At 36.9% G+C, this 144,179-nt stretch overlaps 1 protein-coding gene across 2 annotated transcripts; it reads right to left on the bottom strand.

Moving 5' to 3' along the window:
- Positions 1-45,861: 45,861 nt before the first annotated feature.
- Positions 45,862-129,819, bottom strand: KLF8 (KLF transcription factor 8). Of its 2 annotated transcripts, XM_047765534.1 has the most exons (7): positions 128,937-129,819; positions 114,573-114,644; positions 105,968-106,041; positions 89,981-90,545; positions 87,104-87,215; positions 86,338-86,477; positions 45,862-46,807 (listed from the first exon to the last, which is right to left on the bottom strand). In XM_047765534.1, exons 1-7 carry the CDS (start codon positions 129,202-129,204, stop codon positions 46,626-46,628), a joined length of 1,413 nt encoding a protein of 470 aa, XP_047621490.1. In that variant the 5' UTR covers positions 129,205-129,819; the 3' UTR covers positions 45,862-46,625. The 2 variants fall into 2 exon arrangements, with proteins under 2 accessions (XP_047621490.1, XP_047621491.1); XM_047765535.1 differs by lacking the exon at positions 114,573-114,644.
- Between the last annotated feature and the right edge of the window lie 14,360 nt (positions 129,820-144,179).

The raw sequence follows: 144,179 nt of genomic DNA, 5'->3' as shown, positions 1-144,179 counted from the left end.
CATGCTGCACAGTAGAATATTGACAGAACACTGTAAACCAGGCATAGTGAAAAAAATAAAAATCATTATATATAAAAGAAAAAAATACAATATTGTATTGGCACAAAAATAGACACATAGATCAATTTAAAAGAATAAATACCCCCAAATTAACCCATACATTTATGGTGAATTAATCTATGACAGGGAAGGCAATTATATATAATGGAGAAAAGATAGTCTCTTCAACTGTCTTATGCAAACTCCACAATTACATGTCAAAAAATGAAATTAGAACATTCTTTTACACCATGTATAAAAATACAGACAAAATGGATTAAGGACATAAATGCAAGACCAGAATCTATAAAATTACTAGAGGAAAACATCGGCTGAACACTCTTTGACATAAATAATAGCAATATCTTTTCAATCTGTCTCCTGTAGCAAAGGAAATAAAAGCAAAAATAGAAAAACGTGACATCATGAAACTTAAAGGTTTTGTCATATCAAATTAAACTTTCAACAAAAAAGACAATACACTTAAATGGCAGAGCATATTTGCAAATGATATGATTCATAAGTATTAAAGTTCACAATATATAAACAGCTCATACAACTCAACATAAACAACATGATTTAAAAATGGGTAGAAGTGATGAGTAGACATTTTTCCAAAGAGGAATTGCAGATGGCTAACAGGCAAGTGAAAAAATGCTCAATGTTACTAATCATCAGTGAAATACAAATTAAAACCACAATGAGGTATCACTTCATACCTGGTAGAATGGCTATTATGAAAAATATCAGGAGTAACAAATGTTGGTAAGGATGTTGAGAAAAGGGAACACTCACATGCTGTGGGTGGAAATGTATATTGGTACAACCACTGTGGAAAACAGTATGAAGTTTTTTCAAAAAGCTAAAAATAAAACTCCTATATGACCAAACAATTAAATCCCTGGGTAAATATCTGAAAAAAAGAAAACACTGATTTGAAAAGTACACGCACTCCCCTATTAATAGAGCAGCACTATTTACAGTTGCCAAGGTAAGGAAGCAACCTAAGTGTTTATCAACAAATTAGTGGATAAAGATATGATATATACATATATATGTATATATATATATGCATACCATATTTATACACCACATATATATATATCATAATATATATACACACACACAATTTGCCATTTTCAGCAATATGAATGGACTTGGAGGGTATTATGCTGAGTGAAATAAATCAGAGAAATACAAATATTGTATGATATCACTTGCATGTGTAATGTAAAAAATACAGCAAAGTAGTGAATATAATAAAAAAAAGGAGAAGATTCATAGAGAACAAACTAGTGGTTACCAGTGAGGAGGGGGAAAGTGAAAGGGGTAGTATGGGGCAGGGGATTAAAAGGTACAAACTATTATGTATGAAATAAGATGCAATAATATATTGTACAACATGAGGAATGTAGTCAAAATTTTCTAATAACTATGACTGGAGTACAACAATTAAAAACTATGAATCACTGTATTTTACACACATAACTTATATAATATTGTTCATCAATTTAAAAAATCATCAAAAAAGAAAATAGTTTGAGACAAATAAAAATGGAAACCTAAATTTCCAAAATCTATGTCATGCAACAAAAGGAGTTCTTACAGGAATTTTTGTAGTGTTACATGCCTCCATAAAGAAACAAGAAAAATCTCAAATAAACAACCCAGCCTACAAGATTTAATTAGAAAATTGTGTACAAAGCCCAAAGTCAGTAGAAAGAAGGAAATAATAAAATCAAAGAGGAAATAGAGATAAAAAAGCAGTAGAAAAAAATCAATGAAACCAAGAGCTGGATTTCTAAAAAGAATGAAAAAATTCGATAAGGTTTACTGGTAAGCAAAGAGTAGATCCAAATAAAACAAGGAATGAAAGAGGAAAAATAACAACTAATACCACAAAGTTACAAAAAAATTTTTAGAGCAGACTGTGAATAATTACATACCAACAAATTGGGCAACCTTGACAAAATGGAAATATTTAGAGAAACATACAACCTGATAAAACTTAATCAGGAAGTAGTAGACAATTTGAACAAACTGATCACTTAAAGTGAAATTGAATTTTGGATAAGAGAGACTTCCTAGCATAGAAATGTCTAAGACTGAATGGCTTCACAGGGTAATTCTATCAAACTTGTAAAGAGGAATTAATACCTAATCTTCTCAAAATACTCTCTCAAAATTGAAGTGAAGAACACTCCCAAGATCTTTCTATGAGGGCACCATTACCCTTATACCAAAATTAGACAAATAGTACAAAAAAAAGAAAGAAAGAAAATTACAGGCAAGTATCTCTAATGAGTGTAGGCGCAAATATCCTCAACCAAACAAATTCAAGAACATATAACAAGGATCATACACCATGATCAAGTTAGATTTATTCCAGGGTAACAAGTGTGGCTCAGTATTTTCAAATTAATCCGTGTAATAACACTACAATAACAATTGGAAGAACAATGATTACACAATTATCTTAATGGAGGCTGGATAACATTTGACAAAGTTCAACATTTATTTAAGATAAAACTCTAATCAAAATGGGTATATAAGAAAGATATCTCAATATAATAAAGACTTTTTTTAACTACAAATTCCCAACCAACATCATATTCAGTCATCAAAAGCTGAAAGATCTTTCTCTCAAATAGGGAACAAGACTATGATGCTCACTCTTGCCACTTCTATTTAACATAGTATTGAAAAAATGAAACAGCCCTCACAGAAGAAAAAGTTGTAAAATATTTCTGACTTGGTAAGAAAGAAGTAAAACTGTCACTATTTTTAGATGACATGATATTTTATATATAGAACCCTTAAGACACCCACAAGAAACTATTAGAACCAATAAATAAATTCAGCAAGTTTGCAGGATACAAATTGAATATGCAGAAATTGTGTTTCTGCACAATAATTAAATACTAGAAAGAGAAAGTTTTAAAAAATCCCATTTAAAATCTCATCATAATAAACTTCCAAATGTCATGGATTTGGCCAAAAATCACATCAATAAGAATGTTGTTAATAACTATATGGGAAAAGAATCTGAAAAGGAAAAGATATGTGTATATAATATAAAACTGATTTACTTTGCTGTACACCTGAAAATAAAACAACTTTGTAAGTCAACAAAACTCCAATAAAGTATATTAAAAATATCTAGAAGTAAACTTAACAGAGGAGGTATAAGGCATATATTTGAAATGTATAAAACATTGATGTTGGGAATTAAAGATGACACAAAGACCTGGAAAGATATTCCATGCTCTTGGGTCAAAATAATCAATATTATTTCAATGTCCACATTGCACAAAGCAATCTACAGATGTAATGCAATTCATCTCAAAATACCCATCACAATTTTCCTAGTAATAGGAGAGATAATCCTAACTTTCATATGGAATCACAAAAGAGTTCAAATGCCAAAGCAATTTTGAGAAAAAAGAACAAAGATGGAGGTATCATCCTTCCAGTCTTCAGAGTGTACTACAAAACTACAGTAATCAAAATAGCATTGTACTGCACCCCAAAGAGATATAAATATCAAAAAAACAGAATTTATAGCCCTGAAATAAACCCAAACTCCTATGTTCAATTAATCTACAACAAAGGAGGCAAGAATACACAATAGAGAATAGTCAGTCTTATCAGAAATTTGTGTTAGTAAAACTGGACAACTGCATGTAAAACTATGAGATTAGAACATTAATTTACAACATATACAAAACAAAACCAAAAGATTATAAAAACTAACTGTAAGCCCTGAACCCATAAAACTCCTAGAAGAGAATATAGGCAGGACACTCTAAAAATTGTAGCAATATTTTTGGGGGTATCTTTCCTATAGTAAAAGAAATAAAAGCAAAATTAACAAATCATACCTAAGCTTAATAAAATCTTTTGCACAGCATAGAAAACCATTGAGAAAACAAAAAGACAACCTATGGAATGGAAGTAAATATTTGCATATGATATGACAGACAAGGGCTTAATGTCCAAAATATATAAACAATTCTTACAAATCATTATCATAAAAACAAACAATCCAATTTAAAAATGGGCAGGAAACCTGAATAGATATTTTTACAAAGACATATGGATGACTATCAGACTCATGAAAATATGCTGATCACTAATATTAGAGAAATGTTAACCAAAACAAGAATGAGATGTCACTTAACACCTGTCATTATCTTCAAAAAAATCTACAAATAGAAGTTCAGTGGAAATGAATCTGGCTAGTATCCATGAGGATGTTGGTTCAATCACTTCCCTCAATCATTGGGTCAGGGATCTGGCATTGCCATGAGCTGTGGTGTAAGTTGCAGACATGACTCAGATCCCGCATTGCTGTGGCTGTGGCATAGGCCAGCAGCTGTAACTCCAACTTGACCTCTAGCCTGGGAACTTCCATATGGCCCAGGAGTGGCCCTAAAAAGCAAATAAATAAAAAAATAAAAATAAAAATAAATAAAAACCAAAATACACACACACACACACACCCACACACACAAAGTCTACAAATAACAAATATTTGAGAAGATGTGGGAAAAAATATCACACTTGAACACCATTTGTAGGAATATAACTTGTTGCAGCCAATATGGAGGGGCCTCAAAAACTAAAAATAGAACTACCATGTTCTTAGCAGCACAATTTACAATAGCCAAGACATAGGAGCAATGTATTTGCCCATGAACAGATGAATGGATAAAGATGTGGCAATAACGTTTAGCACAGGGAACTATATCCAATCTCTTCAGATAGAATATGATGGAAGATAATATGAGGAGTTCCCTTCATGCATCAGCAGTTAATGAACCTGGCTAGGATCCATGAGGATTCAGGTTCAAACCCTGGCATCACTCATTAGGTTAAGGATCTGGCATTACCATGAGCTGTGGTGGACACAGCTCAGATCCAGCATTGCTGTGGCTGTAGGTGTAGGCCAGCAGCCATAGCTCTGATTTGACCCCTAGCCTGGGAACTTACATATGCTGTGGGTGTGGCCCTAAAAAGCAAATAAATAAAATAAAGAAATTTTAAAAATAAAAAAGACAATATGAGAAAAATAATGTATATATGCGTATTCCCATGTCACTTTGCTGTAGAGCAGAAGTTGGCAAAACACTACAAATCAACTATACTTCAATTAAAAATTAAAAAGAAGATATATATGTATATATATATATGAATATTTCTCTCTCAGAAAAAAGAATGAAATTTTTCCATTAATACCAGTGTGGTGGGAGTCAGAGAATATTATTCTTAGTAAAATAATTCAGACAGGGAAAGACAAATACTATATGATATTACTTATTTGCTTATTCAAAAAATAATTCAAGGCAAATTAAGAGTATGGTTATTAACAGACAAAAACAACTATGCATAAAATGGATAAACAACATGATATACTCTGTAACAAATTACATTATAGCCATTATCTTTTAATAATTTATAATACTGAATCACTAATTCTGTATGCCTGAAACTAATATAATATGGTAAATCAACTATGCCTTATCTTTTTACAAAAGGAAAAACAGTAGAATTATAGAATGAACAATGTATTGAGTTCAACATAAAACTTACTTTCCTTTTCTTTATAACTTTTATTTTCTTTTGGTAGGGAGAGAAACAGGATTGAAGAATTGTTTGGGAGTAGCTTACAATCCTTTTTTTGAAGGTAATTGTGCCTAAAAAATGCATGCACCCCTATGTTCATCACAGCACTACATACAATAGCCAAGACATAGAAACAACCTAAATGTCTGTTGAGAGATTAATGGATTAAGAGTGGTATATATGTACAACACAATACTACTCAGCCATGAAAAGGACAAAATAATGCCATCTGCAGCAACATGAATGGAACTAGAGATTCTCATACCAAGTGATGTAAGTCAGAAAGAGAAAGACAAATACCATATGGCATCATTTATATGTAGAATCTAAAATATGACACAGATCAAAAAGATCAAGGACATGGGGAGCAGACTTGTGTTGCCAGTGGAGAAGGGGATGGGTGGGATGGACAGGGAGTTTGTGGTTGGTGGATGCTAACTGTTACATTTGGAATGGAAGGGTAATGGGTTCCTACTGTACAGCACAGGGAACTGTGTGACTGAGTCACTTTGCTATACAACAGAGATTGAAGAAATTTTGTAAATCAACTATACTTTAATAAAAATAAAAAAATAAAATTAAATGCAGAATAAGAAAATAAAAAAGAAAGTGTGCTATTACAATATTTTTATCAGTCTCCTTAATCATGGTATTTCATCTCACTGAATATATAGTATAGAAGTTATGAATACTACAAATATTCTTTTATGTTATTGATTTTACTTTGTCTGTAAGCAATATCATATTATGCATGTATAATGTGGCAAAATGGATTTTTCTTTACCATAGTCCAATTCCACACTTCTGTGTCTAAGGAAATATTTTTAAAATATTAAAAACTGGGAGTTCCCACTTTGTTACAGTGGAAATGAACCCGACTAGTGTCCATGAGGATGCAGGTTCAATCCCTTGCCTCACTCAGTGGGTTAAGGATCTGGCATTGCCGTGAGCTATGGTGTAGGTCACAGACACTGCTCAGATTATGTGTTTCTGTGACTGTGTTGAAGGCTGGCAGCTGTAGCTCTGATTAGACCCCTAGCCTGGGAATTTCCATATGCCATGGGTGCAGCCCCAAAAAGCAAAAAAACAAAATATTTAAAAATTTAAATTTAAAAAAATATAAAATTCCACATGTAAACCAAGTATAATGGAAAAAATAAAAATCATTTAAAAAAGTCCATATGATCTAAGAATTCTACTTTTGAGCACATTTCTAGAAAAAGAAAAATAATTTTCTCTGAGAGATATCCATACTCCCAATTTCATTGCAGTATTATTCACAATAACCAAGGTATGAAAATAACTGGCAGTCTCCCTTAGTGGACAAATAAAATGTCATATAAATATATACACCATATGTAAAATAGTAATAGCATTCACCCTGTAAAAGAAGGAAATCCTGCCATTGTGACAATATAGATAAAACTGAAGTGAAATAATCCAGTCAAAGTAAGACAAGTACTTCATAGTATAATTTATATGCAGAGTCTCAAAAAACAGTTGAATTCATAGAAAGTGGCAGGAGAATGAGTGTTGCTTAGTGCTGGGGGATGAGGAAAGTGAGTACAGCTTGGTAAAAGGGTAAACATATTCAGTTATAAGATAAATAAAGTCTGAGGATCTATTTTATGGTTGATAACAGTGTATTACATAATTTACTAAGATAGTAGAACTTAACTGTTCACAAGGGGAAAGATAGCAAATATATGAAATCATGAACTGTGTTAACTTGATTGTGGAAAATCACTCATAATGCGTACGTAGTCAAATCACCACATTTTAAATGCATTACAATTTCACTTGTCAATTATACCTCAATAAATCTGAGATTAATAATTTTAAATTGATATCAAACTTTAAAATTCATACTCTTCTACAGGTCAGAGTTTTCCAGTTTATATTATTGATATAATAATAAATATCTTTATATATCACATACCTATCAACTTGTGTAATTATTTTTAAGTGTATGTCTTTTAAATTATGTAGGAAGTAAAAAATATGGTGAAAAAACAAAGTTATATACTGGTTTCCCAATGTTCGCACGTGTGTTTACTTCTATTTGCAATATTGAGATATCCACAATACTTCAAGTTAGTGTTGAGTAACCTTTCATTTAAACCAGAATAATCCCCTTTTGCATTTCTTTTAAGACAGTCTAGTGGGAAATAACTTTCTCAGCTTCTATTTATCTTAGAATGTCTTAATTTCTTCCTTATTTTAGGACAGTTTGGCTACTTGTTGGATTCTCAGTTAACAGTTTAATTTCAGCATTTTATTTTTATATATATAAGGATTTTTATTTTTTCCATTACAGCTGGTTTACAGTGTTCTAGGAAGATGTGGTATATATAAACAATGGAATACTACTCAGTCATAAAAAAGAACAAAATAATGCCATTTGCAGCAACATGGGTGGAGCTGGAGACTCTCATAATTTCAGCATTTTAAATATACCACTTTTAGAGGGTATCAAGATGGCTAAGTAGGAGTATATGGACCTACCACCCAATGAACACATCAAAATTATATTTGAAATTGAGTAGTGTTATATGGTCCCTCCTCCCTACCCCATGTTCTCTACATGCATTTTGCCTGTAAAAAAAAAAAACTTTAGACAAAGAATAATTTGAATCGCAGAAGTGAGAAAATGCAGACACAAAGGAAAAAGTCAAATAAGACCAAATAATAATAGTTTAGTCATTAAACAAAGTCTAGTACTTTTAGTTCTTTGTCAAGGTCTATAGATAATATTCTGAACCATATCCTTTGAGCTGTCTTGTAGATACTGAAACCCATACCAGGTGGAAGAAGCTATGATATAAGTTGACACAATTTGATAAATAGCCTAAAAGAAATGATAATAAATCAACTTTGGGACTGAAAATTAACTACTTAAAGCAATTGAGATGATACTGATCAGACATATTTCAAGATGACTATCAGAGCTGACTGTGTTGTTCAACACATAGCCTCCTCACTCCACATATACACCCCAAAACTCCCCTTTAAAAGCTCTTGCTCTCTACATGGAGACTAAACAACATGCTACTAAAAAACCAATGGGTCAATGAGGGAATCAAGAAGGAAATTAAAAACTACCTTGAAACAAATGATAATGAAGACACAACCTCTCAAAATCTATGGGATGCCACAAAAGCAGTGCTCAGTGGAAAATTCATAGAGATACAGGCCTTCCTCAAAAAAGAAGAAAGATCTCAAATTGACAACTTAATCCTCCACCTAAACTAAGTAGAAAAAGAAGACCGAAAAAGACCTAAAGTCAGCAGAAGGAAGGCAATTATAAAGATCAAGGAGGAAATCAGTAAAATAGAGATTCAATAAACAATAGAGAAAATTAATGAAACCAAGAGCTGGTTCTTTAAAAGGGTAAACAAAATTGACAAACCCCAGCTAGACTCATTAAGAAGAGGAGAGAAAGAACCCAAATAAACAAAATTATAAACGAAAAAGGAGAAATCACAACGGATACAGCAGAAATACAAAAAACCATAAGAGAATACTATGAACAACTATATGCCAACAAATCTGACAATCTGGAAGAAATGGACAATTTTCTAGAATCTTACAGCCTGCCAAAACTGAATCAAGAAGAAACAGACCAACTGAACAGACCGATCACTAGAAATGAAATTGAAGAGGTCATAAAATCACTCTCTACAAATTAAAGCCCAGGACCAGATGGCATCACAGGCAAATTCTACCAAACATATAAAGAGGATCTGGTGCCCATCCTCCTTAAACTTTTTCAAAAGGTTGAAGAAGAAGGAATATTCCCAAAGACATTCTATGATGCCACCATCACCCTCATTCCAAAACCAGACAAAGACACCACCAAAAAAGAAAACTATTGGCCAATATCTTTGATGAATATAGATGCAAAAATTCTCAAAAAATCTTAGCCACCCGAATCCAACAACATACCAAAAAAATTAGACACCATGACCAGGTAGGGATCATCCCAGGTTCACAAGGATGGTTCAACATATGCAAATCAATCAATGTCATACACCATATTAAAAAAAGTAAAGTCAAAAACCATATTATCATCTCAATAGACGCAGAAAAAGCATTTGACAAAGTCCAACATCCATTCATGATCAAAACTCTCACCAAAGTGGGTATAGAGGGAACATTCCTGAACATAATCAAAGCCATTTATGACAAACCCCCAGCAAATATTTTACTCAATGGAGAAAAATTGAAAGCCTTCTCACTCAAATCTGGAACAAGACAGGGATGCCCACTCTCACCACTGCTCTTCAACATCGTTTTGGAAGTCCTAGCCACAGCAATTAGACAAACAAAAGAAATAAAAGGCATCCATATAGGAAGAGAAGAGATCAAACTGTCACTGTATGCAGATGACATGATACTATACATAGAAAACCCTAAGGACTCAACCCCAAAACGACTTGAACTGATTAACAAATTCAGCAAAGTAGGAGGATTATAAAATTAACATTCAGAAGTCAATCACATTTCTATATACCAACAATGAAATGTTGGAAAAGGAATACAAAAATACGATACCTTTTAAAATTGCACCACAAAAAATCAAATGCCTCAGAATACACCTAACCAAGGAGGTAAGGGACTTATATGCTGAGAACTATAAAACTTTAATCAAAGAAATCAAAGAGATGTAAAGAAATAGAAAGTTATTCCATGTTCATGGATTGGAAAAAATCAATATTATAAAAATGGCCATACTACCCAAAGCAATCTACAGATTCAATGGAACCACAAATGACACAGAATTTCCAAATCAATCATGAGAAACAAAAACCAAGCAGAGGGCATAACTCTCCCAGATTTCAGGCACTATTACAAAGCCACAGTCATCAAAACAGTGTGGTACTGATATCAAAACAGACAGACAGACCAATAGAACAGAATAGAGAATGCAGAAATAAACCCTGACACCACGGTCAATTAATTTTGGACAAGGGAGGCAAGGACATAAAATGGGAAAAAGAAAGTCTATTCAGCAAGCATTGCTGGGAAACCTGAACAGCTGCATGCAAAGCAATGAAACTAGAACACACCCTCACACCATGCACAAAAAGAAACTCCAAATGGCTGAAAGACTTAAATATATGACAGGACACCATCAAACTCCTAGAAGAGAACATAGGCAAAACACTCTCTGACATCAACCTCATGAATATTTTCTCAGGTCAGTCTCCCAAAGCAACAGAAATAAGAGCGAAAATAAACCAATGGGACCTCATCAAACTGAAAAGCTTTTGCACAGCCAAGGAAACCAAAAAGAAAACAAAAAGACAACTTAAGGAATGGGAGAAAATTGTTTCAAACAATGCAATGGACAAGGGCTTAATCTCTAGAATATATAAGCTGCTTATACAACTGAACAGCAAAAAAGACAACCACCCAATGGAAAAATGGACAAAGGACCTGAAGAGACATTTCTCCAAGGAAAATATATAGATGGCCAACAATCACATGAAAAAATGCCTAACATCCCTGATTATAAGAGAAATGCAAATCAAAACTACCATGACATACCACCTCACACCAGTCAGAATGGCCATCATTAATAAATCCACAAATAACAAGTGCTGGAGGGGCTGTGGAGAAAAGGGAACCCTCCTGCACTGTTGGTGGGAATGTAAACTGGTACAGCCACTATGGAGAACAGTTTGGAGATACCTTAGAAATCTATACATAGAACTTCCATATGACCCCACAATCCCACTCTTGGGCATCTATCCGGGCAAAACTTGACTTAAAAGAGACACGTGCACCCACATGTTCATTGGAGCACTATTCACAATAGCCAGGACATGGAAACCACCCAAATGTCCATCGACAGAGGATTGGATTCAGAAGAAGTGGTATATATACACAATGGAATACTACTCGGCCATAAAAACGAACCAAATAATACCATTTGCAGCAACATGGATAGAGCTAGAGACTCTCATACTGAGTGAAATGAGCCAGAAAGACAAAGACAAATACCATATGATATCACTTATAACTGGAATCTAATACCCAGCATAAATGAACATCTCCTCAGAAAAGAAAATCATGGACTTGGAGAAAAGACTTGTGGCTGCCTGATGGGAGGGGGAGGGAGTGGGAGGGATCGGGAGCTTGGGTTATCAGATACAACTTGGAATGGATTTACAAGGATATCTTCCTGAGTAGCACTGAGAACTATGTCTAGATACTTATATTGCAACAAAACAAAGGGTGGGAAAAAATGTATAGATGTAAGAGTAACTTGGTTCCCCATGCTGTACAGTGGAAAAAAAATTGAAATAATAAGACAAGAAAAATAAATAAATAAATAAATGAAATATTTAGACAAAAAAATAAAATCTCTTGCTCACTGATTGTCAGGGGTGGGAGAAGTTGGCCTCTGGATATGAGTCTGCTCGCCCTCCTCCTCCCTGCTCCTGGCCTCGAAAATAAAGCAAAATTTCATTTCCACAAATTTGCCTCTTTATTGACTTTAGAGTGGTAAGTAGCCAGATCCCATTTTCAGTAACACAGCTACATGTAAATTCTCACTGAAAACAAACTGGAGACTGGATGAGAAAAATGTACATCTAAGGCTGTAAATGAATGTCCACACTGAAGCTGAGAGGAAGGCAAAAGTAGTGATTATGTCAGGATATGCAACCCTAGGAGGGCAACAGAAGAGGTGGCGTATATCATGGGCCCAGAGATGCTCCCAGTGATCTGACACAGGGAAGATGGGTCCCTTTAGCTGATTTTTAAATGAATGCGACTAACAGGAGGGCTGTAAGAAACAAAGACTCCACTCATGAAGAGTGAGAAGAATCTTGCTTATTCTCAGTAAAAACATAGAGGATGCAGATTGAAAATTCACAAGTTTGTTTCTTGCCACCTCCTAGAGTTAACCTCAGCCCTTGCCAAGTGCCAGATCCAGCTCCTCTAACTCTCACTCAGCTTCCAGCTAGAGGGAAGCCTGCTGTTGTCAAGATTGTTGTGCAGTTGTGGAGGAGAGGCCTTGCTGAGACCTTGCACAGCATCTGAACTGTATGAGGACAGCTATTACTGGCATTTGCAGAGGCAGCAGAACAAGGTTGATCTGGAGCTCTGACTGGTATGCAGGAACTCCTCCAGCATATGCCCCCAAAAGTCAAGAATATGTTTTTATTAGATTCCACATATTAGAGATCTCATACAATATTTGTCTTTCTATGACTTCCTTCACTTAGTATGATAATCTCTAGGTACAGCCTTGTTGCCACAGATGGCAATATTACATTCTTTCTTACAGCTGAGTAATATTCCATCATATATGTGTACCATACCTTGTTTAGCTATTCCTCTGTCAATGAACATTTAGGTTTCTTCAATGTCTTGGCTATTGTAAATAGTACTACAAAAAATTTAGGTGCTATATATTTTCAAATTATGTTTTTCTTAGGATAGATGCCCAGGAGTTGGATTGCTGTATCATATGATAGTACTATATTTAGTTTTTTTAAAAATATCCATCCCATTCTCCATAGTGGCTGAACCAATTTACATTCCCACCAACTGTGTAGGAGGGTTCCCTTTTCTCCACACCCTCTCCAGGACTTACTGTTTATAGATTTATTGATGATGGCCATTCTGACTGGTCTGAGGTGATAGGTCATTGTAGTTTTGATTTTCATTTCTCTAATAATTAGTGATGTTGAGCATTTCTTCATGGGTTTTTTGGCCATCTGTATGTACTTCTTTGGAGAAATGTCTATTTAGTTCTTCTGATCATTATTTGAGTTGGGTTTTTTGATATAAAATCACATGATATTTTGTATATTTTTGATATTAGTACCTTGTCAAGATCAACAAATGATTAGAAAGAGAAATTAAGGAAGCAATCTCATTTACCATTGCATCGAAAAGAATAAAATAAGAATAAACCTACCTAGGGAGACAAAAAACCTGTACTCTGAACACTATAAGATGATATTGAAATCAAAGATGATACAAACAGATGTATATCTATATGGAAAGATATATCACACTTTTGTGTTGTAAGAATCAAAATTGTCAAAATGGCTATAACACAAGGTAATCTACAGATGCAATACAATCCATATCAAATTAGCAATAGTATTTTTCACCAAAAAAATACTTGAAAATTTTCTGAAAACACAGAAGACCCTGAATTGCCAAAGCAATCCTAAAAATAAAAATGGAGCTGAAAGAATCAGGTTCCCTGACTTCAGGCTATACTACTATAACTATAGCCATCAAAAAAAGTATGGTGCTTGCCCCAAAACAGAAACAGAGATTGATGGAACAGGATATAAAGCCCAGAGATAAACCCAAACACCTAAGGTCAACTCTTCTATGACAAAAGTGGAAAGAATATACAATGCAGAAAAGACAGCCTCTTCAATGACTGGTACTGGAAAAACTGGACAGCTACATGTAAAAGAATGAAATTAGAATACTCTCTAACATCATACACAAAAATAAGCTCAAAATGTATTAACGATATAAATTATTAAATATAAAGGAAAACATTGACAGAACACTCTATGACATAAATCACAGCAATATATTTTTGGATCCATATCCTAGAGTAACAAATTAAAAACAAATTAAACAATTCAGACCTTATTGAATTTAAAACCTTTCACATAGTGAAGGAACCCATGAAAAGATGAAAAGTCACAAGATGGGAGAAAATATTTGCAAATGAAGTGACTGATAAGGGATTAATCTCCAAAACATACAAAAAACTCATGCAGCTTGATATCAAAAACAAACAACTCAGTCACAAAATGTGTAGATCTAAACAGACATATCTCCAAAGAAGACATATGGATGGCCAAAAAACACATGCAACTCTGCTCAACATCACTAATTGTTAGAGAAATGCAAATCAAACTACAATGAGATATCATTCCACACCAGTCAGAATGGCCATCATCAAAAATACTATAAACAATAAATGCTACAAAGGGTGCAGAGGAAAGTGAACTCTCCTACACTGCTGATGGGCATGTAATTTAGTACAACCAGTATGGAGGTTCCTACAAAACTAAAATTAGAACTACTGTATGATCCAGCAATCTCACTTCTGGGCATATTATCAAGAGAAAACTATAATACAAGGAAATACATGCACCCCAAAATTCATTGCAACACTATTTGCAATAGCCAAGACAGAGATGCAACCTAAATGTCCACTGACAGAGGAATGCCTAAGATGAGGTATAGATATACAGTGGAATATTACTCAGCCATAGAAATAATGAAATAATTCCATTTGTAGCAGCATGGATTGACCTAGAGATTATCATACTAAGTGAACTAAGAGAGGAAAAAACATCATATGATACACATATATGGAATATAAAAAGGATAAAAATGAACCTATTTGCAGAACAGAAACTGATTCACAGACTTTGAAAAGAAAATTGTGATTTACCAAAGGGGACAGGTGGGGTGGGAGGGATGGATTAGGGGTTTGGGATTAGCATATGCACACTTTGGTGTATGGAATGTTTGTCCAAAGGGGTTCTGCTATATAGTACAGGGAAGTCTACCCAATATCCTGTGATAATCTATATGGGAAAAGAATCTGAAAAAAAATAGATCTGTGTATATGTACAACTGAATCATTTTGTTGTATAGAAGAAATTATACAATATTGTAAATCAACTACATGTCAATAAAATATTAAAAAATGAAGAAAAGAAATTTTCTTAAATTTACCAAGTTTTGATTTGTGGACCAAGATAGCATCTATCCTTGAGAATGCTCCATGTGCATGTGGGAAGAGTATATATATCCTGCTGCTTTCAGACAGAATGCTCTATAAATATCAGTTAAGTCTATCTGGTTTAGTGTATCATTTAAGGCCTGTGTTTCCTTATTGATTTTTCTCTCTGGGTGATCTGACCACTGATGGAATTCGGGTGCTAACATCTCCCACTATTATTGTGTTACTGTCAATTTCTCCTTTTATGACTGGTAGCAGATGCCTTCATATTGTGGTTCTCCAATGTTGAGTGCATATATATTTACAATTGTTATATCTTCTCAGATTGGTCATTAGATAATGTATTTTCCTGTCTCTTGTAATATTCTTTATTTTTAAAGGCTATTTGATCTAATATGAGTATTACTACTCTAGCTTCCTTTTGATTTCAATTTTCATGATATACCTTCTTACATCCCCTTGCTTTTGATCTATATGTATTCTTAGTTTGTAATGAAGTCTCATAGACAGCACATATATAGGTTTTGTTTTTGCATCCATTCAGTTTCAATCCATTGACATTCAATGTAAATATAGATATATGTGTAATTATTGTCATTTTCTCAATTGTTTTGGGTATGTTCTTTTAGATTTTTTTCTTCCATTTCCCCTTAGTTCTCTTTTTTTTGTGATTTTATGACTATCTTTAGTGTTATATTTGGTTTGTTTTTTCTTTTTTGATGTATGCCTATTGTAATTTTTCGTTTGTGGTTCCCATTAGATTTTGATATAGCAGTCTATATATGCAGGTTTGTTTTAGGTTGCTAGTGTCTTAATTTCAAAAGCATTTTCAATCTTCTGCTTTTGTACCCTTTTCTTCTCACCATTGCTAGCTTTGATATCATATTTGTCTGTGGATGATATCCTACTTAATGTTTGCCTTTACTGCTGAGCATACTAATTTGTAGTTTTCTTGTTTCTAGTTGTGGTCTTCTCTTTTCTGGCTAGAGAAGTTCCTTTAGTAGTTGTAAAGCTGGTTTGGTGATACTGAGTTCTCTTAGATCTTTCTTATCAGAAAAGCTTTTGATTTCTCCTTCAAATCAGAATTATAGCCTTGCTGGGTAGTGGATTCTTGGTTGTAGGTTTTTCTCTTCCATCACTTTAAATATATCATGCCACTCCCTTCTGGCCTGAAGTGTTTCTGCTAAGAATTCTGCTGATAATGTTATTGAGATTCCCTTGTATCTTATTTGTTGCCTTTCCTTTGCTGCTTTTAATATTTTTCTTTGTAGTTATGTTGTGAGCCACATAAGGAGGGACTGGTATGGGCAATCCATCTGAGACTGATCTGGAGTCAGCAGGAGCACAGAAGCCTATCCAGGAGGGAGGCATGTGGGGTGGTGATCAGATGTGCAGGCATACTATGGCAGGAAAGGGTGGAGTGGAGAAGAGGCCTGGGTGAGCAAGTCTGCCCATAGAGGAGGCAGGGCCTGAGGAGGTTAGGCACCTGGACCCACTCCAGTAGAAGAAGTGAAGCAGAAGCTAGGGTGACTGAGCCCCTCCCAGGGCCCATAAAGGCCGGGATGTGTGTGGGCACCCTATGGCTTTTGATTGGAGCATTTACTCCATTTATATTTTAAGTAATTATTGATATGTATGTGCTTATTTCCATTTCATTAATTGTATTCCAGTTGTTTTGTAGTTAATCTCATTTCCTTTGTTCCTGGTTTTGGTTTTACTACAGTGGTTCGATGATTTTCTTTAGTAGTATGCTTGGAGTTTCTCTCATGCTCTCTTTTATTTTATTTTATTTTATTTGGTGTCTATTGTAGATTTTTGATTTGTGGGTACCAAATGGTACATATATGTTCACTCACAATTATATCTACTTATATCTACCTATAGTCATTTAAGTTCAAATGTTTTGTAAAAGATCTTCACTTTTTATGCCCCCCCATATTTTGTGTTTCTGTCATATTTTATATCCTACACTTATCCCTTTTTATTTTTTGTAATTATAGTTGTGTTTATAAATTTTTGTATTTTAATCTATGTGTGGGTATTTATTTTATGTGCTGGTATTTATCTTAATATTTTATTATATATTTGCCCTTCCTAGTAGAATTATTTCATTCCTTTAAAGTCTTACTAACTTCTTTGCAGAACAGATGCTGACTCACAGACTTTGAAAAACTTATGATATCTGGAGGAGACAGTTTGGGGGATGGGGGTATGTGCTTATGAGATGGAAATCCTATGAAATTGGATTGTGATGATCATTATACAACTACAGATGTGATAAAGTCATTGAGTAGTAAAAAAAATTAAAAAAAATAAAGTCTTACTTATTTTCCATTTAAAGAATACCCTTAATTTCCACTGTAGGTTTAGTATTGGCTGGATTATTTAGTTTACACTCATTGATAAGTTCTTTACATCAATTTCTGTTCTAAATGATAATCTCTCTGTGTAAAGTATTGTAGTTTGTAAGTTCACCCTTTCAGTGCTTTTAATACATTATGCCACTTCCTTCTAGTGTATTTTTTATCACAGATATTTATCTTTTTTTGATTGAGTGTTTAATTTTATCATTTCTTTTAAAAATAATTTTGATTAGATAAATTCTCATTCCTAATTCAGTTGGCATTTAAATTTTAAAAAAATTTTTATTTTTATTGATCTACAATTAAAGTACAATATTTTTTTTCAAGTGTACAGAACAGTGATTTAGTTTTATATTTTTTATTACTTTCCATAATGTTATTACAAGTTATTGAACATTATTCCCTATGTTATACAATATATCCTTGTTGCTTATCTGTAATAGTATGTATCTGTTAATCCCATATACCTAATGTATCCCTCCCCACTACATTTCCTCTTTGGTGATTATAAATTTGTTTTCTGCCTGTTTTCTATTTTGTAAATAGATTTATTTGTAGTATTTTTTTTGCTCCCTCTGTCTTGCACCTCACTTATTCATTCTTATGCCTCTGTTATCTTGCTATAGATTCCATCTAGGGTATTTTTCATTTCAGACATAGTGCTATTCATCCTAGTTTTCTTGTTCTTGAAATCTTCTAACTCTTTGTTAAACATTTTTTATGACTTTTCTATCTGTGCCTACATTCTTTTTCTAAGATCTTGAATCATCATTACTATCATTATTCTGAATTATTTTTTCAGGTAGATTGCCTACATTTTCTTCAATTAGATGTTTTTTGTTTCTTAATCTTATTTCTTTGTCTGAAAGCTATTTCTTTGTTGTCTCTTGCTGTCTAACTTTCTAGGTTTGTGGTCCCCTTGAGAGCAAGTGTGTAGAAGCAGCAGCTGGTACCCAGTCTTGAAGTTCTCTGGGGTGATGGCATGTCACATATACCCAGAACATGTGATGGGAACAGAAATATCATGTTCTCTTGGAGCTGTGTGGCTGTTAGAGACGGGGGTACATGAAGGATTTGGCAGTGGTTCAGCAGACTGTTCTCGGAGCAGGGTGGGCGGCAGTAGTTTCTGCAGCACCTCCTATTACAAGACAGCTCTCAGAACACTTTCCTGTAGATGGCAATCTCAGCAGTTCCTCCTGCCATCCCTTCCTTTGTTAGGGAGGTTCTTGGGACTGCTCTCTGTAGCAAGATTTGCAAGAATTTTTTCCCATTCAGTGGTTGTCTATTCCTTTTTTTTTTCTTGTAGTTTCCTTTGCTGTGAAAATGCTTTTAAGTTTGATTAGGCCTCATTTGTTTATTTTTGTTTTTACTTCTATTGCCTTGGTGGACTGACCTAAGAAAACATTTGTGCAGTTGATATCAGAGAATGTTTTGCCTATGTTCTCTTATAGGAGTTTTAAGACATCATGATTATGTTTAAGTATTTAAGCCATTTTGAGTTTATTTTTGTGCATGGTATGAGGGTGTATTCTAATTTCATTGATTAACATGCAGCTGTCCAGTTTCAGCACTACTTGCTGAAGAGATTGTCTTTTTGCTAATTTATATTCTTGCCTTCTTTGTCAAAATTGACTGTAGGTGTCTGGGTTTATTTCTGGGCCTTCTATTCTGTTCCATTCATCCATATGTCTGCTTTTGTACCAGAACCACACTGTCTTGATTACTGTAACTTTGTAATATTGTCTGAAGTCTGGGAGAGTTATTCTACTTGCTTCCCCCCCCCCCCTGCTAATATTTGCTTTGGCAATTCTGGGTATTTTATGGTTCCATGTAAATTTGGGGATTATTTTTTCTAGTTCTGTGAAAAATATGGGTAATCTGATACAAATCACATTAAATCTGTAGGTTGCTTTAGTAGTATGGGCAATTTAACAATATTAATTTTTCCAATCAAGGACCATGGGATATCTTTCCATTTTTTGAATAACATTGAAGTTTCTTGATTAATGTTTTATAGTTCCTAGCATATAAGTATTTCACATCCTTGGTCAGGTTTAGTCATAGATATTTAATTTTTGGGGTATGGTTTTAAAAGGTGTTGCTTTTTATATTTTCTTTTTAAATATTTGTTAGTATACAGAAATGCAACTGATTTCTGAATGTTTATCCTATTTTCTGATACTTTGCTGAATTCATTGATCAGTTTGAGCAGTTTGCATGGAGTCCTTAGGGTTTTCTATATATAGTATCATGTCATCTGTATATAGTGACAAGTTTACCTGTTCTTTTCCAATTTGGACAATTTTTCTTTCTTTCTTTTGTCTGACTGCCATGACTAGGACATCCAATACCATGTTGAATAAAACTGGTGAGTGTGGGCATCCTTGTCCTGTCTCATATTTTAGTGAGAAATATTTTGGCTTTTCTCATTGAGTATTATATTGGCAACATACACAAAACATACAAATGTTTGCTTAAGTCGGTCTCCCAAGGCAATAGAAACAATAATGAAAATAAATAAATGGGACCTGATCAAAATTACAAGTTTTGCACAGCAAAGAAAAAAAAACAACAAAATATGAAAACATAAATATTTTATGGAAGAAAATAGTTGCAAGTAATGCAACCGACAAAGATTAATCTCCAAAACATACAAAAAACATAAAACTCAACAACAAAAACCCAATTAAAAATAGGCAGAAGACTTAAATAGACATTTCTCCAAAGAAGACATGTCAATGTCCAGTGGGCTCATGAAAATGTGCTTGACATCACTAATTGTTAGATAAATGAAAATCAAATCTAAAATGAGTTACCACCTCACACTGGTCAGATTGGCCATCATTAATAATTCTACAAATAAGAAATGATGGAGACAGTGTGGAGAAAAGGGAACCCTCCTACACCATTGATGAGAAGGTAAATTTGTACAATTACTGTGGAAACATTTTGAAGTTTTCTCAGAAAACTCAGTATAGAACTACCATATGATCTAACGATACCATTCCTGGGCATATATCCCAATAAAATTATAATTCAGAAATTTATGTGCGCCATTTTTTTTCATTGTAAGATTATTCACAATAGCCAAGACATAGAAAAAACCTAAATGTCCATTGACAGATGCATGGATCAAAAAGATATGATATGTATATACACTAGAACACTTCTCAGCCATAAAAAAGAAAAAAATATATATGCCATTTGTAGAAACTTGGATGATCCTAGAGATTTTCATACTAAGTAAAGTAAGTCAATAAGAGAAAGACAGATACCATATGATATCACTTATATCTGGAATCTAATATATTGCACAAATGAACCTTTCCAAAGAAAATGAAAATCATGGGCTTGGAGAATAGACTTGTGGTTGCAAAGGGGGAGGGGGAGGGAATGGGCTGGATGGGGAGCTTGGGGTTTACAGATGCAAACTATTGCCTTTGGAATGGATTAGCAATGACAATGAGATCCTGCTGTGTAGTGCTGGGAACTCTGTCTAGTCACTTATGATGGATCATGATGATGTGAGAAAATAGAATGTGTACATGTATGTGTAACTGGGTCACCATGCTGTACAGTAGAAAAAAAATTGTATTGCGGAAATAACAATTTTAAAAAAAGGAAGAAAATAAAAAATAAAAATAAAAAAGATGTGATATGTATATACAATAGAACACTTCTCAGCCATAAAAAAAGAAAAAATATATGCCATTTGCAGCAACTTGGATGCTCCTAGAGATTCTCATACTAAGTGAAGTAAGTCAGAAAGAGAATGAAATAACATATGACATCATTTACATGTGGAATCTAATATATGGCACAAATGAATCTATCTAAAAAATAGAAACAGTCTTAGAAAATAGACTTGTAGTTGCCATGGTGGAGGAGGAGGATTGGGATGGAGTGGGATTTTGGGGTTATTAGGAAAACTATTACATTTATAATGGATAAGGAATGAGTACCTGGAGTTTCTAGTGTGGTGTAGTGGGTAATGATCTGGCTTGTCTCTGGAGGTGCTGGTTCGATCCATTGCTCAGTGCAGTGGGTTAAGGATCTGGCATTGATGCAGCTGTAGCACAGGTCACAGCTCTGGCTTGGATTCAATCATTGGCATGGGAATGTCCACACGTCGTGGAGGCAGCTGAAAAAGAAAATAATAAAAGCACAGAGTTCCTACTGTATAGCACAGGGATGGTTCCCTTTTCTGTGCAAAAGCTTGAAAGTTTCATTATGTCCCATGGGTTTACTTTTGTTTTTATTCCTATTGCCTTGAGAGACTGACCTAAGAAAGCATTTGTACAGTTGATGTCAGAGGCTCTTTTGTCTGTTTTCTCTTCTAGGAGTTTTATGGTGTCTTGTCTTATGTTTAAGTCTTTAAGCCATTCTGAGTTTATTTTTTGTTCATGATGTGAGGGTGTATAGTAGTTTACTGATTAACATACAGCTGTCTAGTTTTCCCAGCACCACATGCTAAAGAGACTTTCTTTTTCCCATTTTATATTCTTGCCTCCTTTGTCAAATATTAATTGACCATATGTACCTGGGTTTATTTCTGGGTTCCCTATTCTGTTCCATTGACCTGTATGTTTGCTTTGGTACCAGTACCACACTGTCTTGATGACTAGCTTTGTAATATTGTCTGAAGTCTGGAGAGTTATGCCTCCTGCTTCATTTGTTTTCCTTAGGATTTCTTTGGAAATTCTGGGTCTTTTATGATTCCATATAAAATTTTGGATTGTTTGTTCTAGTTCTGTGAAAAATGTCATGGGTAATCCATTAATTCTGCAGATCGTTTGAGTAGTATGGCCATTTTAATGATATTAATTTTTCCAATCTAGGAATATGGGATATCTTTCCATTTTTTTTGGAATCCTCTTTAATTTCCTTGATTAATATTTTATAGTTCTCAGCATATAAGTCTTTAAACTCCTTGGTCAGGTTTATTCCTAGGTATCTCATTTTTGGGTGTGATTTTAAAAGGTATTTTATTTTTGTATTCTTTTTCTCATATTTCACTGTTAGTATACAGAAATGCAACTTATTTCTGAATGTTAACCTTGTATCCTGCTACTTTCATTAATTCATTGATCAGTTTGAATAGTTTTTCTGTGGAGTCCTTAGGGCTTTCTATATATAGTACCATGCCATCTATATAGAGTGATGATTTTATCTCATCTCTTCCAATTTGGATATGCTTTATTTCTTTCGTTTGTCTGATTGCTGTGGCTGGGACTTCCAACATTATATTGAATAAAAGTTGTGAGAGTGGGCATTCTTGTCTTTTTCCAGATTTTAGAGGGAAGGCTTTCAGCCTTTGTCCATTGAGTATTATATTTGCTGTGGATTTGTCATTAATGACTTTTATTATATTAAGATATGTTTCCTCTCTACCCACTTCGATAAGAATTTTCATCATGAATGGAGGTTGGATTTGGTCAAATGCTTTTTCTGCATCTATTGAGATGATCATGCTGTTTTTGACTTTCTTTTGTTTCTGTGGTATTTTACATCGAATGATTTACATATGTTGATTAATCCTTGTGAACTTTGGATGAATCCCACTTGGTCGTGGTGTATAATTTTGTGTGTGTGTGAGTTGTATTCGGTTGGCTATAATTTTGGTGAGAATTTTTGTGTTTCTATTCATCAAACATATTGACCTATAATTCTTTTTTGGTAGTGTCTTTGTCTGGTTTGTTTTTATTAGGGTGATGGTGGCTTCATAGAATGTCCTTCTTCTTCAATCTTTAGGAAAATTTTAAGAAGGATGTATAAAATTCTTTTTTGTATGTTGCTAGAATTCCCCTGTGAAGCCTTCTTGCCCTGGACTTTTATTTGTAGGGAGTGTTTTTATTACATATTCAATTCCATTTCTAGTGATTGGTCATTTATGATCTACTTCTTGATTTGGTTTTGGAGGGCTGTATGGCTCTAAAACATTTTCCATTTCTTTTAAGTTGTCAAATTTGTTGGCATATAATTGTTCATAGTATTCTCTTATTTATTTCTACATTTCTGCAGTATCCATTGAGATTTCTCTTTTTTCACTTCTTTTTTTTTTCCCACTGTACAGCAAGGGGGTCAGGTTATCCTTACATGTATACATTACAATTACATTTTTCCCCCAGCCTTTCTTCTGTTGCAACAGGAGTATCTAGACAAAGTTCTCAATGCTATTCAGCAGGATCTCCTTGGAAATCTATTCTAAGTTGTGTCTGATAAGCCCAAGCTCCCGATCCCTCCCACTCCCTCCCCCTCCCATCAGGCAGCCACAAGTCTCTTCTCCAAGTCCATGATTTTCTTTTCTGAGGAGATGTTCATTTGTGCTGGATATTAGATTCCAGTTATAAGTGATATCGTATGGTATTTGTCTTTGTCTTTCTGGCTCATTTCACTCAGTATGAGGTTCTCTAGCTCCATCCATGTTGCTGCAAATGGCATTATGTCATTCTTTTTTATGGCTGAGTAGTATTCCATTGTGTATATATACCACATCTTCCGAATCCAATCCTCTGTCGATGGACATTTGGGTGGTTTCCATGTCCTGGCTATTGTGAATAGAGCTGCAATGAACATACGGGTGCACGTGTCTCTTTTAAGTCGAGTTTTGTCTGGATAGATGCCCAAGAGTGGGATTGTGGGGTCATATGGAAGTTCTATGTATAGATTTCTAAGGTATCTCCAAACTGTTCTCCATAGTGGCTGTACCAGTTGACATTCCCACCAGCAGTGCAGGAGGGTTCCCTTTTCTCCACACCCCCTCCAGCACTTGTTATTTGTGGATTTATGAATGATGGCCATCCTGACTGGTGTGAGGTGATATCTCATGGTAGTTTTGATTTGCATTTCTCTTATAATCAGCGATGTTGAGCATTTTTTCATGTGTTTGTTGGCCATCTGTATCTCTTCTTTGGAGAAATGTCTATTCAGGTCTTTTGCCCATTTTTCCATTGATTGATTGGCTTTTTTGCTGTTGGGTTGTATAAGTTGTTTATATATTCTAGAGATTAAGCCCTTGTCAGTTGCATCATTTGAAACGATTTTCTCCCATTCTGTAAGTTGTCTTTTTGTTTTCTTTTGGGTTTCCTTGGCTGTGCAAAAGCTTTTCAGTTTGATGAGGTCCCATGGGTTTATTTTTGCTCTAATTTCAATTGCTTTGGGAGACTGACCTGAGAACATATTCATGCTGTGGATGTCAGAGAGTGTTTTGCCTATGTTCTCTTCTAGGAGTTTGATGGTGTCTTGTCTTATATTTAAGTCTTTCAGCCATTTTGAGTTTCTTTTTGTGCATGGTGTGAGGGTGTGTTCTAGTTTCATTGCTTTGCATGCAGCTGCCCAGGTTTCCCAGCAATGCTTGCTGAATAGACTTTCTTTTTCCCATTTGATGTTCTTGCCTCCCTTGTCAAAGATGAATTGACCCTAGGTGTCAGGGTTTATTTCCGGGTTCTCTCTTCTGTTCCATTGGTCTGTCTGTCTGTTTTGATACCAGTACCACACTGTTTTGATGACTGTGGCTTTGTAGTATTTCTGGAAGTCTGGGAGAGTGATGCCTCCTGCTTAGTTTTTGTTTCTCAGGATTGCTTTGGCGATTCTGGGTCTTTTGTGGTTCCATATAAATGTTTGGATAGTTTGTTGTAGTTCTGTGAAAAATGTCATTGGTCATTTGATAGGGATTGCATTGAATCTGTAGATTGCTTTGGGTAGTATGGCCATTTTTACAGTGTTGATTTTCCCAATCCAGGAACATGGAATATCTTTCCATTTCTTTACATCTTCTCTGATTTCTTTGATTAAATTTTTATAGTTCTCGGCATATAGGTCTTTTGCCTCCTTGGTCAGGTGTATTCCGAGGTATTTGATTTTGTGAGGTGCAATTTTAAAAGGTATCGTATTTTTGTATTCCTTTTCTAATAGTTCATTGCTGGCATACAGAAATGCGACTGACTTCTGAATGTTAATGTCATATCCTGCTACTTTGCTGAATTTATTAATCAGTTCAAGGAGTTTTGGGGTTGAGTCCTTAGGGTTTTCTATGTATAGTATCATGTCATCTGCATACAGTGACAGTTTGATCTCTTCTCTTCCTATATGGATGCCTTTTATTTCTTTTGTTTGTCTAATTGCTGTGGCTAGGACTTCCAAAACGATGTTGAAGAGCAGTGGTGAGAGTGGGCATCCCTGTCTTGTTCCAGATTTGAGTGAGAAGGCTTTCAGTTTTTCCCCATTGAGTATTATATTTGCTGTGGGTTTCTCATAAATGGCTTTGATTATGTTCAGGAATGTTCCCTCTATACCCACTTTGGCGAGGGTCTTGATCATGAATGGATGTTGGACTTTGTCAAATGCTTTTTCTGCATCTATTGAGATGATCATATGCTTTTTGACTTTTCTTTTGTTAATATGGTGAATGATGCTGATTGATTTGCGTATGTTGAACCATCCTTGTGAACCTGGGATGAACCCAACCTGGTCATGGTGTCTAATTTTTTTGGTATGTTGTTGGATTCGGTTGGCTAAGATTTTGTTGAGAAGTTTTGCATCTATATTCATCCATGATATTGGGCGATAGTTTTCTTTTTTGGTGGTATCTCTGTCTGGTTTTGGAATGAGGGTGATGGTGGCATCATAGAATGCCTTTGGGAGTATTCCTTCTTCTTCAACCTTTTGAAAGAGTTTAAGGAGGATGGGCACCAATTCCTCTTTATATGTTTTACAGAATTCACCTGTGAAGCCATCTGGTCCTGGACTTTTATTTGTAGGGAGTGATTTTATGACCTCTTCAATTTCATTTCTAGTGATGGGTCTGTTCAGTTGGTCTGTTTCTACTTGATTCAGTTTTGGCAGGCTGTAAGATTCTAGAAAATTGTCCATTTCTTCCAGATTGTCCAACTTGTTGCCATATAGTTGTTCATAGTATTCTCTTATGGGTTTTTGTATTTCTGCTGTATCCGTTGTGATTTCTCCTTTTTCATTTATAATTTTGGTTATTTGGGTTCTTTCTCTCCTCTTTTTAGTGAGTCTGGCCAGGGGGTTGTCAATTTTGTTCACCTTTTCAAAGAACCAGCTCTTGGTTTTATTAATTTCCTCTATTGTTTTTTGAGTCTCTATTTTATTGATTTCTTCTTTGATCTTTATAATTTCCTTCCTTCTGCTGACTTTAGGCCTTTTTTGTTCTTCTTCTTCTAATTCATTTAGGTGGAGGGTTAAGTTGCCCATTTGGGATCTTTCTTCTTTTTTGAGAAAGGCCTGTATTGCTATAAATTTCCCTCTGAGCACTGCTTTGGCAGCATCCCATTGATTTTGAGCGGTTGTGTCTTCATTATCATTTGTTTCAAGGTAGTTTTTAATTTCCTTCTTGATTCCCTCATTGACCCATTGGTTTTTTAGTAGCATGTTGTTTAGTCTCCATGCAGTAGGTTTTTTCTCTTTCCTTTTCCCATGGTTGGTTTCTAACTTCATGGCATTGTGGTCAGAGAAGATACTTGAGATAATTTCTCTGGTCCTAAATTTATTGAAATTCACTTTGTGACCCAATATGTGGTCGATTCTTGAGAATGTTCCATGAGCATTTGAGAAGAATGTGTATTCTGCTTTTTTTGGATGTAGGGTCCTGAAGATATCAATGAAGTCTAACTTTTCTATTGTTTCCTTTAGGATCTCTGTTGCTTTATTGGTTTTCTGTCTAGAGGCTCTGTCCATTGATGTGAGGGGGGTATTAAGGTCTCCTACTATGATTGTATTCTCATCAATATCTCCCTTTATGTCTGTTAATATTTGTTGTATGTATCTGGGTGCTCCTGTATTTGGGGCATATATGTTTACAATAGTAACATCCTCTCCTTGGTTGGATCCCTTAATCATTAAGTAGTGTCCTTCTTTGTCTTTCTTTAGGTCTTTTGTTTTAAAGTCTATTTTGTCTGATATGAGCATTGCGACTCCTGCTTTTCTGTCTTGTCTATTGGCGTGAAATATTTTTCCCCACCCTTTCACTTTCAATCTATATGTATCTTTTGTCCTAAGGTGAGTTTCTTGTAGGCAGCATATTGAAGGTTTTTGCCTTTTTATCCACTCAGCCACTCTGTGTGTTTTGATTGGGGCATTCAGTCCATTGACATTTAAGGTGATAATGGATAGATGATTATTTATTGCCATTTGAACCTCGTGTTCCAGTTGATTCTATGGTTGTCCATTCTTCCTTTCTTTTTTTTTTTTTTTGTTGGATGGTCTCCTGTTATTATCTGCTTGAGTGTATGTTCTTTTTTTCATTTTTTGCAAATGCAATATTTGGTTTTGGCTTGTGGTTGCCCTGTGTTTTAAGTATGCTAACTCCTTCCCATAATTGTGTGTTTTAGCCTGATGGTCCTGTAAGTTCAAACCCTTCATTACTATATTAAAATTAAGAAGAGAAACATACAAACAAACAAACAAAAAGGGTTATTTACTTCCTAACATCCCTTGCCCACATTTTGTGGTTTTGATGACTCTTTTTTCTTTTTTTCTTTTTAATTTTATTTTGTTTGAAGCATGCTCATGATTAAATCTGTATGCTGGCTTGAGTGACTGCCCTCTGATTGCGGTTTCCTCAGTCCTAGTTCTTCCTCTTCTTCTTTTTTTTTCTTTTCTTTTTTCTTCCCTTTCCTTCCTTTCTTTTTGGTTTAGAGAAGCCCTTTCAATATTTCCTTTAACCTGGGTTTTGTGTTGCTGTATTCTTTAAGTTTTTGTTTGTTGGAAAAAAATTTTATTTCCCCTTCTATGTTAAATGATATTCTTGCTGGATAGAGTATTCTAGGTTGCATATTTTTTCCTTTGAGCACTTTCAATATCTCTTGCCATTCCCTCCTGGCCTGTAGTGTTTCTGTAGAGAAGTCAGCTGATAACCTTATGGGGGTTCCCTTGTAGGTAACATTCTGTTTTTCTCTTGCTGCCTTTAGGATCCTGTCTTTTTTTTTTTTGTCTTTTGTCTTTTGTCTTTTGTCTGTTGTTGTTGTTGTTGTTGCTATTTCTTGGGCCCATCCCACGGCATATATGGTGATTCCCAGGCTAGGGGTTGAATCGGAGCTGTAGCCACCGGCCTACGCCAGAGCCACAGCAATGCGGGATCCGAGCCGCGTCTGCAACCTACACCACAGCTCATGGCAACGCCGGATCATTAACCCACTGAGCAAGGGCAGGGACCGAACCCGCAACCTCATGGTTCCTAGTCGGATTCGTTAACCACTGCACCACGACAGGAACTCCAGGATCCTCTCTTTATCACTAACTTTTGCCATTTTTATTATGCTGTGTCTTGGTGTGGGTCTGTTTGGGTTCAGTTTGTTTGGGGCCCTCTGTGCTTCTTGCATCTTGAACCCAGCATCCTTTAGATTTGGGAAGTTTCCAGCGATAATTTCTTCAAATATATTTTCCATCCCCTTATCTTTTTCTACTCCTGCTGGAATTCCTATTATGCATAGATGGGCCCGCTTTATATTATCCCATAGGTCTCTTATATTGCTTTCTAGTTTTTGGATTCGGTTTTCTGTCTGTTGACTGGATTGGGTGATTTCCATTATTCTATCTTCCATATCACTGATTCGTTCTTCTGCATTATTCATTCTGGTTTTTATTTCTGCCCTTAGTTCAGTTTGCATCTGTGCAAATGAATGTTCTCGTTTTTCTTGGCTCCTCCTTATATTTTCTAGTTCCTTTCTGAGGGTATCTGCATTACTGTTCATATCTTCTCTTAATCCCTTCAGTATTTTCACTGTTTCTCTTTTGAACTCCAGGTCTGTCAGACTGCAGAGATCTGTTTCATTGTTGACTGTTTTAGGTGAGTTCTCCTGTTGGTTTGACTGGGGGTGGTTTCTCAGCTTCTTCATCTTGCTTGTTGTTTTCTTTCTCCTGAGGGAGTTGTACTCTCCGTGATCGGGCAGTGTTTGCCTTGTCACTGCCGCGGAACATTTCCTGAGGGCTGGCGTTGTTGGTCAATCTTTTTTGAGGCAGTGTGGCTTTTCTGGAGTGTTGATGGGGCTAACAGTGTTTCTTTGAAGCAAAGGAGGACTTCCTGAGGGCAGCCAGGACTGGGAGGTCCACAGCACGATGGTAGCAGATTTCACTTGGTCATGCAGAGCTTGCTCTGGTGTTTTTAGGGTGTGGGGTTCTTGCCAGGGGTTGGTGGTGTTGGGCAGCTGTTCCTCAGGAGTGCAGCACCCCCTGGGGAGTGGAGCAGCTATCTGGGTCACTGGGAACCTAAGAGGCTCTTGCCTAGGGCAGCCCAACTCAGAAGGACGTCCTGAGAATGTAGGCAGATCTTTTCACAGTCTGGCCAAGTTTGTTGCAGCTTTTCTGGGCTGCAGGGGCTCTTCCAGGGGGCTGGTGGTGCTGAGCCACTATTCCACGGGAGTGGGGCACCCTCTCGGGGCTTGGGCAGGTAGCAGGGCCGTTGGAAACCCAAGAGGCTCCTCCCCAGGGCAACCCGACTCAGAAAAACCGTCCGAGAATTAGGCAGATCTATTCACTGACTGGCTAGGCTTGTTCTAGCTTTTCTGGGCTGCAGGCTTTTTCTTGGGGGCTGGTGGTGTTTGGTGCTGCTCTGCGGAAGTGTAGCCCCTCCAAAGGGCAAGCAGGCCTGTGCAAGGACAGCCCCTGCAGTGGTAGGCTTCAGGCAATTGTTGAGGCCAGCCCTCCTGGATGGCAGGCAGCCCCAGGTTTGGAAGAGCGTAGGGGGTGGCGGGGGTTGAGGGAGGGGATGCACTGGGAAGCACAGCTTTCAGCTAGCTAGCAGGCCTGTAAGCTTGCTGTGGCGTGGGGGGTATTCTATGGGGACCCACCCCTTCTTCTCTCCCCTCCCCAGCACGGGTGCAGACCAGGCTCCTCTCCCAGGTTCCCTCTGATGCGGCTTTCCACTTCCCCGCCCCTAGGGTATTGCTCCCTTCCTCTGTGACAGCTTTGTTTTCTAGTCTCCCAGGCAGTCTCTGCCCCGTCAAATGGTTTCTAGACCTCCCAAGAAGTTTCTGCTCCGCCCCGCCCCCCCAGCCCGGGGACTATCCTCTGGTGCCCAGCCTCCACCCAAGCGTCCCCCGGCCCTTTCTCAGCGACCAACTCTCGGAGGCGAGGTCTCGGTGCCCAGCCCCCACCCAGGCGTCCCCCGGCCCTTTCCCGCCGACTAACCTCTGGAGCCGAGGACTTGGTGCCCAGCCCCCACCCAGGCGTCTCAATCTTTGGTGACTGTGCCCGTAGTTCAGATGGTGCGTTCGGTTCTTGATGGGCTTTTCCATACTCCAACTTACTGCTACACTCTTCTCTGCATCTGGAGATTCCTCTGGTTCGTTTGATCTTTCCCCCGTGTAGGTGAGTTTCCAGGGTTCGGGATCCCTTTCTCCTCCGCAGTTCCCTTTCGGGAGCACCCGTCCCGCTCGGATTCACCTTCTCTCACTCTCCTCTTTTCTCCCGTTCTGCCCCGTAATGTCACGAACTTCTTGCCGTTATTGGATTTAGGTTCTTCTGCCAGCGATTGGTTGCTGTTCTGTGCGAGTCATTTATTCTGTAGATGTGCTTTTTTTTGTTGTGTTTGTGGGAGAGGGCGAGCGTGTCCCTCTACTCCTCCGCCATTTTGTCCTCCCTCCTTTTTTCACTTCTTATTTTGTTTATTTGGGTTCTCTCTGTTTCATTCTTGGTGTGTGTGGCCAGAGCTTTGTCATTTTTTTCTTTTTACTCTCTCAAAGAACCAGGTCTTGCTTTTATTGATTTTTTTTTAAATCTCGAATTTATTGATTTGCTCTGTGATCTTCAAGATTTCCTAATTTCTGTTGACTCTAGGTTTTGTTTTTCTCTTCTTTTCTAATTCCTTTAATTGTAGGTTAAGTTGTTAAATTGAGACTTTTTTCTTTTTTTTTTTTTTTGAGGAAGGCCTATATCACTATAAACTTCCCTCTAAGAACTGCTTTTGTGGCATCCCATATATTTCAAATGGTTTTTTCTCCATTATAATTTGTCTTGAGGCATTTTTAAATTTTCCATTGATTTCCTTGTTGACCCATTGATTTTCTAGTAGCATGTTGTTTAGTCTCCGTGTAGTCAGTTTTTTCTCATTTCTTTTCCTGTGTGATTGGTTTCTAGTTTCATGCCACTATGGTCAGAGAAAATGCTTGAAATAATTTATAATTTATAATTTATAATTATTTATAATTTTTTAGTTTTGTGCTCCAGTATTTGGTAATTCCTAGAGAATGTCCCTTGTACACTTGCAAAAGAATGCATATTCTGGTTCTGGGAGATGTAATACCCTGAAAATATCAATTAGGTTTAACTGTTCTATTGTATCATTTAGGATCTCTGTTGCCTTATTGATTTTCCGTCTAGAAGTTATGTCCATTTATGTGAGTGGGGCGTTAAAATCTCCTACTATTATTTTATTCCCATAAATTTCTCCTATTATGTTTGTTAGTATTTGTTGTATATATTAGGGTGCTCATATATTGGGGGCATATATATTGACAAGTTTAATATTCTCTTTTTGAGTTGATCTCTTATCAATAAATAATGTCCTTTATTGTATTTCTTTATGGCCTTTATTTAAAGTTTATTTTGTCTGATATATTTCCATTTGCATGAAATATGTTTCTATCCCTTCACTTTCAATATATTGTCCTTTGGTCTAAGGTAAGTCTCTTGTATGCAGCATATTGTACTTTTTTTAATCTAATCTGCCCCTCTATGTCTTTTGATTGGAGCACTCAGTGTACTGACATTTAAAGTAATCAGTGATAAATATGTATTTAGTGACACTTTAAACCTTGTTTTCCAGTTGATTCTATCTTCCTTTCTTATTTTAGTTGCATGATTTACTTTTATTTTATGCTTGTGCCCCTTTCTCTATAGTTTTTTGAATGTATTTTTTTTGTTTTTTGCTTTGTGGTTGCCTTGTTTTTCAAGTATGTTAATTGCTTCCTTTATCTGCTTGTTTTAACCAGATAGTCATATAGGCTTGAACACATTCTAAAAGTCTAGATTTTTCTTACTTTTCTTCCCCATATTTTATGATTTTGATGTCCTTTTTTATCTTCATGTTTATCATTTTGCTGTTCCTTGTTTTTATTGTTGCTTTTACCTTAGTTTTTTTTTCTTTTTGATCTAAATACTGGCTTAAGTGATTCCTTTCCAATTGTGATTTCTTCCATCCTATATCCTTATTTCTTTCCAATTTAGTAAGACATTTCAGTATTTTAGAATAGGTTTAGTATTGCTGTATTATTTTAGTTTTTATTTGTTGGAGAAATTATTTCTCCTATTTTAAATGATTACTAGGTAGATTCTTGCTGGGTAGATTACTCTAGACTGCAAATTTTTCCCTTTTTAGAACTTTGAATATATCTTTCTTGCCTGTACTGTTTCTGTAGAGAAATCAGCTGATAGCCTTATATGGGTTCCCTTACAATTAACTCTTTGCTTTTCTCTGTTGCCTTTAGAATCCTCTCACCTTTAACTTTTGTCATTTTTATTACAGTATGTCTTGGCATGGGTCTGTTTGGGTTCATCTTGTTTGGGACCCTCTGTGCTTTCTGTGTCTTTATGTCTGTGTACTTTAGATTTGTAAAGTTTTTAGCCATAATTTCTTCAAATATATTTTTGATCACATTTTCTTTTTTTTTCTCTTTCTTGAATCCCTAATTTTTTGGGAGGCCACACCCATGGTATACGGAGGTTCCCAGGCTAGGGATCTAATCGGAGCTATAGTCATTGACCTACACCACAGCAACACCAGATCCGAGCCATGTCTGCAAAATACACCACAGCTCACAGCAACACTAGATCCTTAACCCACTGATCAAGGCCAAGGATTGAACCTTCAACATCATGGTTCCTAGTCAGATTTGTTTCTGCTGCACCACGATGGGAATTCCTGAAATCCCTATTATCTGTAGATTGGCTCACTTTATATTATCCCATAGATCTCTTTTATTGCTTTCATGTTTTTTTTTTTAATTTGTTTTTTCATCTGCTGTCCTGATTGGGTGATTTCTATTATTCTATCTTCCATGTTGTTTGTTCATTTCTCTGCATTATTCATTCTGCTGTCCAATGCCTTTAACTTAGTTTGCATCTCTGCAAATGTGTTTTATAATTTTCTTGGCTCTTCCTTATAGTTTATAGTTCATTTCTAATGTAATCTGCATTACTGTTCACATCTGCTCTTAATTTTTTTAGTATTTTCACTATCTCATTTTTGAACTCAGTGTCTGTTAGACTGCAGAGGTCTATTTCACTGCTTGCTGCTTCAGGTGAATTCTTCTGTACTTTTAACTAAGGATGGCTCCTGAGCTTCATTTTGCTTATATTTTTCTTATTCTGTGAGTTTAGGGAAAACAACTACCAAATGTAGTCTTTTAGGAAGGCTATTTATATGAGAGAACACACCCATGTGGCTTCTGTTGGTATATATATATATATATATTTGGAATGAGGACTGCTTTTGTTTTGGATGCTGTCTCTGTCCTAAGTGTGTGCAGGCTGTTATCCCTATGCTGGTGTACAGCCTCCATTTGCTTCCATGGAGATGTAGGCAATGTTCAGGGCCTGTAGCCTGTCCCTGGTTGCTGGACCTTTGACAGTGATGAGGACTCCTGGGAGATGGCATAGGCTGCTCCTGGTTGGAGGGCCCTGAGAAGTTGCAGTGACCCTTAGGGTGATGTAGGTGGTGCTCTGATCCTTTGGTAGTGGCAATAGCAGGGCCTACTTGTTCCCCAGGGAGTGAGAGCAATGTGTGGCCCTCAGTTTTAAGTCCCTCATCAGTGGCAACCCCTGAGGTGACTGAGCCTGCAGGTGCTGCATGTTCAGGGATCCTTAGTTATGGTTGGCTATGCCCATGTCTGGAGCCTGGGATAGCTACAGTGGTTTGCCCCTGCTCCCTGTAGTCTGCAGAAGATATGCTCCACCACACAAGAGCTCATATGTGCATGTGCAGAGGAAGATATTCCTATGGTGTTTCCACCCCTTTTCCTCTCACCCTCCCAAAGGATCATGCCTTGCTTCTCCTCCAGGTCACATCTACTGTGCTCCCTCAGTGGTGGTGCTTTCTTTCCTGGCCTGTGGTGCACCACTCCCTAGACCCTCAGGTTTTGTCCATGCAGCCAATCCTAGTCCTTTCCTGAGAGATGTACTCCAAAGTCTGAGTCTCAGTGCACATTCCCAGTCCAAGTGCCTCAGGCTATGGTGTCCTGGGTGGTGGTGCTGATGGTCTATGCAGCTCCCTCTCTGCTTGGCCCTCCTCTGTCTGACTTCTGCACTTTTCTCCAAGACTTTGGGATTTCCTCTCTATCCCTGCTGACCTCCCCATCAGTTAGGTGGCCTCCTGGGTTGTGGACTCTTCTCTTTCACAACTGCCTTTCAGGAGTGCTGGTCCTATCTTGATTCCTCTTATTTTTACTCTTTTTTCTCTCTTTTATTTTCCTTTTCTATCCAATTATGTGGAGGATTTCTTACATTTTTTGGATGTTTAAGTTCCTCTGATAGCTGTCTGTAGATGTTCTGTGCCAATCATTGTACATGTAGATTTTTTTAATGTGTTTGTGGGAGAATGTGAGTGCCACGTCTAACTCCTTTGCCATCTTGATCCCTCCAACAGCTATAAGATTTTGACTAAAGAAATTGAAGAAAACACAAGGTTATAAGAAGTTATTCTGTGTTCATGAATCAGAATAATTAACATTACTAAAATATCTGTTCTACCTGAAACCATCTATAGAATCTATGCAATCCTTATCAATGTCCCAATGTAATTTTTGACAGAAAGAGAAAAAATAATCCTGCAATGTTTATGATACCACACCGGATACCAAATAGGTAAGGCCATTGTGAGAACAAAGCCCTAGACATCATACTTTTGATTTCAAAATTATATATTTTATTAATAAAAACAGCATATTATGGGGAGAAAAATCAGCACATAGACCATTTGAACAGAATATAAAGCCCAGAAATTAACCACCATGTACATGGCCAACCTATATTTGATAAGCTAGCCAATAATGGGTAAAGGATAATCTCCTCAGTAAATGGTGGTCAAAAACCTGTATAATCCCATGAAGAAAAATGAAATCAAACACCTATCACACAACACTCACCAAAAAATTAACTCCAAATGGATTTAAGGCTTTAACATAATACCTGAAACTGTAAAATTTTTAGAAGAAAACTGAGGGGGAACGTTCCTTGACATTAGTCTTGGCAATGACTTTTTGGATATGACTCCAAAAGTATAAATAAAAAAGCAAAAATCAACAAGTGGGATTACATACAACCAAAGAAACAATGAACAAGATATAAAGGTAACCTACAGACTGGGAGAAAATATTGCAAACCATATATCTGATAAGGAATTAATATCTAAAACAAATAATTAACCCATACATTTTGTTACTAAAAAAGGAAATAACCTAATGAAAAAATGGAAAAAGTACCTGAACAGACATTTCACAAAAGAAAACATGCAAATGGCTAACAGGTACATGAAGACATTCTCAACAACATTAATCAGGGAAATGCAAACCAAAACCACAATGAGATATTACCTCACAACTTTTACCATGTTTATCATAGAAAAGACAAGAAAAACAAGTGTTGGTGAGAATGTGGAGAACAGGGAACATTTTTGCACTCTTTGTGGGACTGTAAATTGGTCCAGCCACTCTTGAAAACAGTATGGAATTTCCTCAAAAAATAAAAATAGAAATAGAATATGATCCAGTAATCCAACTTCTAGGTATACATCCAGAGAAAATGAAAACTCGATAGCAAAAATATATCTGTACTCCTATATTTACTTGCAGCATTATTTACAGCAGCCAAGATATGGAAACAGCGTTAAGTATCCATCAATGGATGAATGGATAAAGAAACCACACAGAATAAAGAAGCTATGTTATATATTTACAATGCAATATTATTCAGCCATGAGAATGAAATTATTCCTGCTATTTGGGACATCATGGATTGACCCTGAAGGCATTATGTAAAGTGAGATAAGTCAGAAAAGAGAAAAACAAATATTGTATAATATCACTTATATTTGGAATTCTAAAAGCCAAACTTTAGAAACAGAGTAGAATAGAAGTTACCAGGGGCTATTATCAGGGGACATGGGGAGCTATTGGTCAAAGGGTACAAATTTGCAGTTAGTATATGAATATGTCTAGATATTTAATTCACGCTATTGTGATTACAATTAACAATACTGTATTATATACTTCAAAGTTGCTGAGAAACTAGATCTTAAATGTTCTAACCACAAAAAAGAGAAGTATGGGATATGATAGAGGTGTCAGCTAATGCTACATTGGTAATAATGTCACAATATATAAATGTATCAAATCAACATATTGTTCACCTTAAACTTACACAAATTATATATCAATTATGCTTCAATCAATTTTTAATGTAAAGACAACCTATAGAATGGGAGAAAAAAAATCCAAACCATATATCTGATAAGGGGTTAATATCCAAATATATAAAGGAACTCAAACAACTGAATAGAAAAAACAAACAAAAATACATTAAAAAATTGCCAGAGGACTCCAGTAGACATTTTCCCAAAGAAACGTGCAAGCGGCCAACAAATACATAAAAATTTGCTCAACATCACTAATCATCTGGGATATGAAAATTAAAACCACGGTAAGACATCAGTTCACAGCTCTTAGAGTGGCTATTAAGAATTCAAGAGATTAAAAATGCCGGTGTGATGTAGATAAAACAGAACCCAGTGCACTGTTGATGAGAATGTAAATTGGTATGGCCTCCTGGAAAACAATATGGAATTTTCTTTAAAAATTAAAAATAGAATTACCATATGATTCAGCAATTCCACTTCTGAAGAAGGTGAATTTACTCTCTTGAACAGGTATGCGCTTTCCTATATTCATTTCAGCATTATTCATAATAGCCAGGACATGGAAATAACCTGTTTCCTTTGACAGATGAATGGATAATGAAAATATTATATCTATATTTAATATATACAGTGGAATATTATCCAGCCCTTAGAAATCCTGCCACCTGCAACAACATGGTTGAATCTTTTGGGCCTATCATTAAGTGAACTAAGTCAAACAAAGAAAAATACTCTAAAATCTCATTTATATGTGAAATCTAAAAGCATCAAACTCATAGAAAAAGTAGAATTATATTTGGCCAGGGCCTGAGTGGTGGGCCAAATGGAGAGATGTTGGTCAAATAGTATAAACTTTCAGTTATAAAGTGAATAGTGTGTGTGTGTGTGTGTGTGTGTGTATTTTATATATAATATATAGCATGGTAAGTATAGTTAACAAAACTCTTTTGAATACTTAAGAGTTGCTATAAGAGTATAACTTCAATAGTCTCACCGTAACTACAGCCAACACAATGGTAATTATGTTAGGTGAAGGATATATTAACTAAACTTATTGTGATAAAAATTTCACAATATATATATAGCAAACCATCACATTGTACACATTAAACTTACATAATGTTATTTGCCAATTATATTTCAATATAGCTGGATAAAAAAAGAAAATATAATTTGAAGAAAATGTTGAGGGAATATATCCAGTCTACAAATAGAATTAACGCAGCAGCTTCAGATAGTGTGAGGAGCAAACCTTCAGGTCTGTTGTCCTTTCACCCCTCACCAGGCAAAAAGCCTGTATTTTAGGGCTTTCATTTTCTGCTCGTCTGGTTTCTTATGTTCCCCTGGCCAAGATTCAATGATTGTTTTCTTTGATTTTGCCAGGGTAATATTTGCACCTTTAACCCTTGCTGACCTACTCTAATTCTTTTAAAAATGTACCTGATCAGATTCTCCCCTATCCCTATTCCCTCTCGAGTGACTGTAACTAACCTGATAAGTAAATCAAGGTAATGTACAGGGTAATCAGGTGTTCAAATATAAATTTACATATTGACTCCCAAATAAGTCCTGTATAATTTTAATAAAATATTTCAAGAGAGGTGTGTTTGTGCTCACTATTCCCTTGAACATATTCTCTGCCAGCCCTATAAGTTGTTTCCCTCCTGAGTTCTCACAGACTTATTTTAAACCCTCAAGCCAAGGTTCTTCAATTTTCTTAATACAAAAGCACAATGATCTGGTTGGTATGGATTCCAAAACAATATGATTTGAATAGCATTCCATACCAGTTAATGTAGAACTATCTCATTCCATTTAATTGCTGCATTTTATTCCACAGTATAACTTACACCATAGCTTACTGTCATTTCATTGTTGATAGACATTTAGGTTATATATAATTTTCATTATTATAATCAATGCTGAACATCTTTACTGTATATGTACCAACCTCTACATATAAGAGATTTCTTCTGTAGACATGAAAAAGTTAAATTTCTGGTACATGGGATATTTGGTCTTTTTTGTTAATAATAAATATAGAAAAAAAAATCCCTCTAGTATGACTACTATTTTTATCTCCAGCCAGTAGTATATAATAATTGCCTATTTCTATATATTTAATCTTTTGAAACTTGTAAATATTTTCTAGTTAAATGAATAGAGAAAGATTTTCATTTTAAATTCATTTCCGTGATTAGTAGTGAGGTTGAAGATCTTTTTATATGCTTACTGACTATATAAAATCCATCTGTGAATTTTTAATTTTTCATTTGTGTTGTATATTTTTTATTATTTGTATGATTTCTTTTATATGCTAGACACAAATATTGTTTTATAAATGGCTGTCTTTCAACTTTTTATGGTATCTTTTACTGTTTAAGTGCTTTTAATTTTCAATAATATTTAACATATATCAATTATGACACTTAAGACACTACTGTGTTTCTTTTCATACTGGTGCCCTGAATTATGGAGTGAATTTCTTGAGAACAGCTGTTTTATACACCTCCATAGAAACCACCAAAGAGAGTGGATTATTTGTAGCTTTTTAGTCAGTATATTTGTAGCATCGAGTTGATGATACTTTTAACCCAAAGAGGTGACAGTGACTCTCAGAATAAATAAATGAGTAAACAAACATTATTGGGGAACTTATGAAGCCTGAGATTCCTTGTTTTAAATAATCTGCAGTGAAAATCTCTTTCTGTCAGCCCCACATACAGTTAGCCTTGAATATGTCCTTCAAGCTCTTGGTCTTAATCTTTCACAGGTTTCCCGCCCTTTTATTTCTTTTCCAGTATCTCTCTGAAAGACAAAGTTTTCCAAAGCAGAGTCTACAGACAAAGCAACTCCCCGTATCCCCAACCAGGGGTGGTATTTGTACTGAGGTAGCTTTGGAGATTAAAGCTATCCCAGTACCCTCTATTTTGAATTCCTTCATAGGAAAAAACAAATGAACAAACCAACAACATGGTGAAGGAAACAGGGATGGGCAAGGAAACCTAGCCAGCTGAGCCCGTATCACACAAGGGGAGTCTCTGTAGGAAATAATACAAAAGGAGCACAGTTTTCATGATGCCCCATTTGGGAACATGCTAAGCAGATTCCCAAAAATGGGGAGGGCCTCGTGTATTTTGATAAATTATTGTGTCTAAAACAGCCCAGCTTCCTTTTTTGCCCCATGCTACTATAAAGTAGTTTCACCACAACTTTACCCAGTTAAGAGATAGAAGATGATCTACTCATGTCATGCATGCCATGTTGTAGAAATGTAAAAATTCAAGATAATAGCCATGGATTCTGAAGTTTAAAATATTTTTATTAATAAAAAGTACAATAATAAAACTTAACAAGATTGCTTAGTTCCCAAGCACATACCTTGCCTGAATGCCACGGAGGAAAAGTCCATTTAACTAGAACAGAGTAATCTCTAAGTGATCATGCTGAGGCAATTCTTGAGTATCTCTAGGCACCTAACAGATTTTTATATGAGAGATTGCTCATGATCCTAGCTTCAAAGATATGTCTCTGGAGAAAGAACTAACATAAAATTAAAAAAGAGAACCCACAAAGAAGTGCTGCTCTAGAGCACTGAAATAATGAGGCAAAGACAGAAGAGTTATGAAGACTTAAATCCTAATACACTGTTCTATATTTTAAACAATGACAAAAAAATCAATCATTTCACCGCAGGCTCCTTTCCCCAACACAAAAAAGCAGAGTCAGTTTCTGGCACTGTACTCCCACTGTGTCCTCCTGTCAAAAAAAAAAAAAAAAAAAAAAAAACAGGGATAGACACCACTAGGGATTCTCTTCCTATTTTATTCAGAAATACAGTGAAAACAGCACTGTATACAACATAGTTATAACGTCCAAAACAACTACTTGTACTGATCCTCGGAAACACCTACTGGAAGGGAAGAAGAGATTCTTAACTAACAAGTAGTGTCTCTCCCCATCCCCAACTCACCACCAGAAAAGGAAATGGAACATAGTATTTGAGAATCAAAGAAATATCCTGTCACTGGTATAAATTATATCCTCTTCCATCCCACTCCCACCTTACCCCATTTCCCTGCTAACTATACTTTTCAGGATATAGCTAAGTGTGGAAAGAGAAAAATATAACTGGTGAAGCTGCAGTGGGCAAAGTTTGAAGGGCTCTGGGAAATTGCCTCTGTGCTTTTGACAGGGTGACATGTAATGTGGTCCAGGCAGAGGGAGCAAAGGGGAAGAATACAGCTTTTAAACATTTTACCTACTTATTCCTTTAGGTCCTAGTATGTTTGAGTATGGAAACAGATGAGAATCCTATACTTAGCAATGAAGAGAATGTAGGGAAAGTGAGAAAAAGGGATATTGCTTCCAGTGACCACACCTCAATTATACTTGTCACTGACTCAAATTTAGCTCTTTATCATCCATGAAGCCTAATATTCTCCTTTTTCTAGGGTAAATATAGAATACTATAATTATCATCATAGTGGTAATCATAATACCTTGTTGCTCATTTAAGGATCACTCATCTTTTCTGCCAACATCCATTAATGAGAATCCTCACAACCTTCCTGTGAGGTAGATATTTGGAGCCCCATTTTACAGACGGGTTAACTGAGGCACAGAGAGGTGGTGTGACTTGCCTAAGGTCAGCCAAGTGGAAGATGGAAAATATAGAAGAAAGTTAACTTAGGCTAGCACCTCTATTATCAGAGAGCCATAATTACCAGTGAGAAAAGATAGTGCTAAGTGTTTCTTTAAATTAGGCATACCCACTTTCTTCCATGTATATATTTTTATATAGATATTAGCACACTGTGGAGGATCAACAATATCCCTTAGCTTATTAAAGATAAGGTCAATTTCTGATGGTTTGGTTCTTCAGAAAACCTTTTGAGAGAAGGATAACCTCAAGTTCCTGGAACTCAAGTCATAGAAATCTCTAATTCCTGGATTTTGCAAATCACTTTGTTTCAAAGAGTTATTGGAAAAAGAATGTATATACATATATGTATATGACTGGGTCACTTTGCTGTAAAGCAGAAATTGATAGAACATTTTAAATCAACGATAATAGAAAAAATAAAAATCTAAAAAAAAAAAACAAAGAGCAACTGGAGTAACAAACTTTACTATAATGTACATGAGAACTACCATCTAGGTGTTCCCACAAGCGTACAGGTTAACAATTAAGATACTACCATATATGTACTCTGGAACTGAACAATTAAGTAAGTAGATGCTAAAGTGTGGGAGCCAGGTTTCTCACTGTTGGAGTGGAAGATGAAGTGGAGTATGAAAAGGGAAAAGGTTAGGTTAGGATTATTCATGTGATAATGGGTTGGAGTTGGAGACATCAGTATGAACTCATGTTTAGCTTGATAAAGATATGGGTGATTATATATAGAAGTATTTGTAGATATTGTGTGTATATATATATATATATATATATATATATATACACACACACACACACACATATACACGGGTTAGTGTACACACATATATTCCCTTGCTTGGTCAGCAGAGATGAACTAGATGCAACAAGTGGCAACAAGCATATCTAATGTCCAGATCTTTGTTTCTAATATAATTCTCCATTAAAATAAACCAGGACTCCTTAAAGAAGTGGTTGATCATATGAATGGGTCAAAAAATAATATTTAAGATGAGCTTGAAGCATCTTGTAGTGCCATAAAATAAAGATATGCTAAAAAAAAGGGTGGAGGTACATCAAAAGAACTTGGGAGTAGACCCAAAACAGTGTCCAATGGCCAAAGCTGGAACAATTTGAGTAACAAAATAAGTTTTACTGGATAATAACCCAAAGTACAAAATAAATATCCATGAGTCCATACTGATACAAATAAATTATTGCATAAATAAATGAGGGAGAAGAGGCACATCTCCCATGCAGAAGAATTCCAAACAATTTATATAGATACCCTCAAGGATGTAGTGCATAGCTAACCACTCGTTAAGTGTGGTCTGCATATAGTGATTTCCTTCCAAAGAATACAGTATGGAAGGTGGGGCAGAGTACAGAGGAGAAGCTCGACAACACTATCTTAGCCAGGTGATCAACATTAACATCAAGACTATGTCATATTAATATGATGTGATGAAAATGGCAGTTCATGTTTGTGGTATTCCTCCCCTAAATCCATAAGCTCAATTTAATTATGAGAAAAACATCAGGCAAATATTGAGAGATATACTCCTCAAAACTGTCAAGGTTACAGGAACAAGGAAAGTCTGAGAAATTTGTCACAACCAAGAGAAGCCTAAGAAGATACAACTGCTAAGTGTGATGTGGCATACTGAACAGGATGCTGGAATGGAATAAAAAATTTTTATTAGGTAAAAACTAAAGATATCTGAATAAAGTTTGGACTTTAGTTAATAAATATGCATCAACATTACTTAATTACAACAAATGTACCATTCTAATATAAGATGTTAATAATAGGAAAAATTGGGTGTGAGGTATAGGGAAACTCTGCACTATCTTCACACTTTTTTTTGTAAATCCAAAACTGCTTTAAAATAAAAAGTTTATTTAAAAAGAAATTACTCTCACAAATCTGTCTTGCCAATAATTCACTCCACCTAATGAACTTAACCAGTTCACATACTTTATAGTTTTTTCTGAATTTTCCAATCATAATTATCAACAGTAATGTTCAACTTCCAATCATCTACAAATGGAGGAATTCCATTGCAACAAATCCTGGGATATAATTCAATCCTATAAAACAAGGCCATTTTCCATGCCCTAGGCAACTGTTCACAGTTGCTTTGCTCATGTGAGCACGGAAAATTCAATCAATCCCAAATGCTATACAAGAGAGTTCCTTTCCATCCCACTGTCTATTTAGCAAAGTTGTATGTGCTTTAGGTATAATACAGTATTGTATTTGATTACCTGTACTCCATGAAATACTCTTAATGAATTTTGACATATTTCTTAAAGAATATGTAAATAATTGAAATGATTTTACCATTATTTGAAGAAGGCAATGAGAATAGGATTATAATTGTCTCCTGATTACAGACAATTAATAAAGCATTTACAAAGCCCCTCATTACTTTGCAGGAAAAATTTTAATAAAGGCTTAGAGATGTCAGGGATACCAATATTTGTAATCCTAATTTGATTATCCTAGTTAGTACAACAGTGTGTTTGATAGCCTTTATTTACAAATAGATTATATGCTCCAATGTAAAAGATCCTGAGGTCTGAGGGGCACAGGCCAGTTATGAACTCTGGAAACAGTCTCAGATCCAAACTCTGGAGAAAATGGGTAAGCCCTTTGACTCTACTGTGAAATACCATATCAACTACTCAAGTATAAGTTTAACTCATGTATGATGTTAATTCCCCTTAACAATCTGTATTATAGCTACAAAGAAGTCCCCTTTAACAGATTGGCCTTAGATATTACCTACTGCTTTAGCAATTAGGCTGCAGGGTGGACCTTGCACACCAAAAGTCAGGGAAAAACCTATATCAAGAAACAAGGATAAAATAGTAAAAATCTACATATCTTTTTGAAAAATACAGGTAGTCCTTGAATTTATGAGGATTTATGGTCTGGAAAGGCATTGTAAGTTGAAATGAGGTAAATCAAACCTGAGATATTATAAAAAGTGTTAGAATAGAAAAATTGTGTGCCCAGTGTTATATATCAATAAACACAAGTACATTTTACTTACCATTTCGTGAAGTGAAAATGACTTTGTGAGTTGTCTAAAGTTTTCTGAAGTATAACATATAGAACTGGACAAATATGCAGCCAATCATGTAAATTTTTATTTAATTCAGTTTAATAATGTAATCCCTGGGAGAATGGGTGTGCAGGTCTAGTAAGACCTCAAGGAAATATGGGGAAAGAATCTGACCCATATGTGTCTCATCTGTGAAATATTAATGATGGATAGTACTAGATGGTTAATAGTATCTCTGCTTGTTGCTAGAAAGTCTATGATTTAGTCAGAATAGATGTCCTTGGGAGGTGGCAACATAAAGTATTCAAGAGGGAAAAAGGGGTACCATATGAAGACAACCTTTAGGAGAGAGGCTGTTTCCAAAACTAAGTGATGCAAAGCCCATCGCCTCCATCCTGGGAGAGGCAATATGCCATGTGGAGGTAGATCTGAGGTCCAGGGCCTGGAACAGAGAGTTTTATGTCCCAGAGACTATTATGAAACAGGCTGATTGGGTAACCGAATGTGTACATTATGCAACTTGCTATAATGGCTAAAAGAAATGGCTTAGGTGTTCATAGCAGTTGCAGAACATTAAATTGTTTTTTGTCAGTTTTCACTAAAAGCCTTTTATATTCCATTTGAAACACAGGAAAGCTTACTAACAATGCCATGGAATTAGCATATCTTTTCTTTCAACCCTCACTTCTGTATAACATGGCCCCAGTGTGTGATTTCCCATCATGCAATATGTTCATAACAGTTACTTTATGTAAACAAAAGAGTAAACAGTACAGGGTAGCCCCTAAAGACACTGTCTCCACAGGTTACCATTTGAATGAGACTTGTGATTACAGCACTTTTGATATCCTATCCAAATGAAAGTCTCCATTTGTTTTCAGAATCATCCTGGGTATACTCGTTCCTGTCACTGTCCTGGAACACTTTTTTCCCCTACTGGCATGTCCATGTGTGCTTTGAATTTTTATCCACATTTAGCTTAATAAAGAATGTAATTGTGCAGCAAAATCTTTAATCCTGAAGGAGGAAGAGGAAGAAGGGGACGAAAAGGAGAAAGACAAGAAGATCCTTTCATTCCTTTTGATGGACTTAAGAAGCAGAAGCACCGCCTGAAAATTAAACTGTAAGAACAAGTAGGATTGGATTTACAAAACCTTTGAGTTCAGTATGGGATTCAGCCTATTCATGGAGAATGTGCCCTATACTCAACTCAAATACCTGTAAATCTTACCAACCAACTACAATGTTATGCTCTCTTTTGTCTAAAAACTTGAAAAAAGTCATTTTGGGACACCACCAACCACTTTGATATACTGATTCAAAAGAAATATGGATAAGAATTCTAGAAAACAAGAGAAAAATAAGAAAAAAAGCAGCATATGTTTGTTCACAGCCTTGAATTTGATTCCTGTTTTGTTATTGTAGGAAAAATGTCCTATCTCTTAACAGGGGTAGGGGTAGGGTGGGGCAACCATGGGAGCTGCACTGGAATCCAACCCATGCGGAGGTTGAAAAAAATTGGGGACTGGACTTTGGAGAAATGAAGGGGTAATATAAAGAGTCCCTGTGGGAAATCAGCTATCCTCTCCAGTCTCATCAGCCTGGCTCAGTGAGCTGTTCCAATCCCATCCCAAAGGCTAGCTGAAGTCAAAGACAAAAAGATGGTTATGACCTCAGTGTGCAGGCACACGCGCACACGTACACACACACACACACACGAAAGAGACCAGTGCAGCACTTCTAGAGCAGTCTGTGCCGCTCACATGGTGTCATGGCGCCGGCGGTGCAGAGACAGGTGGTCAGAGCGAGAAAAGCTACGGTTGCAGTCTGCGCACCGGAAGGGCTTGATGCCTGTGTGCTTGCGGAAATGGCGGGTGAGCTCATCTGAGCGAGCAAATTTCCAGGAGCAGCCATCCCAGGTGCATTTATAAGGCTTTTCTCCTAAAAAAGAGAATATGACAAAACAAAGGGAGATAAGAGATATTTGGATACTAGAAAAATAACAGAGTACATAACTCTTTTATTAAGGCTTTGATCAATACATGAGGCAATCACTTTGAAGATATGCTCGCCTTCATCTTTTCTTAAGTCTTAAAGAAAAGCCAAGATGGTTGAATAGAAAACACATAGGCTCTGGCTCAAACAGGCCTTTGCTGGAATCTATGGCTTTAGTACAAACTAGCTATGTAACCTTAAATAAGTTACTTCTCCCTGGCTGGGTCTGTTTCCTTATCTCTAAAGAGGGATAAAAATACCTAAGATTGTTTGAAACATTTTATCCTTTAAACATAGCCAGTAAAGGATAAAACTGGGATCCAAACCCAAATCTTTGACATTTTCCACTATACCAAATGGTAGTAACTATATTCTCTCCTTTAATACATCCCAACAAATAGTCTAAAATAGAGCCAGAAACCCAGGAATATACGCTGCTGTATACATTGGAATGGGCCCTCAGCTAAGACTATAAGCCTTTTTATGTGAAAGGTCAAAAACTCAAGGGCATAGAGTAGGGTGAGAAGTATCAAGTCAAACTTTTTGAAATAATTCAATGCTCAGTATCTCCAGGTTGCATCTGGGTTAAATAAATAGAATATGTGGAAAACTAAATTTTTTAAAAATAGAAAAAAAAGTATGGCCCCACAATGGTGTATAGAGCACATAACATATTTATATATGCAGAATAAAGGCAATATTAATACACTTAAATGTAAATTATGAGGGAAACTATTAACAGTGAATGAATATCTGAAAAATGAGGATGAGAATGATGAGGAGAGGACCTTCTCTTTTTACTTTTCAGCTTTCTGCATTGTTTGAATGTTTTAAAAAATTGTGGTGTTTTATCTTAAAATTTTAAAACTAAAAAGGTAAGAAGCTATATGAGCAAAAATAAATATTAACTATAGTTAAATCAAGGTCATTGGATTAGGGTAATGATTGTTTTATTTTTAATGTGTTTCTCTACTTCCCATCTACAATGAACATGTATAAATTTATAACCATAAATAAGTGATAACACAGATACAAAATACATTAGTATTTTAATGGTCTCTCTTAATCTGGCTCTTTCTCTCCTTTCTCCTTATAAATTATCCAGGGCATTTAATTTTATGCTGTTCTAAATTCTGGTGGCAAACTGGTCTACATATGCTGTTTTTCAGTTTACTTACTGCTCAACACTTACCAATCTTCCCAAGTGCTTACTAATTAACTGTAGCTTTCAAATAATGGGCAACAGAATGGAATTCACTCTGACTCATAATTGTGGACAATACCAAGGCAACAGTTTTGAGGACTAAAGATGTTGATTACCGATAATTTCATTATTCAAACATTGCTGCATTAGCTGTCAGGAAGAATGAGATGGGTGTATTGAGAATATAAGATATCCAATGAAGTATTATAAAATGAAAAGAAAAAACTACTTAATGGCTATGCACCCTCCCATAGTAAAATCCCAATTATGTTTCCTAAATCTCTGTGCTTCTCTTTGTCTCTGTATCTATGTTTCTCTCAGTGTCTCTCTCTCTTTCACACACAGACACACACACACACACACACACACACACACACACACACCCCTCAGACAAAGAGAAAAGATCTGGAAAACTAGCAATAGCAAATGGTTAACAGTGGGAAGGAGACTGCAGATGGTTTTAAGAGTGCATAAATGGGATTTTTCAGTTTGGTCTATATAATTCTATTCCATCTCTATACCTCCCAACTGTCACATTGCTGTAAATTTTGTTGCAATCTCTCAAGAATTTCTCCTGAGAATTCCCATCTCCTCTACAGGCTAATGAAGAAAATTTGACTTGTAAAGCAGTGACACCCTGTGGTGATAAGAGCCTATTGCTAGAAAACACAGAATTTATAGACAGAATTTAGCAAGGAGGGTATTTTTCCTATTGGAAAAGCAGTTACCTTTTATTATCATTGAACAAGCTTGTATTTATGTTGGTACACTTCATATGACACAACTCATGACTTTCATTACTATATCATTGATATTGAAGAACTAAATATATATAGGGAAAATAATCCATAATATAAAAAGTATGTATTAACTATGTAACAAAGTGTTATATGTTCAAAGGCTAGATGATCTGTGGGCTAGTGTGAAGGCACTGAGCTTGAAGCATAGATGGTTTTTAGATGAGTGGCATAGAAGGCAAAAGGCAACCCTGTCACTTGGAGGCATGGGCCAGTAAGGAAGTACATTAAATGATGTATGAGGTAAGCCATCCTGAAGCATGGGGTACCTTTACAGAAGTTCTACAAGATGGCCCCTATTATAAAGGCCAGACTAAAGAATTTGTATTTTAGTATGAAACATAGTGACATACCACAGAGGCGGGTGGTGAGGGTAGTCTGCCATAGGTATAGGCAATAAGGGGGAGGCATTGACAATGAAGAATTTAAAAACAAAATAAATTAAAAGTTTGCTCTGTTCTATCATCATGTACAAATTATAAACCAATGAGAAAATACTCCTTCTCGCTATGACAGACAGTTCTCATTGCCCTCCCCCTCTTGGTACTTCACTACCAGAAGGCAATGATTGCAGGGTATGTGCAATGCTAAATGTTTTTAAACTCAAGAATGACTTAATCAAAGTTGTATGTTGAAATGATCTAGCCATGATGATGGATTACAATGAATACAAGGCTACTCGAGTAATCTACCTGTTCAGCACAGATAGGTGCTCAAATTATTTACTGAATTGATGAAGGAATCAAGAATAAATGTAACAAGATTTCCCAGTGTGGCTCAGTGAGTTAAGGACCTGACCAGTTTCTGTGAGATGTGGGTTTGATCCCTGGCCTCGCTCAGTGGGTTAAGGATCTGATGTTGCCATAAGTTGCAGCATAGGTAGCAGATGTGGCTCAGAACCAGTGTTACTGTGGCTTTGGGTGTGGCATTGGCCTACAGCATAGCTCTCATTTGACCCCTGGCCTGGGAGCTTTCATATGCCACAAGTGTGGCCATAAATAAAAAGGAAAAAAAAAAAGGAATAAATGTAACAGAAGATTGAAATAAATAAAATCAGTAATGTCAGAAGAGACATTATAACGGAGGCCTCAGAAATAAAAAGGATGATAAGGGACAATTATAGTTTTATGTCAACAAACTAGATAACTTATAAGAAAGGGATAAATTCTAGAAACATAACTTATAAAAACCGAATTAAAAAGAAATAGAAAGCCTGAATAGATCAATAACAAATAAGGATATTGAATCAGTAATCAAAAATCTTCCAACAAAGAAAATCCCATGATCAGAAGTCTTCACAAATGAATTCTACAAAACATTCATACTAATTCTTAAATTCTTCCAAAAAATGGGAGAGGAGGGATCACTTCCGAACCCTTTCTCTGAAGACAGCATCATCCTGATACCAAAACCAAAGAAAGGACTGCAAGAGAAAACTACAGGCCAATATCCCTGATGGATACACATTCAAAAATCCTCAATAAAATCCTAGCAAACTAAATTCAACAATACATTAAAAGGATCATACACCATGATCAAGTTGGACTTATCCCTGAGATAATGCAATGTAATTCAATCCATCAATGTGATATAAAACATTAACATGTTTGAGAGAAAAAATCTTCATGATCATGCTAATGGATGCAGAAAAAGCACTTGACAAAGTTTAACATCCATTCATAATTAAAATGCTCAACAAAATAGTTATATGAGAACTTAAAATACAAGCTATACAATAAAACCAACAGCTAACATCATAATCAATAGGGAAAAACTAAAAGCTTTCCCTGCTAATATCCAGTACAAGGCAAGGATGCCTACTATTCCCATTTCTTTTTGACATTGTACTGGAACTTATGGCCAGAGCATTATACAAGAAAAGGAAATAAAAGGCACTCAAATCAGAAGGGAAGAAATAAAATTATTTCCATTTGCAGATGATATGATCATATACATAGGCAATCTCAAATTTTTTTAAACAAAAAAAAAACTGTTAGAAGTAAAGAATTCAGTAAATTTGCAATATACAAATCAACATAAAAATCACTCACTTTTCTATAGACAAATATCAAAGTGTCTGAAATAGAAATCAAGAAAACAATACAATTCAAAATAGCAACAAAAGAATAAAATACTTAGGGATAAATTTAACTAATGAGGTTAAGGACCCATACAGAGAATATAATAAAACACTGATGAAGGAAATTAAAGAAAGCACAATAAATAGAAAGACATCTGATGTTTATGGATTGGAAAAATTAACATTATTAAAATATCCATGAGACTCAAAGCAATCTACAGAGTCAATGTGACTCCTATTAATATCTCAATGGTGTTCTGTATAGAAAGAGAAAAACGGATACTAAATTTCACATGGAACCACAAAAGACCTGAATAGCCAAAGAAATTTTGATCAAAAAGAATAAGCTGGAAGCATTGCAAGTCCTGATTTCAAAATATATTACAGGGAGTTCCTTGCAGTGCAGTGGAAATGAATCTGACTGTATCCATGAGGATGCAGGTTTAATTCCTGCCCTCACTCAGCGGGTTGGGGATCTGGCATTGCTGTGAGCTGTGGTGTAGTTTGCAGACATGGCTCGGATACTGCATTGCTGTGGCTGTGGCATAGGCCAGCAGCTGTAGCTCTGATTCGACCCCTAGCCTGGGAACTTCCATAGGCCACAGGTGTGGCCCAAAAAAGCAAAAAGTAAAAAGAAAATTACAAAGCTACAGTAATCAAAATAGTAGTGACATAAAAATATTTATGTAGACCAATGGAATAAAGATTTCAAATATAAATACATACACCTAGAGTCTTTCTTGATCTTCAACAAAGTGCACATAGCAAACAAGGGGTCACCAACATCATATGCTATCACTTACATGTGGAATCTAAAAAAGGGCTACAATGAACTTCTTTGCAGAACAAAAACTGACTCACAGACTTTGAAAAACTTATGGTTACCAAAGGAGACAGGTTGGGGTGTGGGGGGATGGGCTGGGGTTTGGGATGGAAATGTTATAAAATTGGGTTGTGATGATCATTGTACAACTATAAATGTAACAAAATTCATTGAGTAAAAAAATAAAATAAAATAAAAAAACAAGGGGAGAATAATCTTCAATAAATGGTGTTGGGGAAACTGGATATTTCCATGCAGAAGAATGAAATTGGATCTTTATCTTGTATCATATACAAAAATAAATTCTAAATAGATTGGCATATTAAACACAAAGTCAGAAACCATAAAACTACTAGAACAAAGCAGAGGGGGGAGTTTCTTTTCTTTTATTGAAGTATAGTTGATTTATAACTTTGAGTTAGTTTCTGGTGTACAGCAAAGTGATCCATACTTATATTTGAAGTTATATTTATACATATATATATCTTATCAGATTATTTTCCATTATAGGTTATTATAAGATATTTAAGGAGTTCCCGTCATGGCTCAGTGGTTAATGAATCCGACTGGGAACCATGAGGTTGCGGGTTCGATCCCTGGCCTTGCTCAGTGGGTTGGGGATCCGGCGTTGCCATGAGCTGTGGTGTGGGTGGCAGACGCGGCTTGGATCCCATGTTGCTGTGGCTGTGGTGTAGGCCTGTGGTTACAGCTTCGATTCGACCCCTAGCCTGGGAACCTTCATATGCCGCAGGAGCAGCCCAAGAAATGGCAAAAAGACAAAAAAAAGATATTTAACATAATTCCTTGTGTTTACAGTAAATATGTGTTTCTTACCTATATGTGTAACAGTTTGGATCTGTTAATCCTATTAACCTAAATTATCCCTCCTCTAATCCCTTCCCTCTTGGTAAACATAAATTTGTTTAATGTTTCTGTGTCTGTTTCTGTTTTGCATATAGATTCATCTGTATTATTTTTTAGATTCCACATGTAAGTGATATCATATAATATTTATCTTTCTATGTCTGACTTACTTCACTATGTATAATATTCTCTAGGTCCATCCATGTTGTTCCAAATGGCAACAGTTCATTCTTTATTATGGCAGAGTACTATTCCATTGGATGTATATACCATAACTTCATAATTCAATCCTCTGTTGATGGGGACTTGGATCATCTCCATGCCTTGGGCTATTGTAAATACTGCTTCTATGAACTTTGGGGTGAATGTATCTTTTCAAATTAGAGTTTTTCTCTTTTCTGGATATATAACCAGGAATGGGATTACCAAATCACATAGTATTTCCACTTTTGGTTTTTTTAAGAAATCGCCATACTATTTTCAACAGTGCTTGCAATGATTTGCATTCCCACCAACAGTGTTTTCATATGTGTCCAGCATTTAATATTTGTAGACTTTTGATGATAACCATTTTGAACCGTGTGAGGTGATATCTCATTGAAGTTTGGACTTGCATTACTCTAATAATGAGCAGTTTTGAGCATCTTTCTCATGTCCCTGATTGTCATCAGAATGTCTTCTCTAGAAAAATGTCTATTTCATTTTATAGGAGTATTGCTACCCTCACATTCCTGTCATTTCCATTTGCAGGAAAATAACTTTTTCCATCCCATCACTTTCAGTCTGTGTCTGTCCTCTGCCCTTGTAGTCAGCATATTGTAGGTTCTTATTGTTTTATCCAATATGCCACTCTACATCTTTTTAATGGAGCTTTTAGTCCATTGACATTTAAAATACTTATTAAGAAAGACCAATAGATGATACAGCTTATATGTGGAATCTGATTTTAAAGTAATTCAAAAGAACTTATTTATAAAACGGAAAAAATCTCACAGACTTCAAGATCAAACTTAGGGTTACCATGGTTGTGAGGGAAAAACTGGGAAGATGGGATTGACACAAATATATTACTATATATAAAATAGATAACAAAGGCCTACTGTATAGCACAGGGAGGTCTACTCAATGTTCTGTAATAACCTATATGGGAAAAGAGAATAGATATATGTATATGTATAACTGATTCACATTGTTGTACACCTGAACCTAATACAACATTATAAATAATTCATACTCCAATAAAGTTAAAAAATAAAGTACTTATTGATAGGTATGTACTTATTGCCACTTTAAACCTTGTTTTCCAGTTATTTTTGTAGTTTTTCTTTGTTCAAGTTTTTGTTTTTCCTCTTGTGGTTTGATGATTTTTTGGTAGTATGCTTTAATTGCTCTTTTTTGTGTGTGAATCTATTGTATGTTTTTGATCTGTGGTTACCATGGTGTTTTAAATACATTAAACCATAACTATATCTATTTGCTTTGAACTGATAATCATACAAATTCAAACACATTATAAAACATCTACATTTTTATATTCCTATATCCCATATTTTATGATTTTGATGTCTTGTTTACATCTTATAAAAACTTATCCTTTTACTGTTAATTGTAGTTATAATTACTTTTACAAAGTGTTTTGATGTTTTTTAATCTATGTATTGGCTTATTTAAGTGATCTTTAATCCTTTGATATGTTTACATTTCATACTGTGATTTTTCCCTTTCCTATAGATTCTTGCTTCTTCTCCACTTAGAGAAAATCCTTCAACATTTCTTTTTGGAGAGTTTAGTTCCAAACTCTTAATTTTTGCTTGTCTGAGAAATCTCTCTCTTTCTATTCTGAATGGTAATCTATCCTAGGTTGGTGGTTTTCTCCCTTTCAGGTCTTTGAATATATCATGCCACTCCCTTATGGTCCACAAAGTTCCTGAAATAATATCAGCTGATAGCCTTATGGGTGTCCCTTGTAACTCTTTGTTTTCTTCTTGTCTTTAGAATCCTGTCTTTAGCTTTCATTTTTGCAATTCAAATTATGATGTGTCTTTGTGTCTGTGTGGACCTGTACCTGGAGATATATTTCCTTTAGTTTTGGGACGTTTTTAGCCATAATTTCTTCAAATACTTCTTAGATTCTCTTCTTTCATTTTTTCTGGAATCCCTGTTTATACCTAAGTTGGCATGTTTTATATTATTCCATGGATTTCCTATGTTGCATTCCTCATTTTTTTCATTTGTCTATCTGCTTTTCTGATTGGCTTATTTCCATTATTCTATCTTCCAGATCACTTATTTGTTTTTCTTTCTCATTTAGTCTTATATCCATTGCTTCTAGATTGTTTCATCATGGCAACTGAACTGTCTGATTTAGATTGATTCATCTTTAGAATTTCTAGTTTTGTTAAATGATCTGCATATCTATCAATATTTTTTATTAATTCCTTTAGCATATTTTTAACCTCATCTTTGAACTGTGGGTCTTTAAAGGGTTCTCTCTTGCTCTGTTATTTGGGAGTAGTTTCTCCACTTTTTCCTTTTATTTAACTTTCTTTGTCTCTATGAATTTAGGAGAAACATTTATCTACTGTGGTACTGAAGAGGTGGCAGCCTCCTTGTGTAACTCTATGTATCCAATATTTTTATTGTGAAACTGGTTTTGTATGGATGGCAGCCACATCTTTCAGTGCATGTGAGCTGTTTTCTCTTTGATAGGAGGTGTGATTGGTATTGTGTCTAGAGTCTGTGCCTTGTGTTAGGTGGGACTTACTTTTTGCTCCATGGCTGTCACAACCCTGTTGTGGGGGAGAAGTCTGCTCTCACTTGTTTGAGTAGAAGCCCTAAGTGTCAGATTTGATCTGGTTCCTTTTCCCCTGTTCCAAAGGAGTGAGGACATGTGGTTACAGCAAACCTATGCACTGCTTGTATAGGAATTCACAGTTCTACTCAGAAGCATCGCAAAGTTGTTCCCTCTTCTCTGCTGTGTTTGTTCCAGATCAAGTGCAACATTGTGGTATGGACTAGGCTGGAGCTGAGGGTTGGGGCACTGTGGGTACAGAAATTTAAGTAGATGCGATGCTACCTGGGTTCTGAGAAGCCTCTGATCTGGTGCCAAGCTGCAGTGTGGAGTGGGCAGAGCCATGTTGCCTTTTCTGGGAAATGAACTCTGCATGCTCCTTCCAAGGATCTGTCTGGAGGAATGTCATAGAGACATTCCTATGGCACTGCCTACTGCTAATGCTGACAATATCTTTTGGGAATGGACCTGCTGCCACCATACTTGTACCAACAATGTGCTCTTCAGTGGGAGGAAGCTTCTTGACATTGGTCTGGTCATCGATTTTTTTTGGATATGCAATGAAAAGCACAAGAAACAAAAGCAAAGATAGATGAAGGGATTCCAAAAACAGTCAACAGAGTGAAAAGGCAACCTGTGGAATGGGAGAAAATACATACGAGCCACATATTTGATAAGGGGTAAATAGCAAAAAAAAAAAACAAAAAAAAACCCATAAAGAACCCAATTAAAAATAGACAAAGTACCTGATAGACATTTCTCAAATAAAATACATGCAAATAGTAACTAGGTATATGAAAAAGCCACCAGGTATATGCTCAATTTCACTAATTGTCAGGGAAATGCAAATCCAAATCAAAATGACCTCACACCTGTTAGAATGGTTATCATCAGAAAGACAAAAGATATCAAGTGTTAGAGAAAATGTGGAAAAAAGTAAATCCTTGTACACTGTTGCTGGGAATGTAAATTGATACAACCATTGTGAAAGAGCATTGTAGTTCCTCAAAAATTAAATATAGAATTATCATATGATCAAGCAATCTCACATAATAATATATAGCCAAGGGAAATGAATTAGTATCTCAAAGAGATATCTGGACTCCCATGTGCATTCAGCATTATTCACAATAGCCACGATATGGAAACAAACTGTCTGCTGGTGGATAAATATATAAAGATGTGGTTAATACATACACTGGAATATTATTCAGACTATAAGAAGGAAATCTTGCCATCTGTAACAACATGGATGAACCTCGAGGACATTATGCTAAGTGAACTAAGATTCAGAAAGACAAATACTGTATTATCTCATGCTGTATTTGGAATACATGTAGCATGTGCAATATAAAAATGTCAAATTCAGAGTTCCCTCCATGGTTCAGCAGTTAAAGAACCCGACTAGGATCCATGAGGATGTGGGTTTGATCCCTGGCCTCTCTCAGGAGGTTAAGCATCTGGCGTTGCTGGGAGCCGTGGTGTAGGTTGCATACATGGCTCAGGTCTCGCATTGCTGTGGTGTAGGCCAGCAGCTGTAGCTCAGATTAGACCCCTAGCATGGGAACTTCCATATGCCACAGGTGTTGCCCTAAAAAGCAAATAAATAAATAAATTAATTAATTAATAAAATTAAATAAAATAAAAATGTCAAACTCAGAGAAGAGATTAAGATGGCAGAGTAAGAGGATGCTAAGCTCATTTCCCCCACTCCCCAACAGATACATCAAAAGTGGAGCAACCTACATGTGGACAAACTCTTGATAAATACAAACCAGAGGCTGTCAGAAAGGCTATTCTGTGACCAAGGCTATAAAGAAAGATCAACACAGAATCATGAAGAAGTGCAGAGAAGCAAAGGTGTTGGGACCCATGTCCCTGGCAGAGAACACAGAAGAGGGGGTATCATGGGCTCTGGGATTCTCCAGGGAAAGTGAGGGGTTTGGGCCCATCTATTGGATGCCTTGGAGTTTGACACTGGGAAGATTAGTCCACTTGGCTTGTTTTAAGACCAGTGAGTCTTACTGGAAGGGTGTAAGAAACTAAGATTGTGCTCATGAAGAGCAAGTGTACATACTTTCTGATCCCCAGAGTCAAGGGAGAACAGGTGGATTGAAAATGGCCTAGGGCTCTGGCTGGTTTCCCATGGCTATCCCAGCACACACTCCAGCCTGCACTGTGTGCCTGCTCCAACCACACTTCTCCTGGCTCAGTTCTCCAGTAGTAAAAAAGCTGCTGTTGGTGAGGAATGTGCACTCTCCTCAGCATCATAGGGAGTGGAGCTTACTTGGACCTGATCCTGCATCTGAAAATAGCAACGGTGTCCATTGCTGGTGTGTGCAAGGAGATGGCAGATTGAGAGATACCTGAAGCTCTGACTGGCATGCCAGGACTGTCCCTTAGCATGCCCTACCTGCACCTAGCACCTGCTCCAGCCCCTCTTGTTCCAGTGCTGCTCTCCTCTGAGGGGAAAGTTGTATTGCTAGGAGGTGTGGATGTACATACAGAGATTGCTTGTACCTGACCATGCATCTCAATGGGGTGATGGCAGCTATTGGCGGTGAGCACCTGAAGGCAGTGGATTAGAAACTGCCTGGGGCTCTGACTATCTTGATGGGACCATACCAGCATATACCCCATCCTGAATCAGCCCCTCTAGCTCTGGCACTGCTCCCCACTACAGTGGAAGTGCCCTTCTATGGGGGAGAGTGCACCCTGAAAGGGAACAGAATCAGCTCAGACCTCAACTTCAAGGCTTCTGCTTCAATACCTTGGGACCCAATATTGCTATCAGTAGGGTAGTGATAGGCATTGAGCATAGGAAAATTCCTGGCTCACACTGGAACAGACTCTGGTTTCCCCATCTCAAGCCCTACATCCTACCAAGGTGGTAGTTGCCAGCAACGTGTTGCAAGAAGGCATGACCCATGCTCACTTCAGATCCAGCTCTCCCACCAAAGCCACCAGGCACATGAAGACTCTGTAGGAATGCAGACTCCCACATAAGGACACCACCACAAGACTGGGATAGGTAACTGTGTCACCTAATATCATAGAGACAGAGAAATTTAAACAAAATGAGAAGTCAGAGGAATTTGTTTCAAATAAAGAACAAGAGAAAAAAAAACCTGACTAAATTCTCTAATGAAACAGAGATAATTTCTCAGAAAAAGAGTTAAAGTCATTACTAGTAAAATGCTAAATGAACTTGTGAAAAGAATTGATGAATATAGTGAGAATTTTACAAGGAACTAGAAAATATAAAAAAAAACCAACCAGAACTGAAGAACATAATAACTGAAATAAAAATTCACCAGAAGGGATTACAGCAGACTAGGTGATATAAAAGAATTCATAAGTAATCTTCAAGGTAGAATAATGGAAATCAATCAAACAGAACAGCAAAAAGAAACACAAATTGAAAAAAACTAGGATAATTTAAGGGTCCCTTTGAGACAATATCAAGTGAACTAACATTTATATTATAGAGATCACAGAAGGATAAAAAAGAGATAAAGGGTCAAAAAGGGATTTAATTAAATTGCAGCTGAAAACTTCCAAAATGTGAAGAAGGAAACAGATATCCAGGTACAGGAAGCACCAAAAGTCCCAAACAAGATGAATGCAAAGACACCCACATCAAGACATATAATTAAAATGGCAAAAATTAAAGATAAAGAGAGAATTCTAAAGGCAGCAAGAGGGGGGGGGTCAAGATTAAGGATTAAGATGGAGGAATAAGAGGACATGAAGCTCATCTTCCCCATGAATATAGCAAAAATCCATGCACATATGGAACAAGTCACATGGAAAAGTAACTGGAAAATGGCAGAAGGACTCCTATACAACTAAAGCCACAAGGAAGTGCTACATCTGATATAGTAGAATGGAAAGAAAAGTGATTGCGTCAGGACTTGTGCCCCTGGGAGGGGACTCATATGAAAAGGGAGAATACACAAGCAGACACTTGCCTATGGGAGTGAGCCATGAGAGCCACATCAAATACAGCTCTCCCACTAAAGGCATCGGGCACATGCATTCTGAATAGACTCTTCCACATAAGAACACCTCTTCATGAAAGCAGTAGGTAACAATTTCACCTAATTAATAGAGGCAGAGAAAGCTAATAAAAATGAAAAGGCAGAGGAACTGCTCTCAATTGAAAGAGCAAGGGAAAATCCCTGAAAAAAAAAGAATAACAAAACAGAAATAAACAATTTGACAAGTAAAGAATTCAAAGTACAAGGAATAAGTGAGGAATAAAGATGGAAGATTAGTAGGATGCAGAATTCACTTCTTTCCACAAATACATCAAGAACATACCTACAAATGGAACAATTTTCACAGAACTCCTGTTAAACATTAGCAGAGAACCTCAAACAGCTGAAAGGACAAAAAAGATCTCCACATAACCAGGTAGGAAGAAAAAAGTGGAAGCGGGACAGGACCTGCACTCCTGGGAGGGAACTGAAGGAAAAGAGAGGTTCCCACAGCCTGGAAAGTCCCCTCACCAGTGGGGATATCAGCCGGGACAGAAAAGAAGCTTTAAAGGCCCAGAGGAGAGCTCAACAACCAGTTTGTGGTAGGCAGGACAGAGCGAGAACTACATAGATGGTCTGTGTCACCTCCCTGCACACCTCAGCCTGAGACTTGCATCTGCTGGGGTGCTGGAACATGGGCTTTAGAGAACAGACCCAGGGAGAGAACTGCTATTGGCTGTGTGGAGATAGCCTGAGGGCTGGAAGTGTGGGGTACTGCATCTGGGGAAAAGAAGAAGGGAGGGGGGAATTTCTTTGCAGCCTTTTCCCCATGCACTGGCTCCTGCCTCCATGGGCCCCTCCTGCCTGAGCAGGCTCATGTGTTCCAGCTGCCTTGACAGGCCCCAAGAGCAGATACTGGTAGGTTGCCCATGCACAGAGGTGGAGCTGAAATCACAGCTAAGTCACACAGCCAGAGTGACTAGGAAGCAGAGCTGATATTTCTACCTGCAGCTATGTGAATCGTTGATTTACACCTCCCAGATTTATGCCTCTGGTGCCAGCTTTGTAAATTCAACACCTGTGGAGCACCCAAATGGACAATGGGTGTTCCTATGGCTGGGTAAGGTCTGGTCTTAGCAGCTCTGGGCTTTGTGGGTGTGTACATGCATAAGCTGGGCCAGCTGGGCCATAGCTCCAACAGCAGGTCCAGGTGCATGACTACTGCAGTCCTGGGACCTGACTTCAGTATATCTGCACTGGTAGCTTGGTGAAATCAATTCCTGAGAGACACCAGGGCTGACTACCAGCATACCCCTGGTAGAGGTTGGGCTTAGGGAAGTGCCAACAGCAGTGTGCTTTGTGTGCCCATAAAACAGGTGAAATGTGACAAAACAGAGCACACTCACTGGGTGAACAGCTCCAGTGGAGGAATACTCAGTGGCTCATTTCCCAGCAGGAGTACTCCAACCTTGCCTGCCTCTCATTGCAGATCAGAAACATAGCTCAGAAACAGATACAGGGGCTTGTATTCCAGCAACTAGAGAGCAGACCCTGCCCCTGTCAGGACAGTGACCACAGAGCAAAGAGGAGGCCCCACTCAACATCACCCTATCAGTCACACCTCCTATCAAGGGGCTAACAGCCAGTATATACTGAGGAAAGAGCTGGCAAACATCCATATTAAAAAGAGCCTCATGGAGTTCCCGTCATGGCGCAGTGGTTAACGAATCCGACTAGGAACGGGTTGCGGGTTTGGTTCCTGCCCTTGCTCAGTGGGTTAACCGATCCGGCGTTGCTGTGAGCTGTGGTGTAGGTTGCAGACGCGGCTCGGATCCCGCGTTGCTGTGGCTCTGGCGTAGGCTGGTGGCTACGGCTCCGATTGGACCCCTAGCCTGGGAACCTCCATATGCCCTGGGAGCGGCCCAAGAAATAGCAAAAAAAAAAAAAAAAGACCAAAAAAGAAAAAAAAAACAAAAAAACAGCCTCCACACCAAAAAATATTAAACCCACACCAGTTACAGGGACATTGCTACATAAAAATAGACTTCCAAGAATGAATAGATAATTCTTACTTCTAAACTCATGGACCAAGAGAAATATAGCTACAATGAGGAAGCAGAGAGGAGCTTCCATTGTAGCTCAGCAGGCTAAGGATATGAAGTAGTCTCTGTGACAATGTGGATTCAACCCCTAGCCTCACTCAGTGGGTAAAGGATCTTGTGTTTCTCCAAGCTGTGGCATAAGGTGCAGATGTAGCTCAGATCTGGTGTTGCCATGCTGTGGCACAGGCCTCAGCTGCAACTCCAATTTGACCCTTATTCTGGGAACTTCCGTATGCTATAGATGTGACTGCAAAAAATGTGGAAAAAAGAAGCAGAGGAACTACTCCTAATTAAAAGACCAAGAAAATCTCCCTGAAAGAGCAAACAAATAGAACGCTTCTGTCTACTAGACATTGTGTTCAAAAAGGATATGATGAAAATATGGAATGAATTAAGAAAAACTATTGACAGAAATGCAGATTTATGTAAAAAGGAACTAGAAACTATAATCATGAGCCAATAAAATCTGAGAATTCATTTGAAGAGACAAAAACTGAACTAAAGACTATGAATAGCAGAACAAACAATGAAGAGTAATGAATAAGTGGCCTGGAAGATAGAATAATGGAAATTATCCAATTAGAACAACAGACAGAAACCCAAATTAAAAAAAAATAATAAAGCAATATAAGAGACCTATGGGATAATGCAAAGCATGCCAATATATGCATAATAGGGATTCCAGAAGGGGAAAATGGGATTGAAAATGTATTTGAAGAAATTATGGCCGACAACTTCTCAAACATAAAGAAGGAAACAGATATCTATCTACAGGAAGCACAGAGGGTCCTGAACAAGATAAACTCAAACCCACACCATGACATATTATCATAAAAATGGCAAAAGTTAAAGAGTATTCTAAAGGCAGCAAGAAAAAAAAAGTTAATTACAAGGGAACCCCCATAAGGCTGATTTCTCTACAAAAATTTTGCAGGCCAGAAGGGAGTGGCAAGATATATTCAAAGCCCTGAAAGGGAAAAATCTGCCACCTAGGATACTCTACCCAGCAAGATTATTGTTTAGAATAGAAGGAGAGAGAAGAATTTCTCAGACAAGCAGAAATTAAAAGAAAATAGCAATATTAAACCTACCCTAAAATAAATATTGTAAGATCTCTACATAGAAAAGTAAGAAGCAATAAGAAAAGCACAATCAGAAAGTAAACCACTTAAATAAGCCAGTACACAGATTTAAGAAAAAAGAAAAAAAATTCCATGACAGCAAAACGATAACAATGAAGATGCAAAAGAGGATATTAAAATCATTAGATGTGGCAGAGGAGAATAATAACATGTAAATTTTCTTCTGGAATACGTTTGAGCCTATAGTCTAAAGCAAGCAGATCTAGGAAGGGGTTATATACTTGAAAAACAGGGCAACCAAAAATCAAAAATAAGTAATACATTAATAAAAACCAAAAGAAGAGGACATAAACATAAAATAAAACTATCAAACCACTTGTTGTACAACTATAAATGTAATAAAATTCATTGAGTAATTTAAAAAGTTTATACATCTAAAAAGTAAAAAACAAACAAACAAAAAACTATTAAACCAAAAAAGGAGAAACAGAAAGAAAAAGAAAGGGGCAAAGAAGAAATATAAAATCAACATGAAAACAAGGTTTAAAACAGCAATAAATTCATATCTATCTATAGTTACCTTAAATGTCAATGGATTAAGTATTCCCATCAAAAGACACAGAGTGGCAGATTGGCTAAAAAGGAGTTTACAATATACTGGTTACAAGAGACCCACTTTAGGGCAAAGGACACATATAGAATGAATGTGAAGGGATGGAAAATGATATCTCATGCAAACAGAAATGACAACAAAGTGGGGGGTCACAATACTCAATATGAGACAAAATAGACTTTAAAACAAAGGCTACAATGAAGGATAAAGGAAGACACTATATAATTATGAAAGGATCAGTACATGGAAAGCATAAAACAATCATCAACATTTATGTACCCAATATAGAAGCACCCAAATACATAAAACAAATACTAACAGACATAAAGTGAGAAATTAACAGGAATACAATAATGGTAGGAAACTTGAACAGCCCACTCACATCAATGGACAGATCTTTGAGACAGAAAATCAATAAGGCAACAGAGATCCTAAATGACACAATAAAACAGACTCAGTTGATACCTTCAGGACATTACATCCAAAAGAACCAGAATACATATTCTTTTCAAACACACACGGAACATAATCTAGAATTGACCACTTGTTAGGGCAGGAAATAAGCCTTAACAAATTTAATTGTATAGAAATCATTTCAAGTATCTTTAATGACCACAGTAGCATGAAACTAGAAATCAACCACAGGAGAAAAAATGAGGAAAATTAAAAAATTACATGGAGAATAAACAATATGCTACTGGAATTCCCACTGTGGCTCAGCAGGTTTTGAACCTGACTAGTATCCATGAGAATGCTGGTTTGATCACAGGCCTCACTCAGTGGGTTAAGGACCTGACATTGCTGTGAGCTGTGGTGTAGGTCACAGATGCAGTTTGGATCCTGCATTGCTGTGGCTATGGTGTAGGGTAGCAGCTGCAGCTCTGGTTTGACCCCTAGCCTGGGAACTTCCATATGCTGCTGGTGCAGCTCTAAAAAATAAATAAATGAATAAAAAATAAATAAACAACATGCTACTAAAAACAAACAGAAATCAGCTGCATTTCTTTACACTAAAAATGAAATATCATAAAAGGACTATAAGGAAACAATTCCTTTTAAAATCTCATCAAAAAATATAAAATACTTAGAAATAAACCTCACCAAGGAGGTAAAATATCTATATGTAGAGAATTACAAAACATTAATAGAAGAAATTTTCAAAGATTCAAAGAAATCTCATGCTCTTGGATTGGAAGAATTAATATTGTTAAAATGACAATACTGCCCAAAGTAATTTACAGATTTAATGCCATCTGTATCAAATTACCCATGACATTTTTTCACAGAACTAGACCAAATAATCCAAAAATTTATATGGAACCATAAAAGATCCACAAATGCCAAAGCTATCCTGAGGAAAAAGAACAAAGGAGAAGGCATAGCCCTCCTGAACTTCAGACAATACTACGAAGCTACAGAAATCAAAACAGTGTGGTACTGGTACTAAAACAGCATATGGATCAGTGGAACATAATAGAGGGCCCATAAATAAACCCACATACCTAAGGTCAATTCATATTTGACAAAGGAGGCAAGAATATAAAATAGAAAAAAGGCAGACTCTTTAGCAAGTGGTGCTGGGAAATTTGGACAGCTGCATTTAACTCAGAGAAGTTAGAACACACTCACACCATGCACAAAAATCAACTCAAAATGGCTTAAAGACTTAAACATAAGATACGACACTATAAAACTGCTAGAAGAGATCATAGGAAAAACATTCTCTGATATAAATAATACCAATGTTTTCTTAGGTCAATGTCTCAAAGCAACAGAAACAAAAACAAAAAGAAGCAAATGAGACTTAAACTTACAAGCTTATTCTCAGCAAAAGAAACCATAAAAAAATGAAAAGACAAGCTATGGAATGGGGGGAGATATTTGCAAACGGGATGACCAACAAAGGCTTAATTTCCAAAATATACAAACAGCTCATATAACTCAGCAACAACAACAAAACCCAACAAACATACTGGAAAATGTGCAGAAGCCCTAAATACATATTTCTGCAATTAAGACATATAGATAGCCAATAGGTACATGAAAAGCTCCTCAATGTCTCTAATTATTAGAGAAATGCAAATCAAAACTACAATGAGTAACCTCCACACTCCATTCAGAATGGCCATCATTAAAAAGTCTACAAATAACAAATGCCAGAGAGAACATAGAGAAAGGGGAACTCTCCTACACTGTTGGTATAAATGTAAATTCGTGTGGTCATTATGGAAAACAGTATGGAGGTTCCACAAGAAACTAAAAATAGAGTTTCCATATCATCCTGCAATCCTATTCCTGGGCATATATCCAGGAAAAACTGTAATTCCCAAAGATACACACATCCCTATGTTCATAGCAGCATTATTTACAATAGCTAAGACATGGAAACAATCTAAATGTCAATAAACAGAGGAATGCATTAAGAAGGCATGGTATACACACACACACACACACACACACACACACACACACAAAGGAATATTAATCAGCCATCACAAAGAATGGAATAATGTCATTTTCAGTAATATGAAAGCAACTAGAAATTATCATACTAAAATAATTCAGAAAGAAAAAGACAAATAACATATAATATCACATATGTGGACTCTAAAATAATATACAAAGCAACATATCTATAGAAAAACCCAGATAGATATAGAAAATAAACTTGCAGTTTCCAAGGGGAAGGAGGTTAGAGGTGGGAAGGATTGAGACTTTGAGATTAGCAGAGGCAGACTATTAGGTATAGGATGGATCATCAACAAGGTCCTACTGCATATAACAAGAAACTAAATTTGATATCTGTGACAAAGTATAATGGAGAATATGAATGAGAATATGTATATACATAATTATGTATACATATATATATACATATATAACTGAGTCACTTTGCTGCATAGAAGAAATTAACACAACATTGTAAATCAATTATACTTCAATAAAGTCAAAAAAGAAAAACAAAGTGCACATGATTGGGGAATCCTGGGTCTCATCAGGTGTGAGAATAAAACAAGATAATTGAACAAAGGAAAAAAATGACCTGGAAGAACCATCCTATATAATTGATTTAAATCACCTCTCTGGTGTGTTCCTCATTCAGAAGGTTGCCCATACTCATACTCCTCCTTTATGGGTACATTACTCCTTTGCTTCTACCTTAGATAGACTACTTCTATGTGTGCTCTCCCACATTTTGTACTGTGTTTCTAACAAACTTTGTTAAAAAATGTTAACTAAATTAGTGAAAATGACAGATGAATACAGTGAAAAACATAAGCAAATATAAAATATTTTTAAAAGACCAATTCAGGAATGAAGAATTAAATATCTGAAATAGAAAACACACTGGAAGGGATACCTTCAGATTATGTGAAACATAAGAATGTATAAGTGATGTGGAAGATAGAATAATGGAACTTTCCCAATCAAAACAGCAAAAAGAAAAACAAATTTAAAACAGATTAAGAAATATCTGGGATAATATTAAGCATATCAATATTCACATCATAGGGATCTCAGAACGAGAATAGAGGGAGAAAGGCGTTAAAGATGTATTTGAGGAAATTATGGCAAAAAATTTTCAAAACTCAAAGAAAGAAATAGATATACAAGTATAGGAAGCACAGAAGGTACCAAACTAGATGAACTTAAACAGACCATGCCAAGACATGTCATATTTAAGATCACAAAAATTAAAGATAAAGATAGAATTATAAAGGAAGCAAGAGAAAAAAAAGTAATATACAAATGAATCTCCATAAGGCTATCAGCTAATTTCTCTGCAGAAAATTTTCAGACAAAAAGAGAACAGTATAGTTCTGTGAAAAATGTCCTTGGTAATTTGATAGGGATGGCATTGAATCTGTAGATTGCCTTGGGTAGTATAGTCATTTTGATAATATTGACTCTTCCAATCCACAAGCATGGTATATCTTTCCATCTATTTGCATCATCTTTGATTTCTTTCATCAGTGTCTTATACTTTTCAGAGTACAGGTCTTTTGTCTCTTTAGGTAGGTTTACACCTAGGTATGTTTTTCTTTTGGGTGCAATGGTAAATGGGATTGCTTCCCTAATTTCTTTTTCTGCTCTTTCATTGCTGGTGTACAGAAATGCCATCGATTACTGTGTATTAATTTTGTATCCTGCGACTTTTCCAAATTCATGGATGAGCTCTAACAGTTTTCTGGTAGAGTCGTTAGGATTCTCTAGGAATAGTATCATGTCATCTGCAAATAGTGATAGTTTTATTTCTTCCTTCCAATTTGGATTCCTTTTATTTCTTTTACTTCTCTGATCGCTGTGGCGAGGACTTCCAAAACTATGTTGAAGTGTAGTGGCGAGAGCGGACATCCTTGTCTTGTTCCTGATCTCAGTGGGAATTATTTTAGCTTTTCACCATTGAGAATGATGTGTGCTGTGGGTTTGTCATATAGGGCCTTAATCATGTTGAGGTAGGTTCCCACTATGCCCACTTTCTGAAGGGTTTTTATCAGAAATGGGTGTTGGTTTTTGTCAAAGGTTTTTCCACGTCTATTGAGAGGATCATATGGTTTTTATTCTTTAGTTTGTTAATGTGCTGTATTACACTGTTGGATTTGCGGATATTGAAGAACACTTGCATGCCTGAGATAAATCCCACTTGATCATGATGTACGATCCTTTTAATGTATTGGTGGATGCAGTTTGCTAGTATTTTGTTGAGGATATTTGCATCGATTTTCATCAGTGAAATTGGCCTGTAGACTTCTTTTGTCATGATATCTTTGTCTGGTTTTGGTATCAGGGTGATGGTGGCCTCATAGAATGAGTTTGGGAGTGTCCCTTCCTCTGCAATTTTTTGAAATAGTTTCAGAAGGATAGGTGTTAGCTCTTCTCTAAATGTTTGATAGAATTTGCCTGTGAAGCCATCTGGTCCAGGACTTTCTGTTTGTTGGCAGATTTTTAATCACAGTTTCAATTTCAGTTCTTGTGATTGGTCCATTCTTCTTTTCTATTTCATCTCAGTTTAGTCTTGGAAGATTGTACTTTTCTAAGAATTTGTCCATTACTTCTAGGTTTTCCATTTTATTGGTATATAGTTTTCTAGGTTTTCCATTTTATTGGTATATAGTTGCCATTGGTATATAATTTTCCATTTTATTGGTATATAGTAGTCTCTTAGAATCCCTTGTATTTCTGTGATGTCCATTGTTACTTCTCCTTTTTCATTTCTAATCATATTGATTTGAGTCCTGTCTCTTTGTTGCTTGAAAAGTCTGACAAAGGGTTTATCAATTTTGTTGATCTTTTCAAAGAACCAGCTTTTCATTTCATTCATCTTTTCTATGGTTTTCTTCGTTTCTACTTCATTGATTTCTGCTCTGATCTTTGTGATTTCTTTCCTTCTACTAACTTTAGGTCTTGTCTGTTCTCTGTCAAGCTGCTTTAGATGTAAAGTTAGCTTGTTTATTTGAGCTTTTTCTTGTTTCCTGAGGTGTGCTTGTATTGCTCTAAACTTTCCTCTTAGAACAGCTTTTGCTGCATCCCATAGGTTTTGGGGTGTTGTGTCTTTGTTGTCATTTGCTTCTAGGTATTTTTTAATTTCCTCTTTGATTTCTTCAGTGATCCATTGGTTGTTCAGTAGCATGTTGTTTAGTCTCCACGTGTTTGTGTTTTTTTACAGTTTTTTTCTTGTTGTTGATTTGCAGTCATATGGCATTGTGGTTGGAAAAGATGCTTGAAATGATTTCAATATTCTTAGTTACCATGGTTGGATTTGTAGTCCAGGATGTGATGAATCTTAGAGAATGTTCCATGTGTACTTGAAAAGAATGTGAATTCTGTTGCTTTTAGATGGAATGTCCTATAAATATCTATTAAGTCCATCTGGTTTAATGCATCATTCTGGGCCTGTGTTTCCTTATTGATTTTCTGTCTGGTTGATCTGTCCATTGCTGTAAGTGGGGTGTTAATGTCCCCCACTATGATTGTGTTTTTGTTGATTTCTCCTTTTAAGGTTGTTAGCAGTTGCCTTATATATTGTGGTGAACTTATGTTGGGTGTGTAGATATTTAAAATTGTTATATCTTCTTCTTGGACTGTATCTTTGATCATTATGTAATGTCCTTCTTTGTCCCTTAAAATATTCTTCATTTAAAGTCTATTTTGTCTGATATGAGTATTTTAAAGTTTGCTTGGAAGCACAAAAGACCCGGAGTAGCCAAAGACATCCTGAAAAAGAAAAATGGAGCTGGAGGAGTCAGGCTCCGGGACTTCAGACTATACTACAAAGCAACAGTCATCCAAACCGTAGGGTACTGGCACAAAGACAGACATCTAGATCAGTGGAACAGGATAGAAGGCCCAGAATTAAAGCCATGCACCTACAGCCAACTCACCTATGACAAAGGAGGCAAGAATATATGATGGAGAAAGGACAGCCTGTTCAATAAGTGGTACTGAGAAAACTGACAGCCACATGTAAATGAATGAAGTTAGAACACTCCCTAACACCATCCACAAAAAGAAACTCCAAATGGATGAAAGACCTAGATATAAGACCAGACACTATCAAACTCTTAGAGGAAAACATAGGCCAAACACTCTCTGACATAAACGACAGCAACATCTTCTCAGATCCACCTCTCAGAGTATTGACAATAAAAACAAAAATAAACAAATGGGACCTAATCAAACTTCAAAGTTTCTGCACAGCAAAGGAAACCCTAAACAACACAAAAAGACAACCCACAGAATGGGAGAAAATCTTTGCAAGTGAATCAACTGACAAGGGATTAATCTCCAAAATTTATAAACACCTTCTGCAGCTCCATACCAAAAAAACAAACAACCCCATAAAAAATGGGCAGAAGATCTAAACACACAGTTCTTCAAAGAAGACATACAGATGGCTGAAAAACACATGGAAAGATGTTCAACATCACTCAGTCTTAGAGAAATGAAAATCAAAACCACTCTGAGGTACCACCTTAAACCAGCCAGAATGGCCATCATCCAAAAGTCTACAAACAATAAGTACTTGAGAGGGTGTGGAGAAAAAGGAACCCTAGTACACTGTTGGTGGGATTGTAAATTGGTGCAATCACTGGAAAATAGTACAGAGATGCCTCATAAAACTAAAAATAGAACTACCATTTGATCCAGCCATCCCACTCATGGGCATCTATCCAGAGAGAATGATGACTTGCAAAAACCCATGTACTCCAATGTTCATTGCAGCATTATTTACAATAGCCAAAACATGGAAACAACCTAAATGTCCATTGACAGAGGAATGGATCAAGAAGAGGTAGTACATATACACAATGGAATATTACTCAGCCATTAAAATGAACGAAATACCAGCATTCTTAGCAACATGGATTGACCTAGAAATGATCATGCTAAGTGAAGTCAGCCATACAATGAAACACCAACATCAAATGCTTCCACTGACATGTGGAATCTGAAAAAAGGACAGACTGACCTTCTTTGCAGAACAGATGCTGACTCACAGACCTTGAAAAACTTATGGTCTCCGGAGGAGACAGTTTGGGGGGTGGGGGGATGTGCTTGCGCTGTGAGATGGAAATCCTGTGAAATTGGGTTGTTATGATCATTATACAACTACAGATGTGATAAATTCACTTGAGTATTAAAAAAATAAAAAAGGGAACAGTATAATATACTCAAAGTGCTGAAATGGAAAAGCCTGCAACCCAGGATACTTTACCAGCAAGATTATCATTTAGTATCAAAGGAGAGATGAACTTTTCAGACAAGAAAAAATTAAGAGAGTTCATTGATACTAACCCTAGCTTAAAGAAGTATTAAAGGGTCTTCTCTAAGTTTAAGGAAGTAAAAATTTATAAGAGAGAAAAATTCTACCAGGAAAGGCAAATATACAGTGAGGACTGAGAATCAACAAATTAAATAAGCCAGTACAAAGATTAAAAGACAAAAATTATATAAGCAGCTATAACTGAAATAAACAGGTAAGAGATAAACACAAAGATGCAAAATATGACATCACAAAATGAGTACCCTAATGGCCTGGTGGGTTAAGGATCAGGTATCACTATCACTTCTGCGTCTCTGGTCACTGCAGTGGTGAAGGTTTGATCCCTGGCCTGGGAACCTCCATATGCTACAGGAATAGCCATAAATAAATAAAGAAACAAAGAGACAAAATTGTGTGAGGTGAAAGTAAAAAGTGTAGATTTTTTTAAGAATGTATTTGAACTTAAATGACTAAGTTTATAAGAGCAGATATGGTCATGAGTCCAGAGGTCAACATATATGAGACTCACAGTAACCACAAATGAAAAACTTACAGTAGACACACAAAAAATTAAAAATAAAGTAGTACAATCATACTATTAAAGTATTGTCATTGACAAGGGAAGTAAAACAGAAGAAGTGGTGAACAGAGAAGAACTACAAAAATAAAAAGAAAACAAGCAATAAAATGGGAATAAGTACATACCTCTCAATAATTTCTACATATGTCAATGAAATACATGTGTCAATCAAAAGACATTATGGTTGATTGGATAAAAAACAAGACCATAATCATTGATTACAAAGAGATACAAAAAATCAAAGGTGAAAACTATGAAGAGATTTATGTTAACAAAGTGGACAACTTGGAATGAACAAATTTCTAGAAATATACAACCTTCCAAAACTGAAGTAGGAAGCAATAGACATCCTAGACAGATTGATCACTAGCAGTGAAATTCAATTTGTTATTAAAGAAAAAGAAAACTCCCAGCAAGCAAAAGTCCAGGATCCAATGGATTCATAGGGAAATTCTACTAAACATATCAAAGGGCTGGTACCCATCCTTTCCAAACTATAGCAAGAAATTGAAAAGGATAGATTATTCCCAAATTAATTCCATGAGGTCAACACCCCTGATACCAAAACCAGACAAAGACACTAAAAAAAGAAAACTATAGACCAATAACTCTGATGAATATAGATGCTAAAATCCTGAACAAAATATTAGCAAACCTCATCCAACAATACATAGAAAGGATCATACACATGATCAAGTGTGTTGCAAAATTAGTTCAATATTCAAAAATCAATCAATGTGATAAAACAGATAAACAAAAGGAAGCATAAAAACCACATGATCATCTCAATAGGTGTTTAAAAAGCATTTGACAAAATTCAGCATCATTTATAATAAAAACTCTTTAAAAAGTGCACAAGGGACTATACCTCAACATAATAAAGGCCATATAAGACAAGCCTACAGTTAACATACTCAGCGAGGAAAAGATGAAAGGTTTTTCTCTAATACAGAGAATAAGAATAGGATGCCCACTATTGCCATTTTTATTCAACAAAGTATTGGAAATTTTTGTTAGAGTAGTTAAACAAGAAAAAAAGAAGTAAAAGGCATCCAAATTAGAAGGGAAGAAGTAAAACTGGCACTATTTGCAAAGGACATGATATATATATATATATAGAAAACCCTGAAGTCTCCACCAAAAAACTATTAGAACTGATAAATGATTTCAGTAAAGTTACAAAATATAAGATTAACATATATAAAAGTGTAGATTTTGTACACACTAATAAAGAATGGGCAGAAATATAAGTTAAGGAAATCATACCATTTTATAATCACATGAAAAAGAATAAAATACCTAGGAATAAACTTAATCAAAGAGATGAAAGACATACACTCTGAAACTATAAAAAACTGATACATGGGCAGAGCAAGATGGCAGGGGAGTAAGAGGCCATGCTCACCTTCTCCCACAAACACATCAAAAAAACACATCTACATGTAAAACGACTCACACAGAACACCAACTGAATGCTGGCAGAAGAACTTAAACCTCCAAAAAGGGCAAGAAACTCTTGACATAACTGGGTAGAACAAAAGAAAAAAAGAGAGAGAGAAAAGGAATCAGGATGGGACTAGCATTCCTGAGAGGGAGCTGTGAAAGAGAAAAGGAACCCACATCCTGGGAAGCCACCTAACTGACGGAAAGATCAGCTGAGTCAGTGGGACCTTGAAGTCAGTGAGAAAAGTGCAGCAGCTAGACTGAGAACAGCAAAGCAGAGTTAGAGCCACACAGATCATCTGAACCACTGGCCTGGACACCACAGCCTGAGACACAAGGTCGGGGCTGGCTGCGTGATGAGACTCAGGCTCGAGAGGTCCTTGTTGCTGTTGAGAGCCACTGACTGCTGGACCTACCCATTTCCTTCTTCTCCCTGAAAACACACTGAACATCCTGGGAATAAAAGCCTGCTCACACTGAAGAAAGAGATAGCATATATTCAAACTCCCACACCAAAAATTAATAGTAACCCCCTCCCCAAAAATACAATGGGGTGCCTTTGCATAGAAGGAGAATTACAAGACTACAGTTTGGCTTCCCCAAACTCACAGAAAAACACAAGCAAGATGAAGAAGCTCAGAAACCATTCCCAGATAAAACAACAAGATAATTCACCTAAAGCAGTCAACAATGAAACAGACCTCTGCAGTCTGACAGACTTGGAGTTCAAAAGGGAAATAGTGAAAATACTGAAGGCATTAAGAGAGGATATGAACAGTAATGCACATTCCTTTAGAAAGGAACTAGAAAATATAAGGAGGAGCCAAGAAAAAATAGAAAATGCATTTGCAAAGATACAAACTGAGCTAAAAGCAATAAAGAGCAGAATGAATAATGCAGAGAAATGAATTAGTGATGTGGAAGATAGAATAATGGTAATCACCCAATGGGAGAGCAGACAGAAAACCAAATGAAAAAAATGAAAACAATACCAGAAACCTATGGGATAATATAAAGTGGGCCAATCTATGCACAATAAGAATTCCAGAAGGACAAGAAAAAGAAAAGGGGATTGAAAATATATTTGAAGAAATTCTGGCTGAAAATGTTCCAAATCTAAAGGATACTGACAACAAGACACAGGAAGCACAGAGGACCCAAACAAGTTGAACCCAAACAGGCCCACACCAAGACATATTCTAATAAAAATGGCAAAAGTTAAAGATAAAGAGACGATTCTAAAGGTAGCAAGAGAAAAGCAAAGTATTAATTATAAGGGAACCCCCATAAGTCTATCAGCTGAATTCTCTACAGAAACACTACAGGGCAGAAGGAATGACAAAATATATTTAAAGTGCTGAAAGGAAAAAATTTGCAACCTATAATACTCTATTCAGCAAGACTATCATTTAAAATAGAAGGGGAGGAATTCCCATCGTGGTGCAGTGGTTAACGAATCTAACTAGGAACCATGAGGTTGCAGGTTCGGTCCCTGCCCTTGCTCAGTGGGTTAACGATCCGGCGTTGCCGTGAGCTGTGGTGTAGGTTGCAGACGCGGCTCGGATCCTGTGTTGCTGTGGCTCTGGCGTAGGCCGGTGGCTACAGCTCCGATTCGACCCCTAGCCTGGGAACCTCCATATGCTGCGGGAGCAGCCCAATAAATAGCAAAAAGACAAAAAAAAATAAAATAAAATAAAATAAAATAAAATAGAAGGGGAAATAAAGAATTTCTCCAACAAGCAAAACATAAAAGAGTATAGTAATACTAAACATATTCAAAGAAATACTGAAAGGGTTTCTCTAAATTTTTTTAAAAAAAGAGAAAAGGAAGAATTAGGATGGAGGAAACCACAATTGGAAAGCAGTCACTTAAATAAGCCAGCATACAAATCTAAACAGGAAGATGTTAAAAACAAAAAAGACAGCAATCATACAATGTGGGAAAGGAAAGAAAGAAATTATAGATTTTTCTTTTTATTTTAATGATGTGTTTGTGCCAATATTACTATCAAGCAAAAGCAAGCAGATATAGGAATGGGTTAATATACTTAAAAAACAAGGCAACCACAAATCAAAACCAAACATTACATTCACAAAAACTGAAAAGAAAAGTACTCAAGCAGAAAATAAATGGAAATCATGCAACCCATAAAAGAAAAGGAGAAAGAGAAACAAAGAATCAACTGGAAAACAAGGTTTAAAATGGCAATAAATACATATCTATCAATAATCACTTTAAATGTCAATAGACTCAAGGCTCCAGTCAAAAGACACAGATTGGCAGATTGGATAAAAAGCAAAACCCATCAATCTGCTGTCTAAATGAAACTCACCTGAGGGGAAAGGACACATAAAGATTGAAAGTGAGTGGATGGGAAAAGATATTTCATGTCAATGGACAAGATAGGAAAGCAGGAGTTGCAATATTCATATTAGACAAAATAGACTGAAATAAAGGCACAAAGAAGGACAATATTTAAAGGTTAAAGAATCCATTGAAAAATAAGAATTACAATCCTCAATATATATGCCCCTAACATAGGAGCAACCAGGTACCTATGACAAATACTTACAGACATAAAAGGAGAAAATATGGGAATACAATCATAGTAGGAGACTTTAACACCCCCCTCACATCAATGGACAGATCCTCTAGACCAAAAATCAATAAGGCAACAGAGATCCCAAAGGACATAACAGAAAAGCTAGACTTAATTGACATCTTCAGGACATTACATCCAAAAAAAAAAATCAGAATATACATTCTTCTCAAGTGCACACGGAACATTCTCAAGAATTGATCACATACTGGGGCACAAAGCTAACCTCAACAAATTTAATAGTATAGAAATTATTTCAAGTATCTTCTCTGACCACAATGGCATGAAACTAGAAATCAACCACAGGAAAAGAAATGAGAAAAAACCTACTACATGGAGACTAAACAACATGCTACTAAAAAACCAAGGGGTCATTGAGGACAACAAGAAGGAAATTAAAAACTACCTTGAGACAAATGATAATGAAGACACATCCACTCAAAAATCTATGGGAGGCCACAAAAGCAGTGCTCAGAGGGAAATTCATACCAATACAGGCCTTCCTCAAAAAAGAAGAAAAATCTCAAATGGCAACTTCACTCAACACTTAAATGAATTAGAAAAAGAAGAACAAACAAAACCTAAAGTCAGCAGAAGGGAGGAAATTATAAAGATCAAAGAGGAAATCAATAAAATAGAGATTAACAAAACAATTGAAGAAATCAATGAAACCAAGAGCTGGTTCTTTGAAAAGGTAAACAAAATTGACAAACCTCTGGTGAGACTCACCAAGAAGAGGAGAGAAAAAACCCAAATAAACAAAATGAGAAATGAAAAAGGACAAGTCACAACGGATACTATAGAAATACAAAACACCATGAGAGAATACTATCAACAGTTGTATGCCAAAATTTGATAATATGTAAGAAATGGACAACTTTCTAGAGACTTACAGCCTGCCAAAACTGAATCAAGAAGAAATAGATCAACTGAACTGGCCAGCCACTAGAAACGAAATTGAATATGTCATAAAAACACTCCCTACAAAGAAAAGTCCAGGACCAGATGGCTTCACACGTGAATTCTACCAAACATACAAAGAGGAAGTGATAACCATCCTCCTCAAACTTTTTCAAAAGGTTGAAGAAGAAGGAACACTCCCAACGATATTCTATGATGCCACCATCACCCTCATTCCAAAACCAGACAAAGATAGCACCAACAAAGAAAACTATACGCCAATATCTTTGGCGAATATAGACGAAAAAATTCTCAAAAAATTTTAGCCAACCGAATCAAACAACACATAAAAAAGATCATACGACACGAACAGGTGGGATTCATCCCAGGTGCACAAGGATGGTTCAACATATGCAAATCAAACAACGTCATACATCACAGTAACAAAAGTCAAAAACCACAAGATCATCTCAATAGATGCAGAAAAAGCACTTGACAAAGTCCGATATCCATTCATGATGAAAAAACTCTTACCAAAGTGGGTATAGAGGGAACATACCTTAACATAATCAAAGCCATTTATGGAAAACCCACAGCAAATATAATACTCAATGGAGAAAAGCTGAAAGCCTTCCCACCTAAATCTGGAACAAGACAAGGATGCCCACTCTCACCACCATTATTCAGCATAGTCTTGGAAGTCCTAACCACAGCATATCAGACAAACCAAAGAAATAAAAGGCATCCAAAAAGGAAGAGAAGAGGTAAAACAGCCACTGTATGCAGATGACAGGATACTATACATAGAAAACCCTAAGGACTCAACCCCCAGAACACTTGAACTGATCAGCAAATTCAGAAAAGTAGCAGGATATAAGATTAACATTCAGAAATCAGTCACATTTCTGTATACTAAAAATGAAATATTAGAAAAAGGAATACAAAAATACAATACCATTTAAAATTGCACCCCAAAAAATCAAATACCTGGGAACACACCTGACCAAGGAGGTAAAGGACTTACATGCCGAGAACTATAAAACATTAATCAAGGAAATTAAAGAAGATGTAAAGAAATGGAAAGATATTCCATGCTCCTGGGTCAGAAAAATTAATATTGTAAAAATGGCTATACTACTCAAAGCAATCTACAGATTCAATGCAATCCCTATCAAACTACCCATGACATTTTTCACAGAACTACAACAAACAGTTCAACAATTTATGTGGAACCACAAAAGATCCAGAATTGCCAAGGCAATCCTGAGGAACAAAAACCAAGCAGGAGGCATAACTCTCCCAGACTTCAGGCAATAGTACAAAGCCACAGTCATCAAGACAGTGTGGTACTGGTACCAAAACAGACAGACAGACCAATGGAACAGAGTAGAGAGCCCAGAAACAAACCCAGGCACCTATGGTCAAGTAATCTTTGACAAAGGAGGCAAGAACATGAAATGGGAAAAAGACAGTCTTTTCAGCAAGTCGTGATGGGAAACCTGGACAGCTGCATGCAAATCAATGAAACTAGAACACACCCTCACACCATGCAGGAAATCAACTCAAAATGGCTGAAAGACTGAAATCTAAGAAAAGACAACGTCAAGATCCTGGAAGCAAACATAGGCAAAGCATTCTTTGACATCAACCTTACAAATGCTTTCTCAGGTCAGTCTCCTAAAGCAACAGAAATAAGAGCAAAAATATGGGACCTAATCAAACTGACAGCCTTTTGCAGAGCCAAGGAAACCAAAAGAGAACAAAAAGACCACTTACAGGTTGGGAGAAAATACTTTCAAATGATGCAACTGACAAGGGTTTAATCTCTAAAATATGCAAGCAACTTATACAACTCAACAGCAAAAAAGCCAACAACCCAATGGAAAAATGGGCAAAAGACCTGAATAGACATTTCTCCAAACAAGATATACAGATGGCCAACAAGCACATGAAAAAATGCTCAACATCCCTGATTATTAGAGAAGTGCAAATTAAAACTACCATGAGATACTACCTCACACCAATCAGAATGGCCATCATTAATAAGTCCGCAAATAACAAATGCTGGAGGGGGTGTGGAGAAAAGGGAACCCTCCTGCACTGTTGGTTGGAATGTAGGCTGGTACAACCACTATGGAAAACAGTGTGGAGGTATCTTAGAAAACTACACATAGAACTACCATATGACTTAGAAATCCCACTCTTGGTCATACATCTGGACAAAATTTTCCTTGAAAAATACTCCTGCACCCGCATGTTCATTGCAGCACTATTCACAATAGTCAAGACATGGAAAAAATCCAAATGTCCATCAACAGATGATTGGATTAGGAGGATGTGGTGCATATAAAGAATGGAATACTACTCATCCATGAAAAAGAACGACATAATGCCATTTGCAGCAACATGGATGGAACAAGAGACTCTCATACTTAGTAAGTCAGAAAGAGAGAGACAAATACCATATGATATCACTTATATCTGGAATCTAATATATGGCACAAAGGAACCTTTCCACAGAAAAGAAAATCATGGACTTGCAGAATAGACTTGTGTTTGCCAAGGGGGAGGGGGAGGGAATGGGGTGGTTGGGGAGCTTTGGGTTAACAGATACAAACTATTGCCTTTGGAATGGATTAGTGATGAGATCCTGCTGTGGAGCACTGGGAACTATGTCTAGTCCCTTATGATGGAGCATGATAATGTGAGAAAATAGAACGTGTACATGTATGTGTCACTGGGTCACCATGCTGTACAGTCGAAAAAAAGTATATTGGAGAAAGAACAAGTTAAAAAAAAAGAAAGTGAGGCAGTGTCCTTAGATTCTGTGAAATTGCAGTTAAAATGTGGGAGAAGGGCTTTTCTCAGGTATAATATGTGATGAGCTGAAACGGTAAATTTTTTTTACATTAATCAAAAATGAAAAATTAAGAAATAAAACACTGATATAGAAACTTGAAAATAATAAAAAAATAGAAAGACATTCCATGTTCATGGATTGGAAGAATTAATATTGTTAAAATAACCATACTCCCCAAAGAATCTACCTATTTAATACAACCCCTATCCAAATACCTATGACATTTTTCACAGTCCCAGAATGAGTAATATGAAAAAATACTGAATGTTTATGCTGTACCTCTGAAAATAATATAATAATGCAAATCAACAATATTTAAGAAAAAAGTTTTATATTTGTATTTAATATATATTAATATTACTTAATAATAAAAAATGAAGTGTGAAACAATGTGGATGCACCTGGAAAGTATTAATTAGGGAAATAATTCAGACAGAGGAAGACAATATAAGTTTCACTTACATGCAGAATCTAAAAGATAAAAACATGAATAAATATAATGATATAGAGAATCACAGATACAGAGGGTAAACAAATGGTTACCAGTGGGATTAGGAATGGGGGCTAGGATATCTGGAGGAGGGGCAGATGGGGGTAGGTGATTAATAGTTACAGAATAAAGAAGATACAAGTATATATTGTACAGCACAGAAAATATTGTTAATATTTTATAATATCTTTAAATGGAGTATAATTTATAAAAATATTGCATCAGTATGTTATACACCTGGACCTAATATGATATTGTAAATCAACTATAATTTACAAAAATGTCAAACTCATTGAACCAGAGTATAGAATGTTGCTTACCAGGGATTGAAGCATGAGAGCTATGCAGAAATATTGGCCCTGGGTACAAATTTGTTTTGCTAAGATCTAATGTACAACAATATGACTATAGTTAACAATATTATATATTTGAAATTTGCTAAGAGGGTGTATCTTAAGTGTTATCACCACACACAGACTCACACACACACACACACACACACACACACACACACGCCCAGTAACTATGAGGTGATGGATATGTTAACCAGCTTGTTTGTGGTGAATATTTCACAATATATCAAATCACCTAATTTTACATTTTAAATATAAACAATTTTAATTCTCAACTATAAAATTGGAAGAAGAAAGAATTAAGACAAAAAGCTTAAGTTTGTGGCAGTGAGACTAGAATTGAAGGAATATAAATAATAGCTCACATTTTTTGTGAGTTTATATCCAGATAAACTCTAAGTGTTTAAACTATTAATAATTCCCAGATAAGGAAACTGATTGAAAGAAAGGCATTGTAGGAGAGCGGATTAAGATGTTGGAATAGAAGGACTGGACCTCAACTTCTCTCCTAAAAACAACAAAATTCACAACTAAAGGCTGAGCAATCACCACTCAAATGGACTGGAAACCTTAAAAACGATACCCTACTCCAGAAGAAAAAGAGGGGCCACATCAAGAGGTAGGAGGGGCGATTTTGTGATATAAACAACCCCATACCTCATGGGTAGGAAGCTCCACAGACTGAAAACTAACTGTTTCACAGAGACTCACCTACAGGAGTGAGAGTTCTGAGCCACACATCAAACCCTCACGTGCAGGGATCCAGCACGGGAGAAAGAGCCCCTGGAGCATCTGGCACTGACGGCCAGTGGGCCTTGTGTGCAGTAGCTCCACAGGACTGGGAGAAACAGAGACCCCATTCTTAAAAGGCCCACACAAACTTTCACCTGCACTGGGTCCCAGAGAAAAGCAAAGTCTCCATGAGAATCTGGATCAAACCTGACTGCAGTGCTTGGAGGACATCCTGGGAAAACAGGGATGAATGTGGCTTGTTGTGAGGGAAGGATATTGAAAGCAAAGCTCTCAGGAATAATCAGCAGTGTGCCTATCTCTGGAGGTGGCCATTTTGGGAAAATCTGGCCCCACCCATCAGTCAGACCTGAGAAGCCCCAGGGCAAACAACAATCCAGGTGGGATCACAGCACCACCCCTCAGTAAACAGGCTCCCTAAGGACCCCTCAGGCACACAGATGCCTCTAATCCCATCCAGAGACTAAGCCCCACCACCAGAGGGATTAGAATCAGCTACACCTACCAGTGGGCAGGCATCAGCCCCTCCCATCAGGTAGCCTACAGCAAGCCCCCATACAGACTTCAGCCACAGGGGGACACACACCAGAAGTAAGAGAGGGTACAATTGTACTCTCTGTAAAAAGGCAACCACAACTAAAACCTATCAAAATGAAAAGACAGAGAATTAAAACTTAAATGAGGGAGAAAGGAAAAACCCCAGAAAATCAGCTAAGCAATGAGGAGATTCTCAGCCTCCAGGGAAAAGACTTTAGCCTGTTGATGCTAAAGATGATGCAAGACATTGGAAATAGACTGGAGGCAGAGATGGATAACTTACAGGAAACACTCAGGAAAGAGATACAAGATATAAAACTTAAACAAGAAGAGAAGCAAAATACAATAACTGAAATAAAAAACTCACTAGAAGCAGCTAACAGCAGAATACAAGAAGCAGAAGAATGAATAAGCGAGGTGGAGGACAGATTAGTGGAAATTATGGATGTAGAACGGAAAAGAGAAAAAAGATTGAAAACAAATGAAGAGTGTCTCAGAGAACTCTGGGACAATGTTAAACGTACCAACATCCGTATTATAGGGGTGCAGAAAGAGAAGAGAGAGAGAAGGAGACAGAAAAAATATTCCAAGAGATAATAGCCGAAAACTTCCCTAACATGGGGAAGGAACCACTCAGTCAAATCCAGGAAGCACAACGAGTACCATATAAAATAAACCCAAGGAGGAATACACTGAGACACATATTAATCAAACTGACCAAAATTAAAGACAAAGAGAAAATCTTGAAAGCAGCTAGGGAAAATAAACAAGTAACATACAAGGGAACCCCAATAAGGTTATTGGCAGATTTTTCAGCAGAAACTCTGCAGGCCAGAAGGGAGTGGCATGATATACTCAACGTGATGAAAGGAAAAAACCTCCAACCAAGATTACTTGACCCAGCAAGGCTCTCATTCAGATTTGAAGGAGAAATCAAAACCTTCACAGATAACCAAAAGCTGAGAGAATTCAGCAACTAAACCAGGCTTACAACAAATACTAAAGGAACTTCTCTAGGCAGAAAAGAAAAGACAGCAACAGGAAACAAAAATTCCACAAATGACAAGGCTCGCCAGTAAAGGTATATACACAGTAAACATATGAAATCATCCATGCACAATTATCCCACCAAAATCAGAAATCATGAGAAGAGGTGGGTACAAATGCAGGACACTGGAGATGCCCTTCCGATTAAGAGAACAACTTAAAACGATCTCATATACATATAGACTCTTATATCAAAACTTCAGAATAACTGCAAACCAAAAATCTACAATTGATACACAAACAAGGAATCTCTGGAGAATAAATACATCTCATAGTAAATAAGTGCATAATCCACCATCAAGGGGGTCATTTGACATCATTCTTGGAATGCTGATGTCTTCTTACATCTGATTCTGATTTCCTTATGATACTTATGGTATCATAACTTATGATAATTATAATTAAATAATTCAACGGTACAATTAAATAATACAATCCTACAATTATATTATTAATAACCATTTCTCTCCATGGTACAATGAAAGGTCTATAATGTCTTGTTTATCACATCACTTAGAATGGTGTAACGCCTATATTGAAGAATCAATAAGATGTAACAAATTGTGAGGACATATTTATATAGTTACACTGTTTTTTAACCAATTTATGCATTTTATATTTTACTTATTTTCAGAGTGTGTATTATTTTTTTATTCTTACCAGTTAAGTTATTCTTTTTATTATGCTATATAAAATATTTAATGGTATATAAGGCTTTCTTCTTTATAAATTTTAGTTGCACAATATACACAATCTTAATATAATATTAATATTTAGAGAAAAATTGAAATGTAATAGATAATACTAAATAGTAAGGATGAAAGCCATACAAAATTGGATAATGTATAATATAAATTTCCTATTTGTCTCAGCATATTTTCCATTCCACTTCTCCAGAGGGAGTCACTTAATCTGTTTCTTAAGATCCACAATATAATAATCTGTGTGAATGTAATTGTGTTTAAATATATGTATTTTATTCTGTAAAAAAATTAATAAAATAAAAAAAACAATTTTACCCGCAAAAAAATAAAGGTATTGTAACTTTCAGCTAATGAGTGACTGGGATGTCAAATTCAGGCAGTGCAGTTTCACAATGTCTGCTCTTGACTATTATGTCTACATCCTCAATAAAAGAGTTATTTGGAGATGAAAATAATAGAACTTTAGAAAATAACAGAACAAATAACTGGGGCATAAGAGATTCTTAAGAATCAATGATTAATTTTGAGCCTCAGTGAATAGGTTACTAAAAACTGGGGCTTAACTTTAACTGTGTGTTTAAAGGAAATTGTTGTATCTGTATTTCCTGCTTTGTATGATTGTAAGCTCAGAGGAGATGAATGGCCATATTGAATACTAGAGGTGATATCCAGGTAAATAAGAGCCTCATGGCTCTCTGCTGAGAGAGTATCTACCAGAGACAAGACTATCACTCTCTGGAACTCCTTGCAATGAATTGCAATATTTAGACGGCAATAAATGAGGCATTCCTTTAGCTGCCTCAGTTCCAAGAATACCAACAATAAAAACCAGTATACCCAAGTTGCATATCAAGGTAGGATTCCATGGCACTTTTCCCACTTACTAAATGTGCAATAACTGGTAAACTCTCTATCTCAGTAAATGGCACCTCCATCCAACGAGCAACCCAAAAAAGAAATCTTACAGTCATCAGTTTACCCTCAATCATCAATATACTTCCCTCTCTCCATATTCGCACCTAATATCCCAGTCAGGTTCTCATCATTTTTTGTCTGCATCACTACAGTAGCCTCTTAAGTGATCTTCTCCCTTCTACTTTTGCACCTCAATGCTTCATCACAAATTATTGCACTCAATATGCCTAGCTATGCCAGACTTCTGTCAGTTATTAAAACAAGGGAAACTTATTCCGTTCTCTAATCAAGAACATTCTTTACTTAAGCTTTTTGAATACCTGTCTCATTTTCATATTGATTATGCTAATCAATGTATGAACTTTGTTTAGATCCAGATTGGAACAAACTTTAAAAAACAAACACTTATTAGATCATTGTGGAAATTTGATATTAAGGATATTTTTAATATGCTAGTAATAAGGTGTTTATTTTTATTTTATTTTATTTACTTATTTATTTTTGGTCTTTTCTAGGGCCACAGCCCTCAGCAATGTTGGGTTCTTAACCCACTGAATGAGGCCAGGGATCGAACCCACAACCTCATCATTCCTAGTTGGATTTGTTAACCACTGAGCTACGGATGGGAACTCCATAAGGGTTTATGTTTAAACATCTTTGTCATAAATACTTCAGAATGTATCTTTAAAACATAGAGATAGGGTGTCTATTTTTAAACATCTTTGTCTTTTAAAGCTATATTCTGAAGTATTTATAACAGATAATATGATGTCTGAAATTTGCTTCAAAATAATACAGTGGGGAATGGGAGAGTTGGTAGGAGTGTGAAGAAATAAAATTGGCCATATACTAATATAATTGTTGAAATTGGTTATAGGGTATATGGGAGTCCAGTAAACTGTTCTACTTTTGCATGCTGAAAATTCAGGTTTAAATACTTAAACATAATGTACATATTCAGTGGAATCAGCCTCCATCCTGCATGAAGGAGAAGAAAACAAAATATTAATAAATAATACGAGTGTTATGGGAATATTGGGACAATGAAATCTGGAAATTAGTCACCTGTTCACAGCCTTGGGGCAGAGCAACTAAGACTCTGGGTTCTTCTATACAAACTCTAATACAGTATATGTTTATAAGAAAAGAGGGCCTGGTCCTTGCCAGTGTGTCTAAGCCTCACCTCTGAGCTGGAGATGACTGCGGATGAAAAGTCTTCTAGGAGAGGGTACAAACTGTTGACTGACAAGCTACTGCTGGCCCATAGGCAGGTTTCTTTGAAACTATGGTGTTATAAGATTTCTTTAATTAGAATCCAGCATTCAAAATATGTTATGTTTCACATAAAAATCTTGATATGGGTTGTTTTTTTTTTAATTTTGGAGATTTGGTAATACTTAGAGTTGAGTTACAGTTCTCCCTCAGATAGGCAGGATGCTTGTCCCCTCTTTGCCACCCTCAGCCCCCAGGTCTGCTTTACTTATTCTTTATAATATGCACCTTTTTTTTCTAATACAAACAAAAGTTTGTTACAGGTTTGTAGATGGTGCTGAGCTCCAAAAGCATGCTCTAATTTCACTGAGTTTTTTTTTTCCTTTTTATAGGCACACCCATGGCATATGAAAGTTCCTAGGCTAGGGATCAAATCGGAACTTCTATTGCCACCCTATGCCATGGTAACAGCAATGTGGGATCCAAGCTGCATCTGTGACCTGCACTGCAGCTTGCTCCAACACTGGATCTTTAACCCAGTGAGTGGGGCCAGGGACCGAATTTGCATCCTCATGGATACTAGTTGGGTTCTTACCTGCTGAGCCACAATGGGAACTTCTCTGTGCTTTTCAATATTCAATAATTAACATGTGGGGCTTTGGTAGCAAAGGAAAGAATGATGTCTTAGATGCCTTAATCTTTGTATAAGTGTTATAACTTCCAAATTAGAAAGTACCTCAGATGCTCAATGGGGATGATGACTATTCAGAAGATACCAGGTTTAATAATTTTCTTAGGCTCTTTTTTCATGAAAGCTACCATAGAGTAGCAATAAGACACAGGGTTAAAAGCCATGGATGGAAACTGTAACCCTGAGTTGAAACTGATCAACCTTTGTTTCAAGATTTTTTCCCTGTCTTACCTCTCAGAGATTCTGTGTGTGTGTGTGTGTGTGTGTTGGAAGCAGGGTGGAGATTGGCAGACCTGTATGAATTCTGCGGTGGGCTTTCAGGTGAGAACTTTTGGTGTACACTTTGCTGCATCCTGCAAAGTCACATTGGTGAATCCGTCTTCTCTTCAAGTCAAGGGACTCTTCTCCCTGCATTTGGGTCATTACTGCTGGTCTGAGCACAGAAAGAGAGATAGGGCCAAATAGTGATTTAACAATGGAGGCTAAATAAATGGACTTACATATAATGGGACCACCTCACACACACATTTAATTTATGCAGATTTAATACCAGCCTTCCCCCCTACCCTAAGAAGAAATAATTGAAATAGTTCAAGCAATTCCCTCAATTAGGCCATTCTACTCAGTAAGTGCAGGTCCCAGAGGTAGTAATGTTTCTTTGGGTGATTTCTGTTCCCAAGCAGTGTGAGCATTTCATGCTTTAAATCTTATTTTTAGGTTTAAAGAAATGAGTTTTTCATACAACATGGTTGCTAAAACAAACCAACTATAAAGCTACTGTAAATTTACAGAAAGAAACAGAATGCAACTATATAGGAAATTTACAGGTTTTTTTCAAGGGTGAAGTTGATGATTTACGATTAGAACACTAACTGTCATAACATGTATGTCCATGCACATGTGTGCACACAATCTCATACCTTTATTGGGAAGGCAGTTTACTTATATTTTGTTGTCCTTAAATTCTTACTACTGTGTCTGAGGATTTGTTCTACTTCTACCATAGACACATATATATCTACACAGTGACAGACCTGAAGTAAAGGTAAAAGTACTCACTCTTGCTGTAGTCCCTGAATACCCTGTAAGGCTGAGGATCCACTCTCAATTGCATTCTCCTCACTGTCACTTGGGATCTCCAGTGGAGACATGGAGGTGGGGTCAACTTTCACTGAAAGCAAAGAAAAGGAGCAGTGTGGGCTACAAATATATAAGCCTCTGTAATCATTTTCAGAATCTCTAGTTTGGCCCACAATGAGAAGGAGCAGCAAGATAGAGAAATAAAGAAAAAGCAAAGATGGGAGATGTATATTTGTATGGAAGGAAAAGAAGAGTATTTAAAACTATAGCATAGCAAGTTACAGAAATTACTTTGAGGGAAGTAATGAACATTCTTGTACCATTAGAATGAGCTTCCCAAGGATAGTGAGTATGATAAGATAATGGGTTTCTCTAGGACAGGATCAGGGTCTGAGTCAGCTCTCTATCTCCAGCCCCCAAGGACAGGGTCTGCTAAAAAGTCATGCTCAATGTGTGTTTGTTGAATCAAACTCTAAATAGTTCCCTGGTTATTCTAAGACCAATGCCTAGGCTCATGCCAGAGGTGAAAACAGTTCCTTTGATTTTGTGTTCCTAAATGGAAACAAATCAATGAAATGAGACACATAATTAGTGTCTAGTAGGTGCTTAATACATGTTAGCACCTTCCCTTCCACCTATGTTGCCAGAAGCCCTCAAATATTTATTGTCAACTATTGGTGTTTTTGAGCCCTAACAAAACCCAGTCAGGTGGTCAGCTATCTGGTGAAAGCTTCAAAATGTCTATATAGAAGAAACAAGGGTGACAATAAAGATTGGGATGGGGAGTATTTGACTAGTGCAGTCACCTCCATAAATCACTAAAAAGTTTTAAGCATGTGTCTAAATATGGGTGTGTCTCTGTGTGTATGTGTGTGAGATAGAAATGTACTAGCCTTCCAAAATTTTGTGTATATTATGAAAAACAAACAAAATAACATGTAAAGGGTGAGCAAATGCAAAGAGAAATTTTGTGCTTTCTCCTTGTGCTCCAAATATTTTGTGCAGCACTTCCCTTTGACTTCCACCAAGGTGTAAGTATGCCATTTTGGAGACCATTGTGCTAATCGTCTTAGCTTGAAACCACTTTGAACAATTTAAAAATTTATTCTGTTTATTTACAGTGTCTGTGGTGGACTGATGGGTATTATGGAGTGAATTCAAAGCCCATCAAACCATCCCTTGGTATTACCACTACCTTGATATCAGCAAAGTCTCACACAAAGAAGTTTATTTTCCCATTACCTTTTCTGTAAGGCTCTCTCACTATGTGAGAATTGATAATCATATTTTAATTAACTCCCTCAGGGGAATCTCAAAAATAAGATTGTTATGAACACTTATCATTACTACAATTAAACACTAGTCAATAATGACATTTTTATTCAAAAGAACATAGCACAGTCTCAGCAACTTCATGCTTAGCATGTTGTTTTTTATTTTCCTACATTTAGAGATGTAATCTTTACATTTAAAGATAACAAAGCATTGAATTTCAAAGGTAGAAAACTCTTAGAAAGTTTTTTTTTACACCGAGCTAAAATCTGGTTTCTAGTCATACCTCCCCCATATCTGTGCTTTGTTCTTTTTAATTCATGCTAAACATTTATCAGTCCTCTCACCATCTTAATCATCAGTCCTCTCACCATTTTAATCTTTCTCCTGCAATTATATTTCCCAACATCCCTCCTCAAGCTGAACATCCAAAACTATTGTAATTCTATGGATGTGGTGAAGCCAAATATGTTGAACCACTTCAAGAGGACATATAATTTTCTTTGATTATTCTTCATTACAAGTAAATTAGATATGTCTCCAGGAGGGGAACTGGATTACTGAGGAATAGTGGTGAGAGGGAGACAAATGTACCTTTCTGAATTTTGAACTTATTTTAAAATTAAATATATGGACCCTGTCCTAGGTAAATATCCAAGTTTTTCATCAAATTATTTGTTACAAGTACTATCTACCACTGTGCTCTCTGGGATGCACAAGGAAAAATAGGATAGAGTCTTGTCCTCGAGGAATTTACAATTCAATTGGGAAGAATGTCTAGACACTTGTGATACAGGCAAGTGTAAAAGTAATACGGATGGTGATAGATGCCAGATAAAGAGGAACACAGGAAAGATGGGGACATTTCAAAGAGGACTGTTTTTACCTGTAAGGAAGAGAAAAGTTACAGTGTTGGGGGAGGTAGGGGGGTAAGGCTGGCTATGTATGCAGGGTTAGAAACATTCTCAACTTTTCTACCAAAGCATTCCTAATGGCATAGATGATTACACACATCCTTCTGGAAAGTCCCAGGTTGGGTGCCTTAGTAAGCTTAAAACTATTTTTTGCAGAGGTTCTCTTCTGGTGCAGTGGGTTAAGGATCCTGCGTTGTCACCACAGTGGCTCAGGTGACTGCTGTGGCATAGGTTCAACCCCCAGCCCAGGAACTTCCATATGCTATGGGCATTGCCAAAAACAAAATAAAACAAACAAAAACACACCTTATTTTTGAGGTTTATGCTTTATCTTAAAACATTATTCAAATATCACATTTTTCTCCTTAATAAATAATATTTTTAAAATGTAAAAAGTTTTAAATTACTATCAAATAATATAGAGGTTCTAGGAAGATACATAGTTCAAAGATTTGCATACCTCAGTTTGAGAAGCAAGGGCTAAGCAAAAGAGTCATTGTACATTTACAAGCATTGAAGAGAAATGTAGAAACAGTATCTACTAAAGATTGCTCTTAAATCTGTGTGCAAGGATAATTGGAGGGGGTGAAAAGAAACAAGAGATAGGATATTCAAAAAGAGAGTAGATGAAGGAAGTTAAGGCCCAGCAATGGGGCACACTAATGCTTACCTGATCCAGCATTTTTTCCATCTCCTCCAATAAGTGGGACTGTAATGGCAGCAGGGCCCCCATCTGCAGGCAAAGTAGTATATACCATAGGCAGTGACTGCACCACCACCGGGATGGCTTTCAGGCCACTCATCTTATTTGGCAGACTGACTGAGGGGATAGTGTGAATCACATGTAAGATCTGCTGGCCACCAGTGCCCTGAGAGGAGGCCAGGATAGAGCCTGAAGTCAGAACGGTAGGGATGTTTGCTGAAGTGCCTGTGTTGGATGTTGAAGTAGACTCTACAAGGGTCTGGGAAACAGATTCTGGCTTTGGAGGACGTATTGGAGCTTGCAGCATACTGGCAGGCTGAAGAGGAGCCTTTGGCTTGTGAAAGGAGAGGTCAACTGGTTCCACCTGGGGCAGGTTGAAATCATTAGCCAGAAGTTCTTCTGGGGGCTCAATCTTGATGTCATTTAACAGTGCTGGATTCTCCATGGGATTGATATCTAGGAGTGGTGGAGATGTCATATCACCTCTGCCTGTTGTCTTAAGGGAATCTCTAATTTGAACAGAGCCAGTGACCTAAAATAAATACATAAAGAAATGAGAGGTGCAAAACAGTTAGTGTTAGTACCCTGAAGACGAGACATGTGAGAAATGAAAGAAAGAAATCTCTATTCTCTTGTCATGGACAGAATATACAGGGAGTTGAAAAAAATGAGGCAAGAATAAAAAGAGGAAAAAGTAAATAGGAAAAGGGGGAAACTTTATCGAGTACTAGCACTGGACACAATATAAGGCAATTGATAAAAATTATTTCATTTAATATTTGCAATAATTCCACAAGATTAATTAACATCAACATTTTCTGAGTATCTACTATAAGTACTGTGTTAAGCCCATTGAGGGCACAAGTTAATGAGGTATAGCTGTGAAGTACATACTAACAGACCAACTATAATGATAGAATATATATGAGTAGCTTATAAGTCATACCATAATAACTTATGCAGCAGACATATAAGCAAGGTATTTCAGAAAGAGAAAAAGGAATGATTCATTCTGTCCAGTGGATCAGGGAAGGTTTCAAGGAGGAAGTAACATTTTACATGGGTCTTAGATAATTAATGATGCTTAAGGAATAATGATGCTACCGTCAGTTGTGTTACATGCAAAATCTAAATTTAAAATTTAAAAATACTAATTGAATGGTTGCTTCATGGGTAATATATAAAATAACATAAATATCAACCTAATCACAATTTTTAAAAAGAGTTCCATGAATTCAAAGGTCAAGGATATCCCCAATTGAAAAGTGAGCAGAAGGAGTTCCCATTGTGGCTCATTGGTAATGAACCTGGCTAGTATCCATGAGGATGCAGGTTCTATCCCTGATCCTGCTTGATGGATTAAGGATCTGGCATTGCTGTGAGCTGCAGTGTAGGTCACAGAAACAGCTTGGATCTGGCATTGCTGTGGCTGTGATGTAGGCTGGTGGCTACAGCTCCAATTCAATCCCTAGCCTGTGAACCTCCATATGCTGCAGGTACAGCCTTAAAAAGACAACAAAAAAAGTGAGCAGAAAACCTGAATAGACATTTTCCAAAGAAGACATACAGATGGCCAGTAGTCACATGAAAAGATATTCAACATCATTAACTATTAGAGAAATGCAAATCAAAACACAAATAAGATGTCATATCACACCCATCAGAATGGCTATCATCAAAAAACCTAAAAATAAATTTTGGAAAGGATGTGGAGAAAAGGGAACCTACTATCTTGTTGGTGAGAATATAAGTTGGTGCAGTCATTATGGAAAATAATATGGGGTTCCTCAAAAAAAAAAATAGAACTATCATATGATCCAGCAATTCTACTCCTGAGTATAGATCCAGAAAAAAAAACAAAACAGTAATTCAGAAAGATAGAGGCATACCCAGTGTTCACAGCAGCACTATTTATAAAAGCCTAAATACAGAAGCAACCTAAGTGCCAATCAACAGATGAATGCATAAAGATGTGTTATATATACACAATGGAATATTATTCAGCCATAAAAGAGAACAAGATTCTGCCATTTTCAGCAACTTGGATGACCCTAGAGAATATTATGCTTAGTGAGATAGTCACACAGAAAAATGTTCTACGATATCTCCTATTTGTGGAATCTGAAAAATAACACAAACAATTGTTTATGCAAAACAGAGATTGATTCATAGATATAGAAAACCCAAACCAGTGGTTACCAAAGGGGAAAGGGAATGGAGGAAGAACAAATTGGAGGTACGGGATCAAGAGATACAAACTACTATGTATAAAATAGATAAGAAATAATGATACATTGTCTAGCACAGAAAATTATACTCATTACCTTATAATAAGCTATAAAGTTACATAATCTGCAAAAATATTGAATCACTATGCTATACATCTGAAAATAATATAATATTTTAAATCATTCATAGGTGCAGGAGGTGTTTATAAATTTTGGAGATGAATCCCTGGTCAGTTGATTCACTTGCAAAGATTTTCTCCCATTCTGTGGGTTGTCTTTTTGTGTTGTTTAGGGTTTCCTTTGCTGTGCAGAAACTTTGAAGTTTGATTAGGTCCCATTTGTTTATTTTTGTTTTTATTGTCAATACTCTAAGAGGTAGACCTGAGAAGATGTTGCTGTCGTTTATGTCAGAGAGTGTTTGGCTATGTTTTCCTCTAAGAATTTGATAGTGTCTGGTCTTATATCTAGGTCTTTCATCCATTTGGAGTTTCTTTTTGTGGATGGTGTTAGGGAGTGTTCTAACTTCATTCTTTTCCATGTGGCTGTCCAGTTTTCCCAGCACCACTTATTGAAGGGGCTGTCTTTTCTCCATTGTATATTCTCGCCTCCTTTGTCATAGATGAGTTGGCTGTAGGTGCATGGCTTTAATCCTGGGCTTTCTATCCTGTTCCACTGATCTAGATGTCTGTCTTTGTGCCAGTACCATATGGCTTTGATGATTGCTGCTTTGTAGTATAGTCTGAAGTCCAGGAGCCTGACTCCTCCAGCTCCATTTTTTCATTATCAGGATGGCTTTGGCTATTCCGGGTCTTTTGTGCTTCCAAACAAACTTTAAAATACTTTATTCGAGTTCTGTGAAAAATGTCCTTAGTAATTTGATAGAGATGTGTCTTGTTTTATGTTAATTTTTTTCCTTAAGTTTAACAGCACCCGTTCTTCAGCTGCATCCTGCTGAGCACAAGGAAACCCAGTAAGGTTATCAGCAGATTTTTCAGCAGAAACTCTGCAGGCCAGAAGATAGTGACATGATATACTTAATGTGATGAAAGGAAAAAAATCTCCAACCAAGATTACTTGACCCAGCAAGGCTCTCATTCAGATGTGAAGGAGAAATCAAAAGCTTCACAGATAAGCAAAAGCTAAGAACTTGGCAACACCAAACCAGCTTTACAACAAATACTAAAGGATCTTCTCTAAGCAGAAAAGAAAAGGCCACAACATGAAACAAAAAAACCACAAGTGACAAGGCTCACCAGTAAAGTTATACATACAGTTAAGATATGAAATCATCCACGCACAATTGTGGCACCAAAATCAGAAATCATGAGAAGAGGTGGGTAAAAATAGAGGACACTAGAGATGCACTTGCAATTAAGACACGAACAAGTTAAAACAATCACAAATATATATAGACTCTTATATAAAAACTTCAGAAAAACTGCAAACGAAAAATCTACAATTGATACACAAACAAATAAGAAAAATCAACTCAAATACAATGCTAAAGGTTGTCATCAAACCACAAGAGGAGAGAATAAGAGAAGGGAAGAAAAAAGAGCAGCAAAATCAAATCCAAAGTAATTGACAAAATGACAATAAGAACATACATATCAATAATTACCTTAATTGTTAATGGACTAAACACCCGAAGCAAAAGACATAGACTGGCTGAAGGGATATAAAAACAAGATCCATGTAGATACTGTCTTCAAGAGACCCATTTCATTTCTAGGGACACATACAAATTGAAAGTGAGAGGATGGCAGAAAATATTCCATGCAAATGGGAATCAAAAGAAAGCTGGAGTAGCAATACTCATAACAGACAAAATAGACTTTAAAATGAAGACTATTTTAAGGGACAAGGAAGGTCACTACATAATCATCAAAGGATCAGACCAAGAAGAAGATATAACAATTTTAACCATCTATGCACCCAACATAGGTTCACCACAATATACAAGGTAACAGGTGACAACCTTAAAAGGACATATCGAAAATAACACAATAATAGTGGGGGATTTCAACACCCCACTTATAGCAATGGACAGATCATCCAGACAGAAAATCAATAAGGAAACACAGGCCCGGAATGATGCATTAAACCAGATGGACTTAATAGATATTTATAGGACATTCCATCTAAAAGCAACAGAATTCACATTCTTTTCAAGTACACATGGAACATTCTCTAAGATTCATCACATCCTGGACTACAAATCCAACCATGGTAACTAAGAATATTGAAATCATATCAAGCATCTTTTCCAACCACAATGCCATATGACTGCAAATCAACAACAAGAAAAAAACTGTAAAAAAACACAAACACGTGGAGACTAAACAACATGCTACTAAACAACCAATGGATCACTGAAGAAATCAAAGAGGAAATTAAAAAATACCTAGAAGCAAATGACAACAAAGACACAACACCCCAAAACCTATGGGATGCAGCAAAAGCTGTTCTAAGAGGAAAGTTTAGAGCAATACAAGCACACCTCAGGAAACAAGAAAAAGCTCAAATAAACAAGCTAACTTTACATCTAAAGCAGCTTGACAGAGAACAGACAAGACCTAAAGTTAGTAGAAGGAAAGAAATCACAAAGATCAGAGCAGAAATCAATGAAGTAGAAACGAAGAAAACCATAGAAAAGATGAATGAAATGAAAAGCTGGTTCTTTGAAAAGATCAACAAAATTGATAAACCCTTTGCCAGACTTTTCAAGCAACAAAGAGACAGGACTCAAATCAATAAAATTATAAATGAAAAAGGAGAAGTAACAATGGACATCACAGAAATACAAGGGATTCTAAGAGACTACTATAGGCAACTATTCGCCAATAAAACAGAAAACCTAGAAGAAATGGACAAATTCTTAGAAAAGTACAATCTTCCAAGACGAAACCAAGATGAAATAGAAAAGAAGAATGGACCAATCACAAGAAATGAAATTGAAACTGTGATTAAAAATCTGCCAACCAACAAAAGTCCAGGACCAGAGGGCTTCACAGGCGAATTCTATCAAACATTTAGGGAAGAGCTAAGACCTTCTGAAACTATTCCAAAAAAATGCAGAGAAAGGGATACTCCCAAACTTATTCTATGAGACCACCATCACCCTCATACCAAAACCAGACAAAGATAACACAAAAAAAGAATATTACAGACCAATTTCACTGATGAACACAGATGCAAAAATCCTCAACAAAATACTAGCAAACCACATCCAACAATACATTAAAAGGATTGTACATCATGATCAAGTGGGATTTATCCCAGTGATGCAGGGGTTCTTGAATATCCACAGACCAAACAGTGTGATATACCACATTAACAAACTGAAGAATGAAAACCATATGATCCTCTCAATAGACGCTGAAAAAGTCTTTGAAAAAATCCAACACCCATATCTGATAAAAAAAAAAAAAACCTTCAGAAAGTGGGCATAGAGGGAACCTACATCAGTATAATAAAGGTCGTATATGACAAACCCACAGCTAACATTTTTCTCAGTGGTGGAAAGCTGAAAGAATTCCCACTGAGATCAAGGATGTCTGCTTTAGCGACTACTATTCAACATAGTTTTGGAAGTTCTAGCCACGGGAATCCGAGAAGTAAAAGAGATAAAAGGAATCCAAATTGGAAAGGAAGAAGTAAAACTATCTCTATTTGCAGATGACATGATACTATACCGCGAGAATCCTAAAGACTCTACCAGAAAACTGTTAGAGCTCATCAATGAATAAATGAATTTGTCAAAGTCGCAGGATACAAAAGCAATACACAGAAATTGACTGCATTTCTAAGTACTAACAATGAAAGAGCAGAAAGAGTCAAGCAATCACATTTCCCATTGCATCCAAAAGAATAAAATACCTTAGAGTGAATAAACCTATGTAAAGAGACAAAAGACCTGTACTCTGAAAACTGTAAGACACTGATGAAAGACATCAAAGATGACACAAATAGATGGAAAGACATACCTTGCTCTTGGATTGGAAGAGTGAATATTATCAAAATGACTATACTACCCAAGGCAATCTACAGATTCAATGCAATCCCTATCAAATCACCAAGCACATTTTTCACAGAACTCGAATAAAGTATTTTAAAGTTTGTTTGGAAGCACAAAAGACCCGGAATAGCCAAAGCCATCCTGATAATGAAAAAATGGAGCTGGAGGAGTCAGGCTCCTGGACTTCAGACTATACTACAAAGCAGCAATCATCAAAGCCATATGGTACTGGCACAAAGACAGACATCTAGATCAGTGGAACAGGATAGAAAGCCCAGGATTAAAGCCATGCACCTACAGCCAACTCATCTGTGACAAAGGAGGCGAGAATATACAATGGAGAAAAGACAGCCCCTTCAATAAGTGGTGCTGGGAAAACTGGACAGCCACATGGAAAAGAATGAAGTTAGAACACTCCCTAACACCATCCACAAAAAGAAACTCCAAATGGATGAAAGACCTAGATATAAGACCAGACACTATCAAATTCTTAGAGGAAAACATAGGCCAAACACTCTCTGACATAAACGACAGCAACATCTTCTCAGATCCACCTCTCAGAGTATTGACAATAAAAACAAAAATAAACAAATGGGACCTAATCAAACTTCAAAGTTTCTGCACAGCAAAGGAAACCCTAAACAACACAAAAAGACAACCCACAGAATGGGAGAAAATCTTTGCAAGTGAATCAACTGACCAGGGATTCATCTCCAAAATTTATAAACACCTCCTATAGCTCAATACCAAAAAAACAAACAACCCCATCAAAAAATGGGCAGAAGATCTAAACAGAGCGTTCTCCAAAGAGGACATTCAGATGGCCAAACAAACAAACAAACAAAAAACACATGGAAAGATGTTCAACATCACTCATTATTAGAGAAATCAAAACCACTGTGAGGTTCCATCTTACACCAGCCAGAATGGCCATCATCAAAAAGTCTAGAAACAATAAGTGCTGGAGAGGGTGTGGAGAAAAAGGAACCCTAGTAAACTGTTGGTGGGATTTTAATTTGGTGCAACCACTGTGGAAAATTGTATGGAGATTCCTCAGAAAACTACAAATAGAACTCCCATTTGATCTAGCAATCCCACTCTTGAGCATCTACCCAGAGAAAACCATGACCCACAAAGACACATGTATTCTGATGTTTGCAGCACCATTTACAATAGCCAAGACATGGAAACAACCTAAATGTCCATTGACAGAGGAATGGATCAAGAAGAGGTGGTACATATACACAATGGAATATTTTTCAGCCATTAAAAGGAACAAAATACCAGCATTTGTAGCAACATGGATGGACCTAGAAATTATTATGGTAAGTGAAGTCAGCCACACAATGAGACACCAACATCAAATGCTTCCACTGACATGTGGAATCTGAAGAAAGGACAGACTGAACTTCATTGCAGAACAGATGCTGACTCACAGACATTGAAATACTTATGGTCTCCGAAGGAGACAGTTTGGGGGGTGGGGGTATGTGCTGGGATTGTGGGAGGGAAATGCTATAAAATGGGATCCTGATGATCATTGTACAACTATAAATGTAATAAATTCATTGAGTAATTAAAAAATGAAATAAAATAAAATAAAATAAAATTTAGATGAGAGATAATATGGCTCTGAACTCAGAGAATGATGAGGGGCAATGTCCTCTTGTTCTGACTTCCTTTAAAAAACCTTCAGAGCATGCTGAGTATGAGTAAAGACACTAAGAAGTAAGCATGCTTTACCTACAAAATTTAGCCAGATAGCCATCTCCTTTCTCCATCTGCAATGCTATGATATTTTGATTTCTTGATTTATAAGCCCTCATCCCTACTCAGGCTTCGTTTGTAGTCCACGTATTGCTTCAATCTGCTCCTCAAGAATGGTTTATCCTACTGTTTTCTGTACATATAACATAATCCATCCCTCCTGGGTGGATTCACTCAACCTATGTAGGGAAGCAGTAGAATCCTGTTGGTGGAGAAGTTGTTAAGAATGGTTCTGTTGAACTTCTTAAAAAATTTCTTGTCCTTTGAATCCACCAAATCAACCTAAGCTCCTATTTTTCCCATATTCCCTACTTGTCTCTTCAGGTGTCTAACTGCCTCCCTAGATTAAAGTGGCAGAATCCAAGGAGTCTCTGGATTTACAGAGATTCAATAATACTGAGAAACATAGTTACCACAGAAAGCATAAAACGAGGTTAGGTTTAATTTCATTTTCTAGAAGTGTATGGACTATGGGTACAGGTACAGAAATAAACACTGTCTGCCAAAATACATTAAGGGAAGACCTAGCTAAATTTTCGGGGACTTTCTGGACTCTCTGCTTTAGGCCCAGAAACCTAAGGAAGCTGAAGTTCTGAATGTTAAATATAAAATGGAGATGACTCTGGCAAACTTACTTTCTTTTGTTAAATAGAGGCCATCTCTTAGACTTTGAGTGTTGCCCAGAATAATGCTATGAGTTCAAGACCTTGTGCTTAGTTAATACTCAAGCTACAGTTATTCATTTTATTGACAAACATATTACTCAGGAAAATCCAAAATGGAAACTAACTGATGAAAATATACAACTTAAAGAACATATAGGCTATTGTTGCCTATAAGATGTTGCAGGTTCCTGCTTCAGCAAGCCACCATGATTTGCCATTTTGTAGACCAAGTTTGCCTTGTGGTCTAACAATTCTTAATAACAACCCTGTCTACAATAGAGTATCAATCATTACTCTTCTTCTGCAATCATCACAAGACGTTAAAAGAAATGGAAGTCCAACTGTTTGGATTGCACTGTTTTAATAGCAACTGCTTCAAAGCACATAGTCACATATTTCCTTTTTACATGTTACTTTCAAATGTGTCTGTTATACCTAAATGAATCCATCCTGTAGCAAGGATTTTTTGGCTTGTTAATGCCATATATATTTTTTTCTTTTTATGGCTGCACAGGCAGTGTATGGAAGTTCCTAGGCCAGGGGTTGAGTCAAAGCTGCAGCTGGGGCCTACACTGCAGCCATGGAAACACCAGATCCTGGGTACGTCTGCAACCTACAACATAGATTGTGGCAACCCTAGATCCTTAACTTACTGAGTGAGGCCACGGATCAAACCCACATCCTCACAGAGACAACATCGAGTCCTTAACCCACTGAGCCACAACAGGAATTCTGTGAATGCCCTATTTTGCAAGTACACCTCCTCAAGTAAAAAGACTATGATTAAAAGCAGTTTTCAAGTTTGACATTTGTGGCCTGAAGACATACTAAGATAAGTACTCAGTATCTACATATTACTATAGTGAGTGATTTTTGCATGCAGAGAGAATTTTCTTTTAACATGGTCAAAATGATTTTAATAAGAATTTTAATATACAGTCTGAATTCTTTCATATTTTTAATATAGCTATCCCTATGGCTGAAAAAAACACATGATCTGCCTTACCATCTCCTTGTACAAAGCAAACTATACTTAAAGCTTCTGAAAAAGATATAAGGTGGGAGTTCCCTCATGGCTCAGTGGGTTAAAGATCCAGAATTGTCACTGCTGTGTCTCTGGTTATAGCTGTGGCATGGGTTTGATCATGGCCTGAGAACTTCCATATGCCCTTGTTGAAGTTGAAAAAAAAAAAAGATATAATGTAAGGAGTGAGTTTTCAGCCCTAGAGTTTGGGAAGTTTTTAAGAATTCTTGCAAAGATGACTAAAAATGGCTCCCTATTCCTCTTTCCATTGAATACAATTAGCTTTGGGCAAAACTTTCCTTGAAAAAGACACATGCACCCACATGGTCATTGCAGCACTATTCACAATAGCCAAGACATGGAAACAACCTCAATGTCCATTGAGATGAATGTTTAAGAAGATGTGGTATATATACACAATGGAATACTACTCAGCCATAAAAAAGAACAAAATAATGCCATTTGCAGCAACATGGATGGAACTAGAGACACTCATACTGAGTGAAGTAAATCAGAAAGAGAAAGATAAATACCATATGATATCACTTATATCTGGAATCTAATATATGGAACAAATGAACCTTTCCACAGAAAAGAAACTTATGGACATGGAGCACAAACTTGTGGTTGCCAAGGGGGAGGGGAAAGGAGTGGGATGGACTGGGAGTCTCGGGTTAATAGATACAAACTATTGCTTTTGGAATGGATAAGCAATGAGATTCTGCTGTATAGCACAGGGAACTATATCTAGTCACTTGTGATGGAGCATGATGGAGGATAATGTGAGAAAAGAAGTATATGTGTATATATATATATATGACTGGGCCACTTTGCTGTACAGTAGAAAATTGACAGAACGCTGTAAACCAACTATAATGGAAAAATTATTTTTAAAAAATTTAGGGAGTTCCTGTCATGGCATAGCAGAAACGAATCTGACTGGGAACCATAAGGTTGTGGGTTTGATCCCTGGCCTCGCTCAGTGGGTTAAGGATCTGGGGTTGCCATAAGCTGTGGTGTAGTTCACAGATGCAGCTCGGATCTGGTGTTGCTGTGGTTTTGGCATAGGCTGGCAGCTGCAGCTCTGATTAGACTCCTAGCCTGGGAAACTCCATGTGCCACAGGTGTGGCCCTCAAAAGACAAAAGACTAAAGAAAGAAAGAATTAAAGGATGGTTTCAGAAAAAAAAGAAACTACTTGACATTTCTCCAACTACTGACATTGAGAGAACTGAAAATATGTTGAGTGTTCACATTATACTTTTCTAACAATTAATATGTATCTCAATAGTAACTTTAGAGGAAAAATAGTTATGTGACATTATTAAAAAAAATTCTCACAAAGATGACTAATACAGTTACCACAGCTTTGGAAGCCCATCTGAGTGATTTGAAGCTCTGTGTTCAGATTTTTCTCTTTAAATCACTTCTTTTCATCTTCAATATTGTGTGATTACTTCAGGTTTTAAGTGTTCTGTAGTCTGTAGTCAGTCACTATCACTTTTCAAAGAAAGAGAATATTTACCCATTCGCTATTTTAAAACTTCAGGCTGCAGATTTCTAAGATTTCTGAGAATGTGAAGAAGGTTGGGTATGAAAAAAACACAAGAGACATGGGGGTCATTTTAAGAGAAGTTTTAATTTCCACAATCCTTCCCTTCAAATGTCCAGAATTCTAATCAGATTTTAAGCTAATTTGAGTTGACAATGTATATGAATAACTGATGATTTACTTTGCTGTACACCTGAAATTAACACAGCTTTATAAGTCAACTATAGCCCGATAAAAATTTAAAAAATAAAAATGTCATTTACTGATAATGTCACCAAGGAGTATGGAAATTCTAAAAAGAAACCCAGAGAAAAGGTGATCAATTTCACAAATATTTAAGCCCTTGAGCATTTGATAAAAATAGGTAGAAAGGTCCTGGGTGGTGGAGGGTTAGAGGCATCATTTGCTTAAAACAGCTCTGATTTAGAGCTTGAAAGTGGGATGGCATGACTAGAAAGAAAATGAAATAAAATACTCTAGTCAGCGCAGCAAGTTATTGTTATGGTAATAAGACAAAGCCCAGGCTCCTCCCAAACAGAAAGAGGAGAGATACTTTTGTATACAGGTCCCTTCAAGCTTTGCTCTGGGTTTAGACTAATCATTTTATTCCCCAAGTGCACTTGTATGCACAACATACATATATGTGCACATTCATTGTTTAAGTAAAAATGTCACTTTAACCCTATGAATCTCCAGTAAGGACATCAGGTATTTGGGTATTAGAGAAAGAACAGGTGGATGGAATTGGATATTATTGGAACACTAGATGTAATCTAAACCTAGACAGATTTCAAATTTTACTTCACCACTATCTCAATAGTAAATGGAGCACTATAAGACAAAATAATTCATCAATTTGTACAAACTAATGGAATAGGCAATCCTAAAGGATGGAGAGAAAGTATTAAGCATAGTAGCAGCTACATCCGTGCAAAATGAGGTCAGAAATGTATATATGTAGGTATATACATATGTATGCATGTATTATGTCTGTATGTATATGTATATTAGGTGTTTGATTTATTAACTAGTGTGAAAATATGGAAATATCACTACCTAGCATGAAACTATGAAAAATAATAAAATGAAACATTTTCTTCCTCAAACCATTAGTTTTGGCTGGAGCATAGATAAATTATTTTACTTAAATAGTTATATATTAGGAAAAAATATATGCATAACACATTGTAGTGGGAAGAATGGATTTCCCCCATAGATATGTTCCATGTCTTAATCCCCAGAACCCGTGATTTTTACTTTATTTGGAAAGTGTAATTAAGTTAAGGATCTTGAAGAGATTATTCTGGATTATTTGGGTAGGGCCTAATAATTAAGTTAAGGATATTGAAGAGATTATTCTGGATTATTTGGGTAGGCCCTAAATTAAATAATGAGGATCCTTATAAAAGGCACACAGAGGAGAGACACACAGAAGCACAGAGAAATCAATATGAAGACGCACACAGACATTGGAGTGCTGAGGCCACAAGTCAAAGGACATCTGCATCCACCAGAACCATGGAAAGGGCAAAGAACAGATTCTCCTCTAGAGCCTTGGGATAGATCATGGCACTGACAACACCTTGATTTTGAACTTCTGGCCTCTATAACTGTAATAGAATACATTTCTGTTGTCTTAAGCCACCCAATTTGCAGTAATTTTTTTGTGGCAGCCCTAGGAAACTAATGCCTCACATCAAACCCAGAATTCTCCAGACTATTTAGGACAAAACTAACATAGGTCTTTACGTATTTTTAGCTGATCTAATTTTTTAAGTGAGTAAATAATATTCATGATAAGAATATGAAAAAAATTGTGAAGGAGGTACACAAATAATTTAAGTTTGGGAGACAAAGAATAGCACTGTGTAAACAAGATAAATTTACATGAAGCCACTGACAGTTAGAAAACAAGTAATAAGCAGAGCCACACGAGGGACGAATACAGATAATTTAACATTCCAGGAGCTCAGGGCACTAGAGGCTAGTGTGAATTGGAATTATCAGTGAAAGTTTTATGGAAGAAATGAAAGTAGAATTTCGACCCTATAAAAAATGTGAGATTTATTAAATTAAACAGGCTGATTGAAGCGTATTCCAGACAGAAAGAATGGTATGGGAAAAGGTGTCATTGAGAAACTTTGAGTAATGTATGACATGATTAGACAGTATCATAGAAATATTGTTACTTTTCTTGGGTATGTAGGTGTTGATGTAGTTATATAGGAGAATGTCATTATTTGTAAGTGATGCATGCTAAATTATTTAGGCCTGAAGTTTCCTGTTGTAAATTACTTTCAAAGGTAAGAAATGAAAGAAAAAGAAAAAGAGAAAGAGAGGGAGAGAATCACAGAAAAAGAGACTATATATAACTATGTGAGAATATATGCCAAAACGTTAGTGACATTAAATTGGAGTGGGGAAGACATGTATGATTCAATATGAACCCTAGAGCTGCTCATACACTTTGTCCAAGAAATCTTACTTCCAGAAAATAATCAGAAACTAGAAACAAAGGGCGGGTGACAAACAAGTGCTCTTTCATTATATGGCATGGCGATGTAGGAATTCAAAGAAGTGAGAGCAGCATGTGTGTACTGAGCAAGACAACCATTTACCAATCATACCTCATGACGTAAATCACATAATGAACCAAACTAGGAGGCTTCTGCCCCTTAGGATTTTGCCAGCATTGTACTGTTATAAAACACGAGTGCTGAGCAAGGACATGGTCAGTGCTCTGTGGCCATGTATCACTAGTACCTTAGCTTTACTAAAAACAAGATATCTTGGAAATGGCAAGAAACAAAAACAAGTGCTTAGATTATATACTATCCAGAATTTTCTATACATTGTACCAAGTTCAAAGTGACTTCAAATTCTGGAATCTTAGTATACTTAACACATGGAAAAACATTTTTGGAATTGTATTTAGGTGTACTGAGATTTCAAAATAAGGTAGCCATGTACACTTGACAACATTTCACTGAATTATTTTTATTAAAAATCCAATACATTTTATCTAACAATTATACTCAGTTTCCTCTTAGTATTTACTAAAGCACCAACAACTAACCTGCAGATGTTTTGCAACAATTAGCAACTTTTGATATGATAATAGTCCCTAAATGGCAACAACTACAAATAAGGTAAACAAGACCTTATATTGGTTTTAATGTCATTAAAACAGTACAAAGACATCTCATCCACATGCACATGTAACTTAAACAAAACCAATTGTACTCCAAAGACAAAGCATTTAATGATTAAAAATATTTTTTTTCTAAAATAAGACTCATTAAATGTCAGCCAGAAACTTTATCTGGTGACTTAAGAAACAGATGAGTACTGGACATGTAATGTAAAACTGTATACAATTTTACAGACAATTTAAGGGATTTTCAAGGATAATTTTAAATGTATTGGGTTTCACTTATGCAATGACTTTAGAACTCAACCCTAAGCAAAATGGGAGTTCCACATCTAACACAGAGTGCTTAGCTGTAAAAACCAGATAATCTGTTTTGAATCCTTTTTCAAGGAGTGTCCAAGCACAAAATTTTCTTCTCTGTAAAATGGGAACATTAAGAATACCTATCTATAATGACTAATTTTATGTGTCAACTTGGTTGGGCCAGATGCCCATATATTTGGTCAAACATCATTCTGAATGTTTCTTCTCTGAAGAAGTTTTTTGGATGATATTAACATTTAAATCATTGAATTTTGAATAAAGCATTGAACTTTGAATTCTGAATAAACCCTCCATAATATGGGTTAGCCTCATCCAATCACTTGAAGGCTTTATTTTTATTTATTTATTTTTTAGGGCTGCAGGTGCTACATACAGAAGTTCCCAGGCTAGGGGTCGAATGGGAGCTGCAGCTGCCATCCAAGCTGCATCCTCATGGATACTGTTGGGTTCATTTCCACTGAGCCATAGTCACTTAAGGCTTTAATAAACAAAGACTGACCTCCTTCAAGGAAGAAAGGCAAAAAAATTCTTCCAGCAGACTGCCTTTGGACTAGAACTGTAACTCTTCTGTGGCTCTCCAGTTTACCAGCCTACCCCATCAGATTTTGAATTCACCAGGACTTCATAATCATGCAAGCCAATTCCTTAAAATCTTTCTCTCTATATAGAGAGGTGGACAAAGATAGATATATTTGGATAGATATATAGATATAGTTTTATTTTATTTGTAAAGATATATCTTTATATATAGTATATGTAGTATTTATATCCATAGTTATATAGACAGATACATTTTTATTTATATCTATAGTTATAGAGATAGATGTTGAGACATACAGATTCTGATGATTCTGTTTATTAGGAGAACTCTGACTAAGATACTATCCAACAGAGTTATTGTGAAGATTAAATAGGACAATGCATTTAGTATATCGAGTGCCCAAAATGTGGAATAGCGCTAGATAAATGATGGCTACTGTCTACTATGAATCTAATATTGTCCCTAAATGCTTGATCCCAGAAGTTATGTTTCTTTTAGGCCAGATTTGCTATTTATTTGAACCAGAAACCCAGGCATATAGATACTTCCTGGAAACCTCCCTTCCTTCACCCCTTCGCAGCCCCTACCATGCTGTTAGAGAAATGAGCTTCAATTCTATAATGATTACCAGATACTCAATTCTATTATGTCTTAATATTAGTATTTCATTTGCCCGATAACTGACCTGTTTGAATACATGCATTGATCCAGTTTCTGAATTAAGTTGGACCTCCAAGTTGTTTATGAGTTGATCCATATCTGGAAAAGAAACAAGGGAAAGATAATTTTAAAATAAGATCTAATCCACTATATGCATACAATATGCCATTTACCCTTGGTTACAATGGCTTGTATCCTATGAACATTATTTTTCAGGACTTACCTACACAATGAGAAGTCAGTATATGGACAACATTCTAATGTATTTATTCTACTCACCAAGACAGCCCTTATTGGTCCCTAAGAATATTAGCTGCCCCCTCCCCTCAAATCCTATATGAACATGAAACTAATTTTTTCAACCGCTTCAACTCTCACTACCTTCATAAGATTATCATAGTGACATAATCTCTAGAATCTTCCCCTTCCTGTCCTACTTATCATTTTAAGGAGTTCCAGGCTCCTGTATTTATTTACCCTAATGAACTCGTTTATTTTATATATCAGCACTATACCTCTTTCTAAAGAAGTATTTTAAATTTCTACTTCACTTAAATATTTAAGCCAAGTGGGGTTCATATAAACAATATTCTATTTCCTTTTTAGATAATTTTTCTTCCTGTGAAAGTAAATACTTGATGGCTTCACACAGTTGCCCTATACCATCACAATCATTTCCATCAGTAGTACCTACTAGCACCTCTTTGACCAGATTTCCTTTGATTTATTTATATTCTTTTTTTTTTTCATTTTTGGCTGACCTGCGGTATGTATGAGCTTCAGGGCCAGGGATCAGATCTGAGCTGCAGTAGTGACCTAAGCCATAGTGGCAGCAATGCTCCATCATCAACCCACTATGTTAGGCTGTGTCCCAGAGATCTCAAGAGTCCTATTGTGCTACAGAAGGAGCTCCTGATTTATCTACATTCTAATCTCACTAAAAATGAAAACATAGTGTAAAGAAAGTGAATCTACAGCTTGCATTGGACTTAACTGGTCAGATTTCAGATTATGCTAAGTGTATCCAAGTCAATTACAACAGTTTCCTCATTTATTATCTGATTGTATTTCAAAAGATAGTCCAAATATCAGTTAATTGTTTTGGATATCAAATACATTTATCCATAACATGTTCATTTTACAGATCACTTCACAATAGCCATTTAAGACCTAATGCAGTTAAAATACAATGAGTGAACAATCAGCAAGGATATAAATATAACACATACAACAAATACTAACAGACATAAAAGGAGAAAATATGGGAATACAATCATAGTAGGAGACTTTAACACCCCCCTCACATCAATGGACAGATCCTCTAGACCAAAAATCAATAAGGCAACAGAGATCCCAAAGGACATAACAGAAAAGCTAGACTTAATTGACATCTTCAGGACATTACATCCAAAAAAAAAAATCAGAATATACATTCTTCTCAAGTGCACACGGAACATTCTCAAGAATTGATCACATACTGGGGCACAAAGCTAACCTCAACAAATTTAATAGTATAGAAATTATTTCAAGTATCTTCTCTGACCACAATGGCATGAAACTAGAAATCAACCACAGGAAAAGAAATGAGAAAAAACCTACTACATGGAGACTAAACAACATGCTACTAAAAAACCAAGGGGTCATTGAGGACAACAAGAAGGAAATTAAAAACTACCTTGAGACAAATGATAATGAAGACACATCCACTCAAAAATCTATGGGAGGCCACAAAAGCAGTGCTCAGAGGGAAATTCATACCAATACAGGCCTTCCTCAAAAAAGAAGAAAAATCTCAAATGGCAACTTCACTCAACACTTAAATGAATTAGAAAAAGAAGAACAAACAAAACCTAAAGTCAGCAGAAGGGAGGAAATTATAAAGATCAAAGAGGAAATCAATAAAATAGAGATTAACAAAACAATTGAAGAAATCAATGAAACCAAGAGCTGGTTCTTTGAAAAGGTAAACAAAATTGACAAACCTCTGGTGAGACTCACCAAGAAGAGGAGAGAAAAAACCCAAATAAACAAAATGAGAAATGAAAAAGGACAAGTCACAACGGATACTATAGAAATACAAAACACCATGAGAGAATACTATCAACAGTTGTATGCCAAAATTTGATAATATGTAAGAAATGGACAACTTTCTAGAGACTTACAGCCTGCCAAAACTGAATCAAGAAGAAATAGATCAACTGAACTGGCCAGCCACTAGAAACGAAATTGAATATGTCATAAAAACACTCCCTACAAAGAAAAGTCCAGGACCAGATGGCTTCACACGTGAATTCTACCAAACATACAAAGAGGAAGTGATAACCATCCTCCTCAAACTTTTTCAAAAGGTTGAAGAAGAAGGAACACTCCCAACGATATTCTATGATGCCACCATCACCCTCATTCCAAAACCAGACAAAGATAGCACCAACAAAGAAAACTATACGCCAATATCTTTGGCGAATATAGACGAAAAAATTCTCAAAAAATTTTAGCCAACCAAATCAAACAACACATAAAAAAGATCATACGACACGAACAGGTGGGATTCATCCCAGGTGCACAAGGATGGTTCAACATATGCAAATCAAACAACGTCATACATCACAGTAACAAAAGTCAAAAACCACAAGATCATCTCAATAGATGCAGAAAAAGCACTTGACAAAGTCCGATATCCATTCATGATGAAAAAACTCTTACCAAAGTGGGTATAGAGGGAACATACCTTAACATAATCAAAGCCATTTATGGAAAACCCACAGCAAATATAATACTCAATGGAGAAAAGCTGAAAGCCTTCCCACCTAAATCTGGAACAAGACAAGGATGCCCACTCTCACCACCATTATTCAGCATAGTCTTGGAAGTCCTAACCACAGCATATCAGACAAACCAAAGAAATAAAAGGCATCCAAAAAGGAAGAGAAGAGGTAAAACAGTCACTGTATGCAGATGACAGGATACTATACATAGAAAACCCTAAGGACTCAACCCCCAGAACACTTGAACTGATCAGCAAATTCAGAAAAGTAGCAGGATATAAGATTAACATTCAGAAATCAGTCACATTTCTGTATACTAAAAATGAAATATTAGAAAAAGGAATACAAAAATACAATACCATTTAAAATTGCACCCCAAAAAATCAAATACCTGGGAACACACCTGACCAAGGAGGTAAAGGACTTACATGCCGAGAACTATAAAACATTAATCAAGGAAATTAAAGAAGATGTAAAGAAATGGAAAGATATTCCATGCTCCTGGGTCAGAAAAATTAATATTGTAAAAATGGCTATACTACTCAAAGCAATCTACAGATTCAATGCAATCCCTATCAAACTACCCATGACATTTTTCACAGAACTACAACAAACAGTTCAACAATTTATGTGGAACCACAAAAGATCCAGAATTGCCAAGGCAATCCTGAGGAACAAAAACCAAGCAGGAGGCATAACTCTCCCAGACTTCAGGCAATAGTACAAAGCCACAGTCATCAAGACAGTGTGGTACTGGTACCAAAACAGACAGACAGACCAATGGAACAGAGTAGAGAGCCCAGAAACAAACCCAGGCACCTATGGTCAAGTAATCTTTGACAAAGGAGGCAAGAACATGAAATGGGAAAAAGACAGTCTTTTCAGCAAGTCGTGATGGGAAACCTGGACAGCTGCATGCAAATCAATGAAACTAGAACACACCCTCACACCATGCAGGAAATCAACTCAAAATGGCTGAAAGACTGAAATCTAAGAAAAGACAACGTCAAGATCCTGGAAGCAAACATAGGCAAAGCATTCTTTGACATCAACCTTACAAATGCTTTCTCAGGTCAGTCTCCTAAAGCAACAGAAATAAGAGCAAAAATATGGGACCTAATCAAACTGACAGCCTTTTGCAGAGCCAAGGAAACCAAAAGAGAACAAAAAGACCACTTACAGGTTGGGAGAAAATACTTTCAAATGATGCAACTGACAAGGGTTTAATCTCTAAAATATGCAAGCAACTTATACAACTCAACAGCAAAAAAGCCAACAACCCAATGGAAAAATGGGCAAAAGACCTGAATAGACATTTCTCCAAACAAGATATACAGATGGCCAACAAGCACATGAAAAAATGCTCAACATCCCTGATTATTAGAGAAGTGCAAATTAAAACTACCATGAGATACTACCTCACACCAATCAGAATGGCCATCATTAATAAGTCCGCAAATAACAAATGCTGGAGGGGGTGTGGAGAAAAGGGAACCCTCCTGCACTGTTGGTTGGAATGTAGGCTGGTACAACCACTATGGAAAACAGTGTGGAGGTATCTTAGAAAACTACACATAGAACTACCATATGACTTAGAAATCCCACTCTTGGTCATACATCTGGACAAAATTTTCCTTGAAAAATACTCCTGCACCCGCATGTTCATTGCAGCACTATTCACAATAGTCAAGACATGGAAAAAATCCAAATGTCCATCAACAGATGATTGGATTAGGAGGATGTGGTGCATATAAAGAATGGAATACTACTCATCCATGAAAAAGAACGACATAATGCCATTTGCAGCAACATGGATGGAACAAGAGACTCTCATACTTAGTAAGTCAGAAAGAGAGAGACAAATACCATATGATATCACTTATATCTGGAATCTAATATATGGCACAAAGGAACCTTTCCACAGAAAAGAAAATCATGGACTTGCAGAATAGACTTGTGTTTGCCAAGGGGGAGGGGGAGGGAATGGGGTGGTTGGGGAGCTTTGGGTTAACAGATACAAACTATTGCCTTTGGAATGGATTAGTGATGAGATCCTGCTGTGGAGCACTGGGAACTATGTCTAGTCCCTTATGATGGAGCATGATAATGTGAGAAAATAGAACGTGTACATGTATGTGTCACTGGGTCACCATGCCGTACAGTAGAAAAAAATTTTATTGGAGAAAGAACAAGTTAAAAAATAATGATGAAAATAAGAATAGAAAAGAAATATACGCAACTGTAAAAAATTATAATACAGAAACACAGAAAAGTACACGATAAACCTAAAAACAATTCCTTTATTAATTGACTGTTAGGAATTGAGGAAATTAGTTTTAATTAGGTTATTAGGCAATATTACACAATGAATCTTCTATTGAGATTATGAAGAAAATTTCTGCGCCACTGTAGAAGAGCTGGAAGAATTTTGACATTTTAAAATATTTCCAATTTTATTTCAAAATACATGCATTTTCTTTGATGCAAGTATGTGGGTCAAACTGCTTTTATATACCGTCATCATTCACGAAATATTTATTGCCTAATTACTGTGTGTAAAAGGTTATACTGGGCAGATTGCTATCGGTTTTAGTTCTGGGTCAACCAGACATTTAGAGTCAGCAAGTATAGCAGAGAGCACTGACCTGGGAGTTAGATGCCAAAGAATTATATCCTATAATCTTTGTCAAGGCCTTTTTCTTTCTAAGCCTCAGCTTTTCTGTGTAGAATTTAAATTGTTCTCTGCAGAGTCCTAAGGCCTCTATGAAACCTCTTTAGGGGCAGGAGTTGGGGTTAGCAGAGGAAGAAACTTTGTAAGGAATAAGCACAGCAGTCAGTTGCAGAAAACTCAAATTTCAATTAGATTGTAAGTTTTTTGCAGGCAGAGATTTTCATCTTTGATTGGTTTTTCAGGGGCTTAGAACAGCGCCTGGCACATAGTAGGTGTTCAATACATTACTAAAAGTTTTTGATGACAGTGACAGAAAAATAGAACAAGGAAGTGTGTTTTCTCAAGCACAGGAATTGGACAACAGTGGGGAAAATAAAATTAAATAGGTTATATATGAGAGATGTTTGAAGGCTTTAATAAATAAAGACTTTTTATTATGTTAATATTGAATGTAATTAACTGTGAGGTATGAGGTATCAGAGAGGGCAGCCTTTTCTGATTTCAACAAGTAGGGGAAAAGGAGGTGCAATGGTAGAAAAACAATGGCCAAGCAGGTAACTCTCATATTCCACAGATGGGCCATCAAAAAAGCCAGGAGAGAGTGGAGAGAATTTTCTTCTTCCTTTCCATTCACCTATCCTTCAATCAGGCCTTGTTATTTCTAGACAAGATAGCTTACAAGAGCCATCTCCTATCTGGTCTTCTTCAATTCCTATGTATTATGAAACAGCACAGTTGAGGAAGCAGAATAACTTTGACAAGCTATTTAGCCACTATGAACCTCAGTTTCTTCACCTGCCAAGAGGTAGGGGAAATAGCACTGATTTTATAGGGTTAATGTGAGGGTTCTATGGATTACTACATGTAAATGCACTTAAAATACTTCCTGGCATATAAAAAGTTTTCAATATAATTAGCTATTGTTTCCACTATCTAGGAATCAGATGGGGCCTTTATACTCTTTAAGGAGTCCTTTATACTTTGTGCTTACAAGCCTTCTCTACCTCTTATATTTAAGGTTTTTAGCACCTCTGTCAACCCATTCTCACTGACTGAGGGTCCATCATCTTTGACCCCTCTCTCCATCTCCAGCCAATTGGTTATCAGCCGCAATAAATTCTACTGTATAAATATCACTTAAACCTAACCCTTCAACTCCAAGTCACTCCCCTCCCCTTTTTTTTTTTTGCTTTTTAGGGCCACACCTGCAGCATATGGAGGTTCTCAGGCTAGGGGTCAAATGGGAGATGTAGCTGGGCCTACGCCATAGCCACAGCAATGCCAGATTCAAGCCATGTCTGCAATCTACATCGTAGCTCACAATAATGCTGGATCCTTAACCCACTAAGCAAGGCCAGGGACTGTGTCCTCATGGATACTAGCCAGGTTCATTACCACTGAGACACAATAGGAACTCCCTGACTTCCCCTTTTAATCATACATCACATTGCTACGCAAGTGTGGTAAAAACAAGAAGGCTCTGAAGTAAGTGCCCAGGGCCACATACTGGCTCTGCTACTTCTTAACAATATGACTTCAAGGAAGTTGTTGACTGCCCTTTGTCTGTTTCCCTAACTATAAAATGGAGGTAATAATAGTACCAGCTCATAGAATTTTCATGAGGATTTATTAAGTTAATATGTGTTCAAGTGTTTAAAACAGTACCTGGCACAATGTCATTGTCTGTTTCCCCTACCACCACGTGATCCTTGCAATAGTTACCTCGTCTTGTTCTTCTCTGTATCCCTTTCTTTTAGCAGAGTACTTCCTCCATTTAATGTGCTAATGTCTAATGAATGAATGATTATAGGAATAAGAAAGGTTATTTAATAGCAATAATATTACAATATAAAATAATACTATTTAATAGCAATAATCAAGGAGTTTGAAAAATATTTTTTTGCCCCACCCATATCACAGATATTTTAGTCCAATGGCATCCTCAGACCCAAAGAGCAGCCATTAGATAACTCTGAACAACATTCTAAATGTTGGTAGGAGTAAAAGGAAAGCTCCAGGAAGGTGTACTTGTTTCTTTTTAAAAACTGTTTTCTTTAATGTTTAGCCAGACAAAGTTTAAAACTGAAGGAAACTAGGGCTTACAGAACAGTATCAAAGAAAGCTCAGTTTTATTTTAAACTTTTTAAGCCTTTATAAAACTTTTGACTTTCTCTAGAGTTAGAGTTGCTGTTCTAAGTAGAAGCTAGACTTTCTTGTCCTTCTCCTAAGGAAAAGAGTACTGGAGGAGGAAATAAAGGAGAGAAGGAGATGGACTAAGTCCCATCCACAGCAGGTCAATCTCTCATTTATGCAGAACATTACAAACCACACTCCAGGGACTATAACTATAGAAAATTGATAAGATTATACTACTTTTTTCATGTTCCAAGCTAATTTTGTTACTCACGTGGCATTTTCCATAGTGATCTGCTTGTTTTATGAAAGTGAACAGTGCCTCCAAGGGACAGGAGCTGGTGATTGACTAGTAAGAACACATTCCACCCTTTGGCCAGCACTGAGGGGTGAAAAATGTCTAGAGATGGAGTGAGAAGTTAGATTCTTAAGAAGAGAAGCAGGATTCCCCTAGTGGCTCAGTGGAAACGAATCTGACTAGCATCCATGAGGACGCAGGTTCCATTCCTGGCCTTGCTCAGTGGGTTAAGGATCCAGCATTGCTGTGAGCTGTGGTGTAGGCCAGCAGCTACAGCTCGGATTTTACCCCTAGCCTGGCAACCTCCTTATGCTGCTAGTGCGGGTCTAAAAAGACAAAACAAAACAAAACAAACAAACAAACAAAAAAAAGAGTGAGAGAGAGAGAAGCAAAGTAGAGTCATTGGGGCCGACAACTACAAAAGAAAGCAAAACATTGGGAATCCTGACACTGACCTATGAAGGTACCTAGTGTCTTAAGATATAGCATTTTGACAATATAAGTAATAATTCCTTATGTGCATCTATGCAGCTTTACTGTAGGGAAAAAGAGAGCTTTTATGTATCATTCCCATTTCACAGTTAATGAATTTGGAGGCCCAAGGTCACATAGTTTAGAAATGATGGAATCAGAACCAGAACTCTTATCCTCTAATTCAGATTACAGTGCTCTCTCACTACTATCTAATATCCCAAATACGGTAAGCATCTTATTTCTAAAAAACTGTCTGCTTAAAAGAAAAACAAGTTTAAGGAGAACAAACCAATTGTTCTGGAGGATCTTGAGCAGATATCATTCACTTTCAGCCTCTGACTTATAAGAAATGCCGGAACTGCTGAAAAATGAAAATTAAGGTTTTAGGATTTTGAGATTATAGGTATTTTAAAAAGTATTTTCTATGTTTTAAATATTAGAAAAAGGTAATTAAAGAACAACCAGATACACATATATTTTCAGACAGTTTGATTATATATCTTACAGAGGAATAGGGAGATTCATGATGGGCCTCTGGGAAAATCTTCAGGAATAAGGCTACTCTGAGCATGGCATTAACAATAAAATGTTGATAAAAGAGCAATAATAACCAACAGTCACCAAGTACTTACTATGTGCTAAGTATTGTTCAGCTAAAAGAACTAATACTTATATTAGCTCATTTAATCCTCAAAATTCTAGGAGTGGGCATATTATTTCCCCATTTTAAAAATGATGAAACTGAAACACAGAGATAAGTAGCTTATCCCCAAATCACCTAGCTAGCAAATGGCAGAACTGGGATCTGAACCTCAGAAGTCTAGATCTATAATGCAGCTGTAATGCTCCTTGATCTGGGTGCCAATGAGATTCCCCCAACCTCTGTTTGAATGAAATTACATACTGGAGGGTTAATGGTTGCTAGAAAAAAAAAAACCCTGCATAATAAAAGATTTGAAGATCTTCCAATTTTGCTCATTTCCTCCAAATAGGGTCATACCTATCATCATAGGAACAACTGGAAAACCCAAACTCAATAAAACCTCCATTTATGGCTTCTCAACAGATAGCTCACTATGGTTTTTCTATTGAAAGAGTCTCAACATACACAAAATCTGGAGAGTGTTTGAGGTACTTAGCCCAAATTATAGCAACCACCACCAGAGTAGGTACTCAGAAGTGGCTCCAATACAAGAAAGGCCTGCAGCTTGCATTTTCAGCTTTCCTGAATGAGAAAAAGAAAATAGGGGCAACTAAAATGCTAAAAAGAACATTAATTTAAGAGGAGAGGACATATTACCATGAAAATAATTGTAAATTGCCAGGACATACCACGTGAAAGAAAGAATGAAATTGAGTATTGCATCATTACTGTTAAGCTAAGCTAAGCTAAGCTTGAAGTAGAAAAGAAATGTAAGGTATTAAAAAGATAAGGTGATAAGAAACACCAGAAGGAGCTATATGACTTTGTTTTTTTTTCTTATTTTTTTTTCTTTTTTTTCTTTTTTGGGGAGCTGTATGACTTTGAACAAGCCATTTGACTTTCCCATGCCTCAGTTTTCTCACCTACAAGATGGAGATACATCAGCTTAGCCTGACCCCCTTACAGGGTTGTCATGAAGACCATTGTGATAATACATATAAAAATTCTTTCTAAGATGTAAATGTGAAATTGCTATATAAGTTTTTAGGAATACTTCTGTCAGAAAGGCAAAACTAAAGCACATATAAATACATACAATGCATATTTTTGTTTTCTTTTTAGGGCTGCACCAGCAGCACATGGAGGTTCCCAGGCTAGGAGTCAAATAGGAGCTACGGCCGCCAGCCTATGCCACAGCCACAGCCACAGCCACAGGCACAGCCACAGCAATGTGGGATCTGAGCTGCGTCTGCAACCTACACCACAACTCACTGCAATGCTGGATCCTTAACCCACCGAGTGAGGCCAGAGATCAAACCTGCAACCTCATCGTTCTTAGTCAGATTCATTTCCACTGTGCCATGACGGGAACTCTGGCACAATGCATACATTTTAAAGGTCCAAACTATTTACAATGACAATACCCATCTTATGATTTTTTTATGTTTATCTCCATTCTCACATGAGTTTATGTTTTACAAAATCACCTGCATAGCTTTCAGTGTTTTCAGCCATTTTCATTTCCCCCCGAAGCTCCATTTTCTTTTCCACAGAAAACCCCAAATATGCATGAAAGAAAAATCACCCTGAATGTGCTAGAATTAAGATTCTTGATTCTGAAAAATATGAAAGTTAAGGGGAATTATTATAAATGTCTAAAACTATCCTGTTGTATAGCACAGGAAACTATATCCAGTTACTCATGATAGAGCATGATGGAGGATAATGTGGGTCATTTTGCTGTACAGCAGAAATTGACAGAACACTATAAATCACTATAATGGAAAAATAATAATCATAAAATTTAAAAAATAATAAAAGTAGTTATACAAGTGGACTTGAGGTTCAACGAACTCTATGCCTGAGTTTTAGTTCTAGTTTAATTATCAAATTGTTGAATAACTTTGGATAAGTCCCACTATTTAATATAGAAAGTAGAAATAACTATTAGTCACAAGATAATTGTGAACCTCACAGAATCACTGTAAGGATCAAAAGAAAGGACAGACTTAAAACTATTGTATAAGGAGTTCCCACTGTGGTACAGCAGAAACGAATCTGACTAGTATTCATTCATGAGGAAGCAGGTTCGATCCCTGGCTTCACTCAGTCAGTCGGGGATCTGGTCGTGAGCTGTAGTGTAGGTCACAGATGTGGCTTGGACCTCACGTTGCTGCGGCTGTGGTGTAGGCCAGCAGCTGTAGCTGCGATTTGACCCCTAGCCTGGGAACTTCCATACACTGCAGGTGCAGCCCTAAAAAAAAAAAGTATTGTATAAATTAACCTCAGATTTCTAGAACTGGTCCCCTTGATCCTCACCAAATACGTAAATTTATTTTTTAAAAATAATATTACATGCAAGAAACTGACAGAAATTATTTTAAAGGGGTAAAACTTATTTTACAGTTAAAAAAGGGTAAAACTTATTTTATAGTTAAAGAAGGCAGCATGAAACAATGGAAAAATGTTTGACCTAGGATCTGGAGATCTGTGTTTTAGTCCAGACTACACTGTTATCTAGGAGAGTCATTTTGAGTAAAGTACTTAGAAATTCTCATGTCTTTCTAATTCTCTGTGATATATGACAGAGGATATAGGTAGTTTTCCAGGTTTCTGCTAAATTTGTGAAGTTGATGTCAAGAAGGACAATAAAATTCTCCACAAATCATTAGACAAACTTGAGTTTTTTCCTATAGCATTTAAAAATACCTTTTTATTTTTTATAATGCATACAAATACATACAAAAGTAAAGAAGAACTTCCCCATGTGCCTATTCCCAGTTTTAGTGATATTCAGCTCATGGTAAATCTTATTTCATCTGTACCCTCCAACCCAATCCCCCCACCTCAATGGCTACTTTTAGTCAAATCCCAGATATCATATCATTTCATCCCGATGGCATTTCCAAAGAGACATATTTAATCCTCTCAATCTCTATGAGGTAGGTACTACTGTTGATGCCATTACACACATGAAGAAATAGAGACTCAGAAAGATTAAGAAATCCAAAGGTCACATAAGTGGTAAATTACTGGGATGTGAATCCAGGGATGATGTCTGATACCAATGCTCTTTTTTTTTTTACCTTAAATTAATTGCTACTATCATGCACTTTGAAATAATAGTTTGATGATATTGAAAGTAATAACAATCAAGCTGAAACCCTTCCCACTAAAATTTGGAACAAGGCAAGGATGCCCACACTCACTGCTTGTATTCAACATAGTATTGGAAGTCCTAGCCACAGCAATCAGACAAACAAAAGAAATGAAAGTATCCAAATTGGAAGAGAAGAGGTAAAATTGTCACTGTATGCAGATAATATGATACTATATATAGAAAACCTCAGGGACTCAACCCCAAAAATACTCGAATTTATTCAACAAATTCAGCAAAGTAGTAAGATATAAGATTAACATTCAGAAATCAGTCACACTTCTGTATACTAACAATGAAATATTAGAAAAGGAATACAAAAATACACTACCCTTTAAAACTGCACCTCAAATAAACAAATATCTGTGAATACACCTGACCAAGGAGGTGAAAGATTTATATGTGGAGAACTAATAAAACATTAATCAAGGAAATTAAAGAAGATGTAAAGAAATGGAAAGATATTCCATGTAACTGGTTTGGAAAAATTAATATTGTAAAAATGGCCATACTACTCAAAGCAATCTACAGACTCGATGCAATCCTTATCAAGTTACCCATGAAATTATTCACAATCTAAACATTTATATGGAACCACAAAAGACCCAGAACTGCCAAGGCAATCCTGAGGAACAAAAACCAAGCAGGAAGCATAACTCTCCCAGATGTCAGGCAATATTACAAAGCCACAGTCATCAAGACAGTGTGGTACTGGTACCAAAACAGACAGACAGATTAATGGAACAGAGTAGAGAACCCAGAAATAAACCAAGACACCTATGGTTAATTAATCTTTGACAAAGGAGGCAAGAACATAAAATGGGAAAAAGACAGTCTTTTAAGTAAGTGGTATTGGGAAACCTGGACAGCTGCATGCAAATTAATGAAACTGGAACACACCCCCACACCATGCACAAAAATAAACTCAAAATGGCTGAAAGACTTAAACATAAGACAAGACACCATCAAACTCCTAGAAGAGAACCTAGGCAAAACATTCTCTGACATCAACCTTACAAATGTTTTCTCAGGTCAGTCTCCCAAGGCAACAGTAATAAAAGCAAAAGTAAACCAATGGGACCTAATCAAACTGACAAGCTTTTGCACAGCAAAGGAAACCATAAAAAAAGACAACTTACAAAATGGGAGAAAATAGTTTCAAACAATGCAACTGACATGGGCCTAATCTCCAAAATATACAAACAACTTATGCAACTCAACAGCAAAAAGCAACAACCCAATTGAAAAATGGGCAAAAGACCTGAATAGACATTTCTTCAAAGAAGATATACAGGTGGCCAACAAGCACATGAATGAATGCTCAAATCACTGATTATTACGGAAAAGCAAATCAAAAACTACTATGAGGTACCACTTCACACATGTCAGAATAGCTGTCATTAATAAGTCCACAAGTAACAATTGTTGGAGAGGGTGTGGAGAAAATGGAACCCTCCTGCACTGTTGATGGGAATGTAAATTGGTACAACCACTATGGAAACCAGTATGGAAGTAGGTACCTTAGAAAACTATGTATAGAACTACCATATGACCAGCAATCCCACTCTTGGGCATATATCCTGACAAAATTTTCCTTGAAAAAGACACGTCCACCCATATATTCATTGCAGCACTACTCACAATAGCCAAGACATGGAAACAACCCAAATGTCCATTGACAGATGAATGGATTAAGAAGATGTGGTATATATACACAATGGAATACTACTCAGCCATAAAAAAGAACAAAATAATGCTATTTGCAGCAGCATGGATGGAACTAGTCTCTCATGCTAAATGAAGTAAGTCAGAAAGAGAAAGACAAATACCATATGATATCACTTACATCTGGAATCTAATATAAGGCACAAATGAACCTTTCCACAGAAAAGAAAATCATGGACTTGGAGAATAGACTTGTGGTTGCCAAGAGGCAGGGGAGAGAGTGGGATAGGTTGGGAGCTTGGGGTCAATAGATGCAAACTCCTGCCTTTGCAATGGATAGGCAATGAGTTCCTGCTGTACAGCACTTGGAACTATATCTAGTCACTTATGATGGTGCATGAAAATGTGAGAAAAAAGAATGTATGTATGTATGTGGGTCACCTTGCTGTATAGTAGAAAATTGACAGAACATTGTGAATCACCTATAATGGAAAAAATAAAAACCATTTAAAAAGAAAATAATAATTGAAGAGTTCTTATACCTTGGCAGTAAGCTCTACTACTGAACATTTGTAAAGAATATTAAAGGATTCCCACTAACTGTAATGTTAATCATCAGACAATACCTCTAGGAATCCAGAGCTCCAACTTGGCACTGAGGCAATGGTTTAGAAAAAGGACAAAAAACCCACAGCAAAACAAGTCCATTGCTTTGCAATATCATGTAAAATCCCATGTAGTCCACTTCATTGCTTTATACCGTTATTTCATGCAGCAGTCTTTTCCAGCAAATTAAACATTGTGCCACTCAGCAACCAAAAAAAGAATGTATAATACAGCAGTTTTGCTCATGCTTAGTACAACGAGTGCTTAAGGGCAGAGATTTATCTTTTTAATAGCCTTTCCACTCACTACCTGAGCTATCTAGCTCAGGAGCACCAAGTCAAGTAGTCCTATAAGAGTTCTGTGCCATCTCAATTTGTTGGACCCACAGAGGTCATGTTAATGAAAGAACCAATAACAATAATAATTATTATTATTTTCAAGGCTGTATACTGATTCTAGACTCTAGCTACAAAAAAAGGAGGAGTTACATTGTACGTATTTATCAGAACTAGTTTTTAAACAAGAAAATGAATAGATTTACATCACACATTCCCATTCTAATTGAAGATGAAATATGTAAATCATTGACAGCACAGAAAAAAAGCAAAAGAGCTGGGATAATCAATCACAAATAATTAAAAGTTAAGATTTATTCAGCATTATGAAGACCTTTCTGAGGATACTGTACTTGTTTGATAGTTTGTATTTTAAGGGCAATGAAATGGAAGAGAGGTGCTGGAAAAAATGACATTCTAGAGAAACAAATGATCAATTTTTAAAAAAGAAAAAAATGGAAAGAGGTCAAGAAATTTGGATGGCTACATTTGGAAAAAAGGAAGTAGGGGAAAAGAGAACTGTCCTGATAACTGCCTTCAAAGGCACATGTTACGTACGTATCAGGAGAAAGCAGAACTGCTATATTATTATTGAAGATTACAATTGACTTAAAGAGGAACTGACTGATGATAATCAAGTCTTCACAGATAAGGTACTACATAGGGAACACTGTAGTAGACATTGTGTATATGTATAGAATGGGGGAGAAGATAGTACTAGGCTTCCACCTGGTGTCTAGTGTAGGTCAGACAGAGAAAATTGGCAGGCCACTACAGGTACTGACCTTGTTCTCACAGTGATGTTAAAAATTAAAATCAGGAGTTCCCATCGTGGTGCAATGGCTAACGAATACGACTAGGAACGATGAGGTTGCGGGTTCGATCCCTGGCCTTGCTCAGTGGGTTAAGGATCCGGCGTTGCCGTGAGATGTGGTGTAGTTTGCGGACGCAGCTCGGATCCTGTGTTGCTGTGGCTCTGGCATAGGCTGGCAGCTACAGCTCTGATTCGACCCCTAGCCTGGGAACCTCCATATGCCGTGGGAGCAGCCCAAGAAATGGCAAAAAAGACAAAAAAAAAAATCTCTGTTTTCTATGTTAAAAGTTTTGCCTAAATATCTGTGCCTTAGAATTCCCTGGTGGCGCAGTGGGTGTAGGATCTGGTGTGGTCACTGCTGTGGCTTGAGTTTGATCCCTGGCCTGGGAACTTTCACATACCACAGGCATGGCTAAGGGAAAAAAAATTAAAATCATATTAGCTGATAATCTTTAAGAGCAGAATTCTTTTTTTTAAAAAAATGTCTATTTCTTACATTTCTGAAAAAGTTGGGAGATTTTACAACATGGAGTCTACATTGGCACAAGAGAAAAATTAGCTGGAGTTGATAAATGGCTGCCACCTTTATACAGGGCACACTTCTATCATTTCATTGGGCCGGGTAGAGCTCTGAGATCCAAAGTCTGTGTAGTAAGACATAACTATGCATAAAACAATAGCAACCAAACATTACAAAATAATAGATGCAGCAGTGCTTAATTATGATTTGAGGCTATAAGCAGTAATTAGAAGAGGCGATAACTGGAAATAAAATAGTCAGAAAAAATTCCAAAGAAATGGTCTATGGTGAGACTGGCCTTGAGGAACTAGGGTCAGTCAAGAAGAGACAGAAAGGAAATCCAGATGAGAGGAGACTACACAGTCTGTGAAGGCAAGGCTCACACCTAAATTGTTCAGTGCTCTAATCCCAGCTTCTAGTATAATGCCTGGAACTTTGTAGGCATGAAGTAAATGATTGAGGAGTAAAGGAAAGTGGCATAATTTTAAAAAAACGTGTTTTAGGGAAGATATTCTGGCAGTTGTCTACAGAATAGAGAAGGCACAAAGAATCAAGGTAGAACTTATAGCTATTGGAATATTCTATGTGTATTACGGTAAGAGCTTACTTAGGTATCACAAATTCAATACCTAGAAGGGCCAGGCAGGTTAAGATCACCTAGGCCAGATGGGGAATATGGTGAACTGAGAATACATGCTCTATATAAAAGAGGAGGGAGGAAGCAGTTCACCAACTCTAGGTAATTGTTGACAAGAGGGAATACTGATTTGGTATCTTCTGATTATTTAAAAGAAGCCAGAATTTTAGAATTTTAAGTAAAATTAAAATTTTGACTTTGAAATGTTGGCAATCAACCACTTTTAAAAAGTGTGGGTCTGGGCAAACTGACATACTGCTATAGACTGCACTGTTTTCCTCCCCAAAATATATGTTGAACCTCTACTCCCCAGTGTGACTGTATTCGGAGGTAAGGCTTTTTTTTTAATGGAAGTAATTAAGGTTAAATGAGGTCATAAGGGTAGGATCCTCATTCAATGGGATTAGTATCCTTATAAGAAGAGACACCAGGGACCTCACTCTCTTTCTCCAAAAGCACAACGAAGAGGTCATACAAGCACACAGGAAGAAAGCAGCCTTCTGCAAGCAGGAAGATGGCCCTTGCCAGAACTGGATAATTATGGTACCCTGATCCCAGACTTCTAGGCTCCAGAACTGTGAGAAAATAAATTTCTGTTTTTTAAGCCACCCTATTATGGCAGCTCAGCATACCAATACACATACTTACAAAGGTTTTTTTTTTATTGCTGTTACAAATAACGCTGCAAAAGTTTGGAAATATTTTTAATGCTATTCAATAGAAGACTTTAAATAAATTGTGGCTCACCATATAGCGAAAAACTATGCAGTCACACAAAAGAGTGAGGCATTTCTTTATATACATGTATGGAAAGGTCTCTAAAGTATATTTTTAAGTAGACAAAGCAAGATGTAGAACAATATGCAGAGTATGTATAAAAGGGAAGGGGGAGAAAAAATATATATATACTCATTTGTTTTATATGCATAAAATGTCCATGGAAGAATTTCCAATAAACGTATAATTTTACTTGCCTCTAGTGAGGCAACTAGTGGACAGCAACAGGAGGGAGGCAGGAGGGAGAATCTTAATTGTGTATCCTTTTGTGTATTTTGAGGTTTTTTTTTTTTGTCTTTTTGCCATTTCTTGGGCCCCTCCCACAGCACATGGAGGTTCCCAGGCTAGGGGTCGAATAGGAGCTGTAGCCGCCGGCCTACCCCAGAGCCACAGCAACTCTGGATCCAAGCCACATCTGCGACCTACACCACAGCTCACGGCAACGCCAGATCCTTAACCCACTGAGCAAGGCCAGGGATCGAACCCGCAACCTCATCGTTCCTAGTCGTATTTGTTAACCACTGAGCCATGACGGGAACTCCTATTTTGAGTTTTGAGTGATGTGTAATGCATTACCAATTTAAAATGCAATTTAAGGAGTTCCCATTGTAGCTCAGTGGGTTAAGCATCTGGCTAGTATCCGTGAGGATGTGGGTTAGATCTCTGGTCTCTCTTAGTGGGTTAAGGATCCAGCATTGCCCCAAGATGCGATGTAGGCCGCAGATATGGCTCTGATCTGGCATTGCTGTGGCTGTGGCATAGGCCAGCAGCTGCAGCTCTGATTCGACCCCTAGGCTGGGAACTTCCATATGCCGCAGGTGGGGTCATAAAAAAAGGAAAATAAATAAAATGGAATTTAAGTAAAAGTTTTATCAATTTAAGGCAAATAAAACAAATGTGTAGGCTGTATTTGCTCTGTAGGCTAATTAGTTGTACATCTGGAGTAAATTAAGGTCGTGGCAATTAGAATAAAAAGAAAGGAAGATGTCAGATACACAGGGGAAAAAATAGCCTTTGGAAAACAAGTAGACAAGGAAACTGAGGAGGAGGAAAGAGTTGATTTGAGCATTTTGAGCATGAAATATGAGAACCACAACAACCATGTTTCCCCACTGCTTACTACATTGTCAAGCATACTTCGAAGTGCTTTACAAAATTAACACATTTATTTCTTACTAGAATTCTATGAAATAGTTTTTTTCAAAGAAAAGATAATAAAACTCAAGTGTAAATAACTTCACCAAGATTATAATGATAGTGGTATTCCCATCATGGCTCAGAAGAAAAGAATCTGACTAGTATCCAGGAGGACAGAGGTTTGATCCCTGGTGTCACTCAGTGGGTTAGGGATCCAGCATTGCTGTCAGCTGTGATGAAGGATGCAGATGTGGCTTGGATCTGGCATTGCTGTGCCTGTGCTGTGGCCAGTGGCTACAGCTCCAATTCGACCCGTAGCCTGGGAACCTACATATGCCGTGGGTGTGGCCCTGAAAAGACAAAAAAAAAAAAAAAAAGAGAGAAGATTATGATGATAGTAAACTGAAGGACCAGGGAAGTGAAAAGGGGAAAGAGTCTAGGGGTGACAATGGATTCTATTTTAGAAATGATGAGTTTGAGGTTACAACATATCAAAATGCCCATGATCTGAAACCTGGATTGATATCATATACCTGGATTTGACTCTAGAGTTAGGTTTAGCTCCTTAATTTAATGTGTTTAATAATCCCCGAATTTGGTTTGCCCATATTACATCTATTTTGTCTACGTGCACAGATAATATCTTTACTTTTTTTATACAAAGCACCTAGCTTATTACATTTAAATCCAGCTTCCTGTCTCACTGAACTACCTTCCTTTTTTCCAAAAACCAAGTAAGATTTAAATAAAATAAATTACACAAAGTAGAAAAATTATGAGACACTCCACTTAAGAAATATATATTAGAAATCAGGCACTGTGTCCAAAGTTTTACTTACATCATTTATGATCACAAATTACCAAATTATTTTAGAGGTGAGAAAATATGCTAGATGATAAAGCTGAGTTGAGGATAATAAATGCAGTAGAAACCCAACTTCAGGTATATAACCTGAACTGAACACATTATTATATGAGAATCAGAAAGCATATCAGGAGTTCCCATCGTGGTGCAGTGGTTAACGAATCAGACTAGGAACCATGAGGTTGCGGGTTCGGTCCCTGCCCTTGCTCAGTGGGTTAACAATCCGGCATTGCCGTGAGCTGTGGTGTAGGTTGCAGACGGGGCTCGGATCCCGAGTTGCTGTGGCTCTAGCATAGGCTGGCAGCTACAGCTCTGATTAGACCACTAGCCTGGGAACCTCCATATGCCACGGGAGTGGCCCAAGAAATGGCAAAAAGACAAAAAAGAAAAAAAAAGAAAGCATATCAAACAAAGTTTCTCATCATCTTTGGATAAACTAATGAGCCTGATATGACAATGTTATTCATTCTCACTCTACTTAGAATGAGATGGCAACTATACTAGATATTCATCTAGGTCAATCGTCCCTATCAAGTTTTCCTTCACTGACAAAAACATGACATTGTGGAGCTAAATCTTAGAAGATCATCTATTAAACATGTACCCAGTGTTTACATGGGAAAGTTAATTAAGTGCTTTGAAGAAATACTCATAATACCTTCCTCAAAAACTTTTCTGTCTAAAAAGGGAGTAAAGGTTTAGATATGTACATAAATGACCATAATATAGGGAAGAGAATTGTGCAGGTTCCCGATAATGCAAGCAAGATGACACCAAAACTAAAAAAGAGTTTATTTCTGTATCAAAGGATCAGATAATGTTAAATGAGTTTATTTCTATGTGCAAGGATTAGGTTAGGTTTCATAGAAATGACATCTGACTTGGGATTAATAATGGAAGGAATATCATAAATACCATTTTAAGGAAAAATTCATGAAAACAAGTACATTACAAGGCAGTTCATTTGTGGTAAGTATCCACTGAGCATAACAGTGATGTAAAATTTCTAAGGAATAGCAAAGGAAATAAGGCTTGATGTAGGGGTTAAGGACTAAAATAGGACCTGAAGGAAGATTGAGGTTTAAACGAGGGAGGGCAAAAAGAAGTCATTTAAGATGGAAGGAATAGAAAATGAGTTTTTAATAATTTTATCAGTTCCTGACACATACTATGCCAACACATTTTAGCTAAATGACATATATCTAAAGGCAATATTCTCATTATTCATCAATTTAAGTGAAATAATAAACTACAACTGACTCAAGGCAAGGGTGAATATATAAATATGTCAAATAATAATAATGACCCTGCCAGAATAAGAAAAGCTAAATAAATGGTTGATCTCCCTCAACACCAGACACACACAATTTGGAGAGATGAAAGATGACTAGATTAGGCTTGGTGACTTTGTTACTGGAATTCATTTAACTGAATCAATAAGGGCCCCATCTCAGAAATGTGTATACTAGGATGATAGGGGTTGGGGGGGGCGGTTGAAGAAATGATGGTAGTAATCAAGTTTATGTTTTTTCCCCAATTTTCTTTCCAGTGTATCCTGAGAGCCTTAATAGGAGGTACTCTAGCTCCCTAGAGCTCTGAAATTAGAGCTAGTTTGATCTTGAGGATGGACTAGCTGCATTTGTCCTTTTACTTTTGAATTTATATTTCTGCCTTTCCTGTGTTTTCTGCTTCTCTGCCTCCAGGCTAACCTGAAGACACTGTTTCCAGCCCATTCTCTGTGTTCCCAACAGTCACAAGGATTAACAACTCTCCTATATAAGGGTCTCCTCCCAAATTCTGAAGAATAGGATGAAGTCATTTGTAAGTCACTGATTTCTGTTGTCCAAAGGTCCTATTGCCTGTATCATCCCAGTTAAGTTGCCCAAAGAATGAGGGGAAAGGCAGGCTAGCAGCTTTTTCTCTCAGAGGTGCTAAAGTCCAGTGGAAGCAATGTTAGATCAGAAGCAAGTAAAATCTATGCTCTAGCCTCAGCCTTTGGGCAAGCTAATTTAATATTCTGAGGTCTTCTTTCACCCTCCTGGAAAGTGTTTTAAGGATAGCCAAATACTATCAGCAGTGCTCCAGAGAAAGAGTCTCAAACTGAGTAGGAAAAGGAAGTGAAACTAAGATATAAATGGAGTGACAGCCTCTGTCACATACATGAAGGTATTTAATCTATCCAATATCTTTTGAGATAAGATTTTTTTTTTTTTTTGTCTTTTTAGGGCCTCACCCAGGCTAAGGCTCAAATCAGAGCTGCAGCTGCGGCCTACACAACAGTCACAGCAACACCAGATCCAAGCCACACCTGTGACCTACACACAGCTCACAGCAACACTGGATCCTTAACCCACTGAGCAAGGTCAGTGATCGAACCCCTGTCCTTCCTCATGGATACTAGTTGTGTTCGTTACCACTGAGCCACAACAGGAACTCTGAGATAAGATTATTACTCCACATTTCTCTAGAGGAGAAAAGCAATGTCTGGGGTTACACAGCTAGTAAGTAGTGGTATTAGGATTTCCAAGTAGATCAGTCCATTACCCCAACCATCAGAGTCTCCATCAGTTTCAAATTCAAATTTAGAGATTTTTCGTTTTGCTCAGTTATTATCACAGTCTGCCATCAGTCTGTTGCTTAATAAACACCTTTCTTTACAAAGTAGACAATACAAAAGGGAATAAAAGATCATTCTTTTGACCACTTGTTTGGATTTATTTTTCTAAAGAATACATTTTACTTATTTCGTGATTTGTTTCCCAAATTCTTAGGTTTAAAAAAAAAAAAACCCACAAAAAAGCAGCTCTTCTAAGTGACCATTACATTACAGATCGATATTCTCCAGCAATCCCAACAATTTGGCCCAATCTTCCACCTACACAGACAAACCAACCGCCTTGGCCACATTTTAAAGAGTCAGGGCTGGGCCTAGGCTTTTTCCTCCAACCAAGCCCAGCCCCTCCTTAAAGAGCCGGCATGCCCAAAGCAGCTCCTCCCCCGCAGCTCCCTTCAGGGCCTCTCCAGTCTGTAGCCTTGGCTCAAACTTTAACCCCTTGTCCCCGTCTTCTTTTTAGAAGCATCTCTAGGCACTGGCTACTATTTAGGAGGGTTACCTGGGAACATTGGCCTGAATCCTATTCTCTCTGATAGCAACTTTTGCTGCGTAGGGTTAAGTTAAACCTTACCGCTTAAGGAGAAATGAGAGCTCCAAACCAGGGCGGACTAAATTAAACAAATCCATCCATTCATGCCCCCCTTTATTTCTCCCATGAGCCTACCCAAAGTACTCCTTCTCTTCCTAACCCCTCTTTGCTCAGCCCTTTAGTAAAGTCATTTTCCCTTGAGTTTCATTTGATTCCACATAGTGTTAGTACCCTTCGCTCTCCAGCCCCCTCCCTCCGGTGAAACATAAAGAGGAGAAATGGAGAGTGGGGGTGGGGATAGAATCTAGAGGGAGGAGATGGGAGTGGGTGTGTTCTAATCCCGGAGTCACTTACCGCCCATGTCACTAGCTGGGGACTCCTGAAGTGTCCGGAGATCCTGCGGTCCCCCGGGAGGCTCATACTCCTGATCCGTTCGCAAGACTGCTGTTTCCTTCACACCCGCCCCTGTCTGACAGCACGCCAGGAGACTCGCTCTCGCCTTCTCTTTCTCGCCCCCCCCCCTCCCCTTTTTCTCCCGGCTAGAAAATGAGGAGGAGGGCCAGAGTCGGTTCAGAACCAGCTGGGCCACCCTCGAAACAAGGGAAACAAAGCTCTCAAGCATCCAACCTCAAATTGGGGAGCCAGCAAAACCGACTTCCTAAAAAGAATCTTCCCACTGCTGCCAATGCAGATCTTTTCCTCGGCTAAAAATAAAGTGGGTTCCCTGGGCCCAAGTGGCCAAGGCTGAAGATCCTCCGTTCTCCTTTCACCTCCACCAGTTCAGTTCCGGCCAAACCCACTCTCCACCCATCCTCTGAACTTCACACACCCTAGAGGAGAGTGCTGGGCTAAGGGCTAAGAAAACCAACCCAACCCCCAAAGCACTACTTGAATACAAAGTTGAGGCGGAGAAGGATTCCTTCAAGACAGGAGCCTATGAGAAGATACTGCCAGGGGATCCCTTTTACCGCCTCCGTTACTGCTGCAAACCCCAGCGCCTTCCTAAAAAGAAAGAAGGGAGGGGCAAATGCCTACGATTGGTGGAAACATATAGGCCAGAGGCTTCAGCAAAAAATGACAAGAACTCCTGCGGGTACTCTAGGGCAAGGTTTCTTGGGGTACCTAGCTCGCGTTCATGTGGGTTAGTACCGAGAGTGCTGCTGGGCAACCCAAGTGGGTGGGGTGACTGTCTCCGGCCCGGCTAGATCCAGAGAAGAGGTGTGCCCATCATGAGGGTGGAGTTCCTTAAAAGGGGCAGGCGCTGCTAGAGGAGAGTGCAAAGTGGGAGGAGGTGGAGAAGGGTGAGGCTATAACCAGGGAGGGAGAAGGGAGGGGTGAGGTGGGGCGGGGCCCAGGGCGGAGAGCTCTGGTCTGGCCCCTGGCGGCAGTCTCTCAGTCTCCAGCGGTAGCAGGTACAACTGGAATCGATTTCAGTTTCTTATTCGTCCCAGAAAGAGGCTTGCGAGCACACAGGTTACTTATCCATTCGCTCGTTATGCTAACTTACCAAGGGAGGATGAAAGGGATGTGGGAATTGGGGGTTGGCGCTGTCTAGAAAGAGAGGAATAGGGAAAGGGAAAAAAGAAAGCTGGCCAATGGAAGAGATATTTACCCTCCTAGCTCTCCATGGTAACAGTGTGACACTAGCAAGGACAGTGTCTACAGGGAGAGGAGACTAAGGGCAAAGAAGAATGGAGCTTGAGGCATTTTTAAGCAACAGATAAGGAAAAGAGGTGAGGGTGAAAGGGTGGGCGGGGAAGAAGGAGGAGTAGAAGGAATTGTGAATACAGAAAGGTTCTTTTTAGTCTCCCAGATACCAGACCTATAAGAATAGAGTCCTTAACCCCCTGAGAGGGCCTCTCTTGCAGGCTTTGTGGAAGATCCCTGCAGAGCTGAATCCATAGCATAATTGCCACATTTCCAGGATTTTTTTTTTTTTTTTTTTTGCCCTTGTCTGAAAGTCCCTCTCTGACTCATTTTAATAGGAGGCCAGGAAGTCGCAGGCAACCGCAGGCCCTTTTCAGTGCCTCTTTGCCACCACAATTCTTTTAAAGGGGAGGAAAGAAGAGAGAAGAAAAAAGCAGAGGGAGGGAGCAGAGAGGAGAAATTGTAATAGTGCATTCAGCATCTAATATGGGTAAGTCATTAGGCCAGGTGTTTTTAGTCATCATTCCTCATTTATTTCTGATATCAACCGTGGAGAGCAGGTGCTATTATACTCTCCAAGCCCCCTTTTTAAAATAAGAAAACTGAGGTTCAGAGCCAACTACTTCCCAACATATATATGCCCACTTGCTTGATATTTCCACCAGAACGTCTCTAATCATCTTATCTTCTCTTATTACACCCCAAACTCCAAACTCAAGTTATTCCTTCTGTAGTTCACCAACTACTTGAATGACATCACCATGCACCCCAACATCCAAGGTAACACCCTGAGACTCATGCTTTAACCTGCTGTGATCTGGACCTTGCCTACCTCTCAGGTAGCAGAGCTTTTGCTGATTTCTTGGGCCTTACCCGTATTATAAATCCCTGAGAATGTTAGGCTATTTCCATCCTCATGCTTTGGTTCACCTTTCTCTCTCTGTCTAAAATAGCCTAAGCTCTCTTTCCAGCTCCTTGAAAGGACTAATTCAAGATCATCTCCCCTCCTTACTTAATTCCTTCAGGCAGAATTGACCATTGCTTCCTCTGTTCCCTATTCTAACTTCAGGGCACATATTTTTTGATATAATTGTCTCCCTTTAGTAGACTATAAAGGCCTGAGGTTAGGCACCAGGTGTTAAGGTTAAACTAAGAATCTCTGTAACCTAGGTGCCAGGTATTATTATTAATTATAATCATAGTTATTGAGTATTAACTATGTGCCAAACTGTTCTAATCCATGTATATAAATATATAAACTTATTGAATATATATAATATGAATATATAAATATAGACATATACTCATTGAATCCTTTTGACAACCTTATGGATAGGTATTATTACTATTCTAATTTTCTAGATATGGAAACTAAGGGACATGCAGATGTCTTTGTTAAATGAAAGAATATCCCTGTAGCAGGGGTTTTATAATGGACTCCTTACGTCACTATACCATTTTTCCACCATCTTCCCAAGTTGCAAAGCAACATGTATTGACATGGAACCATGTAGACAAATGTACATATTCTTTAAAAATGAATCACTCTATTCCATGGAGCTTTAGTATCTCATTGTATAAAATTTGAGGAGTTCTACTCAACATAGGATTCCCACCACTCTACCCAACAATATTTTCAGCAACACCGAAAAGTTTTCTCTTAGATTCAAGTGCATAAAAGAACACTGAAATGCTTATATCAGGAACGAATGCATTTTTTTGTGTGTGTGATGGGCAGACGAAAATGAGCATAAACTTGAAGTAAAATTTTGAAAAGAATTACCATTGGGATTCCCTGTCTAGGTGTGCTTCAGGGTCCTAATGAGGTACTTGTTTGATATGGAAAAGCTCTCAAAAAGACCTATCCATTTGCAGATAGCTAAACAGCTTATATTCTTATTAAAAGTTTTTCTCAACTGATTTATTTTAAGCCCTAGTGGGTTTTTTGGTTTGTTTTTAGCAGTACTGCCTCAACTTTATTTGTGAAGACTAAGACCTCAAATAGAAAATGCGGTTTTTGAGAAACATAAATTATTGAAACTTGGAGAAAACAAAACTAAGAATCTTTCTTGTACATTTTTCCATTCATTTCATCAATAAAATTTTTTGAGTACTTGTGGTATATTAAGAACCATGCTAGGTGTGAAGGGGAAACATGAGAACATCCATCCTATCCAAAAGACTGCAGTGAAAGAGCCCTTAGTTCACCAAACACAGTACATGAATTTGTCCACATTTCCCTTAGTCTTTTAGAACTGACTTTTGTCTCAGATTAGGACTCAAAAACAGCTCATGTAGTGAGGTAAGTCAGAAAGATAAAGACAAATACCATATGATATCACACATCTGGAATCTAATATATGACACAAATGAACCTTTCCACATAAAAGAAAATCATGGACTTGGAGAATAGGCTTGTGGTTGCCAAGGGGGAGGGGGAGGGAGTGGGATGGATTGGAGCTTGTAGTTAATAGATGCAGACTATTGCCTTTGGAATGGATTAGCAATGAGATCCTGCTGTGTAGCCCTGGGAACTATGTCTAGTCACTTATGATGGAGCATGATAATGTGAGAAAAAAGAATGTATACATGTATGTGTAACTAGGTCACCATGCTGTACAGTAGAAAAAAAATAATGTATTGGTGAAATAAAAAAAAAAAAGACAAGAAAGGTAAAAAAAAAATACAAAACAAACAAAAAGTAAATTTAAAAAAAGAGCTCATGTACCCCATGACCACAGCTAATGGCAAAAGCAGGGCTTTTCCTTTATATTCTTTGCCTTTTTTTTTTCTTTTTGGGGTACCTATGACATATGGAGGTTCCCAGGCTAGGGGTCAAATCAGAGCTACAGCTGCTGGCCTACACCACAGCCACAACAAACTCAGAATCTGAGCCTCATCTGCGAGGCTCAAGGCAAAGCCGGATCCCTGACCCACTGAGCGAGGCCAGGAATTGAACCTGCAACTTCATGGTTACTAGTCAGATTCGTTTTCACTGTGCCACAATGGGATCTCTTTTTTTTTTCTTTGCCTATTGACATCAATAATCAGCAAGTTGCCATGAAGTCATAGGGAAGGGTGTGGGAGAGCAGGCATGGAGCACTAGGTATTCTGATCAGTTTCTCTCTCCTACTGGGAAGCAGCATGGGCTCTCCTTTGAATTGGCTGCCTTAAGAAATAAACCAAATAGCAATGTGCAATATCTTCAACTCTTCCAACGCACCCTAAGGCTTAGGAAGAGTGCCTGCTTAAAGTAGCAGCCTGTGCTTTCTTCTATATAACCAAAGAGTCAGATGAGGAGTGTAAGAGTTAACTTAAGCATGGAACCAATGAGCAACAGCTAAGAAATATATAGACACCCCACATATCAGGGCCCAGAATATGCTGTTTGCCCCTTTCCCTTTTCCTCCTCTTCCTCCCCCTCCTTTTCTTGAAAGCCAGATGACAAACTACTAGGGTGGAGCCCAGTCTGAGGACTGGAGGGAGGGGAGGAAAAGCCTCAGTAAGAGGACTCCACCCTCCATGCTCCCAGGAGAAACACAAAAAAGAAGTCGAGGGGAGCCGGGGCTGAGAAAAAGGTGGGGCAAAATAGGGTGAAGTGTAGAGGGAGGCAAGCGGAATTAGGAGCTCAGCTGGTCTGTGGAGGGAAGGGAAGTCAGGTTGTATATAAACAGAAAAACCTACATTCTTAAGTCATGGTTGTTCGTGGAACAACAAAAGTGTAACCGAAAGTAGTGCATAGCTCAGCTCTATGGGGAAAAAATAATAGGGAAAAAATTGCCCTTCTCACCTGCATTCTTTTTACTCTACAGTTCCCCAAAGGGTATATACCCCTGTGAGCTCACCTAGAATATCTTTTAAAGCCCCTCTGCTAATGTTGAACCAGTGTTAAGTTTCTCACACATGCCAGAAGACATTGCTAAGGTTACTGCCAGTAAAGGATAAAGATTTTAGAGAAGGAAATCTAGTTAGCTGAGAAGAGAAATCCTGGAAGGAGATTGAGGGGGGAAAAACTGACTTAGCTTACAAACTCTACAACCTTGGCCGAGTGACCTCCCTTCTCTAAAACTCAGTTTCTTTAGCTTTTTCTTTTAAAGGTATACTGCTGTTACTTCTCAGAATTTTCAAAAGATAAGAAAGATGCAGAGGTGTCTTTACAGTGAAATTAATGGAGCTTGAGCTTCAGCGGCCCTCATTCGAATGGGCCCTTTCCAAGAACCTGGGAGGGATCAAACAGTGTGTTTTTCTTAGAGTGTCCCCGAAGTTGCATAAGCTTCAGGCCCCACAAAACCTGGATCTCCTCCCCTGATGAGATAATAGCATACCATACAGAGGAAGCACTCAATAGAGAATAACTATTATTGTTAGCAATAACAGCTCTTAAATCTACTAGCTAAAGATTGAGTCTCTTTCTGGACATAGATATTGAGAACATGCATCCATGTACCCATTATTACCATACTTGCATATATGGATAACTTATAAAATTAATAACTACTTACTTGAGACATTCAGAAGCATGACTAAATTCAGCTTAGGAATGGCCAATGGGCCAGGGGCAGGTGACTAGGGTTTGAAATTCTTTTGGAAGAGCACCATCCTAGGTAAGCTCTAGCAGGCCTGCTAACTTCTCCAAATTTAATTGTGCCTTAGGCTGCTAAATTTATGAGCAGAGACTGACTAGGAGAGTGTGTGCTTGTGTGTGTGTTTGTGTGTGTGTGTGTGTGTTGGGGCTAGGGGGCTGGGTATACGTGAATTTTTCATACCATTTAGACCCTACATGGTACCACACCTATAAATTGGAGGAGGGAAGAGGACTTATACTCAGAAACTTATACTCTGCCAAAGCAGAAAAACTGGGAGCCTCAACCTCCTCTGCAGGAAGGAAATAACATCCCTGGCCTGGTCCCCAAAATGTGTATTCCTGAGAGGGAAGGATCCTACTGAGTATACAAGAAAAAGACAAACAAAAAGACTTGCATTGTTTTTTTTTTTTTTTTTTTTTACCGGCACACCCATGGCATATGGAAGTTCTCGGGGCAGGGATTGAATTCGAGCAGCAGTTGTGACCTACTTCACAGCTGAGGCAACACTGGATCCTTAACCCAGTGCACCACAGCAGGAGCTCTAAGACTTGCATTGTTGCTTTCGTATTAAACAAATAAATATACAAGATTATCTAAGCAAATGTATATCTAGAACAGGAACTTCTTTATCACTGAGCTGGATTCAAAGAGGCACCAAGGCTTTTCAGGCTCTCCAAAGGCAGGCTCATGATTATCATCCTTGCATTACCATAAGTAGCTCTCACTTCCCTAATAGAGGGGTTGTATCCATTTTCCACTGTCTCATAAACCCAAAGGAGAAAGGCTTTCACCCTCCTGCCTACTATAGTCCTATCATTTCCCTGGGAAATAAAAGGAAAAGAATGAAGTTCAACTAACACACCTATTGTAGTGGTGCACCTTATTTTTTCCTTCCTCTGCTCTTTATTTGTCCAAATGGCCCTGTATTGTGGTAGCTCTTTCCTCTCAATTCAATATCACAAATATAGTTATAGCAGCCTACCATGAAGCCACAAGGATTGCACATTACTTTTTCAAGTCAGTCTACTAATGAATTTAAAAGAGTAAGGCAGGCAGATTAGCAGTAGTAATTCACTTCTTAATGTGATATAAATGATTTGATCTGAGAAGTGAGTTTAATCAGTATGTCATGGTGATATAGGCAACTACACTCATTAATATGGTATAAACACATAGCTGAAATGATCAGTACTATGACAACAACAGGTGAAAAGAATATACACAAATATACTGAAAATAAAACACTGGAGGCACACATTGGCGGCAAGAGTTATTCACCCAAGCACAGAATGTTGCTGTAGGAAGACCCTGAAGAGGTCTTTTCATTTAGTGTTTTTCAACATGTGGTAGGCATGCAGCAGGAAGGATTATCTTTGGTACAAAGTTAAATATTTTCTAATAGTTTGCATTTATTTTTATGGTTGCCTTCTATTTATGGGGAGTTAATCTGGCTTTCTATTTGTGTTAGTGCAATTTTTGATGAAACTTCTTAGTAAAATAAGTAAGTTTATTCAAGTAAGCATATTAAGTAAATAATGGCATAGGTGGTACTCAGATATGGTCTAAATAATGAAGGTGAAATATAAATAATTGAACTTTAGCAAACAATAATTGAATCCAATTATCTTCCCAATTCAGGATTCCTTTATTAGACACCTTGGCTTAGAGGACGGTCTAACCCCCAAATCAATAAATATATATCAAGTCTATCTCCTCCTGTGTCCATGAGAGAATTGCTAATAGAACATGGAATTTTCCCACTAATCCTGGATGAAATCTTATACTCTTTCTGAACACACTTCTTCATCAAAATTTTCCTTGAATTTCCAGCTTGGGTTGAGGGGGCCTCTTCTGGCTCTTATAGCACACTGACATAATTCTTTCGTAGGCCTGACCTCATTAAAGTACACCTATCTTTTTACATGGGAGTCTCATTCATTTGACTGTCAGCTCCTTGAGGTTAGGAATTCAATAATCAGTAGCTCTAGCATCTTTCTATTTTTAGATCTTATAACAATGCTTGTCATATAACAAGTCCCCAATAATATTTGGTAGAATGGAATAATTTAGAGCCACCATGTCTGGGTGTGACTAATGGCTTCACCACTTACTAGCTGTGTGACCTTGAACAAGTTATTTAAAGTATCTGGGTCCTGATATCCTCATCTATAAAATGGTAATAATAATAGTACCTACCTCAAAGGACATTGAGAAGATTAAGTTGATACATATACATGTAATGTGCTTAGAACAGTACTTGGTATAGATTAAGTACTATATAAAATTTTGGTATTATTATGTTGAACTGAAATGTGCTTTTTGAGACTTCTGCCTATGCGTCCTTGGACTGACCTCTTGAAAAACAAAGAGCAAGGCTCATATCATGGTCCTTCGAATGTCTCACCTTTTCCCCCTCAAAAATACCCTGATTGCTTAATCCAGTCTTTGTATAATAGGGTTTTCATACCCTCAACAACCTGTTTTCTTGGTTAGTTAAAGCAAAATGATTGGAACTCCCAGATTAGGGATGGTGTCTCACAGAGACCAACATGCTTTCCCATATTGTTTGCCAGGTAAGCAAGTGCAATCATGAGTATAAATATTTCTATTACCAGAAAAGTGGAGATGGGGACAAAGGAAGCTCACCTCAGATTTAAATATAACAGTGAAAAGTTGGAAGGACTCTAAATGTTCACAACAATTATTGGGTAGCTAAATTATAATGAATCCATGATTACGTAGTTAGTAAAATTTAATGTTATCAAAAATTTTCAGTGACCACGGAAAGTATTTATGAAATAATGGTAAGTGTGAAAATAGGACACAAAAGTACATTTACGCTATCATTTTTTATGTCTTTTTAGGGCCTCACCCACAGCCTATGGAAGTTCCAAAGCTGGGGTTGAAACTGAGCTGTATCTGCCAGCCTAACCCACTGAGTGAGGCCAGAGATCAAACCTGCATCCTAATGGATACTAGTTGGCTTCATTACTGCTGAGCCATGATGAGAACTCCTATGCTATCATTTAATTTTTGTTCAACATACATGCCGTGCATTATTACCACAGAAACACATTTTAGTATTAAAAAAGGATAGCAATAGTATTTTAAGGTAATTTTATTTTTTTTCTATAATGAGCATTTGTTACTTTTCTTGTTTGTTTGTATTGCTTTTTAGGGTCACCCCTAGAGCATATGGAAATTCCCAGGCTAGGGGTCAAATCAGAACTGCAGGTGCCAGCCTACACCACAGCCATAGCAATATGGGATTCAAGCCATATCTGCAACCTACACCACAGATCATGGCAAAACCGGATCCTTATCCCACTAAGCGAGGCCAGGGATCAAACCCACATCCTCATGGATACTAGTCAGATTTGTTACTGCTGAGCCACAGTGGGAAATTCCACATTTATTAATTTTTTTTGTCTTTTTGCTATTTCTTTGGGCCGCTCCCACGGCATATGGAGGTTCCCAGGCTAGGGGTCGAATCGGAGCTGTAGCCACTGGCCTACACCACAGCCACAGCAACGCGGATCCGAGCCGCATCTGCAGCCTACACACAGCTCACGGCAACGCTGGATCCTTAACCCACTGAGCAAGGCCAGGGATTGAACCGTCACCCTCATAGTTCCTAGTTGGATTCGTTAACCACTGAGCCACGACGGGAACTCCTGAATAATCTCATTTTTAAAAATGCTAAGAGTTTATTTTTGACTTCACTATAAAACTCCTGAATGTGTCTAGGGTTAGGTAAAGTAGAGTAGTTTTTTTTTTTCCTATTAATGGTAATTGGGGAAAAGATCTTGGGGCTGAAATTAGGCTACATTTCTGCAATAATAATAATAACCATGCACATAAATAGGATGCAATCCTTCCAGTCTCCTAAACGCTTTACATGTAGAAAGACATTTAATTCCTGCAACAATCATATAAGTGCCATTATCTCTATTTTACAGATGAGGAAATTAAGGCAGCAAGAACTTAAGTAACTGCCAAGATCACATAGCATATCATCCCTTTCGGTTTTCCTGATTGTATCTGGATCCAAAGAACATGGGATAAGCAGCAGATCCTCAGAAATAGGTTCTAGATATCTGGGTAAGAAACAATTTTAAATCTGCACAAATTTTGAATAGTGAAGTCTCATTTAATCACACCAGTAGAAATGAAGCAAGAGGCACTATTCCACGGAGACCAAAAAGGCTATTTGCCATGAAATTATTTGTGCATTTAAAATTTCCCTTAAAATTAATGCTGACAATTCCAGCCTGTATTATTGTTCTTATTTTAGAGTATCAGAAATGTGTAGTATTTGTAAAAAAAATTGTCTTGCAACAGAATCAAGATTTTGTGACTGCACTTAAAACCCCAGTATATCATGGTTCTCACATTTGAGTGTATGTTTGAATCACCTGGAGGTCTTGTTAAAAACAGATTGCAGGGCCTCACCCCAGGGTTTCTGATTTAGTAGGCTGTGGGTGGGGCCCAAGAATTTTCATTTCTAGCAAGTTCCAAGGTTATGCTAATGCTGCTATTCTGAGGACCATACTTGGAAAACTAATGGTCTGAGTCTTGCTCATTAGGGTAATTTTGCATGCATCCTGCTAGCCTGTTATTGCTCTATAGGTATTAGAAACCAATAGTTGACTGATCCATAGGAAGTACTTTTTGTTGATTGTCAGAGCAAAGAATATTTTCTATAGTTAATTAATTTTTTCCATTTTATAGAAGAAGCTAATAACAATGAATACCATATTCTGAATACCTATTCCACTGCTAAGCACTTCACAGACATTATCTCATTTACTCCTCACTACAACACTGAGATTCTCATTTTGCCCTGGGTAGGAACAAAGGCCCAGTGATGAAAAAGGTGACTGAAGACAAAGGTGGCTCTAAAGAACACAACTGGAGAGACTAAATCATCATCTAACATTAGTAGAATACTGTGTTAAGCCCAATATTGGCTTTATTTAATCCATACAACCATCCTCAGAGTTAATATCCTATTCTTATAGCCAATTGCATGCCAGTGTGTGTGTGTGTCCATCCTTAACTTTTTTTTCCTTCCTATGCTAAGAATAAATCTCAGGCTTTGGAATTAACCCATTTTGAATTGAGTGGATGGGGAAGACAGCAATGTGCGTGGAAGAAGAAGATACTGGAGAGAGGCTGGAAATAAGCAAGCATCTCTAGCACTGGTTTAACCCTGGATATCCCTGGAGTTCAGTCTTATGATAGTTAAAGATCATATTTTTGGAGGTCATTTTTAGTATGAGAAAAAATGAGTCTGGTAGCTTCAGCTATGGCCCATTCCCAGATTCTAATATCTAGGGCTTAGAGCCACTCAGTTTTAATCATTTGTCTGTCTGCATAGAGTACCTGGTAGACCCACTCCACTCCTCCTGTTGGAGAAACTGTAATAAATGGTCACTGATCATTCATATTTGATGATACTCATTCTTCAGAGAGGTCTCCAAACAACTTTATATTCCTTCAGTAGCCTATCACAGGCAGAACCTAAAAAGAATATCACTTAGCCAAGGCCTCACAGTCCCAAAAGACATCAAATTTTGACTCTTGGCCTCTTGCCAAATCACAGCATTGAAAAATTTCATCATAAAAATTCAAATGTGGAGCCCATGATTGGACCACACATCCTGTGGCACACTATTTTTGATATTTATATATAATATTTTTACATCTTATAAATAGAATTGTATTATGCATGCTTATTAAAAGTATCATTTTGTTTAATGCAATAACTTAAAGCATACCACAATTTTGCAGACATTATTTCTGATATTTCATTTTTAAAATATTCTGAAAATTTCAACAAAAAGAAGCAATCCAAATTCATTTGACCACTGTGAGGTCTGGCCCCATGTATACCCTTCCCTAAACTGACTCTAGATTTCTCTAATCCTACATCTTTACTCTCCCAAGGTGAAAGCCTAACCTAGTCCTCACCAACCGTTTTACAGTTATACAACCCTGTATGGAGAGTTTCTGAAAAGGAAATTATCTTTCCAATTTCTCTAGGGTTAAATTAAAAGAGTTAAAATTTCCATTGGCCTTCCAACCTTCCTTACTATTTATGCCTAATAACAGTGAAACTAAATATCAATTATGTATATAAGTAAACATATGTTAGATATCTTTTACATTCTAATTTATGTTGCTAAAATATTACTGGTCTTTTTGATCTTCATAGTACATTGCCCAGATAGAATGATGATCTGTACATAAGAAAAGGGAAAGGTTTTAAGACAATATATTGGCAATATGTTTATTTCCATCTTTGTATATAGGGCAGAGCCAACTTATTTAGGAGTTCTTATCACAGAACATGTTTTGAACCAGAAAAAGGATTGTTTTTATCAGACTGCACAATATATTTGCTACTGAACAGGACTCTTTGCTTTACATCACTCTAACCTAAACTCTGGGTTCAGCTCCTAGAACTCCAGCCTAGGTATATTACCTCACTACTCTCCGTTTGTAGCAGAGGAATTTTGGGTACTTTATCTAGTACCTCAGACCCTTACAGAGTTATAAATTAATTTAATCCAAAGCGTCATGGTTCTTCAGGTTATATTTGGATTCTCTGTGTATGGATGCAGGCACTGGTACTGTCTTTCTGCTGTTGGTATGTGATGAAAGTCATGAGTCTGCCTCTTACTAGGGCCACTGCTGCAATGGATGATCAGTAGTCATACTTCAGGCCCAACAGGTTGCTGGGATTCTGCCAATTACATCTCTAGCAGTGATTTTACTCCCACATGGTCTGAAGCAAGTGACCCCAGCTATAGCCTATTATATATATATAATATATTATAATATATTATAATAATATATAATATATATAATATATAATAATATAATATATATAATATAATATATTATAATAATATATAATATTATATATTATAGGAGGACCTATTAACTAGGACCTCTTATCCACATCCTTCTTCAGTGTACTGTTCCTTCCTTGTTAATCTCTCTCCATATTACCAATCCTAATCTACTCTTCCATTTCAATGTTCTGCCTGTCAGAATACCAATTAACTCCAATATTGTCATTTTCTCTCAAAGGCATAATTCTCTCTGTTCAGAAATTTCAATAAAATTCCCAGAAGCAGTGTCCATTAGTACTGGAAGAGGCATTAAATCCTCTCCATAATACCTTTTGTTCTAATTCTTGGGTCCACTAAATATCATCAGCCTTTTATTAAAGGTACAGTTGAGAATGACATGGAATAATCCTGGATTATACAACCCCAGTTAGTTAGAATCTGGAGCAAATAAACTGTCATTTAGTTCTAGTAGAGTCTATTATGAAAACACAATTTTTTTCCTTTTTTTAAATTATAGTTGAGGAAAACACTATTAAGAATAAATTCTTCTTCCTTGTCACCAGAGTTGAAATGGAGATGTTCTGGTCTAATGGGAATACTACCTATGAAAGCATTACCAGGATGTGGCTCACTATCCTTGATTATGCCTCCAAGATAGAAAATCTTGAGTACTAATTTTTGCTATTGGTTTGGCTCTTCGAATAGGCAACGCATACTTTCACTACCATTGTGAAAACCATTGTGTACAAGCTCATATTCTTGGCCACCATAGGACTGTAGAGCCATATTTTGAGCAGCATTAAGGCCTTCTCTTCTTGAAAACTATCTTTTTATCCAAATAATATATGTTTGGCACATATTGTTTGTTGTAATAGAGAGATTTAAGCTATCAAGGGAGATCAGAGGTTGAGAGAAAACTAACTAGGCCCAGAGAAATGACATAGGAAGAGGAAACATCATGGGCCTTGTAGCAGTAAGGTCAAGTACATAGGGTTTTACATATTTCTGAAACCCCGAAAGGCCAGAGAGGTTGGAGGAAAGTTGAGGCTGAAGATACAGGAAGGGGCCAGATCACACAAGCGTGTATAGAGATCTTAAAAATATTTTAAGCAGAGGAGCAACATAATTAGATATCTATTTTGAAATGTATCTTTGGCTATATCATGGAGATCTGATTGAAGGGGGATGTGGTAAATTACGGGAGATGAGTTAGGAGGCTGGTGCAGAAGTTTATAAACAAAGGATTATAGTTTAGATCATAATTTAGATTATAGCTTAGGTAAAGATAGTGAAGATTCAGAGAAGGACACTGATTTTATGGAAACTTTGGAGGTCCTATCAATAGATTTTGGTAATGGATTTAATACAAGTGGTGAAGGAGAGGGACATGTCTATGACAATTCTTAGAATTCTAACTCGAGCAACTGGATGGATGGTGATGTCATACACTTAGGAACAATTTAAAAGAGTCATGTTTTGGGAGGGAAGATAATGAGTTTGGTTTAGATGTGATGAGTTTGAGGTGCCTTTTAGGCAATGCCAAGTAAGATATTGGATATGTGAATTTCTTAGCAGCTGCATACTCATTGTGGAGGACCTAAACCTTATGAGCACTGGTTCCTTATGCAGACCTCAGGTTTTATTCTATTTTATATTAAAAGTACTTTTCAGAGCTTCTACTTGGGCTTTTCTTCTGATAGCATTTTAGACCTAGGGGAGACTTGTTTAGTTTGCAGACAAATTCTTCTTTCTTTTTACAAAACAATTTATCTCTTGAATCCTCTAACAAACTCTTATTGAATGCATTAGCCATTTTTAAAATAGTGAGGACCTGCTCATTTAGCATACACATTACCATTGTAATGGTAGTAGTCTCAATTTGTAAGTTACATTCTCCTGATAAGAATAATAAGAATAGGAGTTCCCGTCGTGGTACAGTGGTTAACGAATCCGACTAGGAACCATGAGGTTGCGGGTTCGGTCCCTGCCCTTGCTCAGTGGGTTAACGATCCGGCGTTGCCGTGAGCTGTGGTGTTGGTTGCAGACGCGACTCGGATCCTGTGTTGCTGTGGCTCTGGCGTAGGCCAGTGGCTACAGCTCCGATTAGACCCCTAGCCTGGTAACCTCCATATGCCACAGGAGCGACCCAAAGAAATAGCAAAGAAAGAGACAAAAAAATAAAAATAAAAATAAAAAAAAGAATAATAAGAATAAATAGTTATTGAGCACTTAATATATGATACATCTTATTTGATAGATGCTAGAAATTCCAAAATGAATTTTTATAAGGACACTAATCACAGTAGATTAGGGCCCACCATAATGACCTTATCTTGAGTAATTATATATGCTTTACTGCAGGGTTAGGATTTCACGACATGAATTTTAGAGGGAGAACACAATTCAATGAATAATTGATTTTTCATTGTTAGCATATAGAAATGCAATAGATTTTTGTGTATTATCATTGTATCCTATAACCTTACCAAATTCAGTGATGAGCA

This window comes from Phacochoerus africanus, chromosome X (assembly GCF_016906955.1).
Source record: "Phacochoerus africanus isolate WHEZ1 chromosome X, ROS_Pafr_v1, whole genome shotgun sequence".
In the NCBI taxonomy this organism is placed as follows: domain Eukaryota; kingdom Metazoa; phylum Chordata; class Mammalia; order Artiodactyla; family Suidae; genus Phacochoerus; species Phacochoerus africanus.
The sequence above is the reverse complement of the archived record's forward strand: the minus strand, read 5'-3'. Positions and strand labels throughout refer to the sequence as shown.

Coding starts and splice junctions, on each gene's coding strand:
- KLF8 (XM_047765534.1), bottom strand. CDS start 129,204: ATGCTTGAGAGCTTTGTTTCCCTTGTTTCGAGGGTGGCCCAGCTGGTT. Junction 106,042..114,572: donor AAGATCCTCCAGAACAATTG/GTTTGTTCTCCT, acceptor TTTCTTTTCCAG/ATATGGATCAACTCATAAAC. Junction 90,546..105,967: donor CAATGCATGTATTCAAACAG/GTCAGTTATCGG, acceptor TATTTATTTTAG/GTCACTGGCTCTGTTCAAAT.